The sequence below is a fragment of the Oncorhynchus tshawytscha genome, linkage group LG09 (genome assembly GCF_018296145.1).
Source record: "Oncorhynchus tshawytscha isolate Ot180627B linkage group LG09, Otsh_v2.0, whole genome shotgun sequence".
NCBI lineage: Eukaryota > Metazoa > Chordata > Actinopteri > Salmoniformes > Salmonidae > Oncorhynchus > Oncorhynchus tshawytscha.
Window position 1 is genome coordinate 83,041,705 of NC_056437.1, and position 144,179 is coordinate 83,185,883.

A 144,179-nucleotide genomic window follows, 5' to 3' on the forward strand; every position below is an offset into this window, starting at 1 on the left:
ACTGCGTGGCCATGCACGCCTCCAACTCAATCATCAAGTTTGCGGACGACACAACAGTGGTAGGCTTGATTACCAACAACGACGAGACGGCCTACAGGGAGGAGGTGAGGGCCCTCGGAGTGTGGTGTCAGGAAAATAACCTCACACTCAACGTCAACAAAACTAAGGAGATGATTGTGGACTTCAGGAAACAGCAGAGGGAACACCCCCATCCACATCGATGGAACAGTAGTGGAGAGGGTAGCAAGTTTTAAGTTCCTCGGCATACACATCACAGACAAACTGAATTGGTCCACTCACACAGACAGCATCGTGAGGAAGGCGCAGCAGCGCCTCTTCAACCTCAGGAGGCTGAAGAAATTCGGCTTGTCACCAAAAGCACTCACAAACTTCTACAGATGCACAATCGAGAGCATCCTGGCGGGCTGTATCACCGCCTGGTATGGCAACTGCACCGCCCTCAACCGTAAGGCTCTCCAGAGGGTAGTGAGGTCTGCACAACGCATCACCGGGGGCAAACTACCTGCCCTCCAGGACACCTACACCACCCGATGCTACAGGAAGGCCATAAAGATCATCAAGGACATCAACCACCCGAGCCACTGCCTGTTCACCCCGCTGCCATCCAGAAGGCGAGGTCAGTACAGGTGCATCAAAGCTGGGACCGAGAGACTGAAAAACAGCTTCTATCTCAAGGCCATCAGACTGTTAAACAGCCACCACTAACATTGAGTGGCTACTGCCAACACACTGTCAATGACACTGACTCTACTCCAGCCACTTTAATCATGGGAATTGATGGGAAATGATGTAAATATATCACTAGCCACTTTAAACAATGCTACCTTATATAATGTTACTTACCCTACATTGTTCATCTCATATGCATACGTTGATACTGTACTCTATATCATCGACTGCATCCTTATGTAATACATGTATCACTAGCCACTTTAACTATGCCACTTGGTTTACATACTTATCTCATATGTATATACTGTACTCGATATCATCTACTGTATCTTGCCTATGCTGCTCTGTACCATCACTCATTCATATATCCTTATGTATATATTCTTTATCCCCTTACACTGTGTATGACAGTAGTTTTTTTTTTGTGGAATTGTTAGTTAGATTACCTGCTCGTTATTACTGCATTGTCGGAACTAGAAGCACAAGCATTTCGCTACACTCGCATTAACATCTGCTAACCATGTGTATGTGACAAATAAAATTTGATTTGATTTGATTTGATTTGATCATATGACCCACTGAAGAGATGAGTCTTCAGTAAAGACTTAAAGGTTGAGACCGAGTTTGCGTCTCTGACATGGGTAGGCAGACCGTTCCATAAAAATGGAGCTCTATAGGAGAAAGCCCTGCCTCCAGCTGTTTGCTTAGAAATTCTAGGGACAATTAGGAGGCCTGCGTCTTGTGACCGTAGCGTACGTGTAGGTATGTACGGCAGGACCAAATCAGAGAGATAGGTAGGAGCAAGCCCATGTAATGCTTTGTAGGTTAGCAGTAAAACCTTGAAATCAGCCCTTGCTTTGACAGGAAGCCAGTGTAGAGAGGCTAGCACTGGAGTAATATGATCAAATTTTTTGGTTCTAGTCAGGATTCTAGCAGCCGTATTTAGTACTAACTGAAGTTTATTTAGTGCTTTATCCGGGTAGCCGGAAAATAGAGCATTGCAGTAGTCTAACCTAGAAGTGACAAAAGCATGGATTAATTTTTCTGCATCATTTTTGGACAGAAAGTTTCTGATTTTTGCAATGTTACGTAGATGGAAAAAAGCTGTCCTCGAAATGGTCTTGATATGTTCTTCAAAAGAGAGATCAGGGTCCAGAGTAACGCCGAGGTCCTTCACAGTTTTATTTGAGACGACTGTACAAACATTAAGATTAATTGTCAGATTCAACAGAAGATCTCTTTGTTTCTTGGGACCTAGAACAAGCATCTCTGTTTTGTCCGAGTTTAATAGTAGAAAGTTTGCAGCCATCCACTTCCTTATGTCTGAAACACATGCTTCTAGCGAGGGCAATTTTGGGGCTTCACCATGTTTCATTGAAATGTACAGCTGTGTGTCATCCGCATAGCAGTGAAAGTTTACATTATGTTTTCGAATAACATCCCCAAGAGGTAAAATATATAGTGAAAACAATAGTGGTCCTAAAACGGAACCTTGAGGAACACCGAAATTTACAGTTGATTTGTCAGAGGACAAACCATTCACAGAGACAAACTGATATCTTTCCGACAGATAAGATCTAAACCAGGCCAGAACATGTCCGTGTAGACCAATTTGGGTTTCCAATCTCTCCAAAAGAATGTGGTGATCGATGGTATCAAAAGCAGCACTAAGGTCTAGGAGCACGAGGACAGATGCAGAGCCTCGGTCCGATGCCATTAAAATGTCATTTACCACCTTCACAAGTGCCGTCTCAGTGCTATGATGGGGTCTAAAACCAGACTGAAGCATTTCGTATACAATGTTTGTCTTCAGGAAGGCAGTGAGTTGCTGAGCAACAGCCTTCTCTAAAATCTTTGAGAGGAATGGAAGATTCGATATAGGCCGATAGTTTTTTATATTTTCTGGGTCAAGGTTTGGCTTTTTCAAGAGAGGCTTTATTACTGCCACTTTTAGTGAGTTTGGGACACATCCAGTGGATAGAGAGCCGTTTATTATGTTCAACATAGGAGGGCCAAGCACAGGAAGCAGCTCTTTCAGTAGTTTAGTTGGAATAGGGTCCAGTATGCAGCTTGAAGGTTTAGAGGCCATGATTATTTTCATCATTGTGTCAAGAGATATAGTACTAAAACACTTGAGCGTCTCTCTTGATCCTAGGTCCTGGCAGAGTTGTGCAGACTCAGGACAACTGAGGTTTGGAGGAATACGCAGGTTTAAAGAGGAGTCCGTAATTTGCTTTCTAATAATCATAATCTTTTCCTCAAAGAAGTTCATGAATTTATCACTGCTAAAGTGAAAGTCATCCTCTCTTGGGAATGCTGCTTTTTAGTTAGCTTTGCGACAGTATCAAAAAGGAATTTCGGATTGTTCTTATTTTCCTCAAGAAAAATAGGATGATCGAGCAGCAGTAAGGGCTCTTCGGTACTGCACGGTACCGTCCTTCCAAGCTAGTCGGAAGACTTCCAGTTTGGTGTGGCGCCATTTCCGTTCCAATTTTCTGGAAGCTTGCTTCAGAGCTCGGGTATTTTCTGTGTACCAGAGAGCTAGTTTCTTATGAGAATTTTTTTTAGTTTTTAGGGGTGCAACTGCATCTAGGGTATTGCGCAAGGTTAAATTGAGATCCTCCGTTAGGTGGTTAACTGATTTTTGTCCTCTGGCGTCCTTGGGTAGGCAGAGGGAGTCTGGAAGGGCATCAAGGAATCTTTGTGTTGTCTGTGAATTTATAGCACGACTTTTGATGTTCCTTGGTTGGGGTCTGAGCAGATTATTTGTTGCAATTGCAAACGTAATAAAATGGTGGTCCGATAGTCCAGGATTATGAGGAAAAACATTAAGATCCACCACATGTATTCCATGGGACAAAACTAGGTCCAGCGTATGACTGTGACAGTGAGTGGGTCCAGAGACATGTTGGACAAAACCCACTGAGTCGATGATGGCTCCGAAAGCCTTTTGGAGTTGGTCTGTGGACTTTTCCATGTGAATATTAAAGTCACCAAAGATTAGAATATTATCTGCTATGACTACAAGGTCCGATAGGAATTCAGGGAACTCAGTGAGAAACGCTGTATATGGCCCAGGAGGCCTGTAAACAGTAGCTATAAAAAGTGATTGAGTAGGCTGCATAGATTTCATGACTAGAAGCTCAAAAGACGAAAACGTCATTTTTTTTTTTTGTAAATTGAAATTTGCTATCGTAAATGTTAGCAACCCCTCCGCCTTTGCGGGATACACGGGGATATGGTCACTAGTGTAGCCAGGAGGTGAGGCCTCATTTAAAACAGTAAATTCATCAGGCTTAAGCCATGTTTCAGTCAGGCCAATCACATCAAGATTATGATCAGTGATTAGTTCATTGACTATAATTGCCTTTGAAGTAAGGGATCTAACATTAAGTAGCCCTATTTTGAGATGTGAGGTATCATGATCTCTTTCAGTAATGACAGGAATGGAGGTGGTCTTTATCCTAGTGAGATTGCTAAGGCGAACACCGCCATGTTTAGTTTTGCCCAACCCAGGTCGAGGCACAGACACGGTCTCAATGGTGATAGCTGAGCTGACTACACTGACTGTGCTAGTGGCAGACTCCACTATGCTGGCAGGCTGGCTAACAGCCTGCTGCCTGGCCTGCACCCTATTTCATTGTGGAGCTAGAGGAGTTAGAGCCCTGTCTATGTTGGTAGATAAGATGAGAGCACCCCTCCAGCTAGGATGGAGTCCGTCACTCCTCAGCAGGTCAGGCTTGGTCCTGTTTGTGGGTGAGTCCCAGAAAGAGGGCCAATTATCTACAAATTCTATCTTTTGGGAGGGGCAGAAAACAGTTTTCAGCCAGCGATTGAGTTGTGAGACTCTGCTGTAGAGCTCATCACTCCCCCTAACTGGGAGGGGGCCAGAGACAATTACTCGATGCCGACACATCTTTCTAGCTGATATGCACGCAGAAGCTATGTTGCGCTTGGTGATCTCTGACTGTTTCATCCTAACATCGTTGGTGCCGACGTGGATAACAATATCTCTATACTCTCTACACTCGCCAGTTTTAGCTTTAGCCAGCACCATGTTCAGATTAGCCTTAACGTCGGTAGCCCTGCCCCCGGGTAAACAGTGTATGATCGTTCTTTGCTTCACGGAAACATGGCTCACTGGAGAGACGCTATCCGAGGCGGTGCAGCCAACGGGTTTCTCCACGCATCGCGCCGACAGAAACAAACATCTTTCTGGTAAGAAGAGGGGTGGGGCGTATGCCTTATGGCTAACGTGACATGGTGTGATGAAAGAAACATACAGGAACTCAAATCCTTCTGTTCACCTGATTTAGAATTCCTCACAATCAAATGTAGACCGCATTATCTACCAAGAGAATTCTCTTCGATTATAATAACAGCCGTATATATCCCCCCCCAAGCAGACACATCGATGGCTCTGAACGAACTTTATTTAACTCTCTGCAAACTGGAAACGATTTATCCGGAGGCTGCATTCATTGTAGCTGGGGATTTTAACAAGGCTAATCTGAAAACAAGACTCCCTAAATTTTATCAGCATATCGATTGCGCAACCAGGGGTGGAAAGACCTTGGATCATTGTTACTCTAACTTCCGCGACGCATATAAGGCCCTGCCCCGCCCCCCTTTCGGAAAAGCTGACCACGACTCCATTTTGTTGATCCCTGCCTACAGACAGAAACTAAAACAAGAGGCTCCCAGGCTGAGGTCTGTCCAACGCTGGTCCGACCAAGCTGACTCCACACTCCAAGACTGCTTCCATCACGTGGACTGGGACATGTTTCGTATTGCGTCAGATAACAATATTGACGAATACGCTGATTCGGTGTGCGAGTTCATTAGAACGTGCGTTGAAGATGTCGTTCCCATAGCAACGATTAAAACATTCCCTAACCAGAAACCGTGGATTGATGGCAGCATTCGTGTGAAACTGAAAGCGCGAACCACTGCTTTTAATCAGGGCAAGCTGTCTGGTAACATGACCGAATACAAACAGTGCAGCTATTCCCTCCGCAAGGCTATCAAACAAGCTAAGCGTCAGTAAAGAGACAAAGTAGAATCTCAATTCAACGGCTCAGACACAAGAGGCATGTGGCAGGGTCTACAGTCAATCACGGACTACAGGAAGAAATGCAGACTCTAGTTGATACACACTGTAGTTGATACACATTCTAGTTGATACACACTCTAGTTGATACAAACTCTATTTGATACACACTCTAGGAGACACACACATTAGTTGATATACAATCTAGTAGACACACACTAGATGAAACACATTCTAGTTGATACACACTCTAGTTGATACACACTCTAGTTGATACACTCTAGATGAAACACACTCTAGCCCAGTCACGGACCAGGATGTCTTGCTCCCAGGCAGACTAAATAACTTTTTTGCCCGCTTTGAGGACAATACAGTGCCACTGACACGGCCTGCAACGAAAACATGCGGACTCTCCTTCACTGCAGCCGAGGTGAGTAAAACATTTAAACGTGTTAACCCTCGCAAGGCTGCAGGCCTCCACGCACGCCTCCAACTCAATCATCAAGTTTGCGGACGACACAACAGTGGTAGGCTTGATTACCAACAACGACGAGACGGCCTACAGGGAGGAGGTGAGGGCCCTCGGAGTGTGGTGTCAGGAAAATAACCTCACACTCAACGTCAACAAAACTAAGGAGATGATTGTGGACGTCAGGAAACAGCAGAGGGAACACCCCCTATCCACATCGATGGAACAGTAGTGGAGTATGTAGCAAGTTTTAAGTTCCTCGTCATACACATCACAGACAAACTGAATTGGTCCACTCACACAGACAGCATCGTGAAGAAGGCGCAGCAGCGCCTCTTCAACCTCAGGAGGCTGAAGAAATTCGGCTTGTCACCAAAAGCACTCACAAACTTCTACAGATGCACAATCGAGAGCATCCTGGCGGGCTGTATCACCGCCTGGTACGGCAACTGCTCCGCCCTCAACCGTAAGGCTCTCCAGAGGGTAGTGAGGTCTGCACAACGCATCACCGGGGGCAAACTACCTGCCCTCCAGGACACCTACACCACCCGATGTTACAGGAAGGCCATAAAGATCATCAAGGACATCAACCACCCGAGCCACTGCCTGTTCACCCCGCTATCATCCAGAAGGCGAGGTCAGTACAGGTGCATCAAAGCTGGGACCGAGAGACTGAAAAACGGCTTCTATCTCAAGGCCATCAGACTGTTAAACAGCCACCACTAACATTGAGTGGCTGCTGCCAACACACTGACAATGACACTGACTCAACTCCAGCCACTTTAATAATGGGAATTGATGGGAAATTATGTAAATATATCACTAGCCACTTTAAACAATGCTACCTTATATAATGTTACTTACCCTACATTATTCATCTCATATGCATACGTATACACTGTACTCTATATCATCGATTGCATCCTTATGTAATACATGTATCACTAGCCACTTTAACTATGCCACTTTGTTTACATACTCATCTCATATGTATATACTGTACTCGATATCATCTACTGTATCTTGCCTATGCTGCTCTGTACCATCACTCATTCATATATCCTTATGTACATATTCTTTATCCCCTTACACTGTGTATAAGACAGTAGTTTTGGAATTGTTAGTTAGATTACTTGTTGGTTATTACTGCATTGTCGGAACTAGAAGCATAAGCATTTCGCTACACTCGCATTAACATCTGCTAACCATGTGTATGTGACAAATATATATTTTTTAATTGTATTTATTTTTATTTCACCTTTATTTAACCAGGTAGGCCAGTTGAGAACAAGTTCTCATTTACAACTGCGACCTGGCCAAGATAAAGCATAGCAGTGTGAGCAGACAACACAGAGTTACACATGGAATAAACAATTAACAAGTCAATAACACAGTAGAAAACAAAGGGGGGAGTCTATATACAATGTGTGCAAAAGGCATGAGGTGGTAGGCGAATAATTACAATTTTGCAGATTAACACTAACACATAAATGATCAGATGGTCATGTACAGGTAGAGATATTGGTGTGCAAAAGAGCAGAAAAGTAAATAAATAAAAACAGTATGGGGATGAGGTAGGTGAAAATGGGTGGGCTATTTACCAATAGACTATGTACAGCTGCAGCGATCGGTTAGCTGCTCAGATAGCTGATGTTTGAAGTTGGTGAGGGAGATAAAAGTCTCCATCTTCAGCGATTTTTGCAATTCGTTCCAGTCACAGGCAGCAGAGTACTGGAACGAAAGGCGGCCAAATGAGGTGTTGGCTTTAGGGATGATCAGTGAGATACACCTGCTGGAGCGCGTGCTACGGATGGGTGTTGCCATTGTGACCAGTGAACTGATATAAGGCGGAGCTTTACCTAGCATGGACTTGTAGATGACCTGGAGCCAGTGGGTCTGGCGACGAATATGTAACGAGGGCCAGCCGACTAGAGCATACAAGTCGCAGTGGTGGGTGGTATAAGGTGCTTTAGTGACAAAACGGATGGCACTGTGATAGACTGCATCCAGTTTGCTGAGTAGAGTGTTGGAAGCCATTTTGTAGATGACATCGCCGAAGTCGAGGATCGGTAGGATAGTCAGTTTTACTAGGGTAAGCTTGGCGGCGTGAGTGAAGGAGGCTTTGTTGCGGAATAGAAAGCCGACTCTTGATTTGATTTTCGATTGGAGATGTTTGATATGAGTCTGGAAGGAGAGTTTGCAGTCTAGCCAGACACCTAGGTACTTATAGATGTCCACATATTCAAGGTCGGAACCATCCAGGGTGGTGATGCTAGTCGGGCATGCGGGTGCAGGCAGCGATCGGTTGAAAAGCATGCATTTGGTTTTACTAGCATTTAAGAGCAGTTGGAGGCCACGGAAGGAGGGTTGTATGGCATTGAAGCTTGTTTGGAGGTTAGATAGCACAGTGTCCAATGACGGGCCGAAAGTATATAGAATGGTGTCGTCTGCGTAGAGGTGGATCAGGGAATCGCCCGCAGCAAGAGCAACATCATTGATATATACAGAGAAAAGAGTCGGCCCGAGAATTGAACCCTGTGGCACCCCCATAGAGACTGCCAGAGGACCGGACAGCATGCCCTCCGATTTGACACACTGAACTCTGTCTGCAAAGTAATTGGTGAACCAGGCAAGGCAGTCATCCGAAAAACCGAGGCTACTGAGTCTGCCGATAAGAATATGATGATTGACAGAGTCGAAAGCCTTGGCAAGGTCGATGAAGACGGCTGCACAGTACTGTCTTTTATCGATGGCGGTTATGATATCGTTTAGTACCTTGAGTGTGGCTGAGGTGCACCCGTGACCGGCTCGGAAACCAGATTGCACAGCGGAGAAGGTACGGTGGGATTCGAGATGGTCAGTGACCTGTTTGTTGACTTGGCTTTCGAAGACCTTAGATAGGCAGGGCAGGATGGATATAGGTCTGTAACAGTTTGGGTCCAGGGTGTCTCCCCCTTTGAAGAGGGGGATGACTGCGGCAGCTTTCAATCCTTGGGGATCTCAGATGATATGAAAGAGAGGTTGAACAGGCTGGTAATAGGGGTTGCGACAATGGCGGCGGATAGTTTCAGAAATAGGGGTCCAGATTGTCAAGCCCAGCTGATTTGTACGGGTCCAGGTTTTGCAGCTCTTTCAGAACATCTGCTATCTGGATTTGGGTAAAGGAGAACCTGGAGAGGCTTGGGCGAGGAGCTGCCGGGGGCGGAGCTGTTGGCCGAGGTTGGAGTAGCCAGGCGGAAGGCATGGCCAGCCGTTGAGAAATGCTTATTGAAGTTTTCGATAATCATGGATTTATCGGTGGTGACCGTGTTACCTAGCCTCAGTGCAGTGGGCAGCTGGGAGGAGGTGCTCTTGTTCTCCATGGACTTCACAGTGTCCCAGAACTTTTTGGAGTTGGAGCTACAGGATGCAAACTTCTGCCTGAAGAAGCTGGCCTTAGCTTTCCTGACTGACTGCGTGTATTGGTTCCGGACTTCCCTGAACAGTTGCATATCACGGGGACTATTCGATGCTATTGCAGTCCACCACAGGATGTTTTTGTGCTGGTCGAGGGCAGTCAGGTCTGGGGTGAACCAAGGACTGTATCTGTTCTTAGTTCTGCATTTTTTGAACGGAGCATGCTTATCTAAAATGGTGAGGAAGTTACTTTTAAAGAATGACCAGGCATCCTCAACTGACGGGATGAGGTCAATGTCCTTCCAGGATACCCGGGCCAGGTCGATTAGAAAGGCCTGCTCACAGAAGTGTTTTAGGGAGCGTTTGACAGTGATGAGGGGTGGTCGTTTGACTGCGGCTCCGTAGCGGATACAGGCAATGAGGCAGTGATCGCTGAGATCCTGGTTGAAGACAGCGGAGGTGTATTTGGAGGGCCAGTTGGTCAGGATGACGTCTATGAGGGTGCCCTTGTTTACAGAGTTAGGGTTGTACCTGGTGGGTTTCTTGATGATTTGTGTGAGATTGAGGAATCTAGCTTAGATTGTAGGACTGGCGGGGTGTTAAGCATATCCCAGTTTAGGTCACCTAACAGAACAAACTCTGAGGCTAGATGGGGGCGATCAATTCACAAATGGTGTCCAGGGCACAGCTGGGAGCTGAGGGGGTCGGTAGCAGGCGGCAACAGTGAGAGACTTATTTCTGGAGAGAGTAATTTTCAAAATTAGTAGTTCGAACTGTTTGGGTATGGACCTGGAAAGTATGACATTACTTTGCAGGCTATCTCTGCAGTAGACTGCAACTCCTCCCCCTTTGGCAGTTCTATCTTGACGGAAGATGTTATAGTTGGGTATGGAAATCTCTGAATTTTTGGTGGCCTTCCTGAGCCAGGATTCAGACACAGCAAGGACATCAGGGTTAGCAGAGTGTGCTAGAGCAGTGAGTAAAACAAACTTAGGGAGGATGTTGACATGCATGAAACCAAGGCTTTTTTGATTACAGAAGTCAACAAATGAGGGTGCCTGGGGACATGCAGGGCCTGGGTTTACCTCCACATCACCCGCGGAACAGAGAAGGAGTAGTATGAGGGTGCGGCTAAAGGCTATCAAAACTGGTCGCCTAGAGCGTTGGGGACAGAGAATAAGAGGAGCAGGTTTCTGGGCATGGTAGAATATATTCAGGGCATAATGCGCAGACAGGGGTATGGTGGGGTGCGGGTACAGCGGAGGTAAGCCCAGGCACTGGGTGATGATGAGAGAGGTTGTATCTCTGGACATGCTGGTTGTAATGGGTGAGGTCACCGCATGTGTGGGAGGTGGGACAAATGAGTTATCAGGGGTATGAAGAGTAGAACTAGGGGCTCCATTGTGAACTAGAACAATGATAACTAACCTGAGCAACAGTATACAAGGCATATTGACATTTGAGAGAGACATACAGCGAGGCATACAGTAATCACAGGTGTTGAATTGGGAAAGCTAGCTAAAACAGTAGGTGAGACAACAGCTAATCAGCTAGCACAACAACAGCAGGTAAAATGGCGTTGACTAGGCAATGGGGCCGACAGATAAAACATAAACAAGCAGAATGGAGTACCGTGATTAATGGACAGTCCAGAGTGCATCAGCTATGTAGCCAAGAGATCAGTGTCCAGGGGGCAGCGGTGGATGGGGCAGGGAAGCTGGACTGGCGAGTGTTATCCAGGTTGAAAAAAGTTAACAATGACTAAATAGCTTGTAGCTAGTTAGCTGGTTAGCTTCTGGAGGTTCTTGAGTGTGTTCTAAAAATTAAAAATAATAGCGATTCCGTATCACATTGGGTGAGGCAGGTTTCCGGAAAGGTATAAACAGATTAAAAATCAAGAAGAGATAGAAAGTAAATATGGGTCCGGTGAGTGTTTGGGACGCGGCGATTCAGACGGTTAGCAGGCCTGTGCTAACAAGCTAACAGTTCGTAGGCCCGTGCTAAACAAGGTAGCAGTTAGCGGACCGGGGCTAGACAAGCTAGCAGTTAGCAGGCCGAGTTTAGCAAGCAGGGAGATAGCGAGGGCTAGAGAGTTAGCCTTTGGGGGACGTCGCGATGGGGTGAGTCTGTTTATTCCTCTTCATGCGGTGACATCGATAGACCGGTCGTGGGCCCGGGTATTGTAGCCCAGGAGTATGCTACGGTGGTAGTACAGGTGCGCTGGCCGGGCTAGCTTCACGCTAAGTGGGTGGAAACGCTAGCCAGGAGTAATCATCCGGGGTTGCGGTTTAGCTAGATAGCTAGTTGTGAAGATCCAGCTGAAAAATGTTCCGTTTGCGGTGGGAATCCGGGGATGAATCCGGGGATGAAAAATAAATAGGTCCGTTATGCTCTGGTTAGAGTCGCGTTGTTCGAACTGGCGAGAGCTTTCCGAGCTAAAGGTTAGCTTAGCTGATGACCGGTTAGCTGAAGACCGCTAGCATAGCTAGTGGTTAGCTGGCTAGCTTCAGTTGAGGGGTTCCGGTTCCAAAGTAAATATATATACTTTAGGAAAAATAGCTACATTGGGTGAGGCGGGTTGCAGGAGAGTATTTGGAAGCTTAGGTTTAGCAAAATGTTTTTAAAGAGATATGCGAAGAAAAATATGTAAAAAACGAAAAAGAAACGATATATACAAGGGACACGACACGACAGAACGACTTACTGCTACGCCATCTTGGACAAATATTTGATTTGATTTGATTTGATGATCACTGCCCTTTTCTGCTCACTGCAGAAACTCTGGTGTCAGGGGGCCAACCAAGGAGTGGGCTAATTTGTGTTGTCCTTGACTCATTGACTCCAGGAGTCAAGACCTGTGGGAATTGAGACACACAACACAGGGCTAAAAGTGGCTGAGAGAAAGGAACACACTCAGCTCTTGTTACTGTCACAGAGCAGCAAATACTGGTGCAAGTTCTTCACCTAGACCCTTACTCTCTTTCTCTTCTACTCTCGTCTCTCACACTCTTTCAAATTAGTGATCTGTTAAAGTGTGATTAAATGGAGATTAAATGGCCTTTCTTCTGTTGTTGATAAAGAGGGCCTCACTACCAATCTCTCTCTCTCTCTCTCTCTCTCTCTCTCTCTCTCAAGCTCTAACCTTTGTGAGTAGGAAAATATAGAAGGTAGTGCTGAAGGGTTTGCTCATTGAGCTGTCTGGACTGTTTTGCCTTATCTCTGTGTGAATTGCACTCTGAGGAAATTGGAATGGTGTCCCTGGTCTCACCGGGCGTGTCTTCCCTTCCTCACCAGACTCAGTGTTGTAGCTAGTGGAGTCACACAGACCCATTCCTGCTGTCTCAGTGGGCGCTGAGGACTAACTGTCAAAGCACTCTCACACCTGGGGCTTCTCTCTTGCTGCCGCCTCACACTACACTAGTAGAGGTTTACTGCTGTTTGGTGGTTACTGAAGTCATTGACACAAGAAATATCTGCTGTGTTTTTTGGGGTAAAATACATTAAACACATTTGTAGCAGAACCCTGATCTGTTTCCTTGAGTCTATTTATATCATTGTGTTAAGATGACATTGATGTAGTCATTCATGACAATATGTTGCATCTCATTCTCTGGTGGTTACAGTATATTTCCACTCTTCATCTCAGACTGAAATACGCTGATAGGAGATCAGAAATAGAGGGGTGTTACGTAACAACCACGTGGGGCAAAGAGTAGCTCTTAGCCCGGGGTCAAGGTCGATGTGGTCCTGCTTCCAGAGATGTGGGGCTCGTATGGGATGGTTTCCCAGTGATAAGGAGGACCGAACACATAAATGAATTTGGCTTCCCAGCTGATTTCCTCTGGGGAAACTTCCGTCCGCCACTCCAAAAAGCAGCATCCAAGACACTGTAAACCTACCATGTAATCTTTCTACTCTCTCTCTCTCTCTCTCTCTCTCTCTCTCTCTCTCTCTCACAAACACTCTCTCTATCCCTCTCTCACCTTCCTCCTCCCTCCCTTTCATCCCACGGTGTCTCCACTCTCCTGCTTTTTATTAGCTCATTTTCAGTCTCCAAATGAACAGGTGAAGAGCAGTACAGAGAAAAAAGAGTTGATCCTACAACACAAACAATGAGATTGCCCTCCCTCTCTCCTTCCTTCTCCTCTATCTGGGAGTGGAGAGGAGATTAATGAGACTCAAGCACTTCCTAATTAGACAGCCATTTGTTTCCGAGCGCTCCCCAGTAGGGTTGTGAAGTAGTGCCTCGCTCCTCAACGGGACCCTGCAGTGCTATGCCCTGGGGTTGGGTAATTCACTACTTACAAAGAGCCAAGCCTACCGCTGGGGCCCTGTACCCCACACAGGACAGGGAGAGGAGATGGAAGGGAGACAGAGGTGGAGTTTAGGCTGCTCGCTAGCTTGCCTTATCAGCAGACTGGTATCAGTCAGAGTGAGGTGGTGAGGCGCTAGCTGAAGCTGCTGCAGAGTCATTGACAGAGGTTGAGTTGGACTGGCCTCCATCCATGTCCTTCAACCTCTACTTAATGTATACTGCAGTGACAATTACATTAGGGGTGGTGGACAACAATACATGGCTGTTTGATGATGATTCTAGGGGGTTTTAAGCAGAGGAGGCTGCTTAAAACCATGGTGTTGTGTACATATAAAGCCACAAAACCTTCCTACTGCATAGGAAACTTCACCAGGCTCAATAAAGCGTGTTTGGCACTGAACACATTGTTTGAGAGAGAGAGAGAGTTTACTTTGTGGAGTTGAACCTCCACTGTGCTGTACGTAATCACAGTAGATTAATGTGGTAATTTCTCCCAAGGTGTCACAGGCCACATTTGGCCTTGTGAGGAAAATCAATAACAAAAATGATCAGGAGTCAACCATCTGGAATGTGTTTGATAGTGAAATCCATAGGAGCGCATGAGGATGAGTCGATTCCCTGTAGTCAGACTACAGGCTCATTGACTGCAGGGCAGAAAACAATAAATGTATCAACCAGCGCTGATGGATCATGCTGCCTATAGAGAGAAAGGGAACTTGGAATGTGTTCTCGATGACACGGCTAACTGCATTTCCCTCTTTTCGGAAGGGATTTGAGATTTTAAAACCAGTGTTGGGATGGGAAATATGGACATTTATGGATCAACAGTTCTTAATTGAAGATGGATAATTCAGGGCTGCTGTTCATCATGTCACAATACATTTTGTTAATCTAGACTAGTCTGCCACAATGGTGAATAGTAAGGTTGTGGTGAATCCATATTCCAAGAGGAAATTCATATTCGATAACGTTATTATTTCCTAAGTTGTCTCTTTTCTTTATCAGACCAGATTGATTAACATGTTGAGAAGTGAGACATTCATCCACTGGTAGGGATCATTCAGATGCCATTGGTTCTACTTTCATCTCTTTGACTTGGTATTACCAACACAATCATTAGCCCTGTAAATAGGATGCCAAATTCATTATATTAGTAATACACTTTTACTATAGGCAACGGTTGGCCCCAGGTCGTATCAGGATAATCGAATGACATCTTCCAATTACTGCTACAGCAGATAGGCTGCTACGGTGTGTGTTGCCCTCCACTGTGGTGTCTGGGCTGTGATGAGAAATGAGGAGGAACACAAAGCAGTAACCAAGTGTTGCCAACTTTATTACTATGCCCTGTTGGCATAAGCAATGGCCCTGATTAGATTTAGAGCAGTCCTCCACACAGAGGCCTTTCAATGCCCCATGAATCATTAGCCCATTACAACCCAGGCTACGGTCTGAGGAGGACCCTGTCGTTTTAATGCATTTGTTTACTGTGTGATGGATTAGTATTTCATCAAATATTGGTGAAATGTTACAATTTGATCGACTTTAAGATCATTTACTATTCAGTCTGAATAGTAAAATATTTTGTGGATGAAAGATATTTCTCACTACTTGATTGCTACTTCACTGGATGATATTGTCATTTATTTATTTTATTTTTTTATTTCACCTTTATTTTACCAGGTAGGCTAGTTGAGAACAAGATCTTATTTACAACTGCGACCTGGCCAAGATCAAGCATAGCAGTGTGAACAGACAACAACACATAGTTACACATGGAATAAACAATTAACAAGTCAATAACACAGTAAAAAAAAAGAAAAAAAGAGTCTATATACATTGTGTGCAAAAGGCATGAGGAGGTAGGCGAATAATTAGAATTTTGCAGATTAACACTGGAGTGATAAATGATCAGATGGTCATGTGCAGGTAGAGATACTGGTGTGCAAAAGAGCAGAAAAGTAAATAAATAAAAACAGTATGGGGATGAGGTAGGTAAATTGGGTGGGCTATTTACCGATGGACTATGCATAGCTGCAGCGATCGGTTAGCTGCTCAGATAGCAGATGTTTAAAGTTGGTGAGGGAGATAAAAGTCTCCAGCTTCAACGATTTTTGCAATTCATTCCAGTCACAGGCAGCAGAGAACTGGAAGGAAAGGCGGCCAAATGAGGTGTTGGCTTTAGGGATGATCAGTGAGATACACCTGCTGGAGCGCGTGCTACGGGTGGGTGTTGCCATCGTGACCAGTGAACTGAGATAAGGCAGAGCTTTACCTAGCATGGACTTGTAGATGACCTGGAGCCAGTGGGTCTGGCGACGAATATGTAGCGAGGGCCAGCTGACTAGAGCATACAGGTCGCGTGGTGGGTGGTGTAAGGTGCTTCAGTAACAAAACGGATGGCACTGTGATAAACTGCATCCAGTTTGCTGAGTAGAGTGTTGGAAGCTATTTTGTAGATGACATCGCCGAAGTCGAGGATCGGTAGGATACTCAGTTTTACTATGGTAATTTTGGCGGCGTGAGGGAAGGAGGCTTTGTTGCGAAAAAGAAAGCCGAATCTAGATTTGATTTTGGATTGGAGATGTTTGATATGAGTCTGGAAGGAGAGTTTACAGTCTAGCCAGACACCTAGGTACTTATAGATGTCCACATATTCTAGGTCGGAACCATCCAGGGTGGTGATGCTAGTCGGGCGTGCTGGTGCAGGCAGTGAACGGTTGAAAAGCATGCATTTGGTTTTACTAGCGTTTAAGAGCAGTTGGAGGCCACGGAAGGAGTGTTGTATGGCATTGAAGCTCGTTTGGAGGTTAGATAGCACCAAGTGTCCAAGGAAGGGCCAGAAGTATATAGAATTTTGTCGTCTGCATAGAGGTGGATCAGGGAATCGACCTGATCAGCCTAGAGGATATTTTCTATAGCCTACACAGACAGACACAAATCTACTGTGCCCTTGCCATTAGAGTTATACAGAATTCTATGGCTATTTAATTAAAATGCTCCACTACAAACATAGAGAAAGAAAGATTTATCCTGTAGCGTCCTGTTGTATATATTTGAGGGAAAACTGCAGATTAAGTTACAGTCCTCACACAGTCATGTGGTTGGCTTGGCTTTTTAACCCTCCTGGATACAAAGTTTATGTGTGTGTATTTTTCATTTGCAAACATTTTGACAACCATTTTCAGCTGCTCATGTTAGCTGGACTCTCGCTATGCCCCCCCGCCACCACAACTGATAGGATCCCAAGCACTATTCTCAAGGTGACTTAGTGTCTGGGAAAATGTATGGAGTGTGAGGTACTGTAATTAATTCAAAGCACGGATGTGCCGAGAATGCCGTTACACAGCCCTTCTGTAGATGGCGCAGGACTCAGCCTGGAGTGTGGAAACGTATTAGCCAGCAGAGTGTGTGTGTGTGTGTGTGTGTGTGTGTGTGTGTGTGTGTGTGTGTGTGTGTGTGTGTGTGTGTGGGCGTGTGTGTGGGCGTGTGTGGGCGCGTGTTTTTGAGTGTGTTAGTATACATGTTCACAGCTCACTGATCCACATCAGAGATAAGCAACATGACATGAGCATGGTGAGAGGGGGAAGGGAGCGGAGCAGAAGAGTAATACAATGAAATGCATTTTGAAACAGTCTGACTGCCATACGATTAGAGGTTGACCGATTAATCGGAATGGCCGATTAATTAGGGCCGATTTCAAGTTTTCATAATAATCAGTTATCGGCATTTTTGGACATTGCACTCTGTCTACCTGTTATGTGAGTGCTGCAAGGAGCCAAAGTAAGCTAGCATTAAACTTATCTTATGAAAAACAATCAATCTTAACATAATCACTAGTTAACTACACATGTTTGATGATATTAGTAGTTTATCTAGCTTGTCCTGGGTTGCATATAATCGATGCGGAATCACAGCCTACTTCGCCAAACGGGTGATTTAACAAGCGCTTTCGCAAAAAAAGCACTGTTGTTGCACCAATGTGTGCCTAACCATAAACATCAACGCCTTTCTTAAAATCAATTCACAACTATATATTTTTAAACCTGCATATTTAGTTAATATTGCCTGCTAACATGAATTTATTTTAACTAGGGAAATTGTCTCCTGTGTCTCCTGTGTTCTGTGCAACAGAGTCAGGGTATATGCAGCAGTTCGGCCGCCTGGCTCGTTGCGAACTGTGTGAAGACCATTTCTTCCTAACAAAGACAGCGGGGGATGATTTAACAAAAGCGCATTTGCAAAAAAGGCACAATCGTTGCATGAATGTACCTAACCATAAACATCAATGCCTTTCTTAAAATCAATACACAGAAGTATATATTTTCAAAACTGCATATTTAGTTAAAAGAAATTAATGTTAGCAGGCAAATTGTGTCACTTCTCTTGCTTTCATTGCATGCAGAGTCAGGGTATATGCAACACTTTGGGCCGCATGGCTCATTCTGAACTAATTGGCGAGAATTTTACATAATTATGACATAACATTGAAGGTTGTGCAATGTAACAGCAATATTTAGACTTAGGGATGCCACGCATTAGATAAAATATGGAACGGTTCTCTATTTCACTGAAAGAATACATGTTTTGTTTTCGAAATGATAGTTTCCGGATTTGACCATATTAATGACCTAAGGCTCGTGTTTCTGTGTGTTATTATATTATAATTAAGTCTATGATTTGATAGTGCAGTCTGACTGAGCGGTGGTAGGCAGCAGCAGGCTCGTAAGCATTCATTCAAACAGAACTTTCTTGCGTTTGCCAGCAGCTCTTCGTAATGCTTCAAGCGCTGCGCTGTTTATGACTTCAAGCCTATCAACTCCCGAGATTAGGCTGGCAATACTAAAGTACCTATTAGAACATCCAATAGTCAACGGTATATGAAATACAAATGGTATAGAGAGAAATAGTCCTATAATAACTACAACCTCAAACTTCTTACCTGGGAATATTGAAGACTCATGTTAAAAGGGACCACCAGCTTTCAAATGTTCTCATGTTCTGAACAAGGAACTTAAACGTTAGCTTTTTTACATGGCACATATTGCACTTTTACTTTTTTTCTCCAACACTTTGTTTTTGCATTATTTAAACCAAATTAAACATGTTTCATTATTTATTTGAATTGTATATTAAGTTCAAATAAAATTGTTCATTGTTCATTCAGTATTGTTGTAATTGTCATTATTACAAATATATATATAAAAATCGACCGATTAATTGGTATCGGCTTTTTTTGGTCCTCCAATAATTGGTATCGGTATCAGCGTTGAAAAATCATATTCGGTCGACCTCTAATACGGATTAATGAGTGAAACTGGTAGTTAATTGATGGCATGCCACTGGAGAATAAATAGCCATGGAGTCACAGGGCCAATAAGTCAACCTGACTTTGCCTTAGGAAATAATATGCAAGTATCATCCTCACCATTATCACCATTATCATCATAATCATCACCATTCTTCTTCTTCTTCTTCTCATTCTTCCCATAATCATGTTGTGTCCTTTCCTGTGTGTCCTTTTGGCTGTTGTCCTCAGTAAGTGGTTCCACTTACACCCCTGTGGGAGTAGAGGGACCCATCTGCAAGGCCTGGGTAATGAATGATCACAATCAGCTTCCATCAAGACCCTCAATCTGCTACAGGGAAGACTGCATGCCAACACACCACCAGCACCAGCACACCCTGATGGGCTCGCACTAACCCTGAGCCCAGACGTCAGGGCATCTGCCCCTCACAAACCCAGAGTAATGCTCATACCCTGGGGGACCAGCTCAATGTGGACAGCCTGGACTGGGGGCTTGATCATGAGAGGCCACCGGCCGGCTGGTTGGCCCAGAGATGGGGTTATGGGTCAGCAGTACAAGAGAGTCTAATATGTGCTCACTACAGTATGTGTTCAATCCAGACTCCTTTCAACTTGGGCAAGAGATGAGACATGATGAGATGGACCATGATGGACCATCACATTTCATTATAAGGAAGAGTACAATCTGTTTTGGTTAGTATCTGTCTCCTCAAGGGCAACTGTCCAATAGACGTCATAAAATCTTCAGTGTCAATTTCAAAGTCGATGTGAATCATCAAGGTTTTTTACCACACGCCTCACTAATCTACAGGTGTCCTCTGTATGTTGTGCCACCCATACTCAACAAGATCGGGCTAACACTGGCAGCATCTCAGATCTCATCACCCTGAAAGCCTTTTAATTTCCACTAAAGCCTGGTAATACCCCATAATACCTGATTCCCTTCTGGCCCTGGCCCTGCCATTCAACTGCAACTCAACACTGGCACCTCCTGTCACTGTTTGCCTCTGGGACTGTGAGCCAAGAATCAACAGTTTCAGTATGTGTTGTGGGTGCAACAAGTATCAGTCTCTCACGTGGATGTATGCCTTCTATATTTAAGAAATATCCATGTTATGCCCACTTGTCAGAAATGCATTAGCCAACAGAGCTAAGCGAGAATTTTATATCTGTATACTGTAGATATTTTGGATTGATATTTTCTCCACAGAGCAGTTCCATTCACACATTACTTTAAACCTGAGGTATGATGAACAGGGGCTGATTTGGTGGTTAAAATCATATCCGTTCCCTTTCCCAACTTTTCCCCCTTTGTAATTCTTGACCTTTAACCCCTTCTTCCTCCCTGCACCTCCCCAGCAGCATGTTTCTACTAGAGCCCTGTATAGAGCCAGGTGAAATAGATCCATACATCAACAGCCAGTTGACATGGTATCCTCTACACCACCACACTTAGTCATGTAACTCTTTATCCCTTCACTTAGCCTCGCCTGTCATTACCACATGATTTATGTTGCATGAAAGATACATTCCATCATGAGAATACAATTTTGATGATAATTGTTGGAGCGAAATAGAAAATAAAGGGTAGGGTTATTCACGTGGGATCTAGATTGCTTTCCCCCCACTATGATGATATTTATCTTCAAGATGAGACAATATATCAGGAGAAAGTATCAGTTATAAAATCCTATGGAAATTAAATTCACAGTTATGTTCCAGAGGAAGATATAATCTAAAGTATCTGTGTCTGTTTGGATATTCTCTGATGTGTCATTGCATTTGTATGGAGGTGGTGGTGCAGTGACTACAGTAGTAGTAGGAGCAGTAGCAGTAGCAGTAGTAGTAGCAGTAGTAGTAGTAGCAGGAGCAGTAGCGGTAGCAGAAGTAGCAGTAGTAGTAGTAGTAGTAGTAGGAGCAGTAGCAGTAGCAGTAGTAGTAGCAGTAGTAGTAGTAGCAGGAGCAGTAGCGGTAGCAGAAGTAGCAGTAGTAGTAGTAGTAGTAGCAGTAGTAGTAGTAGCAGTAGTAGTAGTAGCAGTAGCAGTAGTACTAGTAGTAGCAGTTGCAGTAGTAGCAGTTGTAGCAGCAGGAGAAGTAGTAGTAGTAGCAGTGGTAGTAGCAGTTGTAGCAGCAGTAGCGGTAGTAGTAGTAGTAGCAGTTGTAGCAGCAGTAGCAGTAGTAGTAGTAGCAGTTGTAGTGTAACCGATGTGAAATGGCTAGCTAGTTAGTGGTGGTGCGTGCTAATTGCGTTTCAATCTGTGATGTCTCTTGCTCTGAGACCTTGAAGTAGTTGCTCCCCTTGCTCTGCAAGAACCGTGGCTTTTGTGGAGCGATGGGTAACGATGCTTCGTGGGTGACTGTTGTTGTGCAGAGGGTCCCTGGTTCAAGGCGAGGAGAGGGACAGAAGCTATACTGTTACATTGATGCTGTTGACCCGGATCACTGGTTGCTGCGGAAAAGGAGGAGGTCAAAAGGGGGGTGAGTGTAACCGATGTGAAATGGCTAGCTAGTTAGCGGTGGTGCGCGCTAATAGTGTTACAATTGGTGATGTCACTTGCTCTGAGACCTTGAAGTAGTTGTTTGTGGGTGGGTAAAGATGCATCATGGGTGTCAGTTGTTGATGTGTGCAGAGGGTCCCAGGTTCAAACCTAGGTAGGGGTGAGGTGAGGGACAGAAGCAAAACTGTTGCAGTAGTAGTGTGTTGCATGAAAAACTATTATCTTTCCCACCAATCCATGTACATGTATATGTAGCTAGCTGTCATCAGTGTGGTGGAAGGGTTCAATGATTCGTTAGACAAACTTCCAGCAGGGCCTGGTTTTGGTCTCCATGGTGACCTGCCCTGTTGGTTAGCTTGGGTTCACACATCATGGCTGTGCTAATGAGGGAGGGCTGCATAGGTCCGAACATGTTGATTAAACATGCCACTAACCCTGTCCCAGGGTTAATCAGTCTATTCATCCAGCCATACCTCATGGACCCCTGTCTTCTCAGATCCCTGCTCTGGGCCTGCCTGGGTGGGATTATACAATTGGGGCTGACCAAACTGTATGTTTTGTACACTCCAGCCCAGCACACGTAGGGCCAACAGAACCAGAACCATGGAGGAAGCAGCAGTCTGTGTGGCTGGGATAGAATTGGGTGAGGGGTAGTACTAAGGCAGAATCAAACCTATTTGCCACAGGATAAGGGGGTTAAGGTTTGCTGCAACTCTCACAGAATGAAAATCCTGTTTTGAATGCCCTCTAAAGTAACTGTGCATGAAGAACATAGATACAGTATATAGACCTCGGGTTTCGCTGACTACAGGTGTACATCAGGAGGGCTTCAGGCATCATCTTTCTTGTGTGATCTGGGCCTGAATGAACAGTAAAATATGTAGCACCATGCTATGGGAATCAAGAGTGAAATTCTATTCATAAAATATTCCCTCAGGTTGGATATAATCTTGTCCTATATTTATGTGGTAATTCTGAGAAATGAATTGGGGGGCATTGACCGACTTTGTAGGCCTACCCCTCGTGAATTCCAACATTTCAAGAAGGAGGGCGAAAGGGAGCACATTTGTCACATTACAAAGCACACAGATAACAGAATTAGTCATTAATTACTGTGTGAAATGAAAAAGATTGTTCTGAGCAGCGAGCATGCTGAAAGAGTGCCTATATTGCTCTGAAAAGGTTCATTTTGGGTAACTTGAAAGGGTTTTATTCAGCCGTGATGCGTTTCTCACACTTATTAAGTGCTGAAGGCATTAATCTCTCTTTGTTGAATTAGAAATCACGTTTCAATGATATTTGGCCTAGCTGAAAAGCACTCATCGCTCAGTGATATCAGTGAAGGGATCCCAAGAGCTGGAGCATAAGCGCATAAGATGTTCAACTGAAGACCTTCAGAAATATTACCTCAATAGCACATCTTGATTTTACCTCTTTGTATTGTACTGTATACAGTGCAATCTTTCATACACTATCTAGAATACATAATACCTATTGTTGAATAATGTTTTTTACTAGATAAGTGGCATTCACTCTCACATATTATAAAAACACCTATGACTTAGTTGAACTAGCAGAGAAATGATCATCTTTCCAGAGTGTGCAAAGCTGTCATCAAGGCAAAGGGTACTTTGAAGAATCTAAAATATAAAATAGATGTTATTTGTTTAACACTTTTTTGGTTAATACATGATTCCATATGTGTTATTTCATAGTTTTGATGTCTTCACTATTATTCTACAATGTAGAAAATAGTAAAAATAAAGGAAAACCCTTTTGATTGGTACTATATAAACTCATCAAAAAAAGAAACGTCCTCTCACTGTCAACTGCGTTTATTTTCAGCAAACTTAACGTGTAAATATTTGTATGAACATAACAAAATTCAACAACTGAGACATAAACTGAACAAGTTCCACAGACATGTGACTAACAGAAATGTGTCCCTGAACAAAGGGGGGCGTCAAAATTAAAAGAAACAGTCAGTATCTGGTGTGGCCACCAGCTGCATTAAATACTGCAGTGCATCTCCTCCTCATGGACTGCACCAGATTTGCCAGTTATTGCTGTGAGATGTTACCCCACTCTTCCACCAAGGCACCTGCAAGTTCCTGGACATTTCTGGGGGGAATGGCCCTAGCACTCACCGTCCGATCCAACAGGTCCCAGATGTGCTCAATGGGATTGAGATCCGAACTCTTCACTGACCATGGCAGAACACTGACATTCCTGTCTTGCAGGAAATCACGCACAGAACGAGCAGTACGGCTGATGGTATTGTCATGCTGGAGGGTCATGTCAGGATGAGCCTGCAGGAAGGGTACCACATGAGGGAGGAGGATGTCTTCCAAGTAACGCACAGTGTTGAGATTGCCTGCAATGACAACAAGCTCAGTCCGATGCTGCTGTGAAACACCGCCCCAGACCATGATGGACCGTCCACCTCCAAATTCTCCAAGGCCTCGGTGTAACGCTCATTCCTTCAATGATAAACGCGAATCTGACCATCACCCCTGGTGAGAGAAAACCATAACTCGTCAGTGAAGAGCACTTTTTGCCAGTCCTATCTGGTCCAGTGACGGTGGGTTTGTGCCCATAGGCGACGTTGCCGGTGATGTCTGGTGAGGACCTGCCTTACAACAGGCCTACAAGCCCTCAGTCTAGCTTCTCAGCCTATTGCAGACAGTCTGAGCACTGATGGAGGGATTGTGCGTTTCTTGGTGTAACTCAGGCAGTTGTTGTTGCCATCCTGTACCTGTCCCACAGGTGTGCTGTTCGGATGTACTGATCCTGTTCAGGTGTTGTTACACGTGGTGTGCCACTGCGAGGACGATCAGCTGTCTATCCTGTCGCGCTTAGGAGTCTCATAGTACAGACATTGCAATTTATTGCCCTGGCCACATCTGCAGTCCTCATGCCTCCTTGCAGCATGCCTAAGGCACATTCACGCAGATGAGCAGGGACCCTGGGCATCTTTCTTTTGGTGATTTTCAGAATCTGTAGAAAGGCCTCTTTAGTGTCCTAAATTTTCATAACTGTGAACCTAACTTGTTTTTAACCTTTATTTAACTAGGCAAGTCAGTTAAGAACAATGATGGCCTAGAAACAGTGGGTTAACTGCCTTGTTCAGGGGGTAGAACGACAGATTTGTACCTTGTCAGCTTGGGGATTCGATCTTGCAACCTTTCGGTTACAAGTCCAACACTATAACCGCTAGGCTACCTGCCACTCCCAATTGCCTACCGTCTGTAAGCTGTTAGTGTCTTAAATGACCGTTCCACAGGTTCATTAATTCTTTATGGTTCATTGAACAAGCATGGGAAAAAGTGTTTAAACCCTTTACAATGAAGATCTGTGAAGTTATTTGGATTTTTACGAATTATCTTTGAATGAAAAAGGGACGTTTCTTTTTTTACTGAGTTTATATGGGTGGGGACTCAGTCGGGGTCTCAACTCAATGTTGAGGGCAAAAATGTTATATACACTGAGTGTGCAAAACATTAACAACACCTGCTCTTTCGATGGTGTAGACTGACCAGGTGAATCCAGGTGAAAGCTATGATCCCTTATTGATGTCACTTGTTAAATCCACTTCAAAATGTGTAAATGAATGGGCAAGACAAAGGATTGAAGTGCCTTTGAACAGGGTATTATAGTAGGTGCCAGGCGCACCGGTTTGGGTGTGTCAAGAACTGCAAGGCTTCTTGGTTTTTCACACTCAACAGTTTCCCGTGTGTATCAAGAATAGTCCACCACCCAAAGGACATCCAGCCAACTTGACACAACTGTGGGAAGCATTAGAGTCAACATGGGCCAGCATCCCTGTGGAACTCTTTCAACATCTTGTAGAGTCCATAACCCGACAAATTCAGGCTGTTCTGAGGGAAACTCAATATTAGGAAGGTGTTCTTAATGTTTTGTACACTCAGTATATTTTTTGGAAGTTGATCCGGGGGCCAGTTGCCCATCCCTGCCTTAGTCTGTTTTCAGGTAAGGCCCAGTGTGGACAATGATGGATGTGGTGTGCCAAAGCTCCCCCTAGTCATTGGTAAGTGAGTAAAGTGAGGTGTTGATGAACACCACCCTTTGAAGCCAGTGTGAAAGTGTGTGTGTGTGAATGTGTGTGTGTGTGTGTGTGTGTGTGTGTGTGTGTGCGTGTGTGTGTGTGTGTGTGTGTGTGCGCGTCTTGGCAGAATCACTGATAGGCTAATATTATTGGAATCCCTTGATGAGCCCTGAGGGAAGATTTACTGTCACAGGTATCACTGCTCAGACAATAGCATGGCCATCCTGGTCATATAGACAATTCAAAGCCTCTGTTTGGATTTGTTACCTAACTGAACATGTTTCTATTCCACTTCATCTTTTTAAAATGTATTTACGATGTTCAGCAGAATACTCATACAGTGATTTGATAAATTGATGACATATCACAGTTTCTGAACAGATTATGTGGGGTGTTAGTAAAATACAAATGTGTTCTTGTCTTTTAAGGAGCTGTAGTTGACTTGTCTGCCCTATTGTTGGCATGTGAACTGAACATAGCGCTGTCTAGTGGATCTGATATCCAATGACCTTTCTGGATGAGTCAACAGAGGTGGCCCACTTAATGAACTGAAGCAGACACAAACATCTAGAGTCCTGGGACCTGACCTGCTATTCCATTCTGCTGGCATTACAGATCATATGTGGAGTTTGACTCAGAAAAGGAAAATATAGACAATTCCAAAAGGGCCTTGAAGTGGCCTTGTCATTTATTAAAGAGTAGAGTAACAATGGAAATACAGATGATAATTAAAAATGTTCCTTTTTAAAATCCAAGTCAAATTACATCAGTGACCACCGGAGCCAAAAAGCCTTAAACAGACAGCTTTCCCTAGATCTCCTGGACTTACAAATGTCGTGGAAGACATTTCTGTGGTTTGATAACAAAATTATTATTCTCTTTTGATATGTGTATAAATTTAAATGGAAGGATACCAAAATGATTGAAGAGAAAAGTTAAATGTGTCTAAACTGAGTGAGCGGCTACAGTGTATTGTCATCCAGGTCTCTCTCTCTCTCTCTCTCTCTCTCTCACAGCAAGACAGCATTTAAAAATGTTTTAAATAACAATCAACAGGTTAAATTTGAAGGTATTAAATACTATTCAACATTGTCTTTTCTTATCGCTTAATGTTTACTTGACAATGTCCCAGCAGTAACAGCCTTTCAATGTCCTCTACTTCCTTCCATCAGCCAAGGATATTATTGGTAGCTAATTCCATCGTTTTTGCCTAAACCAAAGGCTGAGGGGGAGGCCCCAGGTAGGCTTTCCCCTCCCCAGTGGGAGGGATAGTCCATCAGCCTGAAGGTATGGAGGGGCTTGGAGCTCAGACCTCAGACTCCAGACTGGATACCCTGCCCCAGGTCTTTGGCACATAGGGACTGTTGACTCTTCTGGCCACCAGGACCTCCCTCCGATCCCTGCTCCCAGACCCGGGCAGGGGGGGCTCCTCCCGCGACCGTCCCACCGCGCCCTCGTAGCCCCCAAACATATTGTTCTGGTACACCACCTGCCGGTCCCCCATACGGGGCACCAGGGCATTGTTGTTAGGGCAGTGGCTTGCACAGGGGAACAAGTGGCACATGTCCTTGTCGTAGAACTGCCCGGGCCCCTGGGGCAGTGGCCCCACGTATACAGGCAGGTCTGTGTAGGAGTTCAGGTAGGTGGAGTAGTGTCTGTGCACCACAGTGGAGGAAGAGCGCCGCAAGGCGGCTGCGTTCTGCAGGATAGCCTCCCTGTAGGATGGTAGCCGGGTGGACTGGGAGCACTTGAGCTTATGCTGCTTGTAGGGGTAGGAACGCATATGAGCCGGGTCTAGGTAGGCAGGCTCAGCGGCCAGGGGGTAGCACAGGTTGTTCCCCTGGCTGCCATACAACTTGTGGGGCTTGGGGTTGGCCACCACTACGCGGGGGAACAGGTCAGGCATAGTGGAGGTGGAGGGCTTCTCGCCCAGCTGGCGGATCCTGTCACTGCTCCAGGTGGCCTTGAGAAAAGAGGCCCGGCGGTTGACCTTGTCCTTCCCCAGCAAGGGCACATCCTCCATTTCAGGCTCCAGGTAGGGCTTCATGCAGGAGTTGCAGCTGGCGCTGCCGCTGGGGTAGTGGCCCCCCATGCAGGCCATGGTTGATGCAGAAGAGGCGTGGTTGTTCAGGAGGTGGTTGGCCCTCAGCTCAGCCAGACAGGAGGTTGGCTCATCATAGTCGTTCCTCCCCCTGGTGTCTTGGGCCTCGGAAAACACGTAGCTGTGGGACCTCTTCTTCCTGCCCATGTGGTCAGGGGGGTAGCTGAACTTCCGTCCCAGGGGCCCCTTGTGGTGTTCCACATAGATGTCAGGCACCTGGAACTCTCTGTAAGGGACAAACGGGGAGGTGGGGTGCCGGGGCTGGGTCTCAACATACAGCCTGCTGCTGTGGTGGGGGTGTGGGTTGTGACTGGAGGTGCTAGGGGGAGCAGGGTCCCTCATGGCGATGTGGGGGCTGCTAAGGCTGGAGATGGGTAGGGTCCTCTCATAGAAGTGGTGGCTGCCACGGGCCGGAAGGGTGTAGCGGAGCGGGGTAGGCCGCGTCACCACCCTGGATTTGTCCAGCAGGGGCTGGGTGGTGCTGTCCGAGTAGTGGATGGGGAATGTGGAAGCGAGCGCCCTCTGGGGGTAGGGCGAGCGGTTGTCCGTGATGCTGGAGATGTAGGGCAGGCGGCTGTGGCCCATGTCTATAGTGGTTGCCACCCGAGGCGGCAGGCCAACCCGTACATTGTCGGCTCCTCGCCGGCTCCAGTTCTCTATGGTCTTGGTGGCATTGTCCAGGGAGTTCTCCACTCTGGTCGAGGTCACGATGTCCTTGGCTGTCTGCAGCATCTTCAGCATGTTGGCCTGGGTGTAGTTGGTGGTGACGTCAGGGTTCTGCAGGTTTCCGTTGCGGTCAGAGTCCTCCACACCGTTGAAGCAGCTGTAGATTCCCTGCAGAGATAGCGAAGGAGGAGGAGATTAGCATCCATCAAAAAGCCTTGTCAGGTTTTGGAACAGATCTACATTTCTCACCCTACACAAAGTTTGACAAGATTAAATCCCACAGGTGTTAATTATCTTTGGCCATTGTTTCTAATCATGACTTTAGAAAACATTATTGCTTGTGTTGATAACATTCACTTTGAGCAAATACAATTTCTATTAACCTGTCTGACCAATGAAGTGAAGACAATTACACAGAGAAGTGTGAAAGCCAAATTAGATTCAGGATTGTCCAAAATAGTTTATAGACAATTTGTGTTGTTTTGAAAGCTTGTATGCATTCAGGTTGATGTTAAACACACTAAAAATTGCGCAAGACAGTAAATGAAAAAGCAGCAGCTGACCATGCACTTGCTGAATTAGTTTTCCAATTTTTATTCGGCCGGCTTTATTTTACTTTCAAATTGGGTCTCAGTCTAGAATGCTTAATCTCACCTCACCACGGTCAACACTGAGATGGATTGTTAATGGGCCTATTTAAATTCCATTTCAGATGGATCAGGACCGTAACAGTATTGCACGGTCTCCATAAAGTCATTTTATGGCTTTTTACTCATTTTATTTTTGCATCATTTTTATTTTAGTGCCCTTGAAATATCCTGATCATGTACATCTTTGACTTAGTACCTTACAAATATTTCCCAAGTATTACTGCGAGGCAAAAATCTAAGAAAGACAGAACTTTATGGTCAGGAAGTCGAACATTTTTTTCTGCTGTGTTTGTGAAAAGAGAAACAACACATTTTATGGTTTCTTAGACTGCAAAATTATGCCGTTGTTGCTGCTTTCATTGAATTGTTGCTTACATTTTATGTCATTTCTTTATGGAATTCATTGCTATAAAAAACGGTTTTGTGCCTTAGATTAACAGATCAACTTTCCCATGGTGATTGGACCACATTCTCTGCAGAACCCAAGGCCTTCGCAATCCAAGACATGCCTCAGTGTGTACATCTCTATAGATTAGGCCTATGTACCCTTTCCACCCCTGTCCCTCGGAAAAAGGGTCAGCCACACCTACCCTGCTGATGGCGAGCAGGAAGTCGAGGCGTTCAGACTTGCGTACAGAGTGTCTCAGCTTCCAGTAGAGCAGATGTTCCCAGCTGAACACCAGGAGACTGAGCCCCATGGCCACCAGCAGCATGTAGAAGACGCCCGCCATGTTATCTATGTCCAGCTTACTGCTCATCACCTCCTTCTTCTCGTTACGACAGATCCCTGTGAGCCACACCGTCTGCAGCTTCTGTGTGTCACCTGCAGCGAGCGCGAAGAACAGAACACAGAGAGGCATGAAGGTGTTCATTAAAACACTCTTGCGCCGGTTGTTGTCATTGTGTGTCAATGCCAATCTCACACCCTCATCACTCCCCTCGACAAACCCTGACTCAGCATTTTACACTTGTTGTTCCCTGGATCACAGTCAAAACTCTATGTTACAGTGCCTCTGAGTTGTCCATGGTGCAATGTACGCCAGTATTTTCATTAAAGTTTAGTTTTTTCTAATCTCGAGGCTCTTCGGGTCTATACTAGCTTACTTTTGTGAGTTACGCTTTTTTACCATTAATGTGCAGTTTACCAGTTTAGCAAATTTGGGAGTATTTGGGACCTAAAAGGATAAGTACAGCTAAGATTTACAATTAGCCACCCATCCCACTCCACACAAGGTTAATTGTAATTTACCATCCGCTAGGAACTGGAGCAGGGCCAGGTCTATAGGACGTTTCCATCGGGACTCCTTCTGCAAGGCGATGCCGTAGCCAGTGGTGGCAAAGACCTTCCCACTGCCGATGGTCACCAGCTTACAGCCCTCGTCTTTACCTGCCATGTAGTTCAGCACAGCAGCGTCATAGATGAAGGCATCCAGTTTCCTATAGATAATAACAATAGGGATTTATCTTGTGGGAAAATGCAATGATAGACATTTGTATTTTGAATTACTATTTAATTACCATTTAATAATTTATGTAATGAATTATAATTTCATCAAACATAAAATATTTGCTTAGGCATTTTAGAATGTGTTACGCTGATGTCTGTTTTCTGTCACTGACTGTGTATAATGATTATTTACAGAGTGTTACCCTGATTTGAGGCTGTTGAGGGCGTCCTCCACACCCTTCTGGTTGTATTTGACCATGTGGGCATGCATCTCAGGGTAGTTGCTCCGGATGTTCCTCTCTGTGCTTCCATTTGGGACCGTACCAAAACGAAACGGTGGATACTGCTCCTGTGGCTTCTGGAACTGTTTGGGTAATGTAGAAGTTTGAATTATAAATGCATGAACAAGAAACATTTGGAACAGGATACCCGACATGTCTAGGAAGAATACATGCACTATTCATTAAATCCATTAAAAAAATTTTTTTTTAAATACATTGACATACTTGAATATTAAGTAATAACATTTAATATGTTTTTCTTCCACCCTCTCCTAAGATCTGATGTCTCAACCCTTTTAGGTTCTAGATAGCACTTTATTTCTAAGAGTGTATGATATGCCAGGCAAACCCAGAGGCATGAATATAAACCTCAAAGAAACTAACACAATGACACTGATCACCTTGTCCTTGACTACACTAGACCACTGTCTCTTTGATATCTGCCTATACCCTCAAGTGCTGTTCACTCAATTAAGTGGTCAGCTAAGGTTACCCTCTCTATAATTCCTCTCTCAATTCGACGATTAGAGGGCACAATGAACAGAAATTAAGTCCAGGCCATACTTTCCAGAGAATTAGAAAATTACTTCTTCCCCCTTGACTGTAATAAAAACTCCTAATTTCTCCTTATTTTGCCATGCCCCTTTGACGCAGAGTGGACCATGTTCATTTAAATACCCTGACTGTGCAATATACTGAAAATAAATTGTACTTGTTCATTAATGCAAATACTTCCATGAGCAATAATTCCTAGTAACCTTGGCTTGTCAGAATGAGAGAAATATACTCTGAGCCATTTCACATGAATTAATGAGACCTTTGGTGCCAGTCTTATGCATCCCACGTCTCACTGCTCTCTGGTGGGGGAGCTGGAGAGATGACAGAGTGTTGTCCTCGTTCCCATTTGTCCTGTATCCTGTACACTGGCTGCATTAGGATACTCAGCCTGTGTTCCTCATCTCACCCAACAGACCAAGGTTGCTGCTATGTGAATGAGGGAATGCTGTAGCAGTGTGATAGTGCCCCCAGGCACAGGATGTCATTCAGTGCTCTGTGTTGTAAATGCCTGTTGGGAAGCAGTGAAAACCCTGACTAAAAGCATGGATGATGGTTGACCCATAGAGCTTGAGTCTAGCTGGCCAAAGTTAAGTGTATAGGATTCTTACAAAAATCTGTTAACATCTGACAGCTTGTACAGAAAGGAGAGACTAGCACAGACAGGGTCTAAAGAGGGAGGCGCCTGTCTGTACATGATGTCACTCTGAGGAAATGGCAAGGTCTTGTCCATGCATGACTCCATGCCTCTGAAGTGAACAGTCCCAGGAGGAGAAACAATCCTCTGTCACTACATAAACACCAGTTACTGTCCTTTAACCAGTTTGTATTCCGTACAAGCCTCTTGTTTGAAATTCTTTCAGAGAACGTCCCTTTTTAGAGATCATTCAGCTCAATTTAAATGTTCCACCTGCAGTGTCCAGTCTGTCTATTCTCTCTGAGCTTCTGTGGATTCTGCCCTGGTTGATCTGTAGACTCACTATCAAAAGACACTTTATGGGGTCTCTTCTTTTTTCACAAAGTAGAGCTAATGGATTATGTGGGAAGAATTTTAAATGAGTTCCCGGAATTCTAATGAGCAGTGGACAGCTTGGTCTTTCCCCTCAAATGCCTCTCTAATCCCTCAGTGCCTTAAAGCAGAGAGTCCACAAATCATTTCTAGCACTGAAGTTTTAACATGGACTTCCTTGTCAATACTGGTGTAGAGCACCTCCACAGGCCACACAAATATGCATAAGTTACTACTAGAATATATAATCACTGGCAGCTTGGCAAATCCATTGGTGTAATACAATCCAGGGGATTTTCACAGACATCATACCTAAAGACTTCAGGGATCTAATTTAATTTCACCACAGACGCTGGGAATCCTATTATGTTTTTAGTATGAGTGGAAAAAGTCACAGTCATGACATTGAGGCTCTGCCGTGGTTATTTGTATTCTCTCAAACCGTTCGCAGCCAGGCACTGTTTGCTCATCAGAAATAGGCCACTCTATATTTTGCCTAAGCCTAACATCAAACACTACAATATGTCCATAATTCTTTCCCCCTTTCAAAGACTGAACACAGACAGAATTACCAATGACTGATGAATCCTCCTACCTTTTTGTCACTCAGTCCAGAGACTGTGTCAGTGTATTGCTCCTGGATCATGAAGGCTGCCAGGTTGGCAGTGTAGGAGGCCAGGAAGATGACAGCGAAGAAGGCCCATACCAGGACCATGACCTTGCTGGTGGTGCCCTTGGGGTTCTCAATTGGAACAGAGTTGTTGAAGACGATGCCCCACAGCAGCCACACAGACTTCCCAATAGTGAAGGTGGGGCCTCCGGGATCTGGAGAAGGCAGGATGGTGGTTGTGGTAAAGACAGAAGGGATTCAGAGAGGGTGTATTTAACATGCGTTTGCATTCCATTTCAATGTCATTTAATATTTTCTGTGATATAATATAGAGTTCTTTCAACCTACTTTTCCGTGACTTTCTACCTTTGCTGATACGGGAGGGTAGAGGTAGAGGGAAAGGTGGTCGGAGCTGACACTCACCCTTGGCGCTCACCAGACTCCGGTTGTACCCCACAGGGCTGCAGTACTCAAAGATAAACACTGTGACAGCTACCACCGTTAAGCACATCACAAACATCATCACCCACACCGCCGGACTGTAGGGCTCTATAGAGGAGGAGGGAGAGAGGAATCAGAACACCTATAGAAGAATCAGAACATCTTTCTGGCAAATGTTGAAACCATGTGCTCTGACAGCTGCTTGCTAGATAATGGCAAGGACAACGTGGTATTGTATTACCATAGTAGCACACTGTCAGCAGCTTCTGGAAGGGATGCTCTTTATGAAGTATTAAAGTAAGTAGCGTAGCCTTGAACGAGTCTTTTGCGAGTCGACCCACTCATACTAGAAGAAGCCTTTCTCCTGTTTCTGTAGCGTGAGGCAGCTTGTTGTACGATATATTCAGTTGTGAGTTCTAAACTCTGTCCAGAGAAAGTAATATTTGCCATCTCTGTTTTCAGATGGTAAAACAAGCTTTTTTAAGCCAAGTCATTTGTTATCTCTGTAGAGAAACGTTTTGTTTGTTTACATGAGCAGGTTAAACATGCTCACCAAGAAAGGCAGAGGGTGAGACGGTCCCATTGCTCCTGGCGACCATCACACTGATCCCCGTCTCCACAAACGGCACGGAGAAGTCGATAATTTCTGAGCGCTCTTCGTTTATGGTCAGCGAGCCAATGGCCATGTCCGCCCGCTTGTATACCACCTAGGGAGAACGGAAGAGGACATTTTTATGACATAGAAAGTCTAGAGTCTATATGTTCCATGATCTGTAATAAATCGAACACTGTAGTAGGTGGGATTAGTGATGCCCCTGTTGACCTGTTTGATTCATTTTATCTATCAACATTGATATGCAAGACTTAAATCCCTGTAGGTGATATACAGTGTGTACAGTATTATCCCTGATATACTACACAACCCATCCAGACAGATGCAGATAACAGCCCGTGGTATCTACCCACCGATTCATGCAATGTCATCCATCATGCAATATCAATCCTAATTCCTAAATCCTAATCCATTAGATATTGTTGCATATAGCATAGACCTAATACCTGTTACGTAAGTCCCTGGCCCTGGCTGACAAAGTGTTACCAGCAGCAATTGGGCATTGTAAACACTGGCATACCAGACACCCCCTGCAAGGCAGGGGGCCCACGAGCCATGGGGGCCCCACGAGCTCTGGGGGTCCATGCGCCTGTCATTGATGTCATTATTTTGACAGTAAACCTTCCAAAAAGTAATTCATAAACCTTTTACATTTTTCAGGAATGTGACTGAAAAAGTGAAAAAAATAAATAAACGGCTAAAGGTAAAAGGGGATTTCAGTGAACAAGTGTTGGGGTCAAGGCTACGATGGCGCCATTGCAACGAGTGGCACTTACTCAGGCGTTCAAAAGCACATATCAGACTGAGAGCCTAATGCTTGTTAGGTCGTTCAGCATGAGCTTTAGTTCATAAAACAATCTCTCTGCAGAAGCAACAGTTACAGAGATGGTAAAAACAGCTTGATTGCCATAGCAACATCAAGGAAGCTGGGGAGAAGGGAGTTGTGCCAGTTCTGTAACATCTTTAACTTTAACAGTCTCAGGAAAGACTGTCTGGGTTGGCAATACTCAGTACAGAAAAACAGTCATGCCCCCAACCTGGACCTACAGGCTGTGGTGAAAACATTTACAGACAAAAAAGGATGACTTCAGAACACCAGGTTCAGGACAGAATTAAGGTACATTTAATTGATTTTGTGTAGGCTATTAGCCAGACAAAACCCGCTGAGTTCAACAATAAAGAGTGACTGAATTTATCCTCAAGCCGACAACTTTTTTTCCTATTGTTAGGCTATTTGATGTGACATTTTTTTAAAGTTTAAAAATAGCAGCTAAAGACGGTATATAGCTATAGATAGTACACTGCATAATGAAACAATCCCTAGTAAGCTAGTGTTTTCAGGGTGGACAGACTGTATTGTTTGGCATTATTAGTCTGGTTTTATGCACAACCTTCTATCCAATCTGGGAGAGAGCGCGAGGACGTCTCATGTCATGCAGGTTAAGGTAGCCTATACAAGACAGGTGTATATTTAAAAATAAATCTATTGCTAGCTGATTAGTATGCTGTTGCATCTAATATTTATTTTACAATCTGCAATGGTTGAATTTCCAACTGTAATTACTGTAAATACATTATTGCCACGAGCCAGCAGTATAAATATTACAGCATTGCAACTCCGTGTGTAGCTTTGTGAAATGTTAAGCTTAACATGAAAAAATTATGACCAAATAGGCCTACCAATAAACATTTATCCATTAGCTAATGCAAAGCTAAACCCTGGCACCACAGAAAGCCTATCATTGATTAGATAGGCATGCAGCTGCATAGACCTTGCGGAGATCCAGAGAAACTGCGTCATGCCAGTGTTTGTGAAGCTGATAACCCTATATAAAGGTTGTTGCTACTCTAGTCAGAGTCAGTCCTATTGTTCTACCCCTGGCAGATCCTCCTTCCCTTCCCCGCAGTATGATATCTCCTCTTAATAACCTCTACTGACGTTTTCCCCTACACAACTGTAATGTTTAACATGCTGATGGACTCGCCAGTGGGTTTACAGTCCAGGCACTCTGCCTGGCATTGTGTCAGCTGTTACCGGTGCTACTGTGGCCAATGCCCCAGTGAGAACAATAGCTTCCATGAAAACTAATGTTGTAACCTCAAACTCTTCCTGAACACGGTCAGCAAGGAGAATGAACTTCCAACAACTTCCTTCTGGAAAACTTCCCTGGTTTTCCAGAAAGTATGGTTGGATTCCAGATCTCCTGCTTTTGCCCACCAATGGGATTTCGGGAAAACCAGGGAATTTATTGAAATGTTGCAACCCTACACTCTAGTTTCCCTTTATTTGGATTTGGACCATAATACCTATTTGTTTTTATTAAGGGCAATTAATTCATCGTTATTCATTACTTTTTCTTTTTAATATTTATCTGAACTCAGTGCCAACATTGTCACACCCTGATCTGTTTCACCTGTCTTTGTGCTTGTCTCCACCCCCTCCAGGTGTCGCCCATTTGCCCAATTATGTGTATTTATACCTGTGTTCTGTGTTTGTCTGTTGCCAGTTTGTCTTGTCTGGTCAAGCCTATCAGCGTTTTCTCGTACTTCTGTTTTCTCTCTTGTCCCTGTTTTCTTGTTTTCCCGGTTTTGACCATTCTGCCTACCCTGAGCCTGACCCTGACCCTGACCCTGAGCCTGCCTGCCGTTCTGTACCTTTCGGACTCTGCTCTAGATTACTGACCTCTGCCTGCCCTTGACCCATCATTTGCCTGCCCCCTGTTTTTGTAATAAACTTTTGTTATTTCGAACTGTCTACATCTGGGTTTTATCGTGAGGTCTGATAAACATAAACCTAAATCACCAATGTCAAGAATTGAAACACGCCCAATTTGAATGGTGTCTCTGAGCTCAGAGGAGGCAGAAAATGCTCTGTCATCAGCTATATGAAATGGGGCTAAATTGGTCACATTTAATGTATTTAATATGCTAACTTTTAGGCAGGTGACTAATTATAATGCCTGTTAGAATAACCATCATCTCCTTACCTCTCCGATCATGCCATTCCAACTGCCTCTGACCAGCTTGCCGTGCTTCCCGTTGGTGACCAGGTAGAGGTCGTATGAGAATTTGGTGGTGCGGGACAGCTTCTTCAGGATGTCTATGCAGAAACCCTTACAGCATAGTTTGGTGTAGGGCTCAGTATGTCCTACAATACTGGGGAGACAGAGGACAATATAATACACTAGAATTGTAAAGTTGTCAAAGACTCCAGCCACCCAAGTCATAGACGGTAAGTAAGCATTTCACAGTAAAGTCTACACCTGTTGTATTCAGTGACAAGTACAATTTTAATTTGATCATAGGACATTTCATATGTTGACAATCTGCATATGTGGGTTCTGAATCTGCAATGTTCGGTTCTCAAGCCAGGTCTGTTATCCTCTGCAACACCAGGGAAAAATAAGGCAGGGGGACCATGGGAAGTGTCTCAAAATAGGAATTATATAGGATGTGTTTTTGAAACGTTGAACAGTCAATTTTTACACAACGTTACATTTTTTACGTTAGTCTAAATTCTGCATTCCTGTTGGATTTATAAATTTGTACGAAATAAAGACAATATCTTTTAGTAGATTATATCTGAGCCTCAATTTCAACATTGTTTTTTAAAGAAACATGGTTTAAAGAAAATGTGGGATTGAACCTCAATCTTGCAGCCAAATCATTAACCATGTGCCACCAGGAGATAGCTGTAGTATTGTGGGGGTTTTCAGTCTAATATTTTCAATCAGGACACAGAACATAATTTCTGAGTTATCAAAAATGTTCCCATCCTCTTCATAGTACTTGTAAAATATGGTTGTATTTGTATGATTAAATGTTGTTCAAATGAAATAATGTGCATTTTGTCAACAAAAAATATGGTTGTCTTTGTATGCTAAACACTTCAAATGTCCTATGATTCAATTAAAATGCCATGTATTACCTTGTAGTGGGCCTACAATAGTATCACGCCCTGATCTGTTTCACCTGTCCTTGTGATTGTCTCCACACCCTCCAGGTGTCCCTTATTTTCCCCAGTGTTTTTATCCCTGTGTTTCCTGTCTCTCTGTGCCAGTTCGTCTTGTATGTTTCCAAGTCAACCAGCGCTGTTCCCGTTCTCCTGCTTTTTGCATTCTCCTTTTTATAGTCCTTCCGGTTTTGACCCTTGCCTGTTTCTGGACTGTACCCGCCTGCCTGACCATTCTGCCTGCCTTGACCACGAGCCTGTCTGCCACTCTATACTTCCTGGATTCTGATCTAGTTTTGACCTTTTTTGCCTGGCCACGACCATTCTCTTGCCTACCCCTTTGGATTAATACATATTGTAAGACTCCAACCATCTGGCTCCTGTGTCTGCATTTGGGTCTTGCCTTGTGCCTTGATAAATGCAGTCTCAAATTTGGACTCATCAGACCAAAGGACAGATTTCAACTGGTCTAATGTCCATTGCTCGTGTTTCTTGGCCCAAGCAAGTCTCTTCTTATTATTGGTGTCCTTTAGTAGTGGTTTCTTTGCAGCAATTCAACCATGAAGACCTGATTCACACAGTCTCCTCTGAACAGTTGATGTAAAGATGTCTCTGTTACTTGAACTCTGTAACTCTGGGCCTTCCTTTCCTGTGGTGGTCCTCATGAGAGCTAGTTTCATCATAGCGCTTGATGGTTTTTGCGACTGCACTTGAAGAAACTTTCAAAATTCTTGAAATGTTCCGGATTGATTGACCTTCATGTCTTGGATGGATGGTCATGTCTCTTTGCTTCTTTGAGCTGTTCTTGCCATAATATGGACTTGGTATTTTACCAAATAGGGCTATCTTTTGAATACCACCCCTACTTTGTCACAACACAACTGATTGGCTCAAATTCATTAAGAAGGAAAGAATTTCCACAAATGAACTTTTAACAAGGCACACCTGTTAATGTAAATGCTTTCCAGGTGACTACCTCATGAAGCTGGATAGGAGAATGCCAAGAGTGTGCAAAGCTGTCTTCAAGGAAAAGGGTGGCTACTTTGAAGAATCTCAAATATAAAATATATTTGGATTTAACACTCTTTTGGTTACTACATGATTCCATGTGTGCTATTTCATAGTTTTGATGTCTTCACTATTATTCTACAATGTAGAAATAAAGATAAACCCTTGAATGAGTTGGTGTGTCAACTTTTGACTGGTACAGTATATATTTTGTGTGATCATAAAAACTGACTTATTTGAAAATCGTGGACCATTGTGCAACATTGTGGAAATGTTCTGTGCAACCTTCATGAATATATCACAAATATTTTCTTGCAACGTTAAGTGAATGTCCTGTGAAACCTAACTTAAACATTGTATGAATGTCATCACAACTGAGCATATTTTGTGTTTTGGGAACCTGTTTCTTGTAATGTATCCACACTGTTCCAACAACTGAATTAAATGTTATGGAAACCTTTAAAGAACTCAAAGGCTGTTCTGTCGACATTGTTGCAACATCAAAGGAATGTTTTGTGCACTCTGATACAAACATTATCTGAATGTGGCACAACTGGACAGTTTTAGTGTTTTGGGAACCTCTCTCTTGTCATATCCCCACAATGTTACCACCAGACTGTTCCCACAACCTAATGAAACATACATTGGAACCTTTAAAGAACAGCCAAAATGTTTTCTGGGAATATTCAAGCAACATCAGGTGAATATTTTATACTGTCATGACGTTGGCCTGATGGGGGTTATGACCCCCATAAATCCCCCCCCCCATTTTTCTCTCTCTACTCTGTAGAGTTGACTCTGGAAAAGCCCTTTTTTAACACAGAGATTCTGGGGACATCAAAGGTGGGAAACAGAACCATATTTCGGTGATCCAACCAGTTGAAAATATGTGTTGGGACTTAATGAATATGATGTCAGTTCAGCTGGCGTCTGAGACATGATTACTGATGACAGGACGACAAACTGTATCTTGGAAAGTCGACACATTCTAGTTATCAGATTCACATGGAATTGTTGTGCAATTTAAATGTTTAAATATGAAACTATTTGTGAAAAGATTAAATGTAATTTTAGCTTCTTAATGAGAGAACGGTTTGTTACACCACTCTGCTCACTCATAGGCCCCGCCCAAGTGAACAGACATGGGATTGTAAACTATGAAACACGCCCTTCTTTCACCACTATATAAGCCATGTTACAAAAATGTAATTTCCTGTTCCGAGGACGTGAGGACTTGCGGTGCCCACGTTGAAAGGACAAAGACCACCTACAGAACTAAGCCAACCTCAGCAAGAACCTTACGAAATTAGCATCGAATTTCAATGTGAAGGTGACGACCTACACGCCGGAAGGATGAATTTCGACTATACCAGCCAGAATATAGCATGAGCTTAAAGTATGGCAACTTGGTTCGAACTTTGAACTCTTATTTACTAAAGAAGTGATACCTACTAGCCATTGCGTAAAGTGCAGCAACTTTAGACGTGGGCTAGGAGAGGACGGACAGAGTATCTGTTCTACCACACGACAACGGTACTACCAAGTAACCGTTCTACCAACAGACATTCTTCAAAGGACAACCCGGCCTTCCATCTACGGCCAACCGATCGAAGTGCAGCTCAGAGTAAATATTTGTGGCATTTTCCTTTTCCAAATTGGCGGTTATTTAGAATGCATAAGATTCTGGATTTACGATAGCGTAGCTGCCTACGGCCCGATAGAGACACAAAGTCTTTTTGTTCCTCAGTCTTCCCGCTCTTTCATTCAAAACCCAACCCCCTTTCTTTGTGTAACTAGCCGTCATATCTGTTCCGCCCGCTAGGGACGTTTTCCTTTATGACATAATTTGTAATGATCCATTCTGTGTAGAAGTAAATCTGGGTGAGTATTTAGGTATTTAGTAAATAAATAATTAAACCAAATTTTGTATTGCTGATTCAACTTGTTAGCCAGGGTTCGTAAAGATCACCAAGAATTTACAACTTTCAGATGAGACTAAATAAGGTGACGATTAAATATTGACTGCTACTGATGTAAAGGATTACTAGGTCTTTAAGAGCTTTATAAACATTCCTTCCTGGTTCCCTGACTTTCTAGTTAATTACATTTACCTGTTTAGCTTAATTAACCGCAACCTAACAAATATTCTGGGAAATTTCAACAAACCAATTTTGGTTTGCTGGGAAAACATTACTGGTACATTGTGTTATTACATTACCTGGAAATCTAATGAGAACTTTTGGGGAATGTCCTGTGGTGGTTGTTCACAACATTTTATATTTAATTTAAAACATAAAATTGTATAAATAAATAAAAACATTCATTCAATTATTTTTGAATGTTATCAAACATAACTGGAATTTAAAGGCAATCTTAGCTAATGTTCTGGAAATGTTCCCAGTTTGCTTGGAAGTGAGTCATTTTGACTCAATATGAATTTAAAATTGAAATATCTTATCATTTTTGAAGTCATCCCCCACTCCGTACTTGACATTTAAGAGTCACATGCAGGTAAAAAGTTAAGCGTTTGGAGACATGAGCTCTATTTCAAAATATCACTTTTTCCAAGAATAACCACTGTTCCAGGAGCTCCACACTTGAGCATGAGGCAACAGATATCCTACAGTGTCATGTACTTTATACGGATCGGACCAAGGTGCAGCGTGTTATACGTACATTCGTCTTTTATTTAAAAAATGAACACTGAACAAACTAACAAAACAACAAAACAAACTAAACGTGAAGCTAATACTGATAGTGCAGACAGGCAATTAAACATAGAATAAGAACCCACAAACACCAAAGGGGAAATGGCTACCTAAATATGATCCCCAATCAGAGACAGCGATAAACAGCTGCCTCTGATTGGGAACCATATCAGGCCACCATAAACATACAAATACCTAGACCTACTAAACCCTAGACATACAAAAACCCTAGACAATACAAAACCCCTAGACAATACAAAACTAGCGTATCCACCCTAGTCACACCCTGACGTAAACAAAATATAAAGAAAACAGAGATATCTCAGGTCTGGGCGTGACATACAGTAACATAAACTAATGAAAATTCTATACTTTTTTCTTTGAAATAATACTTTTTTCATTTATCCAAGGCCTTCATTTATACAACCCAAATATTTTTTCCCCGATAGCATATATGAAATGTATGATCATATCTCCCTCAATATGACAACGGAGATGATTGTGGACTACAGGAAAAGGAGGACCAAGCACGCCCCCATTCTCATCTGTAGTGGAGCAGGTTGAGAGCTTCAAGTTCCTTGATGTCCACATCACCAACAAACTATTATGGTCCAAACACACCAAGACAGTTGTGAAGAGGGCACGACAAATTCCCCCTCAGGAGACTGAACAGATTTGGCATGGGTCCTCAGATCCTCAAAAAGTTCAATAAGCTCAAAAAGTTCTACAGCTGCACCATCGAGAGCATCATGACTGGTTGCATCACTGCCTGGTACGGCAACTGCTCAGCCGCTGACCGCAAGGCACTACAGAGGCCAGCCACCCTAGTCATAGATTGTACCGGAGCACCAAGTCTAGGTCTAAAAGGCTTTTTACTAGCTTCTACCCCCAAGCCATAAGACTCCTGAACAGCTAATCAAATGGCTCCACAGACTATTTGCATTTTATGCTGCTGCTACTCTCTGTTAATTATCTATGCATAGTCACTTTAACTCTACCTACATCTACCACATTACCTCAATTACCTCAACTAACCTGTGCCCCCGCACATTGACTCTGTACCGGCACCCCTGTATATAGCCTCGCTACTGTTATTTTACTGCTGCTCTTTAATTATTTGTTATTTTTATTTTTTACTTATCTATTTTTTACTTAAAATCACTTAAGGATCCGCCCCTTTTTAAAATTTTCGCCTAAAATCTAACTGCCTGACCTTGTCCTGAAGCAAGGATATGCATATTTTTGGTACCATTTCAAAGGAAACACTTTGACGTTTTTGGAAATGTGAAAGGAATGTAGGAGAATATAACACAATAGATCTGGTAAAATAAAAAACCAACCGTTCTTTTGTAAAAAAACTTTAACCATCATCTTTGAAATGCAAGAGAAAGGCCATAATGTAATATTCCAGCCCAGGTGCAATTTAGATTATGGTCACTAGATGGCAACAGTGTATGTGCACAGTTTTAGACTGATCCAATGAACCATGGCATTTTTGTTCAAAGATTTGTATCAAGACTTCCCAAATGTGCTTAATTTGTTTATTAATTCAAAATTGTGCACTTTCCTCAAACAATAGCATGGTATTCTTTCACTGTAATAGCTACTGTAAATTGGACAGAGCAGTTAGATTAACAGGAATTTAAGCTTTCTGTCTGGGAAATGTTGTTGTTACTTACAACCTCATGCTAATCACATTAGCCAACGTTAGCTCAACCGTCCCGTGGACGGGACACCAATCCCAAAGAAGTTTTAACACTTATTTTTCTTAAAACTGCATTCTTGGTTAAGGGCTTGTAAGTAAGAATTTCATTGTAAGGTCTACAATTTGATATATATTGTACCGTTAGAATGTTGGAGTCAAAATGACTAAGTTTGGCTTGAAGGGGTTCCCTCCAGGCCAGGAATTCTAGTGTTAAGTGTCAATTATTTCCTAGATCTGAAAGGAACAGCTATGCTTAAATCAAGAATGCAGACAACAAAAATATTGTTGTGAAATGTAATTAATCTGCTCACAGCTATTGGTTTTCTGTATATGAATATTCGACCCCGGTCTCGACCCCACCCTGTGCAACTGGGTACTGGACTTCCTGACGGGCCGCCCCCAGGTGGTGAGGGTAGGCAACAACATCTCCTCCCCGCTGATCCTCAACACTGGGGCCCCACAAGGGTGCGTTCTGAGCCCTCTCCTGTACTCCCTGTTCACCCACGACTGCGTGGCCACGCACGCCTCCAACTCAATCATCAAGTTTGCGGATGACACAACAGTGGTAGGCTTGATTACCAATAATGACGAGACGGCCTACAGGGAGGAGGTGAGGGCCCTCAGAGTGTGGTGTCAGGAAAATAACCTCACACTCAACGTCAACAAAACTAAGGAGATGATTGTGGACTTCAGGAAACAGCAGAGGGAACACCCCCCTATCCACATCGATGGAACAGTAGTGGAGAGGGTAGCAAGTTTTAAGTTCCTCGGCATACACATCACAGACAAACTGAATTGGTCCACTCACACAGACAGCATCGTGAAGAAGGCGCAGCAGCGCCTCTTCAACCTCGGGAGGCTGAAGAAATTCGGCTTGTCACCAAAAGCACTCACAAACTTCTACAGATGCACAATCGAGAGCATCCTGGCGGGCTGTATCACCGCCTGGTACGGCAACTGCTCCGCCCTCAACCGCAAGGCTCTCCAGAGGGTAGTGAGGTCTGCACAACGCATCACCGGGGGCAAACTACCTGCCCTCCAGGACACCTACACCACCCGATGTTACAGGAAGGCCATAAAGATCATCAAGGACATCAACCACCCGAGCCACTGCCTGTTCACCCCGCTATCATCCAGAAGGCGAGGTCAGTACAGGTGCATCAAAGCTGGGACCGAGAGACTGAAAAACAGCTTCTATCTCAAGGCCATCAGACTGTTAAACAGCCACCACTAACATTGAGTGGCTGCTGTCAACACACTGACACTGACTCAACTCCAGCCACTTTAATAATGGGAATTGATGGGAAATTATGTAAATATATCACTAGCCACTTTAAACAATGCTACCTTACATAATGTTACTTACCCTACATTATTCATCTCATATGCATACGTATATACTGTACTCTATATCATCGACTGTATCCTTATGTAATACATGTATCACTAGCCACTTTAACTATGCCACTTTGTTTACATACTCATCTCATATGTATATACTGTACTCGATACCATCTACTGTATCTTGCCTATGCTGCTCTGTACCATCACTCATTCATATATCCTTATGTACATATTCTTTATCCCCTTACACTGTGTATAAGACAGTAGTCTTGGAATTGTTAGTTAGATTACTTGTTGGTTATTACTGCATTGTCGGAACTAGAAGCACAAGCATTTCGCTACACTCGCATTAACATCTGCTAACCATGTGTATGTGACATATAAAATTTGATTTGATTTGATTTGATTTGGGTTCGTTTGTTACCATTGCAGCTTGTTATTGATTGAGACAGACAGGTGTGAGTTGATTAATATAAAGGTGGCCATTTGTCGCTCATCCAGGGTTATTAATCGGTGGAGAAATGTTATTGGCTGAGAGTTTTTGCGGATATTCACAAGTCTTCACCTGATTCATGTTCTTATTGAATAACGACTACAGAGCTCCTGTACATGGATTGGATGTGAATGGAAGAGATGAGTGACCAATGGCATGTCATAATGATTCAATAATACATGGGGATGAATTAGGAACTCAGCTAATGTGGCCATTTTCAATCAAGATAGTCGATGCACCAATTCCACCCATCAGGTTACAAACAGTAATAACATTGTTTTAAAGACATCTATTCTCGTTTCATAAAAGCCCAACGTTAACGTCATGCTCCTGGAGCAATAGAGCAAGAGGCTTCATCTTATATGGCAAACATCTCATTAGCATGATTTCCTAAAGGAGATGTAGCAGGAAGAAACATACCAGAAGAAGGTGGAGGAGGGAGAGTGACAGAGAGAAACAGAATGGTGTAAAAAGACCTCCTTGATGTGTGCCCAGGAGCTGACGTCAGGAGTGGGGTTGGAGGGAGAACTGGAGGGACTGGGCGGCTCCACAGGCCTGCGCATTATGCATGGCTACGACAGATGGACGGACAGCTGGGGCTGACCAAAACAAATCTGACACAAATTAATCACAAACAAACAAAGGCAGGAGTGAAACACAATGCTGGATTATTTGCTGCCTGGCTAATGGCGGGCTCGTCCACGGCAGATAACCAGCCTACATACTCAATCCTGTAGACTTTGCCCCATTACCAATGTCTTTGGGGCTTAAAGCAATACTTCCTCTTCAGGCATTGCTCTGTCTCTTTATTTCGACCCCCCGTTCCCTACCCTGGGCGAAACGATTTGACCTAAACCTCAATGCAATACACACATCCTTTTGCTAAGCCATGGTAACGAAGTGTACACCAGCATGGGGCCCACTACATGTGGAGCGGCTGAAATGACCCTGACAAAGTAGCTTTACCTGTATACACAATCACTGTACTGATCTACAGAGAGAGAGACAGAGAGAGAGAGAGACAGAGAGAGAGAGAGAGAGAGAGAATCCAGGGGAACTAAATGGACAGCACTAGCTGTGCACATCAAGTGGAGGAAGCTGACGCTGGTATAATCCATTCCTCTAAATTATCAACAGGATCACCAGGAACGTGATTAGGAAAATGTCCTCCAGTTTCACACTAACTAGATTATGGGAGCGTCGTTGGAATATGTGGAAAACATAGTGACGTCATTAACAGTGTGTTGGAGACTTGAACAGGGTTCAAATGAAACATTGACTGTTGGGGGTCCCCAGCGTCTCTTAGGGGCACACAATGTCTCTTGGAGGCGCACAACGTTGACATATTTGACTTTTTTCAAGGGACCACATTGATGTTGCAGCAGTTCGAGGATGTTAGAAACCTCTAATATAGAGCGAAGGAGAAAACAGACAGTCAGAGAGGGGAGGGGCTCATTCCATAGCTCACCGACAGTGGCACCTAGGGAGGGTGAACCATGATGAGATGCAGAGAGCACTAATGACACATCACCCTTAACCTCCCTCAGATCTTCAGACTAATGGAGTGTGCCCTCAGCCCTCAGACACAGGGAAGAGTAGGAGGACGAGGGGCAATGAGACGCGCAGACAGCCGATGGAGGCGCAGAGCTGCAGCCGCAACAAAAGGAATCAACTGAAGTGTTTGGAGGAAACGAGCGGGTGGTGTGAGACATCGCAGAGTAAACAGACAGGTCCCAACATCCCCTGTCTCACCAGCTGCCAGGGATCACTGCTGGGAGGTTAAGTGGGCTTCTGATTGCATCCAAACAGGTTTGGGAATATAAGAAAATATGTGTGTGTTTGTGTGTCTGTTTGTGGTGTGTGGTGTGTGTTTGTGTGCTTGTGGTGTGTGTGTGCACATGTTTGTTCACATGTTTGTGTGTTTGCTACAAATGTGTGTGTGTGGTTGTCACCACAAAAACAATTATTTGTGTAAATGGGTATCTGCTTGTTGTCTGAAGGAAATCCAAAGGCACCGTTGTTTTGGGTCCCTATATCCAGCAGGAATCCCTTGAAACATTCACCTTTGAAACAAACTTAATTGGACCACGGTGCTGTCCATTGTTCCTGCCAATGTGTGGCTCGGGGGGGCTCACCCACTGCTGAACCCAGTCTCAGTTTAAATCAAATCAACCTATTATCATCTCGTTCTCATTAGGCAAAATGGTTATATGATGACATCATCGTCTAACGCCAACGCTACTGTTCACCTAGGGATCACCAGCAATGGCAAGAGGCTAATGCACTGACGTCTGGTCACTGTAAGGGTCTGCAACAAGCTAGTGAAGTGAAAAACGTTACAAAGAGCTTTACAGAAGAATAGGACTCTCTGGACAACCTGACACATAAGTTTTATCAGTCTGACCACAGTGGAGCAGAGTGAACAGAGTGACTGTTTGTTTTGTCTCTTCAAGGAGGAATAAGCGTGTCTCCATGCGAAGCCGCACAGATGGTCCGGTACGCAGGCTTCCTCGTTTCTCTCGTCTGCTGAGGGCTTGAGGGATTGGAACAGAGGGCCCAGAAATACTCCCGCCTGACGGATGGCTCGTGGCGCTGGCACCCAGCTCGGACGAGTCGTGTAGGTGTGAGTTATGGGCGATACGGGCCTCGGCGGGAGTCTTGGGGCATGGAAGCGGTTTCTGAGAGAGGCCGCTGATGGCCCTTAATAAATGAGAATGCCAGGTCCTCTAGCTCCCTGTTCTGCCGGCCAGGAAATATGACTGGCGGCCAGGATAAAAAAAACACCACAGCCCTGGGGTCCATTATTAGCATCAGCCCCCAGGGCTGGTCTTTAGGGGCATGGCTGTTGGTGTTTTACCATTATCAATCATTGGGCCTCTATCTCAACCCACTAACTGCATCATTTAGTTGCTTACTTGGTTTAGCCAATTTCTCCCATATGAACTCAAGAAAAATGTTTCCTTGTTCAACATGGCAAACTGCAATCTAAGTCAAGACAAAACACACTAGAACTATGCAGATTATAATAATGGGGTGTTTTGGTCAGTGCTAAAAAAGGATCTGGTCTGCTTCCCAAGCAGATTTTCACTGATCTGAGCTCATCCCCTCTTCTCATTAACAACCATTGTCAGTAATGGATAATGTTTCCTTTCCCCACATCCATTCACTAATGAACATCACTATCAGTCTCTAGGTGTCCAGGATTGATGAGGCGGCCTAATCGGCCCATCTAATTGATATCCCAGCAAGCAGCACATATATTTCCCTTATTGGGTCACACTGTGATTACTGTGATGTCTCACTCTGGCTGTCTGCTTTAATGAAGATCTCACCCCATTGTATGATAAGGACTCATGGCTGGGCTAACGGTAGGGGAAGAGACTGTTCATCCTATTCACACCTAATGGCACTCTCCAAGTTACAGTCCAAATGAATCAACCACAGCATGTTCTACATGTTGGAGCGTGTCATTAATATGGTGTCTGTGGTAGTTCTTAGCTCAGTTTACGTTTAACAAGTAGTGGCAACCCATCATTCAGGGAAGGTGGGGGAGAGCCACACCTGATTTGAACCCCACCTGTTCAGCTAAATAATGTGTTGCCTGTTTTGCATGTTATTTTGGGATTAATATGTGTCAATTATCAGTTTGCAAACAATACAAATCAAAATAAATTGTTAATAAAGCTGCTTACAAACTCTTTTTTGTATTTCTTGAGTAAGACAGCTCCAAAATGCAGGTGTTTCAGCCTAGCTCAGTGCTTTCTGTGGTGGTGGGGCAGCCAGTGGAAAATACGGAGAGTTGGTGATGTTCTTTAGTTGCGCCGTGATTGGCTCAGTGTTCTGTCACTCATGGGGACACTACGTTACCGCAACATCTACAGGGAGAGCTCGAAAATTCAAACCCCATTGGGTGCTACAATAGAGTTACAATTAGAAGGGCCCATCCAAGAAGGCTCAAGGTCATTGGCCACAGATAAAATGATGTCAAATCACATTATATCTACCATAGCTTGATCATGTCAACATCATACTTTCAAAATCTTAGCTAGCAACCTAGACAAGCAGTCATCATTATGAATTACGTCAACAGTCTACTGGCAAATTATTGGCCATTGCACATAAACATTACACAACAAGTTGGTAAACACAAATTCAACAATGAGGGGTTTGGAAGAAATCAGTGGATAACTGCAAGCATTGCAAAGCAATCACGAGCCTGCTATTCAGTGGAGTGGGTGTGTGGTCCAAGTCTGGGTTTAAGGGTCTCTTTTCCAAGCTTAAAGGATAAACACTCACATGGCATGAGCCAGAAACGGTTGAATACATTGGTCATGCTGGGAACTCTGAAACAACTGGGAACTGGGAGCTCCGACTGGGAAAATACGTTTTGAACGGTCATCCAACTCGGAACTCCGGCCTCTTTCTAGAGCTCTGACCTGAAGATCATTGACTTCATGATTCAACCTTGTTTATTTCAGAGTTCCCAATTGTCTTGAAAGGACCATAAATCCAGAGAATGCCAGACTTTGATGACAAAGTTGGATTACAAACTTTGCCCACAAAGATTGCGGCTTCACCTTCCTGTTCAAGTGAGCACAGCACAAGAAGTTGAGTCCAAAATGTATTGTATGCTGCTGCATAAATGATGTAATATGCCAGGAAGATATGTATACTGTAGCTAAGAAAGTAATACTAGTCTATGTTGTGAAGTAATCTGTTAGTAGCCCATGTGCCTCACCATAATAATTTGGTCCCTTTCCCCACATAATTTAGCCTACTGTTCTGACTTGGTGATGCACATGTAGCCTATAGTCTGTTTTAGATAAATATAATAATTGAATATTGTAAGAGCTTTCATTGTCTGTTTATATGCCCCCTTTATTTATCCTATGGTTCTGACTTGGTATACAGGGAGAATACTGTAAGAACGACCCATATTCTGAATTCTGTCACTGTACATTTCAAAAGTGGTGAACAAATAGTTATATTGACTATGTCTGTCCTAGATCGCTCATTATTCTCTTAATCGAAATTACGGATTGCCTCTTATCCACTTGTCGTCCACTTATGCCATAGTTTGTACATCTCAATTGTCAGTAGAACCACATTTTTGTTTTAAGCAAGTCAGCCATATCAGCTATGTTTTTTTTAAAGGCAGTAAACGAGGCTGAATTAACTGTTTCGCTACCAGACAAAGCTCCGCTGATAGCCAGGTGTAGCAGTGTTAAGGATTCACCCAATGGTGCTGAACAGGTTTATGTAGGCCCCAATGCCACTCTAAATAATGCCACTTTAATAATGTCTACATATCTTACATTACTCATATCATGTGTATATACTGTATTGAGACCCAATCACTGGACACTTTAATAAATGGATCACTAGTCACTTTAAATAATGCCACTAATAATGTTTACATATCTTACATTACTCATATCACATGTATATACTGTATTTTATTCCATCTACTGCTACTTGCCTATGCCGCTCGGCCATCACTCATCCATATACTTACATGTACATATTCTCATTCACCCCTTTAGATTTGTGTGTATTAGGTAGTTGTTGGGGAATTGTTAGATTACTTGTTAGATATTACTGCACTGTTGGATCTAGAAGCACAAGCATTTTGCTACACTCACATTAACATCTGCTAACCATGTGTATGTGACCCATAAAATGTTATTTTATTTGAACAGTTTGTGGGCACTGTTTGTCACCGTTACAGTGCAATTCATGTATTATTTAGTGTTGTTTTGTGTTGTGTAGTGGCTTTGCTGGCATGCATCTAAAAATGTTTTGGGGAGTTTACCCCACCAAGATATACATGCTAAAATCGCCCCTGACAACAGGTAATGGTGAAACAGGATAATGGATGTACATCACCATAGTAGTACGCTACACTTTTATGCTCTGTTTCATTCTTCTCATCAGAAAAAGTTTGTCGTCATTAATATCAGAGAGGAATATTGTTCCACTCACGTCTCTGTCTTGTTGGACTGGCGGCGGCAGGGCACAGTGTTGCTGACACAGGTCCCAGTCATGGGGTCGACAGCCTCCACTATGACAAAGGGACGTTCCTCCAGTGTGGCCACAGTCAAGTGTCTGTTATCTGATACGGGCTCCAGATAGGTGCCGTAGCGAGGCCACACCGGGTATCTCATCTGCAGGATCCCCATCTCATAGTTCCCCACCTGGAAGAGGAGAGAGAGAAGGGAAAATAACAGGCATGAGTCATACTTTAGCTTATCGGTATTCAAACCTGCAATACAATCACATCTCAAACTACTCCTCAGAGATTTCCATGCAGCCGGGTGGGAAATGCCAGGATAGATTAAGTCGAGGAAATGTTATTTCCAGGTCTGCATTTTTTGTTATCAATTTTCCTGTGTATTTTATTATAGAAAAAAAGGAAATACATTTTACTGTTGAATGCTAAGTGATGGATTCTCTCATTTCCACAAGGAAAACATACAGTCGATCAAATATATATCAGGATGCAGAAAGACAAGATCTTTGCCCATTTTAAATAGACCTCAACAATCCTGAGGCACACACTGTGTAGTTGCACCACCTGTGACGTCTCCTTGCACTAAGTTAGAGAGGTTTGTCTTGTCTCACTCTGAACATCTGTACTTAAGCTGTGAGGATCAGCCGGTCACAGAGGACCAAACTCTTTATCTGTTCTTTCCTCCATTACAAAACACAGTTGTCCATCTCAGTGGTGAGGAAGTAGTTCAGTATGCTGAACAGCACTTCTCTGCTTCATTGCAGAGAAGTGATCACACACAGTAATTAAAGTGATCACACACAGTAATTAAACTGTGGCTTTCACAGAGCCCAAAGCAGTAACACTTCTATTATTGTTCTCTATGGTTTTATGTGTTGAGAATGAGGTTGTAAACTTTTACATAGTGATGATGATTTAACCGTTCTTAATGGCACACATATTGTGCTTTTAATCAGTGAAGTTCCATAATTAAGAGTTGTTTAAGGTTAAACAAAGAGTCGAATAAGTATTCTCTCCAGAACGTTTTTGTGTTCATTGTTTTTTATGCCTCCTAATTATTACGGAGCGACATTAAAATGGATCGTGAACTGTGTTGATAATTGTATTCATTGTTACTGTGTTGATAATTGTATTCATTGTTACTGTGTTTGCACATAGAGCATATTGACCAACTTTTATGTTTCTGTCAATATATTGGCGGATTGTCACACGTATCAGCAACAAAAGACTGCAGGGTAAAACCATTTCATTGCTCACATTAACAACATTTAACAACATGTTTGTGTTCAATCAACTACCTCTACAATGGCAGAATACTGGTCAATACCTTTTTAGAATGTATGGATTGCACTGCCATCTTTAATTCATGTCAGGGGTCACTAAAATAATGCTTGGCCAACTCTGAGGCATCTAAGATGCAATAAAGTGAGCATTGAAAGTTACAACCTTACAATAACAATAATAATATTTGACATATCCTGGCTGCCGAGTGGGGCAGCGGTCTAAGGCACTGCATCTCAGTGTTAGAGGGGTCACTACAGACACCCTGGTTCAAATCCAGGCTGTATCACAGTGGTCTAAGGCACTGCATCTCAGTGTTAGAGGGGTCACTACAGACACCCTGGTTCGAATCCAGGCTGTATCACAGTGGTCCAAGGCACTGCATGTCAGTGCTAGAGGCATCACTACAGACACCCTGGTTCAAATCCAAGCTGTATCACAACCTGCTGTGCTTGGGAGTCCCACAGGGCAGCGCACAATTGGCCCAGCATTGTCCAGATTTGGCCGGTGTAGGCCGCCATTGAAAATAAGAATTTGTTCTTAACTGAATTGCCTAGTTAAATAAAGGTTACATTTAATAAAAAATACATAATTTTACAGCAGTCAAAGACTGCATAATTCTGCTTACTTTGGATTGGCTGTTCTAAACGTTTTATCAGGGGGCCAACCCATACCACTGACAAATGCCTTTGCTTCATAATAATCTCTCCTACTAATACTGAAAGTTATCTGATTATTGCAGTCATTATTGTCAGATGTCACAAAGGACAACAAAATACAACTATTAGAATATCCTCTGTTTTACTGGTATGCTTAGTTATTCCTGTCTCTCCTGCCGGACTATTGATTAATCCTCTTGTCTTCCTTTCCCCTAGTTTATGGGCCTTGTCAATGGATCACAATGGTAAAAGAGAGCATAAGAGTGTCCCCTCACTCTTTTTAATGGCTTTACAGAGCCAAACCTCTTTGTTTGTGTCAAAGAACAGACTTGTCAGTTTGCCTTTGTAACATATTGGAGATGAGAGAGGAAGCCAAGATCTCAAATACCTATAGCCTGTCTGGATCCCCAGACTTCTTCTTCTCCTCTTGTTCTCCTTCTCCTCTTGTTCTCCTCTTCTTCTCCTCTTCTTCTCCTTCTCCTATTCTTATTCTTCTCTTCTTCTCCCCTTTCTCTCCTTCTCTTCTTCTCCTCCTCTGCTTCTTCTCTTCTCCTCCTCTGCTTCTTCTCTTCTCCTCCTATTCTCCTTCTTATTCTTCTCTTCATCTTCATCTGCACACCAATATCTCTACCTGTACATGACCATCTGATCATTTATCACTCCAGTGTTAATCTGCAAAATTGTAATTATTCGCCTACCTCCTCATGCCTTTTGCACACAATGTATATAGACTCTCTTTTTTTTCTACTGTGTTATTGACTTGTTAATTGTTTACTCCATGTGTAACTCTGTGTTGTCTGTTCACACTGCTATGCTTTATCTTGGCCAGGTCGCAGTTGCAAATGAGAACTTGTTCTCAACTAGCCTACCTGGTTAAATAAAGGTGAAAAAAAAATGTAAATTTAAAAAATCTCCCACTCTATTTCTTCTCCTTCTCTTTTTCTTCATCTTCTCTTCATCTCCTCCTCTTCTTCTCCTTCTCTTTTTCTTCTTCTTCTCCTCTTCTTCTTCTCCTTCTATTTTTCTTCTCTTCTCCTCCTCTTCTTCTCCTTCTCTTCTTCTTCTTCTTCTTCTTCTTCTTCTTCTTCTCTTCTTCTCCTTCTTTTCTTCCCCTTCTCTTCTCCTTCTCTTCTTATTCTTCTCTTCTTCTCCTCCTCTTCTCCTCTTCTTCTTCTCTTCTCCTTATCTTCCTCTTCTCTTCTTTTCTTATTCTCCTCCTCTTCTCCTTCTCTTCTCCTCTTCTTCTCCTCTCTTTCTTCTCATTTTCTTATTCTTCTTCTTCCTCGTATTCTTCTCTTCCCTACTTCTCCTTCTCTTCTTCTTTGAGCCTCAATTCGTTGGGGCATGGACTCTACTAGGTGTCGAAAGCGTTCCATAGGAATTCTGGCCCTTGTTGACTCTGATGCTTAGTTAGCTGGATGTCCTTTGGGTGGTGGATCATCCTGATATACATGGGAAACTGTTGAGTGTGAAAAACCCAGCATTGTTGCAGTTCTTTCCACACTCAAACCAGTGCGCCTGGCACCTACTACCATACCCTGTTCAAAGGCACTGCAATATTTTGTCTTACCCATTCACCCTCTGAATGGCACAAATACACAATCCATGTCTCAATTGTCTCAAGGGTAAAAAAGTATTCTTTAACCTGTCTCCTCCTGTTCATCAACACTGATTGAAGTGACATCAATAAGGGATCATAGCTTTCACCCGGATTCACCTGGTCAGTCTATGTCATGGAAAGAGCAGTGTTCCTAATGTCTTGTGCACTCAGTGTAAGTTCTTGTTATTCTTTTGAAGTATCACTTCAGGTAATGTTTTGAGTAGCTCAGAAATTTCCAGTAACAGAGTTTAAAGATGAGTCTTTTAGATCACGTCCAGCAGTAAGCTTGTTGACCTCTCAACCTGAAAGTGGACTCACTACACTGCAGCAGCTACAGCGCATTCATTTTCTGTTGTATTTTTAACTGCAACCTTTCCATTGGCGCAAGCTGTCAATAGACTTACTACTCTTTCTCTCTCTCCGACCAGCCACACATCTGATAGCCTTCAGTACAGCGCGCTGTCAGACCCTCCAATTACAGAGGCATATGCCTTAGTTTCAATAACATACCCAAAATTAATAGGAACCAACCTTGAGAGAACATCGATGGCAAGTAATAAGCTGGAGAAGGCCCGGAGCTGTTTACCCAGAGATGTGGTTTGGCCCAACATGCTCTGACACACATCAACCTCCATTCAACCACTGAATGCATTTAAGGAAGAAATCCGACCTCCACCTCCCTTCAGTGTCTACTCCCTACTGGGCATTACAGGTAGAGGGAAGGTGTGTTGTGAAGGTGGGATGAATATGTGAGACAAGGTTCTGTTCACTAAGAGTCGGTGGCTCTGAGGTAGTGGAACGCTAGGCAGGCTCATTTGAATAGCTGGTGTTTATAGGGAGATCAGTCAGACATGTAATCACACTAGGCCTGTGGTGTGGAGAGACACCGGGTGGCCGGTTAGGACACTGTGATTGGTAGGATGCAGTTAGAGCAAAATGCTAACCTATAAAGTAGACAGTCTGTATTTTGTAACAGGTGATGCAAAGGAAATGTAACAGCCCACAATATGCCCAAGTCAATGCCTGTCAGTGATAGTTCATGAAAATACACAGTGAATGAGGCAGTAATTCACGTGTTGTTAATAAAACTTTTTGGAGTTTTTCCTTTTCGTAACGAGCAGGTTATATAGCCTTATTAACTTGTAATCAGATAACACAAAGACTAACCCTAGTTTTACTGATTGGGAGGAATATAATGACGTGTAATGTCTCACCTTATCCCACTGTCTCTCTCGATCTAAGGTGATGATGACCATTGCCGGGTTGATCAGATACCCTTCAGGGTTGAACGAGAAGTCGTTGTGTTCCCATGTTACGTTTAACATGTGCCTGAAAACAAGGGAAATCAATCAAAGAGTTAAATACTCATTACAACATTATACTACTACTCGTTAATGTCCATTAATCCAATCTTCCAATGGTTTCATCCTATTTCTAAAGCACTACCTGCTGATTGTTTTGCACATAGCTATCGACATGTTGTGAACTCCCTGTCATCACGCACTGCGAGGCTGCTCTCTCACCTCTCCTCCCTCTCTCTCTCAGTCCAGCAGAGGTGATGAAAGCATGCTGGGTAATGAACGGGCCCTCTGTCTAATCCATGTGAAAGGCTTGTTTAATCTGGTAATCTGTGATAATCTTATTAACAGGCGGAGTGATTTATAATCAAAAGCTCATTAAAAAGAGACCTAATTAAATGAGGTGTTGAGTCTATTGACCGCCGAGGAGAGAGCGAGGCACTGCTCCCTTTGAATAGGGAGGTCTGAGAGAAAGAACAATATTGTGCCAGGGAGGGAAATAAAAGAGTGGAGAGCAGACGGAGAGTGCTATACCAGGCCATGTTCTGGCTGCCGGACCCTCATATTACCAACTTTGGTCATTGCTATTCCACTCAGGATTGTTTTTGTCTTTAAAGTGGAAAATCGTAGGGGTTGGAAACAGCAGCATGACTCAAATCAAAGGCTGAAATACAGCTGCCCAGACAATTCTCCCTTTTCATGATTTTTTTCGATTTACAAAAAGAGAAGTTATCTTTCCCTCATGCTAGCCACTTTCAGAAAAGAGAAAATTACTTCTGAGGAGAAAGTGATGTTTTAATACCACTGAACTGTGTCAGATTTCATATTACGATCCTGGTCCACAAAAATGTATTAAGAATACCACCCTGTACCCTGCCTGGAAACTCTCCAATCCTCCCAGTCCAGTCTCAATGACCTTGGCTAGTGCCAAATGCTGACGCTAAATCTGTTGTCCCTAAAGAAGCCGAGCCTCCCTTTGGCTGATTAAAAATGTTTTGGAACCAAATAGGATTTGCTCCATGTTCCCTGGCACAGATGGCGCAAGATTGCTCTTTTGGGCTGGGCTGGGCAGGTATGACAGGCCACATCATCTCTCTGTGATGCCAGTGCTTCCAAAAGTGAGGTGATGGGACAGAGGTAGGATGGATGAGTTGGCAGGCAGGGGTTAAGAGAGTGACAGGGAGAGTACCATGTTGCCCCCCACCACAACATTAAGCTGATGGAAAGCCACAGCTAAATGACTGTTGAGCAACTGTTGACTGATGTTGCCAAGTCTCTCTCTCTGTTTCAAGTCAGTCCTTCTCAATCTGCTACAGTTACAGTTGATGTCGAAAGTTTATATACACTTGGGTTGGAGTCATTAAATATTTCAAACTCAGTGCCTCTTTGCAAGACATCATGGGAAAATCAAAAGAAATCAGCCAAGACCTAAGAAAAGAAATTGTAGACCTCCACAAGTCTGGTTCATCCTTGGGAGCAATTTCCAAATGCCTGAAGGTACCACGTTCATCTGTACAAATAATAGTACGCAAGTATAAACACCATGGGACTATGCAGCCCGTCACACCGCTCAGGAAGGAGACGTGTTCTGTCTCCTAGAGATGAACGTACTTTGGTGCAAAAAGTGCAAATGAATCCCAGAATAACAGCAAAGGACCTTGTGAAGATGCTGGAGGAAACAGGTACAAAACTATCTATATCCACAGCAAAACGAGTCCTATATCGACATAACCTGAAAGGCCACTCAGCAAGGAAGAAGCCACTGCTTCAAAACCACCAGAAAAAGTCAGACAACGGTTTGCAACTGCACATGGGGACAAAGATCGTACTTTTTGGAGAAATATCCTCTTGTCTGATGAAACAAAAATAGGACTGTTTGGCCATAATGACCATTGTTATGTTTGGAGGAAAAAGAGGAGGCTTGCAAGCCAAAGAACACCATCCCAACTGTGAAACACAGGGGTGGCAGCATAATGTTGTGGGGGTGCTTTGCTGCAGGAGGGACTGGTGCACTTCACAAAATAGATGGCATCATGAGAATGTAAAATTATGTGGATATATAGAAGCAACATTTGAAGACATCACGGGTCACTTTGATCCTTTCCATTGATTCACTCTTGCCATTCTGAGAACGTCATTTCCGGTCACAACTTGCAGACTTGTTTTCGAGTTGCTGTGCGTTTTGTTGCCAACCTATTTTGCTACCTGACAACTTTACGGTTTTTACTTTTTAATTACCGTTTATATTATTATTATTATTTATTTTTTTCCCTCAACTTTTTCACTCCGGATGCTTTATCTGGACACGATTCGTCAGGACCTCCAACAGCCGAAGCTAAGTAGTAACATTAACGTGATGCCTTCTAATTGCAGTCGCTGTACTCGCCTTACGGCGAGGATAGCTGTGCTGCAAGCCCAGCTTCAGACGCAATCGTTAGGCAAGGGTAATTTCAGTGTAGGAAAGGATGAAACAGCGTCTGTGCCACCAGTAAGTACAGATAGTAGTATAAATCCCCTGGCACAGTCCCCGCAGCCGGACAACTTTCTCACGGTTTCTGGAAGGAAATGCTGTAGGAACGCTCAACCGGTGTCACTCATTCAGCCGACAGAAACTTTCAACCGGTTTTCCCCATTAAGCAGCGAGTCGGAGTCAGAGGCCGAGTCTTCTCTGGTCTCTACTCCTCTCGTTACGGGGTCTGAGACGCCGAAGCTTCCCACCATTAGCTCTGACAAATTGAAAACTCTAGTCATTGGCGACTCCATTACCCGCAGTATTAGACTTAAAACGAATCATCCAGCGATCATACACTGTTTACCGGGGGGCAGGGCTACCGACGTTAAGGCTAATCTGAAGATGGTGCTGGCTAAAGCTAAAACTGGCGAGTATAGAGACTATAGAGATATTGTTATCCACGTCGGCACCAACGATGTTAGGATGAAACAGTCAGAGATCACCAAGCGCAACATAGCTTCTGCGTGTAAATCAGCTAGAAAGATGTGTCGGCATCGAGTAATTGTCTCTGGCCCCCTCCCAGTTAGGGGGAATGATGAGCTCTACAGCAGAGTCTCTCAACTCAATCGCTGGTTGAAAACTGTTTTCTGCCCCTCCCAAAAGATAGAATTTGTAGATAATTGGCCCTCTTTCTGGGACTCACCCACAAACAGGACCAAGCCTGACCTGCTGAGGAGTGACGGACTCCATCCTAGCTGGAGGGGTGCTCTCATCTTATCTACCAACATAGACAGGGCTCTAACTCCTCTAGCTCCACAATGAAATAGGGTGCAGGCCAGGCAGCAGGCTGTTAGCCAGCCTGCCAGCATAGCGGAGTCTGCCACTAGCATAGTCAGTGTAGTCAGCTCAGCTATCACCATTGAGACTGTGTCTGTGCCTCGACCTGGGTTGGGCAAAACTAAACATGGCGGTGTTCGCCTTAGCAATCTCACTAGGATAAAGATCACCTCCATTCCTGTCAGTATTGAAAGAGATCATGATACCTCACATCTCAAAATAGGGCTACTTAATGTTAGATCCCTTACTTCAAAGGCAATTATAGTCAATGAACTAATCACTGATCATAATCTTGATGTGATTGGCCTGACTGAAACATGGCTTAAGCCTGATGAATTTACTGTGTTAAATGAGGCCTCACCTCCTGGCTACACTAGTGACCATATCCCCCGTGCATCCCGCAAAGGCGGAGGTGTTGCTAACATTTACGATAGCAAATTTCAATTTACAAAAAAAAAAATGACGTTTTCGTCTTTTGAGCTTCTAGTCATGAAATCTATGCAGCCTACTCAATCACTTTTTATAGCTACTGTTTACAGGCCTCCTGGGCCATATACAGCGTTCCTCACTGAGTTCCCTGAATTCCTATCGGACCTTGTAGTCATAGCAGATAATATTCTAATCTTTGGTGACTTTAATATTCACATGGAAAAGTCCACAGACCCACTCCAAAAGGCTTTCGGAGCCATCATCGACTCAGTGGGTTTTGTCCAACATGTCTCTGGACCCACTCACTGTCACAGTCATACGCTGGACCTAGTTTTGTCCCATGGAATAAATGTTGTGGATCTTAATGTTTTTCCTCATAATCCTGGACTATCGGACCACCATTTTATTATGTTTGCAATTGCAACAAATAATCTGCTCAGACCCCAACCAAGGAACATCAAAAGTCGTGCTATAAATTCACAGACTACACAAAGATTCCTTGATGTCCTTCCAGATTCCCTCTGTCTACCCAAGGACGCCAGAGGACAAAAATCAGTTAACCACCTAACTGAGGAACTCAATTTAACCTTGCGCAATACCCTAGATGCAGTTGCACCCCTAAAAACTAAAAACATTTATCATAAGAAACTAGCTCCCTGGTACACAGAAAATACCCGAGCTCTGAAGCAAGCTTCCAGAAAATTGGAACGGAAATGGCGCCACACCAAACTGGAAGTCTTCCGACTAGCTTGGAAAGACAGTACCGTGCAGTACCGAAGAGCCCTTACTGCTGCTCGATCATCCTATTTTTCTAACTTAATTGAGGAAAATAAGAACAATCCGAAATTCCTTTTTGATACTGTCGCAAAGCTAACTAAAAAGCAGCATTCCCCAAGAGAGGATGACTTTCACTTTAGCAGTGATAAATTCATGAACTTCTTTGAGGAAAATATTATGATTATTAGAAAGCAAATTACGGACTCCTCTTTAAATCTGTGTATTCCTTCGAAGCTCAGTTGTCCTGAGTCTGCACAACTCTCCCAGGACCTAGGATCAAGAGAGACGCTCAAGTGTTTTAGTAATATATCTCTTGACACAATGATGAAAATAATCATGGCCTCTAAACCTTCAAGCTGCATACTGGACCCTATTCCAACTAAACTACTGAAAGAGCTGCTTCCTGTGCTTGGCCCTCCTATGATGAACATAATAAACCGCTATCGATCCACCGGATGTGTACCAAACTCACTAAAAGTGGCAGTAATAAAGCCTCTCTTGAAAAAGCCAAACCTTGATCCAGAAAATATAAAAAACTATCGGCCTATATCGAATCTTCCATTCCTCTCAAAAATTTTAGAAAAGGCTGTTGCTCAGCAACTTACTGCCTTCCTGAAGACAAACAATGTATATGAAATGCTTCAGTCAACCCATCATAGCACTGAGACGGCACTTGTGAAGGTGGTAAATGATATTTTAATGGCATCGGACCGAGGCTCTGCATCTGTCCTCGTGCTCCTAGACCTTAGTGCTGCTTTTGATACCATCGATCACCACATTCTTTTGGAGAGATTGGAAACCCAAATTGGTCTACACGGACAAGTTCTGGCCTGGTTTAGATCTTATCTGTCGGAAAGATATTAGTTTGTCTCTGTGAATGGTTTGTCCTCTGACAAATCAACTGTACATTTCGGTGTTCCTCAAGGTTCCGGTTTAGGACCACTATTGTTTTCACTATATATTTTACCTCTTGGGGATGTTATTCGAAAACATAATGTTAACTTTCACTGCTATGCGGATGACACACAGCTGTACATTTCAATGAAACATGGTGAAGCCCCAAAATTGCCCTTGCTAGAAGCATGTGTTTCAGACATAAGGAAGTGGATGGCTGCAAACTTTCTACTTTTAAACACGGACAAAACAGAGATGCTTGTTCTAGGTCCCAAGAAACAAAGAGATCTTCTGTTGAATCTGACAATTAATCTTAATGGTTGTACAGTCGTCTCAAATTAAACTGTGAAGGACCTCGGCATTACTCTGGACCCTGATCTCTCTTTTAAAGAACATATCAAGACTGTTTCAAGGACAGCTTTTTTCCATCTACGTAACATTGCAAAAATCAGAAACTTTCTGTCCAAAAATTATGCAGAAAAATTAATCCGTGCTTTTGTCACTTCTAGGTTAGACTACTGCAATGCTCTACTTTCCAGCTATAAACTTCAGTTAGTGCTAAATACGGCTGCTAAAATCCTGACTAGAACCAAAACATTTGATCATATTACTCCAGTGCTAGCCTCCCTACACTAGCTTCCTGTCAAGGCAAGGGCTGATTTCAAGGTTTTACTGCTAACCTACAAAGCATTGCATGGGCTTGCTCCTACCTATCTCTCTGATTTGGTCCTGCCGTACATACCTACACGTACGCTAGGGTCACAAGACGCAGGCCTCCTAATTGTCCCTAGAATTTCTAAGCAAACAGCTGGAGGCAGGGCTTTCTCCTATAGAGCTCCATTTTTATGGAACGGTCTGCCTACCCATGTCAGAGACGCAAACTCGGTCTCAACCTTTAAGTCTTTACTGAAGACTCATCTCTTCAGTGGGTCATATGATTGAGTGTAGTCTGGCCCAGGAGTGGGAAGGTGAACGGAAAGGCTCTGGAGCAACGAACCGCCCTTGCTGTCTCTGCCTGGCCGGTTCCCCTCTTTCCACTGGGATTCTCTGCCTCTAACCCTATTACAGGGGCTGAGTCACTGGCTTACTGGGGCTCTCTCATGCCGTCCCTGGAAGGGGTGCGTCACCTGAGTGGGTTGATTCACTGATGTGGTCATCCTGTCTGGGTTGGCGCCTCCCCATCTTTGTGGGCTATACTCGGCCCTGTCTCAGGATGGTAAGTTGGTGGTTGAAGATATCCCTCTAGTGGTGTGGGGGCTGTGCTTTGGCAAAGTGAGTGGGGTTATATCCTTCCTGTTTGGCCCTGTCCGGGGGTGTCCTCGGATGGGTCCACAGTGTCTCCTGACCCCTCCTGTCTCAGCCTCCAGTATTTATGCTGCAGTAGTTTATGTGTCGGGGGGCTAGGGTCAGTTTGTTATATCTGGAGTACTTCTCCTGTCCTATTCGGTGTCCTGTGTGAATCTAAGTGTGCGTTCTCTAATTCTCTCCTTCTCTCTCTCGGAGGACCTGAGCCCTAGGACCATGCCCCAGGATTACCTGACATGACGACTCCTTGCTGTCCCCAGTCCACCTGGCCGTGCTGCTGCTCCAGTTTCAACTGTTCTGCCTTCTTATTATTCGAACATGCTGATTATTTATGAACATTTGAACATCTTGGCCATGTTCTGTTATAATCTCCACCCGGCACAGCCAGAAGAGGACTGGCCACCCCACATATGCTGGTTCCTCTCTAGGTTTCTTCCTAGGTTTTGGCCTTTCTAGGGAGTTTTTCCTAGCCACCGTGCTTATACACCTGCATTGCTTGCTGTTTGGGGTTTTAGGCTGGGTTTCTGTACAGCACTTTGAGATATCAGCTGATGTACGAAGGGCTATATAAATAAATTTGATTTGATTTGAAGACATCAGCCAGGAAGTTAAAGCTTGGTCGCAAATGGGTCTTCCAAATGGACAATGACCCCATGCATACATCCAAAGTTGTGGCAAAATGGCTTAAGTACAACAAAGTCACGGTATTGGAGTGGCCATCACAAAGCCCTGACCTCAATCCTATAGAAAATTTGTGGGCAGATCTGAAAAAGTGTGTGTGAGCAAGGAGGCCTACAAACCTGACTCAGTTACAACAGCTCTGTCAGGAGGAATGGGCCAAAATTTACCCAACTTATTGTGGGAAGATTGTGGAAGGCTACCCGATACGTTTGAACCAAGTTAAACAATTTAAAGGCACCGCTACCAAATACTAATTGAGTGTATGTAAACGTCTGACCAACTGGGAATGTGATGAAAGAAATAAAAGCTGAAATAAATCATTCTCTCTGCTATTATTCTGACATTTCACATTCTTAAAATAAAGTGGTGATCCTAACTGACCTAAGACAGACACTTTTTTACTAGGATTAAATGTCAGGAATTGTGAAAAAATGAGTTTAAATGTATTTGGCTAAGTTGTCTGTAAACTTCTGACTTCAACTGTATCACTTAATCGCTCCAATTTGGTTGGCTTCTTTTATTGCAATGAACAATCTCCAACCTACAGTATGTCAGTATGCCCCCCTTCCATCCCCCCACCTCCACTCACCTGAACAGTGTATCATTAGAAGATGCCCTAACAGGGCTGTGGCAGTCGTTGTGGCCCTCGGGGATGAAGCCCCTCTGTTTGTGGAAGCTCTGCACCCCTTTGACCACGATGGCCACTCCATCCCGCACCCTCTTCCTCAGGCTCATCCGCCAGCGGTCGGTAATGATGCTGATGAGGCCCACAGGGAAGCTGTTTGGTGGTGGCATGTCTGGGTTCCCCACGGCAAGGCTAGGGAGGATCCAGATGTAGCCAGGCCCCAGCAGGCCGACCTCTCCGGCCATACTGAAAAGGTACTGGGCCTCCTCGTGGGAGCAGTATACCAGCAGTATCTGGGCGTCGATCTGCTGCAGCAGGCGCCGTGCCCGGATGTCGTTCATGCCGTCGGCGGACATGTCGAAGGTCAGCACGTCCTGCAGTTCCCACATGAAGTAGCTGGTGTCAGTGAAGGTCTTGACATAGTCCACGTAGACCTCGTAGCCCGGGTACAGGCTGGTGATGACCACGAAGCTGTCCCAGTTGTACTCCTCCATCACCTTGAACATGCCGTTTATCTGCTGCTCGATGGAGGAGCCCAGCTGGAGGAACGTGGAGCCGTCACCCTTCAGAGAGACGCAGACAGCAGAGTGAGAACAAATAACAGCCCTTTTTGGATAGTTAATTTAAGCTCAATCAATTTGCTCAATTTATCTAACAAGCACAATTAAAACGTAATGATCTAATGTAATGACTTTGTTAATAGCCTGCTTAGTGGCAATTATATGATTGTGTTTTATGTAATTCAGCCAGTCATATGTAAAAAGTAAAACAATAATCAAGAAATGACAGTAGAATCCTGAGGGTAGCTTGACAGTGTGTCTGTGTGCCCCCTGTCCACACCATCCAGCTCCTGACCACCAGCCAGCCCACCCAGAAGTGGTGTGTAGTCTCTGGGCTGAGAGGCAGTACTCTGCAGTAAGTGATTCTGTTTGGTGTTGCTCTCCCTGTAGCCCAGGCACCATTCATCACTTTAACCCATGTGTCTCCCACTTGCCACAGCAACATTGGCCCTCATATATACTTGGCACTATCACTGAGCCCACTGTCACTGAGCCCAGCCCCTGTTTTCTCTTTTTATCTCACTTTTCTCAAGATGTCTCTCCTCTTTGACCTTGGAGAAAGGAGTATGAAAATGCTGTGTTGTGTTAACTAAAGTGATCCAGGAATTTTCAGGAAGATCAGAGCTATTTCTTGTCTGTGTGTGTTTGTAAGAGCGTTTATCTTGTTTTAGTATGTTCAGGGAACAGAATAATATATGTTTTTTTCCATCAATCTTGTTGAAATATTTATTTCAGTAATGGTCTTGGCATAACATGTTTCTGCATCCTGGGAAGGCTATGGGCTGACACAGGGCAGGGTTTTATTCTTGTGTTTCATTCTAGAAAATAACAGAATCATTGTTTTTAAAACTGCTTATGACCCATACAGTACATTTTCGGGTTGGATGCCATTGATATGTCTTGACTCTAAGAGAAGGTAATGATTGTTTATTGGTTTTGAATGAAGCACGCTGCTCATAGAAATCATTGCACCATAATTGCTTTGTAAAACAAATAGCATTGTAAATCATGTGCAACCCCAGTGAATTGTAATGATAAACAAAGTGTAATAAAAAGTTACAATTCCAGAGATTTGACTGTTTCACTGGTTGCATATCTGGGTTGATCATTAAGACTTTCACTTTTTAAATGACGTTGTATAAATGGCAACTTTATAATAAATAAAAGTGTATAATTTTCTTTATCACCCCAAATAAATCTATAAAGTAGATGTGATGATAAAAAAATGTACTTTTGCCAATCTAAGTGAGAATGATTTTGGTGAGGCTCAGTTTCTTGATATTATGCCATTTACACATGCAGTTCCTTCAGAAAGTGTTCACACCGTTTGACTTGTTCCACATTTTATCATGTTAGAGCCTGAATTTAAAATGGATTCAATTGAGTTTTTTTGGTCACTGATGTACTGTATTCACAATACCCCATAATGTCAAAGTGGAATTATGTTTTTTGAAATGTTTACAAATGAATAAAAAATGAAAGTTGAAATGTCTAGAGACAATTATTCAACCCCTTTGTTATGGCTAGCTTAAATAAGTTCAGGAGTAAAAATGTGCTTAACAAGTCACATAATAAGCTTCATGGATTCACTCTGTGTGCAAAATAGTGTTTAACATGACTTTTGAATGACTACCTCATCTCTGTACCCCACACATACAATTATCTTTAAGGGTCCTCAGTCGAGCAGTGAATTTCATACACAGATTCAACCACAAAGACCAGGGAGGATTTCCAATGCCTCGCAATGAAGGGCACCTATTGGTAAATGGGTAAAGGAGGAGGAGGAGGAGGATTATTTAAGATCTGTTTGAAGAGGTAGGGTTTCAGATGTTTTTGGAAGATGGGCAGGGACTCAGGGGGAAGCTGGTTCCTCCATTGGGGTGCCGGGACAGAGAAGAGCATGGACTGGGCAGGGGTGGGAGGGCCAATAGACCTGGGGTGGCAGAACGGAGTGCTCGGGTTGGGGTGTAGGGTTTGAGCATAGCCTGACGGTAGGGAGTTGCAGTTCCCCTTGCTGTTCCGTTGGTAAGCACCATGGTCTTGTAGTGGATGAAAGTTTCAACTGGAAGCCAGTGGAGTGTGCGGAGGAGCGGGGTGACATGGGAGAACTTGGGAAGGTTGAAAACCAGGCGAGCTGCAGCGTTCTGGATAAGTTGCAGAGGTTTGATGGCACAAGCGGGGAACCCAGCCAATAGCGAGTTGCCATGTGCCTGGATTAGGACCCGCAGCGCTTTCTGCGTGAGGTAGGGTCGTACTCTACGGATGTTGTAGACCTGCAGCGCTTCCTGCGTGAGGTAGGGTCGTACTCTACGGATGTTGTAGACCTGCAGCGCATCCTGCGTGAGGTAGGGTCGTACTCTACGGATGTTGTAGACCTGCAGCGCTTCCTGCTTGAGGTAGGGTCGTACTCTATGGATGTTGTAGACCTGCAGCGCTTCCTGCGTGAGGTAGGGTCGGCCTCTACGGATGTTGTAGACCAGCAGCGCTTCCTTTCCTGCGTGAGTTAGGGTCGTACTCTACGGATGTTGTAGACCTGCAGCAGTTCCTGCGTGAGGTAGGGTCGTACTCTACGGATGTTGTAGACCTGCAGTGCCTCCTGCGTGAGGTAGGGTCGGACTCTACGGATGTTGTAGACCTGCAGCGCTTCCTGCGTGAGTTAGGGTCGTACTCTCCGGATGTTGTAGACCTGCAGCGCTTCCTGCATGAGGTAGGGTTGTACTCTACGGATGTTGTAGACATCAAGAGTGAGTCGCTGCTTTGATGTTTGCAGAGAACGACAGGGTGTTGTCCAGGGTCACACCAAGGTTTGTTGCGCTCTAGGAGGGCAACACTAGAGTTGTCAACTGTGATGGAGAGGTCTTTGAGCGGGCAGGCCATCCCCGGAAGGAAGAGCAGCTCCCTCTTGTCGAGGTTAAGCTTGAGGTGGTGGGCCGATGTTCAGATATCTGCCAGGCACACAGAGATGCGCGTCGCCACCTGGGTGTCAGAAGGGGGGAAGGAGAAAAGTAGTTGAATGTCATCCGCATAGCAATGATAGGAGATGATATGTGATGATATGATGGAGCCGAGTGACTTGGTGTATAGAGAGAAGAGGAGAGGGCCTAAAACCAAGCCCTAGGGGACACCAGTGGTGAGAGTAAGTTGTGCAGACAGATCCTCTCTATGTCACCTGGTAGGAGCAGCCTGCCAGGAAGGATGCAATCCAATAATATGCAGAGCTTGAGACGCCCAGCCCTGAGAGGGTGAAGAGGAGGATCTGATGGTTCACGGTGTCAAATACAGCGTATAGATCTAGGAGGATGAGAACAGAGGAGAGAGAGTCAGCTTTGGCAGTGCGGAGAGTCTCCGTGACGCAGAAAAGAGCAGTCTCGGTTGAGGGACCCATCTTGACGCCTGACTGATTAGGGTCTAGAAAATAATTTTGATAGAGATAACGAGAAAGTTATCAAGTGTTTTGGAAAGAAAAGAAGGAAGGAAAGAAAAACATTTACAGAGTTTAATGGCTGTGATAGGAGAAAACTTTCAGTATTAGTAATTTTAGTTACTCCATAATACTAACCTAATTGACAGGATGAAAAAAGTAAGCCTTTACCGAATAAAAATATTCCAAAACATGCATCTTGTTTGCAACAAGGCACTAAAATAATACTTCAAGAAGATGTGGCAAAGCAATTAACTTTTGTCCTGAATACAAAGTGTTAGGTTTGGGGCAAATCCAATATAACACATTACTTAGTACCACTCTCCATATTTTCAAACATAATGGTGGCTGCATCATGTTATGGGTATGCTTGAAATAGTTAAGGACTGGGGAGTTTTTCAGGATAAAAAATAAGCTGAATGGAGCTAAGCACAGGCAAAATCCTAGAGGAAGACATGGTGCAGTCTGCTTTCCACCAGACATTGGGAGATTAATTCACCATTCAGCAGGACAATAACCTTACACATAAGGCCAAAAATACACTGGAGTTGCTAACCAAGAAGGCAGTGAATGTTCCTGAGTGGCTGAGTTACAGTTTTGACTTAAATCTACTTGAACATTTATGACAACACCTGAAAATGGTTGTCTAGCAATGATCAACCACCAACTTGACAGAGCTTGAATAATTTTGAAAACAATAATGGAAAATGTTGCACAATCCAGGAGTGGAACACTTTGAGAAAATATGGAAGAAAGTCAAGAGGTTTGAATACTTTCTAAAGGCACAGTGTGCCATTTTTCCTTGATGCTATCAGAGAAGTACCCAGAAGTCACTGCTTCACTCAAACTGGACCTTACCTGTCCCTTTCCTTCTCTAGGGGACTGTGCCCTGTCTCTGTCATGGTCATGAAGATTGTTGAGGTTTGGGGTTACAGAAAGCCAGGTATCCAGAGACCAGGACTACTCTGTTCTCTTGTTCTGCTGTTTCATTTAGTCTCCTCGTTGTCCTTCAGAAAAGTCTAAAGTAGGTTAGAACCATCTGTGTGTCTCCTGATGTCAGACATCATACTGGTCTATTCCAGTGTCTCCACTGACCGTTCTCATTGCTCTGAATATCACATCCTCTCTGTTTCTATTTAGCAATCTGTTTACATTTAGCCATTTGTGTTCTACCCTTTTCCATATACAAAATACCTCCTCCTATATTACCTTGGTGGTACTGTAGATGTGATACAGTAGAAGGGACAATAAAACATCTTGCAACATTAGCTTAGCAAGAGCAAGGGTGTTATGCAGATTAGTAGAGGAGCAGGTTGCGAATATGACATACATCTACAAATGTTCTAACTCCTCTCAGTGTCCCGCAGCAAATCTGTTAAAGTCACTGCCTTCTTTCTGTGCGTGCAGCCTTTTTTCACCACTTGTATGCCACGAGTATTCATCTGGCACAGCGTAAAATCAATTTGCTCCAGGCCATGTGTGTGTGTATATGTGCCTGTGAGTAGTATGTGTACACGATCACACTCTGACCCTCAGCCAAAAACACCCTAAGGTTCTATCTAGAGAAGTGTGGTAGCAACCACTCAATTAGAACTGTACTGTAGTCCAAATGAGCCCTGAGCATGGACAGCGGACAGCCATAGGCTCAGCTACAGTCGTACCCAGCATGCCTAAGCTCGTTTTATTTATATAACTAGGCAAGTCAGTTAAGAACAAATTCTTATTTACAATGACAGCCTACCCCGGGACAACACTGGGCCAATTGTGCACCTCCCTATGGGACTCCCAATCACAGTCAGTTGTGATACAGCCTGGAATCAAACCAGGGTCTGTAGTGACACCTCGAGCACTGATATACAGTGCCTTAGACTGCTGTGCCACTTGGGATTACTTAACCATGATGCATCAGGACACAACCCATATCTGATGATACATTCTGTTAGATAATACTGTCCGAATCACATGGCTTGGGGGGATTTAAGAGAATCTGGTTGGAAACAGGTGTCCATTACCAATACTACGTTCTCCTATAGGTGTAGGGCCAGATGTTTGCCAGATGTATGTTTCTTTATGTTGATGGTGATTAGTATATGGTGTTGTTGTTTCCATGAAAGGGTTGTGACTATAGACTGATGTCCCATTGTGCCTCTGTTCTGTAAGTGTGTACATTTCATAAAGAAGATTAAAAGGCATCTAGTTAACAGCTTAGCTTCCACTGGCACTGTGAGAATTTAGGACTACAAGGTTCTATCTGCAAAAAATATGATTCTGAGATAACTGGCTTTAAAGTTCCATCCCCTTATTGGTTTGAATGGTGTCAGCAATTTATTTATAGTATTCTTTTGAACTGAACACCATGATTTGGGGTATTTAGAGTACTATCTGCAGAAATGCAGATAGAACCTTAGTCCCAAACTGTGGAGTCTGGTCAGTGGTCAGTTGTCTTCTGTAATCTGCTTACAAACAACAAGATAGAGTGATGTGTCTTTGTATACTGTAACAAAAACACATATCTCATGTCTTCTCCCTAATTGTATGTTTTATATTAGCCAACTGGCTCTTTGCTTGAGTGCTTTGTGAGTAACAGACTAGCAGCTGAATGGTTTACAAAGGGGTTGAATCGGGGTCAGATCAAATCAAAACAAATCTAATTTTATTTGTCACATACACATGGTTAGCAGATGTTAATGTGAGTGTAGCGAAATGCTTGTGCTTCTAGTTCCGACCATGCAGTAATATCTAACAAGTAACAATCTAACCTACCAATTTCACAACAACTACCTTATACACACAAGTGTAAAGGAATGAATAAGAATATGTACATAAATATATATGAATGAGTGATGGCCGAACGGCATAGGCAAGACGCAGTAGATGGTATAGAGTACAGTATATACATATGAGATAAGTAATGTAGGGTTTGTAAATATTATATAAAGTGGCATAGTTTAAAGTGGCTAGTGATACATTTATTACATCAATTTTTCAATTATTAAAGTGGCTAGAGTTGAGTCAGGATGTTGGCAGCAGCCACTCAATGTTAGTGATGGCTGTTTAACAGTCTGATGGCCGTGAGATAGAAGCTATTTTTCAGTCTCTCGGTCCCCGCTTTGATGCACCTGTACTGACCTCGCCTTCTGGATGATAGTGGGGTGAACAGGCAGTGGCTCTGGTGGTTGTTGTCCTTGATGATCTTTTTGGCCTTCCTGTGACATCGGGTGGTGTAGGTGTCCTGGGGGGCAGGTAGTTTGCCCCCGGTGATGCGTTGTGCAGACCTCATTACCCTCTGGAGCGCCTTACTGTTATGGGCGGAGCAGTTGCCGTACCAGGCGGTGATACCGCCCGACAGGATGCTCACGATTGTGCATCTGTAAAAGTATGTGAGTGTTTTTGGTGACAAGCCGAATTTCTTCAGCCTCCTGAGGTTGAAGAGGGCTGTTGCGCCTTCTTCACCATGCTGTCTGTGTGGGTGGACCATTTCAGTTTGTCCGTAATGTGTACACCGAGGAATTTAAAAAACTTTCCACCCTCTCCACTACTGTCTTGTCGATGTGGATAGCGGGCTGTTCCCTCTGCTGTTTCCTGAAGTCCACGATCATCTCCTTTGTTTTGTTGACATTGAGTGTGAGGTTATTTTCCTGACACCACACTCCGAGGGCCCTCACCTCCTCCCAGTAGGCCATCTCATCATTGTTGGTAATCAAGCCTACCACTGTAGTGTCGTCTGCAAACTTGATGATTGAGTTAGTGGCGTGCATGGCCACACAGTTATGAACAGGGAGTACAGGAGAGGGCTGAGAACGCAACCTTGTGGGGCCCCAGTGTTGAGGATCAGCGGGGTGGAGATGTTGTTACCTACCCTCACCTCCTGGGGGCGGCCCGTCAGGAGGCCCAGGACCCGGTTGCACAGGGCGGGGTCAAGACCCAGGGTCTCTAGCTTAATGGCGGGTTTGGTGGGTACTATGGTGTTAAATGCTGAGCTGTAGTCGATGAACAGCATTCTTACATAGGTATTCCTCTTGTCCAGATGGATTAGGGCAATGTGCAGTATTATTGCGATTGCATCGTCTTTGGACCTATTGGGGCGGTAAGCAAATTGGAGTGGGTCTAGGGTGACCGGTAGGGTGGTCCTTAACTAGTCTCTCAAAGCACTTCATGATGACGGAAGTGAGTGCTACGGGGCAGTAGTCATTTAGCTCAGTTACCTTAGCTTTCTTGGGAACAGGAACGATGGTGGCCCTCTTGAAGCATGTGGGAACAGCAGACAGGGATAAGGACTGATTGAATATGTCCGTAAACACACCAGCCAGCTGGTCTGCTCATGCTCTGAGGACGCTGCTGGGGATGCCGTCTGGACCTGCAGCCTTGCGAGGGTTAACACGTTTAAATGTTTTACTCACGTTGGCTGCAGTGAAGGAGAGCCCGCAGGTTTTGGTAGCGGGCCGTGTCAGTGGCACTGTATTGTCCTCAAAGCAAGCAAAGAAGTTGTTTAGTTTGTCTGGGAGCAAGACATCCTGGTCTGCGACGGGGCTGGTTTTTGTAGTCCGTGATTGACTGTAGACCCTGCCACATACGTCTCGTGTCTGAGCTGTTGAATTGCGACTCTACTTTGTCTCTATACTGATTCTTAGCTTGTTTGATTGCCTTGCGGAGGGAATAGCTACACTGTTTGTATTCGGTCACGTTTCCGGTCACCTTGCCCTAATTAAAAGCAGTGGTTTGCGCATTCAGTTTTGTGCGAATGCTGCCATCAATCCACGGTTTCTGCTTGGGGAATATTTTAATAGATGCTGTGGGTACAACATCACAGATGCACTTGCTAATAAACTCGCTCACCGAATTCATCAATGTTGTTGTTCGACGCTATGTGGAACATATCCCAGTCCACGTGACCGAAGCAGACTTGAAGCGTGGAATCCGATTGGTCGGACCAGCATTGAACAGACCTGAGCACAGGTGCTTCCTGTTTTAGTTTCTGTCTATAGGCTGGGAGCAACAAAATGGAGTCGTGGTCAGCTTTTCCGAAAGGAGGGCGGGGGAGGGCCTTATATGCGTTGCGGAAGTTAGAATAACAATGATCCAGGGTTTTGCCAGCCCGGGTCACGCAATCAAAATGCTGATAAAATTTAGGGAGCCTTGTTTTCAGATTAGCCTTGTTACAATCCCCAGCTACAATAAATGCAGCCTCATGATATGTGGTTTCCAGTTCACATAGAGTCAAATTAATTTCGTTCAGGGCCGTCGATGTGTCTGCTTGGGGGGAATATACACGACTGTGATTATGATCGAAGATAATTATCTTGGTAGATAATGTGGTCGGCATTTGATTGTGAAGAATTCTATGTCAAGTGAACAAAAGGACTTGAGTTGTTGTATGTTGTTATGATCACAATACGTCTCATTAGTCATAAGGCATACACCCCGCCCTTCTTCTTACCAGAGATATGCTTGTTTCTGTTAGCAAGATGCATGAAGAAAACAGGTGGCTGTACCGACTCCGATAACGTGTCTCGAGTGAGCCATGTTTTGTGAAACAAAGAACGTTACAGTCTCTGATGTCTCTCTGGAAGGCAACCCTTGCTCGGATTTCATCAACCTTGTTGTCAAGAGACTGGACATTGGCGAGTAGTATGCTCAGGAGCGGTGCGCGATGTGCCCGTCTACGGAGCCTGACCAGAATCCCGCTCCATCTGCCCCTTCTGCCGCGCCGTTGTTTTGGGTCGCCGGCTGGGATCCGATCCATTGTCCTGGGTGGTGGGCCAAACAGAGGATCCGCTTCGGGAAAGTCGTATTCCTGGTCGTAATGTTGGTGAGTTGACGTTGCTCTTATATCCAATAGTTCCTCCCGACTGTATGTAATAAAACCTAAGATTTCCTGGGGTAACAATGTAAGAAATAACACATAAAAGAAACAAAATACTGCGTAGTTTCCTAGGAACGCGAAGCGAGGCGGCCATCTCTGTCGGCGCCGGATGAGAGATAAAGCCATATATATCACTGCACAGATGCTTTTATAGGACCCCAATACAACAGATTTTCTTGTCAGAATACAATGCTCTCTACACACAACATTTAGGCTACTGATTGTTTTTAAATCTGGACCAATGGTGGGCATTTGAAGGACTCTCACAGAAACAAAGAGCTGTCGCTAATTATTGATGGAGATGGAATGGAGATGGAATGGTTTAAAAAGAACATAGGAAAAGAAATGAGGCTTTTCAATAAAACACAAAGTTGCAACTGCAAGGACGGACACCTGAAATTGTGGTCCTAGGAGCTTGAGAGATTAGAGCAGGAGGTCTGTACTGTGTTGTAAATGATTCAGAAGTTGCAAAATAAATCTGAGGGAGGCCGGCAGCAAGTAGCCCTTCCAGAAGGGCCGGTGGAGAGAAAGAGGCCGACGTGCTCTCCCTTGTTCTCTGTCTTGTTCTCTCTTTCTCTATTCTTCCTCCCTTAGTGCAAGAGGAGCACATCGCAGCCTGCTCTCTCTCGCTCTCTCTCTCACTCTCTCTCTCGCTCTCTCCCCCTCCCCCTCTCTCTCTCCCTCTCTCTCTCTCTCTCCGATGGTGAGTGACTTCTGGACATGGATCTTTGCTGCGGCATATGTCCGCCTGCAACTCCCAGCGTGATGTGCCCTGGCACTGTCGTCATGTGCTCGTCCTATGTGCTGACGTCACAGGGACCCTGCTCACAGGGCCGAGGAACAGACGTACACCGCCGTAGTCATTTGTCCTTCATCACAACGATAGAGGAGATCCAAATGCAGTAACACATAGCACTGAATTACAATCATATTGTACGTGTGAGTGTTATTATATCAATTTTTAATGCATTTATATTACATTGTAACACTAAAGTGAGCACAAATTCATTAGTCTGTCTGAATTGTATTGTACTCGGTAATTCTCATGCCAAATGATCTAGTATTATATGCCTTTGACTTGCAGAAAACCAGGACAAAACATATATTAAGTGATTTTCTTATGCATTCATGCATCCCTACTGAGATTTCAGATTCCCATACAGTTCCTCTGAAAACCATCCCAGCCTATTTATCCCTGTCTAGACAGTTCGTACTGTATCTGTGTCACTGGCCCCAGGATGCAAAGCAACGAGGTAGAGAGGGACACAAGTAGGTTTAGGATGTGAAGAAAGGAAGAGAGAAAAAGGTTGCTCTACTTTAGGGATGGGCCTCAGGCTCCCCTTCCTGCTTTAAGAAACGAGGTCTGCTGCTGCTGCTCGCCCTGCTTCCCACACCTCGCCGGACCACTGAAGCAAAGAGACTCTGGACCCAATCCTAACTTAAGATACATTTAAACGTATGCATCAATGATGCGTTAATGTCAATGGGAGATCTAAGATGTAATAAAAAAATGTTGGTTACATCCATAAATCTCAAATTAAGATTTGGTCCCCAATAATAGAAGGTGTGTGAAGTGAGACGGCTGGACAGACACAGTCTGAAGGTTGTCTTGTCTACCTGAGACTACTACTCATGTCTCCGTCTATTGGGCTTTGCTGCAAGTGTGTTGTGGTTAAACATTTGATACATGACTATACCCTGCTATTCCCCTTGTGAATCATGTTAAAACACGGTTTAGTCAAAAATCACATGTAATATAGTACATATCAAATCACAATTTGGGTACCGTTGTTTGTATCACAGAAGGTTGGTGACACCTTCTTTGGGGAGGACGGGCTAATAATGTGGTAATAAGTAATGGTTGGAATGGTATCAAATACACCAAACACATGGTTTCCTATCACGCCTGCCCCCGCTTCCCCTCTCTGGCGCTCCATTACGCACACCTGTCACCATCATTACGTGGAATCACCCGGACTCCATTACTTTGTTGATTGCCCCTCTATATCTGTCTGCTCCTCAGTTTGTTCCCTGTGTCAGCATTGATGTCGTTATGTTTTCCCCTGTCAAGACGCTGTCATTGTTTGTAATTATCCATTACATGTTCACTCCCACACAATCATTTCTCTCTCACACAATAATAATAATTTCCTGTTGCTGCAGGATTGTTTTCCAGCTGTGAGAAACTGGTCAAATGAAGATCCTACATATGTATTTCATCCTGAGAAGGAAGAGGAGGATAAGGCTCCTTTACCATCATGAAGCATCTTTACCATCATGTCGTACATAGCAGCTACTAGTCACCCCTGGTTGTAAATCCCCAGTGGGAATGAATGCACCAAAGCCCCCCTTGCGTTTTAACATTCCAGGCAGGCGTGTTAGCCATGATTGATTGGCAATGGTGAAGCAGATTTTATTTAAATTCCATCAGAAGGTGATATATGGCTACATGCCTCACAGCTAGATTATAATCCTCTGTTAAGGAAGCTCTCTCTCTGTTTGATGGCTGCAGACAGACAGTTGGCCTTGTCTGAATTTGTCCCATACTTCTTGTAAACCCATGTTTGTCCTCACCCACATATATTCCATTGATTGGATTCTTTGTGTCTGCTAGGCTATTGATTATCCAATGATTGTTTTAACTTTTTCTAATTGCGAGAAAAAAACGGGAATAATAGGTTTCTCATGGGTTATTGTAATTTAGCTAATCAACATGCTAATTGAGCAAAATCTCCTCAGGATAGGAATCTGTTCTCTGTTAATTTTCGCCTTCCTCTTCGAGCGAGATCAAACTCCAGGCTTTCTCAGAGACAACATTTTAAGTGATTGAGTTGGCTTGTCAACCAGCTTGGACGGCGTCCCACCAATCAATCAATGGTGAGCAATCGCTCAGGCTCATTGAAAAGCTCATTTAAAGGTATCTTAAAGGTTCATATAAAACACTGCATCTGAAGTGGTGACATTTAAGTGCCATCACATTTTAAATGAAGCAATGAATATTAATTTCTAGTGCGTAAGCACACAAACATATAATTATTATTCTTTTTTATAGTATCCAATTGTTTCTAGTAGCTACTATCTTGTCTCATCGCTACAACTCCCGTACGGGCTCAGGAGAGACGAAGGTTGAAAGTCATGCGTCCTCCGATACACAACCCAACCAAGCCACAATGCTTCTTAACACAGCGCGCATCCAACCCAGAAGCCAGCCCCACCAATGTGCCAGAGGAAACACCGTGCACTTGGCAACCTTGGTTAGCACGCACTGTGCCCAGCTCACCACAGGAGTCGTTGGTGCACGATGAGACAAGGACATCCCTACCAGCCAAGCCCTCCCTAACCCAGATGATGTTTGGCCAATTGTGCTTCGCCCCATGGACCTCCCGGTCATGGCCAGTTACAACAGAGCCTGGGCGTGAACCCAGAGTCTCTGATGGCACAGCTGGCACTGCAGTACAGCGCCCTTAACCACTGCGCCACCCGGGAGGCCTACACAAACACATTTTGTGAGCGTTTCCTATATTGATTACTGTTTTGTTGATGGACCCCGGGTTACTTCTAACAAATACACTTTCCCTCGCAGTCATCTCGGCCACACACAAAGTAAAGATTGAATCAATGAATCAATTTGTTGTTTATAAAAATGTATTTAAATTCAATTGAGTTGGAATGCATCCATTTTTTAACCAGCTCTCTATTTAACTGCAACCCCATGAGGATTTGTATGAATGTGAATGCGTAATCAAGGTACTGTGAGTCCATGGCCCTGGCCGTCTCCTGTTGTGGAGGAACACGTTTCTCACGTTTATTATGAAAATCTCACAAACATGAGGGAGAGAAAATCCTATTTGAGCTGTGGATTAACTGATGGAAATCGAGGGTGGTGGGCAGACCTCATATTTTCCGCTACTCAGTTCCCTGTGTGCCGCATACTCAAACAGCCAGCTACCGGAGCTGAAATTACTAGAATTGATTAAAGATTACAATACAGCAGTATTCTCTTCTTGCTCTGACCTGCCGAGGTCAGCCAGCCTGCTTTATCACCCTCCATTTTCCCCTGCTGAATAAATGCTTTGTTTAAGGTCGGTGGATTGGCGAGCTATGCCCCACCAGTCCTCTGTATTCTCAGCCTACATCAATTTGCATAGAACCAATAAAGATGTGATGCTCATAATGTGCATTCTCTGTCTCTGTGAGTTGTATTATGATGCTAATAATGTGCATTCTCTGTCTCTGTGAGTAGTATTGTGATGCTCATAATGTGCATTCTCTGTCTCTGTGAGTAGTATTGTGATGCTCATAACGTGCATTCTCTGTCTCTGTGAGTAGTATTGTGATGCTCATAACGTGCATTCTCTGTCTCTGTGAGTAGTATTGTGATGCTCATAATGTGCATTCTCTGTCTCTGTGAGTAGTATTGTGATGCTCATGACGTGCATTCTCTGTCTCTGTGAGTAGTATTGTGATGCTCATAATGTGCATTCTCTGTCTCTGTGAGTAGTATTGTGATGCTCATGACGTGCATTCTCTGTCTCTGTGAGTAGTATTGTGATGCTCATGACGTGCATTCTCTGTCTCTGTGAGAGGTATTGTGATGCTCATGACGTGCATTCTCTGTCTCTGTGAGTAGTATTGTGATGCTCATGACGTGCATTCTCTGTCTCTGTGAGTAGTATTGTGATGCTCATGACGTGCATTTGCTGTCTCTGTGAGTAGTATTGTGATGCTCATAACGTGCATTCGCTGTCTCTGTGAGTAGTATTGTGATGCTCAGTCTAATTAAAGTTTCTCTCTGTGGCTGAGCCCTTTGTGTAACACTCTGGGAGAGGGATCATTGCTCCTAAACCTATGAGGCTTTACTCTAAAAGCAATTTAACGGCAGTCTAATCTGTATCACAAACATCCCTCTGATAATTTACTGGTGGCAAACTCCAGTGCATGATGCCGGGTAATACAACATTTCAAATCATTGCATAACTCTATTGACATGAGGGGTCCAACTGTAAACTATAAATTTGTTACCAGTAAATACAAATATATTTCTCTAGTCTAACATCTTTGTGTCTGGTGGGACCAGAAGTTTAAAAATAGAACAAGGATGAAGTGGCAGAGGCTAACAGGTTTTGATTTTGACCTTCATATTTTAATGAGTGTATTAGATGCAGTATTTGCACATCCCTCTGCTACCTGGTTTAACACCTTATCTTGTTGTTTCAGTCTTTCTGGCCTAAGACCGCCAGACACGAAAAAAACACAGTGTCTGTATGGGCAGCATTAACATTCAGTGAGTTTATAATCATGTGCTGTAAGTCACCTGGAAATGGCAATGTGTGTCTGCTAATGTTCATTATGACTCTGATAATCACCAGACTAATGACGGTTGGCCTGTGTGTGTGTGTGTGGTGGAGAACTTTCAAGATCTGAGTGCTTTGCTCACCTTGGGGGACCTGTGTTGTTGAGATTGTTGTTTTGGTTTTATTATTTGTACTGTGAGTTGTGCCAGGGGTCTTTCCCAGTTCTTTATTTCCTTGTCACTAGAATATAAAGGGTTTAAAACCTATGATGTAATGAGACTTTGTAGTCATAAACAACACATCAGTTAAGCTGCTACTCTCTACAGCAGTTTGGGGAAACAAATAATGTGGCCTTCAAGGTTATTTCAAAAATAAAAAGAAGATGAACTTAAGCATGTTCCTCCGGCAGCCTAGACACCAAGTGTCCCCCGGCCCAATCCTGGTCACTGACCTTGTGTGGCAGGACCATGGCGGAGCCCCCGCTGATGCCCACGATGGGCACGGCCGTCTGCAGGGCAATGAAGTCCAGGATCTGTGCCACGGCTTCCGAGCCGATGTTGTCCTCAAACACCACACCATGTACGCGGTTGGCCGCCAGTGTGTCACAGATGCGTGTGAGCAGGGCCCGAGGGTTGGTGTTGTTTACCAGCACTGTGATGGGATTCACCTCCAAGGGCAGGTCCATGAAGTTCTCCCTGCTGAGACGCCCCTTGATCTCCTGCTGGTAGGCCGAGCCACTGAACACCACCGCCACGTTGACTGCTGGCAAGGGCGTTGCGAAAGGCCGACCTTGGCACCAGGGGGCAGTGCAGAGCAACAACAGCAGCAGTAGCGGCCACCACCACGGGGAGTCGCTCAAGTGGCCTAGACGAATGCCCATCTCAGTCACCTACTGCCTGAGAGAGGGGACGAGGGTGGGGATGAGAGGAGGAGAGAAGAGAGATGGGTAAAGACATTTGTATGAGATACATAGGACCGTTTAGTGTCATTTGTGCAATGTGATAATGCTTAGTAATCCCTCCAGGCAAGCCAACCAAACCAACTGCCTGTAGTTTAGAGACATTTTAGCTTAATCTGTGAGTCATGTGCTTCATGTGCAGGTGTGTCTCTATGTAAGCGGCCATGAGTGGTGGGTTGGGTCAGGTGGATGATGAGAGACCCAGGGTACTATTTTTTGTGTGAGTGACCTGGTTTGGCCATGGGTATTATGTGCTGTTAGGTGGGGACCTGGTTTGCCATGGGTATTATGTTTGGTGTGCAACACAAGGCAGTGAGCAGGTTGCTGTGCCTGCGGATGGCAGCTGCATGGGTATTATGGCTGTGAATAGGTGGAGACCTGGTTTTGACCCCCACTACTGTTGTACTCTGCAGTTGAATACAGCAGATGGTGCCTACTGTTTAATGCAAAAAATGGAGAACAAGGATTTACCATTTATCTCTCGTGACGTTTTCCCCCTCTGAAATAATGCTGCAGAGCTATTCCAACTTAATCTGGTTTTGGCAAAACGTTTTCTGAATGCATGGGTATTATGTGCTGTGAATAGGTGGGGACCTGGTTTTGGCCATGGGTATTATGTGCTGTTTTGAATAGGTGGAGACCTGGTTTTGGCCATGGGTATTATGTGCTGTGAATAGGTGGAACCTGGTTTTATGGGGTGGAGGTGGGGACCTGGTTTTGACCATGGGTATTATGTGCTGTGAATAGGTGGGGACCTGGTTTTGGCCATGGGTATTATGTGCTGTGAATAGGTGGGGACCTGGTTTTGGCCATGGGTATTGAATGTGACCTGTTTTGAATAGGTGGGGACCTGGTTTTGATGTGCCATGGGGACCTGGTTTTGACCATGGGTATTATGTGCTGTGAATAGGTGGGGACCTGGTTTTGGCCATGGGTATTATGTGCTGTGAATAGGTGGGGACCTGGTTTTGGCCATGGGTATTATGTGCTGTGAATAGGTGGGGACCTGGTTTTGGCCATGGGTATTATGTGCTGTGAATAGGTGGGGACCTGGTTTTGGCCATGGGTATTATGTGCTGTGAATAGGTGGGGACCTGGTTTTGGCCATGGAGGCTGATTTTAACGGCAGCTACATGCTGTATTTCTAAGGCATTGTTTACGGAAAAAACCTCATGTCACTTAACTTGGATGACAGTTTTCCCTTAGATGAGCCTTTGAAATGAATAGATCAGTGTTTAAAAACACTGCATTGCTAATAGACTTCAATGCAATTTTCCCAAAGTACAGTGACACAGGGACAGTAACAAAGTTTGTTAAGGGATTCACTTTTAGTTTGAAATCATAAATCCTACATTCATGTTCTAGGTAATGAATAAATGATCAAATCGACCAGAAACTCTTTAGCTTGTTTTGATCTTCCAGATATTTATAGCTGTAGGGCAAAGTAGAAAAAAACGATCTATTTCACAATGCAGTTGAATGGAGTTAGATCCTACAGCATTACATTCACCAATCCATTTAATGTCTGGTCAGATACTGTGTCCTTCTGTCAGACAGAGTCATCCTCTATGAGTTATCTGTCACACTGCCGCCTGCGGGCCTGACACTGTGTGGTGTGTGTGAGTGTGTGTGAGTGTGTGCGTGTGTGTGTGGTATCCTGTCAAGGGGACCTGATTTAGCATGTGATTGAATCACAGTGGGGTGATTACAATGTAATCCTCAGTATTCCTTGGCGGGTGTCATGGCCCACGGCATGATTGTGTCTCCCTATCAAGACATGTAGGATAGCTGGGGACCCACTGCAGTCCCCATTCCTCAACCCCTGCCTGACAGAGGGAATGGGACGAGGGGCTTGTGTTAGTGTAGATGGAGTGTACCAGTAAAGTGGCGGTGATGTTCCCATGGGGTAATTGGTTGGACTACGTGGTAATATAGTCTCCAATCTGAAAAGCTGCCTTCCAGAGGACCGTAGAGGATTTCTGCATCACACTGCTGGTCAGGGACCTTATCAGCAGCACATGGCTGAGAAAGGACCATTATAGATTGTCATTAGTAGTGGAGCAGCCTAGAATACCAATGATGGTACGGCTGCTGAGAATGGAAAGGCATTATGAAAGTTGCTAGATATTGACCATATCAAAAACATAATGGATTTGTTGTGCTGATTGACATACATATTTTCCTTTTATGACATCATTGCTGAGTTTCCTCTGTCATAGAAATAGGCAATATTTCTGTCATTGATCATGATCATGCAGGCTGATTGATAATCCCTTAAATTGTTAAGAACACAGAGCAGGAATGTATTGCTTTCCTTCAATGACATTACCCACGTCTTATCCGGCCATTGTATGATGGAACATTTTAGTCTTTGAGGAGGATCTCATTAAAAGAGCTTGACCTTCCACATGTTTAAAAGAGCTTGACCTTCCACATGTTTAATCACGGCAATGAAACAGCTGAGGTGGATGTCTGAAGGTCACCTACATGGGGGATTACTGTGGTAAAATGGGGTTGTGGAATTAAACACAACAGCCAATGAGTCATCATCGACTTAATCAGATGACTTATGTTTGTCGATATGCCCCCTATTACCAAGGTGTATTCCAAACAGAGACACAGAACAGCTATCGGGAGGTAATTACATCACAGTGGAAACATTGATTTGACCATCTAGCCCAATTTGACCTTGCTGACAACAAAAGTGGAACTCACACCACTGTGATTTGCAATAACGCTGGGCAATATAGTCATGAAACCTGTTCAATGTTGTTGAACATTGCAGTCGTTCTGTAGCTTGGTCACAACCCAAAGTCTCCAAAACACAGGAAAGAGGCTTTTATTACTGTGATACATGGAGCTAAATCCACCCCCAAACTCGTACAATGGCTTGAGGCTTTATTCCAATGTTAGGGATCAAAACTCACTGTGGATATTTATTTTAGTCAGGGATATTGTAATAGAAAATGCACGTCTGGGTACATCATTTACACTGTATTTTTTTTTCAGATCACAATTTATTTGGTTCTTAAGCCTGGTTGGAACAGATGAGTGGTAAATACTGTAATTTGGGACCATGGGAAAGAGACAGGTTGCTGTTTACGTCATGATGCAGTCATGAAAAGCTTGTTTTATGACTTTTGTGTCATGTTGAGTCAGTAGAAACAAACAAAATCCCACTGTGAAACTAGTGAACATGAACATAAGCAAACTCTATTGCGATATATCTATGATACTCTAAGTATGCAAACAGTCATTACTGTGAGACATGCAGGCACTGGGAGAAGATGTGCCTGAAGGAGATTTTCCCCAATCTACACAGACAAGAGATCATTTGTCTTCTACGCTATGACCTCTGTAATCTGGGGTTGGATTTTGGAATGCACTGCCATGTCAAATTCTTTGCTCTCTAGAGTTGTAATCTCTGTGAGTCCCCATTTTTCAGTGCCTGGATTTGATATGTGTTAGTTGCCTCCTCAAGTTTTCACAGCTCCAGCACCCAGCCTCCTATCAGTGGGAATGTGTTCAGTTTAGCGACCTCTCTCTCTCACTTGACTCTGCCCAAGTCACCGCTGGCTGGCGCGAGGGCACACAGACCAGATTAGATCAAAGCTTCTGCCACTGTTCCAGTCTGGCACTTAGAAGGGCTCAGACCGTTTCCCCATGCACCGTTACTACTGAGCAAATCCCTGGTGCGACCGCAAAGATTATGCCATGCCTTTTTAAAACTGTCATCCAGCTAAAAGTGTTAGGGAGAGGGAGATGACAGAGCAAAACAGATACCAGATCTAACTATGTGACAGTTGATATTCTATCTCTGTTTAATGGCAGACAGTCCTAACAGAATCCTTCAAGATCTTCACCTTGGCTTTCAGACCAGATGGGTTTACAATGAGGAATTGCTTATCTCCCTCTAGTGGGTGAGTTGGTAAAAGCAGTTCCCTTAGAATATCAGTTGTCCTCTGCTGTTTCCTTATCAAACCAGAGAAGCTAATTATTTCCGTCTCTGTCCCACTTCTCTTATGTAGTCTTTGGGAGAACTGTCTCTACTGTAACACATGTGACTAAATAACAGGGGTCAAGGGGTTACATGTGTTATTGTAATAACACCTGCCAGATGTGTTTTGTTTTGTCTGGACTGGCCTGAGAAATTAAATTATTTTAGTTGTACACCTTTTCAGCTATTCCTTTGTCCTAAAGGTGATTGGTTGAAAGTCAGCTGAGATGACACATTTATTTGCTTACAGTGTTACTATTATCACACCTATTCAGGAGCCCCTGCTCAGACATGACTGCACTCTCCTCATGCCCAATTCCCAGCCCTGCTCAATATCTTAAGACCATAGTGGTACAGTAAGTACATCTGGTTGTGGGGTGGGGTGGGGGGTTGTTGTGCTCGTCACTGTTGACGTAAGGGGTCATTTCGTATTCAGTGCATGAAACTGCTGCTAAGACTTACACCTGGCTCATCCTGGGCACAGTTTGATCAATATGCTCCAAGGCTTGGAGAGGCATGCTGGTGCCTCGTGGCTCTCTGCTCAGCCCAATCACATTTTAGACTTGAGTAAGGAAACTTTATCATTTATAGGTACTCAACAATGGGTTAACATGAAAAAGACATACTTACATTAAATCCTATTAGAATTCCTTTATAATAAACCCTTTCAAGTCTAATCAGTATAAATCTCCTTTTCATTCCCATATATTATGCATGTGTTCGGTATTAAGGATTAGTTTAACCCTACACAGTGTAATTGACAATTTTACCTTCGCTAATGCAAAGACCGCCAACTAATTCATCCGATCGTTATGGTCACAGTTCATTTCCCATTCACCTGTGATTATGGGTTTAGCTAAGCCATGAAGATAAAATACTGTCATTCTAATCCCCCCAAATCCATTACCTTTCAACTAATCTGGTAATTCATGAGCATTTTGAATACACTTAAATAGGAATAATAAAATGCTTTTGTGAAAACAGTGAATCGGCTTCTTCCAGTCATGCATTGTCGAGTAAATTAGAATCAATTAGACTTTTACTGTTAACCAATGAGTATCCTCTCAACTCCTATTCATTGGTCCTCACTGCTACCGTGGTTTCCAGACTCTGTTTAGCTCGGCTCTATCTAAAGAGCTTTGTGGACCATCTGATAAACAAAACAATACATGTAGCCAGAACCCAGGCTTTAGCTGCGACCCAGGAGGATATAGCTGCAACCCAGGAGGATATACTGTAGCTGCGACCCAGGAGGATATACTGCAGCTGCGACCCAGGAGGATATACTGCAGCTGCGACCCAGGAGGATATACTGTAGCTGCAACCCAGGAGGATATACTGTAGCTGTGACCCAGGAGGATATACTGTAGCTGCGACCCAGCCTGGGTCCCGATCCACCATCTGGGGAACACTTAACTAGTCCATTGCCAATAACATGGCTCCCTCATTGTGATGTAAAGTAATGTCATATCAAGCTGGATCTATAATCCTTAGTGCCAAAAGCCTCTGCCTCTTTTTTCTATACTTTAGACAACATTCAATAAATGCTATATTGCACATCATATAATATTACCTAAACTCCTGATACTACTGTCAGCTATACAAGGATAGAACAAAGCACTCTGAGAATATTTTGACTTGGTATAGTCAATAGTTTAGTTCACAGAAGTATTACTGTTAAGTGACATTTGTTTCCTGCCTTTGCAGATGGTGACCAAAATAGAACAAGTGGGGGAAGCAGCTTTGTGACAATACTGCACTCTGATAAAAACAGACTACTAGAGTAGCCACACTCACAGTGTTTATATTCTAGCTCCACTAACAGAACAACATGGTGGTTTGAGAGTTAATATTTTCTCTTAAAGACAACTTTGCCTTTAGACACATTGACTCATCTGGAAGGATGTGACTTTGACATATCTGCCATGTCTCAAGTCAGACACATGCACCTGCTTTTCCACTCCAACAAGACGTAATGGCTTGTATTGTTGTGACATTTTATCTAGGTCAATATTCAACTCAATTTTACATCCCAATGCCAGGTGTCACCACAATATTGGATGCAGTACAAGGTGAGTCCCTCTCAGCTGTGACTCTATGTCTGTCGTCTGGTGACTTGATCATAGTGGGCCCTAGCGGAGCGCGGACAGGGCCTGTCAACCTGTCATATCCCTGACACCTCCCTGTAGATGTACTTCTTTAGTCCTGATGAGATCATTCTCCATATCATGACCTCATAATAAACTGGAGCTATAGGCTGTCATAGTAAAAATGTATCCTACTGTCCAATATTTAGCCCCATGTTCCCTCTACCCTACCTGCTTCCATACAGTGAACTCCCAGTCTGCATGTTTCCAATCCCAGCAGCCTCTGATTTATCTCCCACCCCATGACCCCAGGGAAGAAAATCACATCAAACTGATACACTCAAAGATATTAGTTTATGTCACCATCCAAATCAAGATCCCTGCTCTGCTTTGCTTTCCTAAGCCATGAGCAAGCTGGACATAATTCATACATGCTGTTGCATTAAGTGTACATGACAAGTGATTGATCCGCCGTGGAATGAAAACCTGATTAATCTGAGAGTAATGATCTCTCTGACCGTCTCTGCATGGGGGGATATTTTTGGAGATAGGTTTCTCCTAACATGCCTGTGCTTTAAATCAGAAATCCACAGGTTGTGGGCGACCCTATGCCGCCTCACCTCTTGTGTAGTGTTTTCACTTTGAACGAAACAAGGGTGTCGAGCCCTGAGCCGCCTTGGGCTGGCCTTCTAGGCTAGCTGTGTCTTTTTGCTACTTGAATGGCCCTGCTGCCCCAGAGCTGGAGAGGAAGTCATTTACAACCTAAAGTTATCAGTTCCAGAAACAAACACAGCAGATGAAGCAAACAAACATAATTCTATGTTCTTGGATCTGAATCAACTCGACCCCAAAAAATAAAAAGAAGTGAGAAAAAGACTGCTCAAGACCAATCCATAAACCGGAAAAACATTGGAACTGCTGTTCATTGACTGTAGCTCAGCATTCAACACCATAGTACCCTCTAAGCTCATCATTAAGCTCAGGGCCCTGGGTCTGAACCCTGCCTTGTGCAACTGGGTCCTGGACTTCCTGACGGGCTGCCCCCAGGTGGTGAAGGTAGGAAACAACACCTCCACTTTGCTGATCCTCAGCACTCCCTGTTCACCCATGACTGCATGGCCACGCACGCCTCCAACTCAATCATCAAGTTTGCAGATGACACAACAGTAGTAGGCCTGACTACCAACAATGACGAGACAGCCAGCAGGGAGGTTAGGGCCCTGGGAGAGTAATGCCAGGAAAATAACCTCTCACTCAACATCAACAAAACAAAGGAGTTGATCGTGGAGCATGCCCCTATCCACATCGACGGGACTGCAGTGGAGAAGGTGATTCCTCGGTGTACACATCACTGACGATCTGAAATGGTCCACCCACACAGACAGTGTGGTGAAGAAGGCACAACAGTGCCTCTTCAACCTCAGGAGGCTGAAGAAATTTGGCTTGGCCTCTAAAACAAACTTTTACAGATGAGAGCATCCTGTCCAATTGAGAGCATCCTGTCGAGCTGTATCGCCGCTCTGTATGGCAACTGCACCGCCCGCAACCGCAGGGCTCTCTAGATGGTGGTGAGGTCTACCCAACGTATCACCGGGGGCAAACTACCTGCCCTCCAGGACACCTACAGCACCCGAGGTCACAGGAAGGCCAAAAACATCATCAAGGACATTAACCAACCCAGCCATGGCCTGTTCACCCCGCTATCATCCAGAAGGCGAGGTCAGTACAGGTGCATCAAAGCTGGGACCGAGAGAGTGGAAAAACAAATTCTATCTTAAGGCCATCAGACTGTTAGATAGCCATCACTAGCCGACTTCCACCCGGTTACGCAACATTGCACCTTAGAGGGTGCTGCCCTATATACATAGACTTGGAATCACTGGCCACTTTAATAATGGAACACTAGTCACTTTAATAATGTTTACATACTGCTTTACTCATCTCACATGTATATACTGTATTCTATTCTACTGTATTTTAGTCAATGCCACTCCGACATTGCTCAATTTAATATTTATATATTTCTTAATTCCATTATTTTACTTGTAGATTTGTGTTTATTGTTGTGAACCATTTTTAGATACTACTGCACTGTTAGATACTACTGCTCTGTTGGAGCTAGGAACACAAGCATTTCGCTACACCTGCAATAACATCTGATAAATATGTGTATGTGACCAATACAATTTGATTTGATTTGAATACATTTTGAAAGGTGGAACAGTGACGCTGAAATGGTCACCGTTCTCATGGACTGGTAACACAGGAGGTTGGTGGCACCTTAAATGGGGAGGATTGGCTTGTGGTAATGGCTGGAGCGGAATAGGTGGAATGGTATCAAATACATCAAACACAATGTGTTTGATGCCATTTCATTCGCACCGTTCCAGCCATTATTATGAGCAGTCCTCCCCTCAGCAGCCTCCACTGACTTACCAGTCAGTAAGTGTTGGGTTGCGTGTTTAGCCTGCTATCTACATTAGCTGCTAAACTTAGTGTGTTCAATGTTCAAGCTAGCTAACAAGGCTACTTAGCTAGCTAGCTAACATCTTCTGTATTTGGTCTGTTTTGTACTCAAAGGAATCTAACAATGGCATCATAAACCTACACTGCACAAACCCCCAATGCCTTTATTTCAACTGACTAACATTAGCTAGCAAAAGCAAGATATGCAGATTGTTGACATGATAGTGTTTCATTTGTAAATAACCAGCTAGCTAGCTAGGTGGTCAACAGCATTTTTGGCCCAGGTACACCCCAAAAAATGCATGTATGCATAACATTTGGTAAAGTAACATCACACAAACATGTATTTTCAGGGAGATACTTATGCTGTGCTTTGTAATTCAATAATTGTTTTGTTGTCAATTGACCAAGGTAAGAAATGCTATATGCATTTTCTGTTATGCTTTGTGATTCAATAATTGTTTTGCTTGAAATTGACCAAAATAGTTATCTATGTTTGCCTGTTCAGAACATTGCCTACCTATATACAGCATTGATTCCTACTTAGTGTGAACTACCCACCAAAACGTCTGAATGAATATCCAGCGTGGTCAGTCAAATAAACAATAGTTAATATTCATGACGTATTGGTGGACTATTGGCCATACTATGGTCACTATTGGCCACAGACAGACTTGTCCCTCCTGTCCCACTACCAACCAAGCAAGAATATCTCCAGGAGCATCAGTGCTAGGGGCTTGGTAGGAAACTTTTGTTAATACAGAATGGCAGACATTACGCTCGTTAGAAGGACTACATAGTTAGTATATTACCTACCCTCTCTCTCAGGTGAGACTATGACCAGTATATGACTACCTACATCCTCTCTCTCAGGTGAGACCATGGCCAGTATATTATTACCTACATCCTCTCTCTCAGGTGAGACCATGGCCAGTATATGACTACCTACATCCTCTCTCTCAGGTGAGACCATGGCCAGTATATTATTACCTACATCCTCTCTCTCAGGTGAGACTATGACCAGTATATGACTACCTACATCCTCTCTCTCAGGTGAGACCATGGCCAGTATATTATTACCTACATCCTCTCTCTCAGGTGATACTATGACCAGTATATGACTACATACATCCTCTCTATCAGGTGAGACTATGACCAGTATATGACTACCTACATCCTCTCTCTCAGGTGATACTATGGCCAGTATATTATTACCTACATCCTCTCTCTCAGGTGATACTATGACCAGTATATGACTACCTACATCCTCTCTCTCAGGTGAGACCATGGCCAGTATATTATTACCTACATCCTCTCTCTCAGGTGAGACCATGGCCAGTATATTATTACCCACATCCTCTCTCTCAGGTGAGACCATGGCCAGTATATTATTACCCACATCCTCTCTCTCAGGTGACACTATGGCCAGTATATTATTACCCACATCCTCTCTCTCAGGTGAGACCATGGCCAGTGTATTATTACCCACATCCTCTCTCTCAGGTGAGACCATGGCCAATATATTATTACCTATATCCTCACTCTCAGGTGATACTATGGCCAGTATATTATTACCTACATTCTCTCTCTCAGGTGATACTATGGCCAGTATATTATTAACTACATTGTCTCTCTCAGGTGTGACTATGGCCATTATATTATTACCTACATCCTCTCTCTCAGGTGAGACCATGGCCAGTATATTATTACCTACATCCTCTGTCAGGTGAGACTATGGCCAGTATATTATTACCTACATCCTCTTTCTCAGGTGAGACCATGGCCAGTATATGACTACCTACATCCTCTTTCTCTGGTGATACTATGGCCAGTATATTATTACCTACATCCTTTCTCAGGTGATACTATGGCCAGTATATTATTACCTACATCCTCTCTCTAAGGTGATACTATGGCCAGTATATTATTACCTACATCCTCTCTCTCAGGTGAGACCATGGCCAGTATATTATTACCTACATCCTCTGTCAGGTGAGACTATGGCCAGTATATTATTACCTACATCCTCTTTCTCAGGTGAGACCATGGTTAGTATATTATTACCTACATCCTCTCTCTCAGGTGAGACTATGGCCAGTATATTATTACCTACATTCTCTCTCTCAGGTGTGACTATGGCCAGTATATTATTACCTACATCCTCTTTCTCAGGTGATACTATGGCCAGTATATTATTACCTACATCTTCTCTCTCAGGTGAGACCATGGCCAGTATATTTTAACCTACATCTTACCTACATCCTCTCTCTCAGGTGCGACTATGGCCAGTATATTATTACCTACATCCTCTCTCTCAGGTGAGACTATGGCCAGTATATTATTACCTACATTCTCTCTCTCAGGTGATACTATGGCCAGTATATTATTACCTATATTGTCTCTCTTAGGTGTGACTATGGCCAGTATATTATTACCTACATTCTCTCTCTCGGGTGAGACTATGGCCAGTATATTATTACCTAAATCCTTTCTCAGGTGATACTATGGCCAGTATATTATTACCTACATCTTACCTACATCCTCTCTCTCAGGTGATACTATGGCCATTATATTATTACCTACATTCTCTCTCTCAGGTGAGACCATGGCCAGTATATTATTACCTACATCCTCTTTCTCAGGTGAGACTATGGACAGTATATAATTACCTAAATCCTCTTTCTCAGGTGATACTATGGCCAGTATATTAGTACCTACATCTTACCTACATCCCCTCTCTCAGGTGATACTATGGCCAGTATATTAGTACCTACATCTTACCTACATCCTCTCTCTCAGGTGAGACCATGGCCAGTATATTATTACCTACATCCTCTTTCTCAGGTGAGACCATTGCCAGTATATTATTACCTACATCCTCTTTCTCAGGTGAGACCATGGCCAGTATATTATTACCTAAATCCTTTCTCAGGTGATACTATGGCCAGTATATTATTACCTACATCCTCTCTCTCAGGTGAGACCATGGTTAGTATACTATTACCTAAATCCTTTCTCAGGTGATACTATGGCCAGTATATTATTACCTACATCCTCTCTCACAAGTGAGACTATGGTCAGTATATTATTACCTACATCTTACCTAGATCCTCTCTCTCAGGTGAGATCATGGCCAGTATATTATTACCTATATCCTCTGTCAGGTGAGACTATGGCCAGTATATTATTACCTACATCCTATTTCTCAGGTGAGACCATGGTTAGTATATTATTACCTACATCCTCTGTCAGGTGAGACCATGGCCAGTATATTATTACCCACATCCTCTCTCTCAGGTGATACTATGGCCAGTATATTATTACCTACATCCTCTCTCTCAGGTGAGACTATGGACAGTATATTATTACCTACATCCTCTCTCTCAGGTGAGACTATGGCCAGTATATTATTACCTACATTCTCTCTCTCAGGTGATACTATGGCCAGTATATTATTACCTACATTCTCTCTCTCAGGTGATACTATGGCCAGTATATTATTAACTACATTGTCTCTCTCAGGTGTGACTATGGCCAGTATATTAGAACCTACATCTTACCTACATCCTCTCTCTCAGGTGAGACTATGGTCAGTATATTATTACCTACATCCTCTTTCTCAGGTGAGACCATGGCCAGTATATTACTACCTACATCCTCTTTCTCAGGTGATACTATGGCCAGTATATTATTACCTACATCCTCTTTCTCAGGTGATACTATGGCCAGTATATTATTACCTACATCTTCTCTCTCAGGTGAGACCATGGCCAGTATATTTTAACCTACATCTTACCTACATCCTCTCTCTCAGGTGCGACTATGGCCAGTATATTATTACCTACATCCTCTCTCTCAGGTGAGACTATGGCCAGTATATTATTACCTACATCTCTCTCTCAGGTGATACTATGGCCAGTATATTATTACCTACATTGTCTCTCTCAGGTGTGACTATGGCCAGTATATTATTACCTACATTCTCTCTCTCGGGTGAGACTATGGCCAGTATATTATTACCTAAATCCTTTCTCAGGTGATACTATGGCCAGTATATTATTACCTACATTCTCTCTCTCAGGTGAGACCATGGCCAGTATATTATTACCTACATTCTCTCTCTCGGGTGAGACTATGGCCAGTATATTATTACCTAAATCCTTTCTCAGGTGATACTATGGCCAGTATATTATTACCTACATCTTACCTACATCCTCTCTCTCAGGTGAGACCATGGCCAGTATATTATTACCTACATCCTCTCTCTCAGGTGAGACCATGGTTAGTATAATATTACCTACATCCTCTGTCAGGTGAGACCATGGCCGGTATACTATTACCTACATCCTCTCTCTCAGGTGAGACTATGGCCAGTATATTATTACCTACATCCTCTTTCTCAGGTGAGACCATGGTTAGTATATTATTACCTACATCCTCTCTCTCAGGTATTACTATGGCCAGTATATTATTACCTACATCCTCTCTCTCAGGTGAGACTATGGCCAGTATATTATTACCTACATCCTCTCTCTCAGGTGAGACTATGGACAGTATATTATTACCTACATCCTCTCTCTCAGGTGAGACTATGGCCAGTATATTATTACCTACATTCTCTCTCTCAGGTGATACTATGGCCAGTATATTATTACCTACATTCTCTCTCTCAGGTGATACTATGGCCAGTATATTATTAACTACATTGTCTCTCTCAGGTGTGACTATGGCCAGTATATTAGAACCTACATCTTACCTACATCCTCTCTCTCAGGTGAGACTATGGTCAGTATATTATTACCTACATCCTCTTTCTCAGGTGAGACCATGGCCAGTATATTACTACCTACATCCTCTTTCTCAGGTGATACTATGGCCAGTATATTATTACCTACATCCTTTCTCAGGTGATACTATGGCCAGTATATCATTACCTACATCCTCTCTCTAAGGTGATACTATGGCCAGTATATTATTACCTACATCCTCTCTCTCAGGTGAGACCATGGCCAGTATATTATTACCTACATCCTCTTTCTCAGGTGAGACCATGGTTAGTATATTATTACCTACATCCTCTCTCTCAGGTGAGACTATGGCCAGTATATTATTACCTACATTCTCTCTCTCAGGTGTGACTATGGCCAGTATATTATTACCTACATCCTCTTTCTCAGGTGATACTATGGCCAGTATATTATTACCTACATCTTCTCTCTCAGGTGAGACCATGGCCAGTATATTTTAACCTACATCTTACCTACATCCTCTCTCTCAGGTGCGACTATGGCCAGTATATTATTACCTACATCCTCTCTCTCAGGTGAGACTATGGCCAGTATATTATTACCTACATTCTCTCTCTCAGGTGATACTATGGCCAGTATATTATTACCTACATTGTCTCTCTCAGGTGTGACTATGGCCAGTATATTATTACCTACATTCTCTCTCTCAGGTGAGACTATGGCCAGTATATTATTACCTAAATCCTTTCTCAGGTGATACTATGGCCAGTATATTATTACCTACATTCTCTCTCTCAGGTGAGACCATGGCCAGTATATTATTACCTACATTCTCTCTCTCAGGTGAGACTATGGCCAGTATATTATTACCTAAATCCTTTCTCAGGTGATACTATGGCCAGTATATTATTACCTACATCTTACCTACATCCTCTCTCTCAGGTGAGACCATGGCCAGTATATTATTACCTACATCCTCTCTCTCAGGTGAGACCATGGTTAGTATAATATTACCTACATCCTCTGTCAGGTGAGACCATGGCCAGTATACTATTACCTACATCCTCTCTCTCAGGTGAGACTATGGCCAGTATATTATTACCTACATCCTCTTTCTCAGGTGAGACCATGGTTAGTATATTATTACCTACATCCTCTTTCTCAGGTGATACTATGGCCAGTATATTATTACCTACATCTTCTCTCTCAGGTGAGACCATGGCCAGTATATTTTAACCTACATCTTACCTACATCCTCTCTCTCAGGTGCGACTATGGCCAGTATATTATTACCTACATCCTCTCTCTCAGGTGAGACTATGGCCAGTATATTATTACCTACATTCTCTCTCTCAGGTGATACTATGGCCAGTATATTATTACCTACATTGTCTCTCTCAGGTGTGACTATGGCCAGTATATTATTACCTACATTCTCTCTCTCGGGTGAGACTATGGCCAGTATATTATTACCTAAATCCTTTCTCAGGTGATACTATGGCCAGTATATTATTACCTACATTCTCTCTCTCAGGTGAGACCATGGCCAGTATATTATTACCTACATTCTCTCTCTCGGGTGAGACTATGGCCAGTATATTATTACCTAAATCCTTTCTCAGGTGATACTATGGCCAGTATATTATTACCTACATCTTACCTACATCCTCTCTCTCAGGTGAGACCATGGCCAGTATATTATTACCTACATCCTCTCTCTCAGGTGAGACCATGGTTAGTATAATATTACCTACATCCTCTGTCAGGTGAGACCATGGCCAGTATATTATTACCTACATCTCTCTCTCAGGTGAGACTATGGCCAGTATATTATTACCTACATCCTCTTTCTCAGGTGAGACCATGGTTAGTATATTATTACCTACATCCTCTCTCTCAGGTATTACTATGGCCAGTATATTATTACCTACATCCTCTCTCTCAGGTGAGACTATGGCCAGTATATTATTACCTACATCCTCTCTCTCAGGTGAGACTATGGACAGTATATTATTACCTACATCCTCTCTCTCAGGTGAGACTATGGCCAGTATATTATTACCTACATTCTCTCTCTCAGGTGATACTATGGCCAGTATATTATTACCTACATTCTCTCTCTCAGGTGATACTATGGCCAGTATATTATTAACTACATTGTCTCTCTCAGGTGTGACTATGGCCAGTATATTAGAACCTACATCTTACCTACATCCTCTCTCTCAGGTGAGACTATGGTCAGTATATTATTACCTACATCCTCTTTCTCAGGTGAGACCATGGCCAGTATATTACTACCTACATCCTCTTTCTCAGGTGATACTATGGCCAGTATATTATTACCTACATCCTTTCTCAGGTGAGACTATGGCCAGTATATTATTACCTACATTCTCTCTCTCAGGTGTGACTATGGCCAGTATATTATTACCTACATCCTCTTTCTCAGGTGATACTATGGCCAGTATATTATTACCTACATCTTCTCTCTCAGGTGAGACCATGGCCAGTATATTTTAACCTACATCTTACCTACATCCTCTCTCTCAGGTGCGACTATGGCCAGTATATTATTACCTACATCCTCTCTCTCAGGTGAGACTATGGCCAGTATATTATTACCTACATTCTCTCTCTCAGGTGATACTATGGCCAGTATATTATTACCTACATTGTCTCTCTCAGGTGTGACTATGGCCAGTATATTATTACCTACATTCTCTCTCTCGGGTGAGACTATGGCCAGTATATTATTACCTAAATCCTTTCTCAGGTGATACTATGGCCAGTATATTATTACCTACATTCTCTCTCTCAGGTGAGACCATGGCCAGTATATTATTACCTACATTCTCTCTCTCGGGTGAGACTATGGCCAGTATATTATTACCTAAATCCTTTCTCAGGTGATACTATGGCCAGTATATTATTACCTACATCTTACCTACATCCTCTCTCTCAGGTGAGACCATGGCCAGTATATTATTACCTACATCCTCTCTCTCAGGTGAGACCATGGTTAGTATAATATTACCTACATCCTCTGTCAGGTGAGACCATGGCCAGTATACTATTACCTACATCCTCTCTCTCAGGTGAGACTATGGCCAGTATATTATTACCTACATCCTCTTTCTCAGGTGAGACCATGGTTAGTATATTATTACCTACATCCTCTCTCTCAGGTATTACTATGGCCAGTATATTATTACCTACATCCTCTCTCTCAGGTGAGACTATGGCCAGTATATTATCGCCTACATCCTCTTTCTCAGTTGAGACTATGGCCAGTATATTATCGCCTACATCCTCTTTCTCAGGTGATACTATGGCCAGTATATTATCACCCACATCCTCTTTCTCAGGTGATACTATGGCCAGTATATTATTACCTACATCCTCTCTCTCAGGTGTGACCATGGCCAGTATATTATTACCTACATCCTCTTTCTCAGGTGATACTATGGCCAGTATATTATTACCTAAATCCTTTCTCAGGTGATACTATGGCCAGTATATTATTACCTACATCCTCTCTCTCAGGTGAGATCATGGTTAGTATATTATTACCTACATCCTCTGTCAGGTGAGACTATGGCCAGTATATTATTACCTACATCCTCTGTCAGGTGAGACTATGGCCAGTATATTATTACCCATTACCTACATTCTCTCTCTCAGTTGAGACCATGGCCAGTATATTATTACCTACATCCTCTCTCTCAGGTGAGACTATGGCCAGTATATTATTACCCATTACCTACATTCTCTCTCTCAGTTGAGACCATGGCCAGTATATTATTACCTACATCCTCTCTCTCAGGTGAGACTATGGCCAGTATATTATTACCTACATTCTCTCTCTCAGGTGAGACTATGGCCAGTATATTATTACCTACATCCTCTCTCTCTGGAGAGACTATGGCCAGTATATTATTACCTACATCCTCTCTCTCAGGAGAGACTATGGCCAGTATATTATTACCAACATCCTCTCTCTCAGGAGAGACTATGGCCAGTATATTATTACCTACATCCTCTCTCTCAGGTGAGACCATGGCCAGTATATTATTACCTACATCCTCTGTCTGAGGTGAGACTATGGCCAGTATATTATTACCTACATCCTCTTTCTCAGGTGATACTATGGCCAGTATATTATTACTTACTTTCTTTCTCTCAGGTGATACTATGGCCAGTATATAATTACCTACATCCTCTATCTCAGTTGTGACTATGGCCAGTATATTATTACCTACATCTTCTCTCTCAGGTGACACCATGGCCAGTATATTATTACCTACATCTTACCTACATCCTCTCTCTCAGGTGAGACCATGGCCAGTATATTATTATCTACATCTTCTCTCTCAGGTGAGACTATGGCCAGTATATTATTACCTACATCCTCTCTCTGAGGTGAGACTATGGCCAGTATATAATTACCTACATCTTCTCTCTCAGGTGAGACCATGGCCAGTATATTATTACCTGCATCCTCTCTCTCAGGTGTGACTATGGCCAGTATATTATTACCTACATCCTCTCTCTCAGGTGAGACCATGGCCAGTATATTATTACCTACATTCTCTCTCTCGGGTGAGACTATGGCCAGTATATTATTACCTAAATCCTTTCTCAGGTGATACTATGGCCAGTATATTATTACCTACATCTTACCTACATCCTCTCTCTCAGGTGAGACTATGGCCTGTATATTATTACCTACATCTTACCTACATCCTCTCTCTCAGGTGAGACCATGGCCAGTATATTATTATCTACATCCTCTCTCTCAGGTGACACTATGGTTGTAATGGCTCTCTTCTATCTCCTCCTCTGACGAAGAGGTAGAACAAGGATCGGACCAAAATGCCACGTGATGTTGATTCATGATATATTTTAATGAAGGAAAACCTATACATACAGAAACTACAAAACTAACGAAATGAAATAATGAAAACCAAAACAGCCTATCTGGTGAAATACTAAATACTAAACACTAAGACAGAAACAATCACCCACAAACACACAGTGAAACCCAGGCTACCTAAATATGGTTCCCAATCAGAGACAACGAGAATCACCTGACTCTGATTGAGAACCTCAGGCAGCCATAGACTATGCTAGACACCCCTACTCAGCCACAATCCCAATACCTACTAAAACCCCCAATACCACAACACAACACAAAATAACCCCATGTCACACCCTGGCCTGACCAAATAAATATATAAACACAAAATACTAAGACCAGGGCGTGACAATGGCCAGTATATTATTATCTACATCTTCCCTACATTCTCTCTCTCAGGTGAGACTATGGCCAGTATATTATTATCAACATCCTCTCTCTGAGGTGAGACTATGGCCAGTATATAATTACCTACATGCTCTATCTCAGTTGTGACTATGGCCAGTATATTATTACCTACATCTTAACTACATCCTCTCTCTCAGGTGAGACCATGGCCAGTATATTATTATCAACATCCTCTCTCTGAGGTGAGACTATGGCCAGTATATAATTACCTACATCTTCTCTCTCAGGTGAGACGATGGCCAGTATATTATTACCTGCATCCTCTCTCTCAGGTGTGACTATGGCCAGTATATTATTACCTACATCCTCTCTCTCAGGTGAGACTATGGCCAGTATATTATTACCTACATCTTACCTACATCCTCTCTCTCAGGTGAGACCATGGCCAGTATATTATTACCTACATCTTACCTACATCCTCTCTCTCAGGTGAGACTATGGCCAGTATATTATTGCCTACATCTTACCTACATCCTCTCTCTCAGGTGAGACCATGGCCAGTATATTATTACCTAGATCCTCTCTCTCAGGTGAGACTATTGCCAGTATATTATTACCTACATCCTCTCTCTGAGGTGAGACTATGGCCAGTATATTATTACCTACATCCTCTCTCTGAGGTGAGACTATGGCCAGTATATAATTACCTACATCCTCTATCTCAGTTGTGACTATGGCCAGTATATTATTACCTACATCTTCTCTCTCAGGTGAGACCATGGCCAGTATATTTTTACCTACATCTTACCTACATCCTCTCTCTCAGGTGAGACTATGGCCAGTATATTATTACCTACATCCTCTCTCTCAGGTGAGACTATGGCCAGTATATTATTACCTACATTCTCTCTCTCAGGTGAGACTATGGCCAGTATATTATTACCTACATTCTCTCTCTCAGGTGTGACTATGGCCAGTATATTATTACCTACATTCTCTCTCTCAGGTGTGACTATGGCCAGTATATTATTACCTACATCCTCTCTCTCAGGTGAGACTATGGCCAGTATATTATTACCTACATTCTCTCTCTCAGGTGATACTATGGCCAGTATATTATTACCTACATCCTGTCTCTCAGGTGATACTATGGCCAGTATATTATTACCTACATTCTCTCTCTCAGGTGAGACTATGGCCAGTATATTATTACCTACATCCTCTCTCTCAGGTGATACTATGGCCAGTATATTATTACCTACATCCTCTCTCTCAGGTGAGACCATGGCCAGTATATTATTACCTACATCTTACCTACATCCTCTCTCTCAGGTGAGACCATGGCCAGTATATTATTATCAACATCCTCTCTCTGAGGTGAGACTATGGCCAGTATATAATTACCTACATCTTCTCTCTCAGGTGAGACGATGGCCAGTATATTATTACCTGCATCCTCTCTCTCAGGTGTGACTATGGCCAGTATATTATTACCTACATCCTCTCTCTCAGGTGAGACTATGGCCAGTATATTATTACCTACATCTTACCTACATCCTCTCTCTCAGGTGAGACCATGGCCCGTATATTATTACCTACATCTTACCTACATCCTCTCTCTCAGGTGAGACTATGGCCAGTATATTATTGCCTACATCTTACCTACATCCTCTCTCTCAGGTGAGACCATGGCCAGTATATTATTACCTAGATCCTCTCTCTCAGGTGAGACTATTGCCAGTATATTATTACCTACATCCTCTCTCTGAGGTGAGACTATGGCCAGTATATAATTACCTACATCCTCTATCTCAGTTGTGACTATGGCCAGTATATTATTACCTACATCTTCTCTCTCAGGTGAGACCATGGCCAGTATATTTTTACCTACATCTTACCTACATCCTCTCTCTCAGGTGAGACTATGGCCAGTATATTATTACCTACATCCTCTCTCTCAGGTGAGACTATGGCCAGTATATTATTACCTACATTCTCTCTCTCAGGTGAGACTATGGCCAGTATATTATTACCTACATTCTGTCTCTCAGGTGTGACTATGGCCAGTATATTATTACCTACATCCTCTCTCTCAGGTGAGACTATGGCCAGTATATTATTACCTACATTCTCTCTCTCAGGTGAGACTATGGCCAGTATATTATTACCTACATCCTCTCTCTCAGGTGAGACTATGGCCAGTATATTATTACCTACATTCTCTCTCTCAGGTGATACTATGGCCAGTATATTATTACCTACATCCTCTCTCTCAGGTGATACTATGGCCAGTATATTATTACCTACAATCTCTCTCTCAGGTGAGACTTTGGCCAGTATATTATTACCTACATCATCTCTCTCAGGTGATACTATGGCCAGTATATTATTACCTACATTCTCTCTCTCAGGTGATACTATGGTCAGTATATTATTACCTACATTCTCTCTCTCAGGTGAGACTATGGCCAGTATATTATTTCCTACATCCTCTCTCTCAGGTGATACTATGGCCAGTATATTATTACCTACATTCTCTCTCTCAGGTGATACTATGGCCAGTATATTATTACCTACATCCTCTCTCTCTCAGGTGAGACTATGGCCAGTATATTATTACCTACATCCTCTCTCTCAGGAGAGACTATGGCCAGTATATTATTACCTACATCCTCTCTCTCAGGAGAGACTATGGCCAGTATATTATTACCTACATCCTCTCTCTCAGGTGAGACCATGGCCAGTATATTATTACCTACATCCTCTGTCTGAGGTGAGACTATGGCCAGTATATTATTACCTACATCCTCTTTCTCAGGTGATACTATGGCCAGTATATTATTACTTACTTTCTTTCTCTCAGGTGATACTATGGCCAGTATATTATTACCTACATCCTCTTTCTCAGGTGATACATTTGCCAAAAAATAGTACATACATCCTCTCTCTCAGGTGAGACCATGGCCAGTATATTATTACCTACATCCTCTTTCTCAGGTGATACTATGGCCAGTATATTATTACCTATTTTCTCTCTCTCGGGTGAGACCATGGCCAGTATATTATTACCTACTTCCTCTTTCTCAGGTGAGATCATTGAGTATATATTACCTAGGTTCTCTCTCCCAGGTGAGACTATGGCCAGTGTATTACCTGCCTCCTCTCTCTGGTGTGACCATTGCCAGTATTACCTACCTCCTCTCTCTCAGGTTAGACCATGGCCAATATGTTACCAAGCATCAATTCATTAATGGTTAAATTCATAAACAGTGCATACGTGCTCACTATAATTAACTCAAATTCCATTTAAAAAATGTTATCAAATCTAAATCAAAGTTTATTTGGCATATATACAGGATACAGTGGGGTGTACGGGAATATGACATTGCATTTTACCGTATACTATTGAAGTAACAATTCATTTGATGATTTCCCACACGGTGCCAATAACCTCCAAAGATTGACTCATCCCTCCTGTCTCACTACTAACAAGAGTTTCTCCAGGAGCATCAGTGCAAATGGCTTGGTGGGGAACTTTTGTTCATACAGAATGGCAGACATTACGCTCGTTAGAAGGACTACATAGTTAGTATATTACCTACCCTCTCTCTCAGGTGAGACTATGACCAGTATATTATTACCTACATCCTCTCTCTCAGGTGATACTATGGCCAGTATATTATTACCTACATCCTCTCTCTCAGGTGATACTATGGCCAGTATATTATTACCTACATTCTCTCTCTCAGGTGAGACTATGGCCAGTATATTATTACCTACATCCTCTCTCTCAGGTGATACTATGGCCAGTATATTATTACCTACATCCTCTCTCTCAGGTGATACTATGGCCAGTATATTATTACCTACATTCTCTCTCTCAGGTGATACTATGGTCAGTATATTATTACCTACATTCTCTCTCTCAGGTGAGACTATGGCCAGTATATTATTACCTACATCCTCTCTCTCAGGTGATACTATGGCCAGTATATTATTACCTACATTCTCTCTCTCAGGTGATACTATGGCCAGTATATTATTACCTACATCCTCTCTCTCAGGTGAGACTATGGCCAGTATATTATTACCTACATTCTCTCTCTCAGGTGAGACTATGGCCAGTATATTATTACCTACATCCTCTCTCTCTGGAGAGACTATGGCCAGTATATTATTACCTACATCCTCTCTCTCAGGAGAGACTATGGCCAGTATATTATTACCAACATCCTCTCTCTCAGGAGAGACTATGGCCAGTATATTATTACCTACATCCTCTCTCTCAGGTGAGACCATGGCCAGTATATTATTACCTACATCCTCTGTCTGAGGTGAGACTATGGCCAGTATATTATTACCTACATCCTCTTTCTCAGGTGATACTATGGCCAGTATATTATTACTTACTTTCTTTCTCTCAGATGATACTATGGCCAGTATATTATTACCTACATCCTCTTTCTCAGGTGATACATTTGCCAAAAAATAGTACATACATCCTCTCTCTCAGGTGAGACCATGGCCAGTATATTATTACCTACATCCTCTTTCTCAGGTGATACTATGGCCAGTATATTATTACCTATTTTCTCTCTCTCGGGTGAGACCATGGCCAGTATATTATTACCTACTTCCTCTTTCTCAGGTGAGATCATTGAGAATATATTACCTAGGTTCTCTCTCCCAGGTGAGACTATGGCCAGTGTATTATTACCTACATTCTCTCTCTCAGGTGATACTATGGCCAGTATATTTTTACCTACATCCTCTCTCTCAGGTGAGACTATGGCCAGTATATTATTACCTACATTCTCTCTCTCAGGTGAGACTATGGCCAGTATATTATTACCTACATCCTCTCTCTCTGGAGAGACTATGGCCAGTATATTATTACCGACATCCTCTCTCTCAGGAGAGACTATGGCCAGTATATTATTACCTACATCCTCTCTCTCAGGAGAGACTATGGCCAGTATATTATTACCTACATCCTCTGTCTGAGGTGAGACTATGGCCAGTATATTATTACCTACATCCTCTTTCTCAGGTGATACTATGGCCAGTATATTATTACTTACTTTATTTCTCTCAGGTGATACTATGGCCAGTATATTATTACCTACATCCTCTTTCTCAGGTGATACATTTGCCAAAAAATAGTACATACATTCTCTCTCTCAGGTGAGACCATGGCCAGTATATTATTACCTACATCCTCTTTCTCAGGTGAGACCATGGCCAGTATATTATTACCTACTTCCTCTTTCTCAGGTGAGATCATTGAGAATATATTACCTAGGTTCTCTCTCCCAGGTGAGACTATGGCCAGTGTATTACCTGCCTCCTCTCTCTGGTGTGACCATTGCCAGTATTACCTACCTCCTCTCTCTCAGGTTAGACCATGGCCAATATGTTACCAAGCATCAATTCATTAATGGTTAAATTCATAAACAGTGCATACGTGTCACTATAATTAACTCAAATTCCTTTTAAAAATGTTATCAAATCTAAATCAAAGTTTATTTGGCATATATACAGGATACAGTGGGGTGTACGGGAATATGACATTGCATTTTACCGTATACTATTGAAGTAACAATTCATTTGATGATTTCCCACACGGTGCCAATAACCTCCAAAGATTGACTCGTCCCTCCTGTCTCACTACTAACAAGAGTTTCTCCAGGAGCATCAGTGCAAATGGCTTGGTGGGGAACTTTTGTTCATACAGAATGGCAGACATTACGCTCGTTAGAAGGACTACATAGTTAGTATAATACCTACCCTCTCTCTCAGGTGAGACTATGACCAGTATATGACTACCTACATCCTCTCTCTCAGGTGAGACCATGGCCAGTATATTATTACCTACATTCTCTCTCTCAGGTGATACTATGGCCAGTATATTATTACCTGAATCCCCTCTCTCAGGTGATACTATGGCCAATATATTATTACCTAGATCCTCTCTCTCAGGTGAGACTATGGCCAGTATATTATTACCTACATCCTCTCTCTCAGGTGATACTATGGCCAGTATATTATTACCTACATTCTCTCTCTCAGGTGAGACTATGGCCAGTATATTATTACCTACATCCTCTCTCTCAGGTGATACTATGGCCAGTATATTATTACCTACATCCTCTCTCTCAGGTGATACTATGGCCAGTATATTATTACCTACATTCTCTCTCTCAGGTGATACTATGGTCAGTATATTATTACCTACATTCTCTCTCTCAGGTGAGACTATGGCCAGTATATTATTACCTACATCCTCTCTCTCAGGTGATACTATGGCCAGTATATTATTACCTACATCTCTCTCTCAGGTGATACTATGGCCAGTATATTTTTACCTACATCCTCTCTCTCAGGTGAGACTATGGCCAGTATATTATTACCTACATTCTCTCTCTCAGGTGAGACTATGGCCAGTATATTATTACCTACATCCTCTCTCTCTGGAGAGACTATGGCCAGTATATTATTACCTACATCCTCTCTCTCAGGAGAGACTATGGCCAGTATATTATTACCTACATCCTCTGTCTGAGGTGAGACTATGGCCAGTATATTATTACCTACATCCTCTTTCTCAGGTGATACTATGGCCAGTATATTATTACTTACTTTCTTTCTCTCAGGTGATACTATGGCCAGTATATTATTACCTACATCCTCTTTCTCAGGTGAGACCATGGCCAGTATATTATTACCTACTTCCTCTTTCTCAGGTGAGATCATTGAGAATATATTACCTAGGTTCTCTCTCCCAGGTGAGACTATGGCCAGTGTATTACCTGCCTCCTCTCTCTGGTGTGACCATTGCCAGTATTACCTACCTCCTCTCTCTCAGGTTAGACCATGGCCAATATGTTACCAAGCATCAATTCATTAATGGTTAAATTCATAAACAGTGCATACGTGCTCACTATAATTAACTCAAATTCCATTTAAAATTTTTTATCAAATCTAAATCAAAGTTTATTTGGCATATATACAGGATACAGTGGGGTGTACGGGAATATGACATTGCATTTTACCGTATACTATTGAAGTAACAATTCATTTGATGATTTCCCACACGGTGCCAATAACCTCCAAAGACTGACTCGTCCCTCCTGTCTCACTACTAACAAGAGTTTCTCCAGGAGCATCAGTGCAAATGGCTTGGTGGGGAACTTTTGTTCATACCGAATGGCAGACATTATGCTTGTTAGAGTATTTTTCCTGCTGAAACTTGAGAAATTAATATACAATTACATTGGGTTCGAATTAATACTATGAAAACTTGGTTTGGAAAGGCCATTGACACTTGCACTAATACAGTAAGTGATTCCAATACTTCATTTTAAGTCAGTTAAGAACAAATTAGTATTTACAATGACGGCCTATACCACCCAACCCGGACAATACTGGGCCAATTGTGCGCCACTCCAAATCACGGCCGGTTGTGATACAGCCTGGATTCAAACCAGGGTGTCTGTAGTGAGGCAGTGATGCAGTGCCTTAGACTGCTGCGCCACTCGGGAGCCCAATACATGTCAGTGATATGATTTTTTTCTCCCATCAGCATCTACACTGCCGTAGTAACAGAATCATGGATGACTTGGACTGTTTGTTGCATGATAAAAGACTGACCACATAAATACATCTCTGTTATGTTAAAATCCCCATAATTCCTCATTTAAAAAAAAGTTTTCATACAAATAAATGGGACAATTACAATGACAACTGAACACTTAAAACAATAAAACACACATGCAAGGTAGGACATATACAGCTATCTCCCAGCTCCCAGGCAAAAAGCCTATATGTTGCCGCAGCGGATCACGGGAGGCAAGTACTCGCCACACAGCAGTTTTGAATGACGACCATGTTGTTAGGTCCCACACCTCCAGGCCACAAACTGTTATGTGCTACTCCCGGTTCCCACCTTTCACTCCCTACTAGGAGGTCATCAGAGCAAGTATGACTGCAATGCATCCTTACGGCCCTGCCACAGAGGTTCAATTCTCAAATAAGTCAGTGTCACAAAAGTGTCCTTGATGTGGTGCTGTAACCATGTAAACATGTGTCATGCTAATGTACCATTCTGTGACATGATGGCCAATAGTACACCAATATGTCATGCAGATGTGCCATTGTTTACTTGACTGACCACACTAGTTTTCCATTTAGTCGTTCTGGTGGGTAGTTAACACTAAGGAAGAATCAAAGCTGTATCTAGACAGGCAATATGCGGAACAGGCAAATATAGCTAACTATTTTGGTTGATTACCAACAACATTATTATTGAATCACAAAGCATAACAGAAAATGCATACAGCACCCTCTAAATCAGACCGTCCCCACCCATATCTCCCTGAGAAATACATGTTTGTGTGATGTTACCGTACCAAATGTATAGCTAGATGCATTTTTTGGGGGGGTCCTGGGCCAAAAATCCTGTTCACCACCTAGCTAACTAGCATTATCATCTACATGCGAAACAATCTGCATATCTAGCTTTAGCTAGCTAATGTTAGCTATCTGAAATAAAGGCATTGGGCATCTTGTAGGATTTATGCAGTGTAGCTACATGATGCCATCGTTAGATTCCTTTGAGTACAAAACAGTCTAAATAGAGAAGATGTTAGTTAGCTTGCTAAGTAGCCTTGTTAGCTAGCTTGAACATTGAACACTCTAAGGTTAGCAGCTAACATAGTTAGCAGGCTAAACATGTAACCCAACTCTTACCTAACATTACCCACCATGACAACGGTGGCCATCTGGGAGTCACTATTCCACCTTTCAAAATGTATTTACATTTTTCTGGAGTTTATGGATTGGTCATGAGCCTTCTTTTTCTCGCTTCTTTGTCTCTTTTGGGGTCGAGTTGATTCAGATCCAAGAACCGAGAATGATGCTTGTTGGCTTCACCTGCTTCACCTGGTTTGTTTCTGGCGGCTGTAATGTTAGGTTGCAAGTGACTTTCACTTTCTCTCCAGCTCTGGGGCAGCAGGGTCATTTGAGTTAACAGGATTAACACAAAGACACTCCTAGCCTAGAAGGCCAGCCCAAGATGGCTCAGGGCTCAACCCCCTTGTTTTCATTCAAAGTGAAAACACAACAAAAGAAGTGGGGAGCATTGGGTTGCCCACAACCTGCTGATTTCTGATTTAAGATTATGCTTTTGGATTTGAGGGTGTGTATGGTAGAATGGGTTTGGACGTTTACAGTGTGTCCTGTCTCTGTGGTGTTAGTAGGGCAAAGGCCAGCAGGTTATGTCCTGTCTCTGTGTGTCAGTGGTACAATGACAGGCAGGTTGTTAATAACTTAACAGATGTCCTGTCTCTGTGTGTCAGTGGTACAATGACAGGCAGGTTGTTAATAACTTAGCAGATGGGTAATAATGCAGGACTACTACATTTTCATGTCATCTTCATGCAGCTGCAGCACAGGCGTAATGGGTTAAGGTCTCATACTATATTGAAAGTGCACACAACACATTTGTTGCCCTCACAAACAGACAGGTCATATAGAACCAATTTGACATCATTGCCAGACCCATTAGGAAGTGTCATGACGTTGGCCTGGGGGATAGGTTTATGACAGTCATAAATACCCCCCCCGTTTCCCTTCTCTAACCTACTGAGGTTACATTTAAAAAACCCTTGGTTAACATAGAGATTCTGGGAACATCAGTATGTGGGGGGAAATGAACTATATTCTGGTAATCCGAACAATTGAATATATGCAGTGGTACTTAATGAATATGATGTCAGTTCGGTTGTCATCTGAGACATTCTCATCAATGATAAGATGACAAACTCTACAGTGGAAAGTCTACACATCAGAGTTATCAGATTCACATGGAATTGTTGTTCAATTTAGATGTTTGAATATGAAATTATTTGTGATGGGATGAAATGTGATTTTAGCTTCTAAAATGTGAGATTTGGATTTTCATAAGATAGGGCTGCTCAATCAGTGGCCCTCCCCTGTGAAGGGACAGGGGCTATAAAACTTTTTCAAACACACCCTCCTCTCCCTTCCTATATAAGCCCTTGATGACAACAGAACTTCCTGTTCCAATGAGGTAGGATGATGATCCTATGTCAGAATGGTTCAGATAAAACTACAGAACGAAGCCAACATCAGCATGAGCTTTGGTAGCGAATGGTATGAACTTTTAACTCTTATTCACAACAGAAGTGATACCTCCTAGCCATTGAGTTAGCGACCGCAGCTGCAAACGCAGGTTAGAAAGGAACAGACAGAGTATCCCATCTGCCACACAACGACGTTACTACAACTTATCCAAGTGACCACCAAAGACATTCTTCAAAAGACAGAGGACTTGGTTTGGCAACAAGGTCTTCCATCTACCACCAACCTACTGAAGCACAGCTCAGAATAAATATTTATTGCACTTTCTTTTCTTATTTACGATAGCACAGCTTCGCCTTTGTTCCTGTCTTCCCGCTCTTTCACTCAACCCAGACCCTTTTCCTTTGTGTAACAAGCTGTCAAATCTATTCCTAGGGACGTTTTCCTTTATGACGTAAAGAATTATCCAGGTATAATTCATTCTTTGTATCTGTAGTTCTCTTTGATTGGTTAGGTATTTAGTAAATAAATAATTAAACCCAATTTTGTATTGCTGATTCAAATTGTTAGCCATGGTTCTTGTTTACAGGCCTCCTGGGCCATATACAGTGTTCCTTACTGAGTTCCCTGAATTCCTATCGGACCTTGTAGTCATGGCAGATAATATTCTCATTTTTGGTAACTTTAATATTCACATGGAAAAGTCAACAGACCCACTCCAAAAGGCTTTCGGAACCATCATTGACTTATTGGGTTTTGTCCAACATTTCTCCAAACCTACTCACTGCCACAGTCATACTCTGGATCTAGTTTTGTCCCGTGGAATAAATGTTGTGGATCTTATTGTTTTTCCTCATAATCCTGGACTGTCGGACCACCATTTTATTAAGTTTGCAATTGCAACAAATAATCTGCTCAGACCCCAACCAAGGATCATCAAAAGCCGTGCTATAAACCCAAAGATTCCTTGATGCCCTTCCAGACTCCCTCCGCCTACCCAAGAACGTCAGAGGACAAAAAATCAGTTAACCACCTAACTGAGGAACTCAATTTAACCTTGTGCAATACCCTAGATGCAGTCACACACCTAAAAACAAAAAAACATTTGTCATAAGAAACTAGCTCCCTGGTACACAGAAAATACCCGAGCTCTGAAAAAAGCTTCCAGAAAATTGGAAAGGAAATGGCACCACACCAAACTGGAAGTCTTCCGACTAGCTTGGAAAGACAGTACCGTGCAGTATCGAAGAGCCCTCACTGTTGCTCGATCATCCTATTTTTCCAACTTAATTGAGGAAAACAAGAACAATCCAAAATCTATTTTTGATACTGTGGCAAAGCTAACTAAAAAGCAGCATTCCCCAAGAGAGGATGGCTTTCACTTCAGCAGTGATAAATTCATGAACTTCTTTGAGGAAAAGATCATGATCATTAGAAAGCATATTACGGACTCCTCTTTAAATCTGCGTATTCCTCCAATCCTCAGTTGTCCTGAGTCTGCACACCTCCGCCAGGGCCTAGGATTAAGGGAGACACTCAAGTGTTTTAGTACTATATCTCTTGACACAATGATGAAAATAATCATGGCCTATAAACCTTCAAGCTGCATACTGGACCTTATTCCAACTAAATTATTGAAAGAGCTGCTTCCTGTGCTTGGCCCTCCTATGATGAACATAATAAACCGCTATCGATCCACCGGATGTGTACCAAACTCACTAAAAGTGGCAGTAATAAAGCCTCTCATGAAAAAGCCAAACCTTGACCCAGAAAATATAAAAAACTATTGGCCTATATCCCATTCCTCTCCAAAATTTTTGAAAAGGCTGTTGCACAGCAATTCACTGCCTTCCTCAAGACAAACAATGTATACGAAACGCTTCAGTCTGGTTTTAGACCCCATCATAGCACTGAGACTGCACTTGCGAAGGTGGTAAATTACCTTTTAATGGCGTCAGTCTGAGGCTCTGCATCTGTCCTCATTCTCCTAGACCTTAGTGCTGCTTTTGATACCATCGATCACCACATTCTTTTGGAGAGATTGGAAACCAAATTGGTCTACACGGACAAGTTCTGGCCTGGTTTAGATCTTATCTGTCGGAAAGATATCAGTTTTTCTCTGTGGATGGTTTGTCCTCTGACAAATCAACTGTAAATTTTGGTGTTCCTCAAGGTTCCATGCATCCTGTTTGCAATAAGGTTCTAAAGTAATACTGCAAAAAATGTGGCAAAGAAAGAACTTTTTGTCCTGAACACGAAGCGTTATCTTTAGGGCAAATCCAACACAACACATCACTGAGTACCACTCTTCATATGTTCAAGCATGGTGGTGGCTGCATAATGTTAGGTGTATGCTTGTCATTGGAAAGGACTAGAGAGTTTTTTAGGATAAATAAACGGAATAGAGCTAAGCACTGGCAAAATTCTAGAGGAGAACTTGGTTCAGTCTGCTTTCCAAAAGACACTGGGAGACAAATTCACCTTTCAGCATTACCTAAAACACAAGGCCAAATATACACTGGAGTTGCTTACCAAGACGGCATTGAATTTTCCTGAGTGGCCTAGTTACAGTTTTGAATGAAATTGTCTTGAAAATCTATGGCAAGACCTGAAAATGGCTGTCTAGCAATGATCAAAAACCAACTTGACAGAGCTTGAAGAATTCCTTTAAGAATAATGGGAAATAATGGGAAATAATGGGAAATAATCGCTGCCAAAGGTGATTCTAACCTGTATTGACTCAGGGGGTTGAATAATTTTCTAATCGAGATATGTTAGTGTTTAATTTTCCATTCATAAAAAAAACGTTAAAATGTTCTTCCACTTTGACATAACAGAGTCTTTTGTGAAGATCTTTGTCAATAAAATTCCAATTATATCTATTTAAATCCCGCTTTGTAACACAACAAAATGTGGAAATGGTCAAGGGGGTGTGAATGCTTTCTGAAGGCACTGTAAATCACAGTGTCAAGTAAGAAACGGTTGGGTCGACATGGTCATGGTGGTGTAAGCTTTGGGTTGTAGTCCTGGCCTTTGGCCGTGCTGTCTGTGGCCCTCATGTGTGTCCGTATGGTATGTGGAGCAGAGATCATGGTTAAAACCCTGGTTAAGCCGAGGTCCATGGCTGACGATGGAGATGGGAGAATCCCCTCCCGGTCCAGATGTCACCATCCTGCTCTGACAGCTGACTTGCTGGCTGCTGCCCACCCATCCGCCCTGACAGACCTCTCACACTAACCCACGTATGAACACACCACTTTGTTTTATAATCTACCTCTGGGATACAGTATACTATACGGTAACCATCCCATCGAGTGTTTGCTGATTTAAACATTGTGTTGCCATGTGCTGAGACCAGCGACAACACTAAGTTCCGCCTCTCTCTCTGACATCTCCCTAACATGCCAAAACTGGGCCAAATCCATGTCAAAGCTATCAGATTCTTCTCATACACATGGTTACAAATGCTGTTCTACAGAAACCCATGAAAGCTATAGTCGTAAAGCATCTGACTTTTATACGTTTTCAGTGGAGCTAAAGTATTGATTGAAGTGACAGTGTTGGTGCCAAACAAACTGAAGGTACTGATAAACTGAATGTACCCTTATTAAGTTCTTTAAATGAGCCCTGAGGGACTTCTTTTGCCCAAACTCCAACTTTGTGGTTTCACTTTGCCAAGGCTGCATCACAGAACCCCAAACCTGATTCATATAAATGAATCATGCCCACTCCAAGCTGCTCAAATGGAATTAGAGATGTTCTTTATATTTTGACGTGGACAGCCATGGCATCGATATCTAATTGCAATAAGCAGCACATCAATTCTCAGGAATGGGATCTAAGGTTGTAGTTGTAATTGTGAAATATTATGTACGACACAACAAGCGTGAATAGATGGCAATTAGGCTACTACATTTTATCCCCATTACAAATCACACATGCACACACACATTCTCACAGATGCACACTCATACGATCTAAGGTGGGTGTCAGTGTCCGAGAGAGAGAGAGAGAGAGAGAGAGAGAGAGAGAGAGAGAGAGAGAGAGAGAGAGAGAGAGAGAGAGAAGAGAGAGAGAGAGAGAGAGAGATGAGAAGACGCCGCTCTGCTCCCCCAGCCAGGCAACATTGTGTCAGTTTTCCTTTTCAACAGCGACAGGACGTTAGACAAGGTGCACACAGCACTGCACCCTGAATACAAATGGGGACCGGAGTCTCTGTTGCCCGTGAAGCAGTACAGCGGTAATAAACTTCTGGAGGAGAACGACACTGACTGAAGCCAGCCTCTAAATTCCCCTTTAAAATATCACCGGAGACCTCTACCCCCTGCTACGTGAGTGCTGCAGGGGCATACTGTAACATACACACCAGGCAGCAAACACGTATAACTGTTACAGTTCATGTGTTTCTCAACATGTATGGTGCCCTAATTCTTCCCTACTTTATGAGGGCCATATATCACTGGAAAAGGATTACGTGACGACGCAGCGTCGTTGGTTCTGGGTGGAATTTACTACTTCTTTGACGTTGGCTCGATTGCTCTGGTATGAGCCCACCTTCCCCCTGCAGTACATTGTTTACTGCTCAGTGTGGGCTTGTCTGGCTTGTCCCTGTGGCTTGATCAATTTGCATCTCATGCATGTGTGTCTTGTTTGTTTGTTCAGGTATGAAGGCCCCTTGTCATTTTACCAGCCTTCTGTCTCCACCTCCCTCCTATCCCCCTTCTCCATGCCCTTTCTCCACTCAGAGTTGAGGGATGTGTTGCTGTGTGGAGGGACAGGGGGAGACTGGGTGAGGATGGGGTGAGGACTGATAGCTCTACCATTTCATTAAGTTGATCAGCTCTGAGTGTCGTGGGGCAGGCTGGACAGCCGACGAAGCAGCAGCTAACCCTGAGACAAGAGCTCTGGAGGTCATTGGAGACACACTGGAATGGGAGGGAACAAACAGCCAGCTAATGGGACTTGGTGTGTGGTCTCCTAGTTTGGCTCAGACCAGACAGAGTGCACATTTCACAACTGACCAATGAGGACAGTTGTTTTAGACTGGAACCAACTTTTTCTTTCTCCCTACAGACTCACCTTCAGCATGTATGTGTAACTGATGTGAAATGGCTAGCTAGTTAGCAGGGTGCGCACTAATAGCATTTCAATCTATGACATCACTCGCTCTGAGACCTTGAAGTAGTTGTTCCCCTTGCTCTGCAAGGGCCGCGGCTTTTGTGGAGCGAGGGGTGACGATGCTTCGAGGGTGGCTGTTGTCTATGTGTGCAGAGGGTCCCTGGTTTGAGCCAAGGTTGGGGCGAGGAGAGGGACGGAAGCTATACTGTTTCATATGCACAGATTAGGTGCACATGCACGCACCATTAAAGCAGGACAAACACCCAGTTGAGAATGCTGTGATTATCCTCATGTTTGTACTCTATGAGACTAAACTACACAGCTAAAGAGAAAGATAAGTGTAAACATTGGCGAACCCTTTCTGTGTGCAGTGTTGTGTGTGTAATAGTGGTTGAGTGTGACTGTGTGATGTAGTGGAGGAAGGCTGGATTAAGCCCAGCATCAGTTAAAAACATCTCGGCTTGATTTGATTTATTCTCTAGGTGACCTACTGTACGCCCCTCTCCCAGTCCCGTGTCCTTCAGGGTTTAACCCTATGTTGCCCTGCTCTATAGTGTCACTCAGGGTTGGGGACGTCAGGATATTTTCAACCCTTAAAAGCCTCTTTTAAAAAAGGACTCCAAAAACAATATACAAGTAGACAGGTGAGGTATTGTACATTTTGGTCTCCCATGGTAGGATGGATCGAATGAGTGTGTGTGCCTCTGTTCGTTGGTGAGTCAGAATGTGTGTGTTGTGTGTGTGTATGTATGTGTGCATGTGCGTGTAGGTGCTTGTACTTTTGCAATAGTGTGTGTGTGTGTGTGTGTGTGTTTTAGCGTCAGTGTGTGAGTGAGTGCTTGTGTGTGTGTGTGTGTGTAAGCACGCACGTGTGTGTGCATCTGTGTGTGTGTGTGTATTCCATGCTGTGTGATGGACCAGTTCTAGAAGAGGAGAGCCAGCATACCCAGGGATCAATGCATCTGTTCCCCTGTCACACAGAGCCTTGCTACCAACGATGGGACGATCTTATGTGCTAACCCTCCCCCCCCCACACACACACACACACACACACACACACACACACACACACACACACACACACACACACACACACACACACACACACACACACACACCCTTATTCACTATACATCTCATCAGGGAAACCACGATATGGAAGGAATAACATAATGAACAGCCATTTTTCACTGGAACAACCGGTGCTAAGCTGTCTACTGTTTATAATACATTATTTAATTCTGCTCACACATTTTTCTCTCCCAAGTGAAACTCACAGAGAAAAGGTAGACACAGTAATGCATAATGCCAATGTACTATGTTGGCATACAAATCTCCAACCTGTTAGGCAGGTAATGCTTGGCCATGCATGGAACTAGACAATCTGCCTTGGTCAGAACCAGGCTCACACACACTCTAGCTGGTCTAAAAATACCACAGGTATTAGGAAATGGTCTCGGAAGCACTCAGGTGAAATGCCTCCCCCAAAAATGATAAAACCGGGTGGTTGGTTCACTTTCTAATACATATTTCTAATACATCTAATACATATTTAGAACATTTGGGATTGATCTCTCTCTCAAGACAGGGCTGAATGATAGACCTCTCTGTCTTTCTCTTTCTTTCTCCCTCTTTCTCTCTCTCTTTCTTTCTTTCATTCATTCATTATTTCATTCTTCATCTTTCTCTTCTTCCTTCAGTTGAAATACAAACGCAGGGTAGGAGTGCCATAACAGAAGACAATTGACAGGTAGAGTTTGTCTACAGAACATCAAGGAACTGCTCTGTATTCATGAAACTAAAGCACTGGGATGGATGCTAGTATAATTACAGAAGTCTCATTCACTCTCTTGTCCCACAGGACCAAAGTCACTCCTCAGTGGCAATTCAATTTCTCTGGCAGTTTCAGCATGCAGTGTACAACTGCAGCCCTTCTCAGCTGTTCTGTTTTTCCTGTTTATAATGATGAATCGATCAACTTTGCCAAATCCTCTGTGACACTGTGAATTAAAGCACAGCCACAGACACACAGGTACAGTCATACTGCCACACGGTCACACAGCCAACAGCCAGTCCTTTGACGCCTTACACAGGTCCTGTGATCTAGTCCCCACAGTTCACAGTAAACTGTTTATTTAGTTACAACTTCCAAGCATTACATTACATTTCATCTGACTTGAGTGGGAGGAGGATGGGTCTGCTATCTACACCGCAAAACAAACACATGTAGCACCTGTGACAAAGCAGCAGCCTCCTCACTTCTGAGATACATTACAATATTGACAGCAGCCCATTGCAATCACATTTGTTTTTGGAATTATTTCCATCCAGCCGACCCCTCTCTGTCCGGTACAAGCAGGCAGTCTGAGACAGTAAAGTGCGGTGGGTCTGGGTACAGCTCTAGGCTAGACAGTGGCAGGGAAAGGGAAAGGGATCCATTACCTGCGTTGGCAATCCGCATCCAGCCCTGGCTCCCACCGGCTCATTCCGTGGCTTCAGCTGTCCTGCTTCTCTGTTTTCCCTTGTCTCCCTTCCCTCACTCCCCCGCTCCCTTCCTTTCGGCACTTGTTGGAGTCTATTTCAGTAGCAACAGAGGAGCCCGCTGCGACCGTGGCATGGTTTCCAGCACTTTGGCAGAAGGTCACATTATCTCTTGCTGGTAAGGGAGGTGGGGGGTGGGGGGGTGGAAGAATGGATAGAGTGATAGAGGGTGATTGAAGAAAGCAGGTGCCAGAGGAAAGAAGGAACAACTAATAAACAGAATGAGGCAGTCCACGGCCGTAGTGACAGGCTAATTTCCAGTGTAAGGTGTGAGGATAGAAGTTGGAACAGCTAGCCCCAGAGAGGTTTGTTACGGTAACAAGTCCCAGAGCGTTGTGCGAGGTGGGCTGTGTCTATATGTGAGTATGTGTGTGCTCAAAAGGGCAGAGAGCGTATATATGTACTCATTGTTATGAAGCATACCGAATAGGTGTGTGTGTGTGTGTGTGTGTGTGTGTGTGTGTGTGTGTGTGTGTGTGTGTGTGTGTGTGTGTGTGTGTGTGTGTGTGTGTGTGTGTGTGTGTGTGTGTGTGTGTGTGTGTGTGTGTGTGTGTGTGTATGTGTATGTGTATGTGTATGTGTACAATTTCTGTGTCTTAGCTGGTCTTCAGCAGCCTCTCACCTCTGATAACACATCTAATCTGTATCCACTTCCTGGCCAAGGCAAAATATCTCAGAAGTGGCCCAATAACGCAGAGTTAAAGCCATAAAAAAACAACCGAAAACAAGTGGTCGGTTCAGTGAAATTCTTCACGTCTTCCGACAGTCAAGACTCTGCGCCCGACGCCCTCTTCCTTCTCTCACTGTCCACTGCTGTCGCGCCCAGTTGAAATAAACAGATGTACTCCATCTTTTTGATGACACACTCATCGACTATATGTCAATTTCTCATTGAATTCATGTCTGCAGGATAACCTGAGCCTCCGGTTGCTCCCCCTGCTCTCCAGCAGCACGCTGGCCCCTCCATTAAGTAAGATTCAGTGCTGTCCAGATGCTGGGCTTGGGTCTGCTAGCTCCAACGCCCACAGACAGATGGCCCAGACAGAGGACAGCAGCAGCAGGTCAGATGGTGAGCTTCCAAATCGCTCTTGATGCAGGTTGTTGCATGGATCCCTGAAACCTTTAGTGGCCGTGTTCAATGCACTTGTTGTTCCCATGTGCCCCTTCCTCTTCTTGCACCTGTGTCCCTCCTTCCCCCTGTGTTGCCTGTAGCCTCTTTACTCTGTCCCGTCGTAATCCTGGCTTCTACACTCCATGTCACAGGACGGGCTTGTGAGTCCTAATCATTATGTAGTAAGGATTTATCCTTTGATTCTCTCTCTCCCTCCATCTCTCTCTCACTCACTCACTCTCCCTCCCTGCTTACTATTTCTCCACCCCTCCCCTCGGTCTCTCCCTCCCGACTGCTCGGCACTGCCCGATATCTGCAACTCATTTAACGTGACTCCATATCCTTTCTGTCTGTCTGTCTGTCTGTCTGTCTGTCTGTCTGTCTGTCTGTCTGTCTGTCTGTCTGTGTCTGTCTGTCTGTCTGTCTGTCTGTCTGTCTGTCTGTCTGTCTGTCTGTCTGTCTGTCTGTCTGTCTGTCTGTCTCTCTCTCTCTCTCTCTCTCTCTCTCTCTAGTCCCACAGTACAATGTATCTTTCTCTCTCAAGTACCCCTTCACACAGATTCATTCATTGAGTTCTGTCTGTCTTTCTGCTGCTGACTCCATCACATCAACAAGTCTAGCACTTAAATGCTCACCTGGAAAACATGGTATGCCTTACCTTCTCTCTACCTCTCCTCTCTCTCCCTCACTTAAACTCTCTCATGTCTCTCCTATGCTTTCTCCCCCTAAATCTATTTTCATTTCTCCCTCTCTTCTCTCTCCTATATATTTATCTGTTCTCTCTCTCTCTCTCTCTCTCTCTCTCTCTCTCCCTCTCTCTCTCATGCTCTCTCTCTCTCTCTCTCTCTCTCTCTCCCCCCTCTCTCTCTCTCTCTCTCTCTCTCTCTCTCTCTCTCTCTCTCTCTCTTTCTCTCTCTCTCTCTCTCTCTCTCTCCCCTCTCTCTCTCTCTCTCTCTCTCTCTCTCTCTCTCTCTCTCTCTCTCTCTCTCTCTCTCTCTCTCTCTCTCCCCTCTCTCTCTCTCTCTCTCTCTCCCTCTCTCTCTCTCTCTCTCTCTCTCTCTCTCTCTCTCAATTTAAATTTGAAATTGAAGGACTTTATTGGCATAGGAAATGTATGTTTACCTTGCCAAAGCAAGTGGAATAGATAATAAACAAAAGTGAAATCAACAATAAAAATGAACAGTAAATATTCAACTTTAAAAAGTATTTCTCTCTTTCTCTCTCTCTCTCTCTTTATTAATTCTCCATTGTGTCTCTGTCTATAATTTTTGTCTCTTTCCTTCTGTGTCGCTCCAAATTTCTGCCTCTCTCTCTCTCTCTCTCTCTCTCTCTCTTTTTGTCTGCCCTCCGTCTGTCTGTGATCTGACACTGAAGTGCACTCCAGTACTTTTGGGAGACACTATTGTAAGTGAATGCAAATACTGTAGGTTTTGAGGAAAGGAACCAATGACAACAAAATAAGTAGGGCACCATTTACAATCATCCCACAGGTATACATCAGTACAGAGTCACTGGCTTATTTACTTTAACTCTCTTTTAGAAGGGACTGATTCCCTCTCTTGTCTCATTTATGTAACATGGTGATTGATTCAGCTCACTGGGAGTGAATAAGCTACTTGGCTAAGAGCTCCGGAGCAGGAGCCAAATACCTGAATTTGGTGGATTTCCAGATGCTGCCTCGCTATTGAGTCAGCGTCACCATCCTCAGTCTGGACAAGGAGTGAGCTGTGAAGTGAACTTATGCTTACAAGTGTAAGCGTTGTTTCCATCATTTGGAGAGACTGCAGTTGATCATCCATCATCTGTTCCCTCTTCCTTATACTGTAGTATAGCGACTGTGAATGTGCCAATCTGTGGTAACCATAACAATAGTTATCTCAATTTTAATTGGTTACCAGGGATTCTGATTTACATGTTCTCTCTCATCTCTTATTTATATTGCATTTCTGGCTTGAAAAATAGTCCCATGTTTTGACCTGCTTGTCCCAACAAATACTATCATAAAACATTGAAACTAGCAATTTCGAAGGAAGGAAGAGGCAATCATAAAAGGAGAGCCAAAATGATATTTTGGAGAGAAATACAGTGGTGGATAGAAGATTGAAATTGCTGTGAAAAAATGTCAGGGATACTTTAAATCATGTTTTGCACTGTGCTTCCTCTCTTCTCAGTAAAGCAGCAATGAAGTGAACCTGTACAGAAGATGTTTGTCTTGCCGTCTGGTTGGTGTTGTGCAGTAATATAAAATCTTGAGTAGCCTGCAAATGATTTGACTACGCCACCACACGCAAGCACACATGCACATGAATACATGCATACGTACACAGGAATGAACAGCCTTCATCAGGTGGCCTTTTCATACTGTCATCTCCTCATCATAATATCCACAGAAGCAAGGCATGTGCAATGGGCTTAAAGAGTTTTTGAAGAACGACATGGGATTTGACATCCTATTGCAAAACAACAACAGTTTGAAAACACTCTCCCACTTCTGTCCGAGACAAGGGACTGCCAAACAACACACTAAACTATCTCAGAAAAAAGATGTCTGTAAAAATCTATATTCTTTTCTCTCTAAATGTATCTCACCAAAAATTAATCTTGTTTCCAGGCAGTGGCATTTTATGAGCCTGTCATGGCAGCGCTGAGCGATGTGTCGCTACTGTGATATGTTCCTCTTTAGCTGTCTGGAGAGGCCCGGGGGCTGTGATATGTTCCTCTTTAGCTGTTGGGAGAGGCCCAGGGGCTGTGATATGTTCCTCTTTAGCTGTTGGGAGAGGCCCGGGGGCTGTGATATGTTCCTCTTTAGCTGTTGGGAGAGGCCCGGGGGCTGTGATATGTTCCTCTTTAGCTGTTGGGAGAGGCCCAGGGGCTGTGATATGTTCCTCTTTAGCTGTTGGGAGAGGCCCAGGGGCTGTGATATGTTCCTCTTTAGCTGTCTGGAGAGGCCCGGGGGCTCTGATATGTTCCTCTTTAGCTGTTGGGAGAGGCCCAGGGGCTGTGATATGTTCCTCTTTAGCTGTTGGGAGAGGCCCAGGGGCTGTGATATGTTCCTCTTTAGCTGTTGGGAGAGGCCCAGGGGCTGTGATATGTTCCTCTTTAGCTGTTGGGAGAGGCCCAGGGGCTGTGATATGTTCCTCTTTAGCTGTTGGGGAGAGGCCCTGTTGGGAGAGGGGGGCTCTGATATGTTCCTCTTTAGCTGTTGGGAGAGGCCCAGGGGCTGTGATATGTTCCTCTTTAGCTGTTGGGAGAGGCCCGGGGGCTGTGATATGTTCCTCTTTAGCTGTTGGGAGAGGCCCAGGGGCTGTGATATGTTCCTCTTTAGCTGTTGGGAGAGGCCCGGGGGCTGTGATATGTTCCTCTTTAGCTGTTGGGAGAGGCCCAGGGGCTGTGATATGTTCCTCTTTAGCTGTTGGGAGAGGCCCAGGGGCTGTGATATGTTCCTCTTTAGCTGTTGGGAGAGGCCCAGGGGCTGTGATATGTTCCTCTTTAGCTGTTGGGAGAGGCCCAGGGGCTGTGATATGTTCCTCTTTAGCTGTTGGGAGAGGCCCAGGGGCTGTGATATGTTCCTCTTTAGCTGTTGGGAGAGGCCCAGGGGCTGTGATATGTTCCTCTTTAGCTGTTGGGAGAGGCCCAGGGGCTGTGATATGTTCCTCTTTAGCTGTTGGGAGGGAGAAGCCCGGGGCTGTGATATGTTCCTCTTTAGCTGTTGGGAGAGGCCCAGGGGCTGTGATATGTTCCTCTTTAGCTGTTGGGAGAGGCCCAGGGGCTGTGATATGTTCCTCTTTAGCTGTTGGGAGAGGCCCAGGGGCTGTGATATGTTCCTCTTTAGCTGTTGGGAGAAGCCCAGGGGCTGTGATATGTTCCTCTTTAGCTGTTGGGAGAGGCCCAGGGGCTGTGATATGTTCCTCTTTAGCTGTTGGGAGAGGCCCAGGGGCTGTGATATGTTCCTCTTTAGCTGTTGGGAGAGGCCCAGGGGCTGTGGGGCTGTGATATGTTCCTCTTTAGCTGTTGGGAGAGGCCCAGGGGCTGTGATATGTTCCTCTTTAGCTGTTGGGAGAGGCCCAGGGGCTGTGATATGTTCCTCTTTAGCTGTTGGGAGAAGCCCAGGGGCTGTGATATGTTCCTCTTTAGCTGTTGGGAGAGGCCCAGGGGCTGTGATATGTTCCTCTTTAGCTGTTGGGAGAGGCCCAGGGGCTGTGATATGTTCCTCTTTAGCTGTTGGGAGAGGCCCGGGGCTGTGATATGTTCCTCTTTAGCTGTTGGGAGAGGCCCGGGGCTGTGATATGTTCCTCTTTAGCTGTTGGGGAAGCCCGGGGGCTGTGATATGTTCCTCTTTAGCTGTTGGGAGAGGCCCGGGGGCTGTGATATGTTCCTCTTTAGCTGTTGGGAGAGGCCCGGGGCTGTGATATGTTCCTCTTTAGCTGTTGGGAGAGGCCCAGGGGCTGTGATATGTTCCTCTTTAGCTGTTGGGAGAGGCCCGGGGCTGTGATATGTTCCTCTTTAGCTGTTGGGAGAAGCCCAGGGGCTGTGATATGTTCCTCTTTAGCTGTTGGGAGAGGCCCGGGGCTGTGATATGTTCCTCTTTAGCTGTTGGGAGAAGCCCAGGGGCTGTGATATGTTCCTCTTTAGCTGTTGGGAGAGGCCCGGGGGCTGTGATATGTTCCTCTTTAGCTGTTGGGAGAGGCCCAGGGGCTGTGATATGTTCCTCTTTAGCTGTTGGGAGAGGCCCGGGGCTGTGATATGTTCCTCTTTAGCTGTTGGGAGAGGGCCGGGGCTGTGATATGTTCCTCTTTAGCTGTTGGGAGAGGCCCGGGGCTGTGATATGTTCCTCTTTAGCTGTTGGGAGAGGCCCAGGGGCTGGGGCTGTGATATGTTCCTCTTTAGCTGTTGGGAGAGGCTGTGATATGTTCCTCTTTAGCTGTTGGGAGAGGCTCAGGGGCTGTGATATGTTCCTCTTTAGCTGTTGGGAGAGGCCCAGGGGCTGTGATATGTTCCTCTTTAGCTGTTGGGAGAGGCCCGGGGGCTGTGATATGTTCCTCTTTAGCTGTTGGGAGAGGCCCGGGGGCTGTGGCTGTGTGACCCCATCGATTTCCCCATATAATAAATATCTATGGATTCTCTGCTCTCGATCAACAGTTTATAAAGATGGCATTCCCTGATCGATAACTAATCAATAAGGCAAACAGATGGGAGAGATGTAAAAGCAAGAGATAAGGAGAGTGTAGGGAGCGACTCTAATGGATGCGTACAGTAGTGTGTCTGCTTCTGAAGGTTGGTACAAACAGTCTTCCTCCCTGTGCCGTTTTGAATAGAAGCATTTGGTAGACCCTCCATGTGGTCCCAGTATTAACGTCATTACAGCTGATGCCTCATATCTCATTGGCTCACCATATTTTCTCCACTCCATTTTACGTACTTACAGTAATTGGGGTTTACTTGAGTGCCAGGGTCTTGATGTCATAGTCAGTGTTTCTTCCTGTTTATATTGAAGCTTTAGGGGATGTTAGGGATGTAAAACAGCACACATGTCAGGGGCAGGAGCAGTGGGAAAGGGAGGCATATGCACTCTCTCCATGACCTGACTGTCCTGCTTCAACAGGCAATATAGCTACCATCCATCCCTCCCTACATAGCTCCTCAAAACAGCTACCATCCATCCCTCCCTACATAGCTCCTCAAAACAGCTACCATCCATCCCTTCCTACATAGCTCCTCAAAACAGCTACCATCCATCCCTTCCTACATAGCTCCTCAAAACAGCTATCATGCATCCCTCCCTACATAGCTCCTCAAAACAGCTACCATCCACCCCTTCCTACATATCTCCCTGAAAACAGCTACCATCCACCCCTCCCTACATAGCGCCCTCAAAACAGCTACCATCCATCCCTCCTTACATAGCTCCTCAAAACAGCTACCATCCACCCCTTCCTACATATCTCCCTGAAAACAGCTACCATCCATCCCTTCCTACATAGCTCCTCAAAACAGCTACCATCCATCCCTCCCTACATATCTCCCTGAAAACAGCTACCATCCATCCCTCCTTACGTAGCTCCTCAAAACAGCTACCACCCATCCCTCCCTACATAGCTCCTCAAAACAGCTACCATCCATCCCTCCCTACATAGCTCCTCCCTCAAACAACTACCATCCATCCCTCCCTACATAGCTCCTCCCTCAAACAGCTACCATCCATCCCTTCCAACATAACTCCTCAAAACAGCTACCATCCATCCGTCCTTACATAGCTCCTCAAAACAGCTACCATCCACCCCTTCCTACATATCTCCCTGAAAACAGCTACAATCCATCCCTCCCTACATAGCTCCTCAAAACAGCTACCATCCATCCCTCCCAACATAGCTCCTCAAAACAGCTACCATCCATCCCTTCCTACATAGCTCCTCAAAACAGCTACCATCCATCCCTTCCTACATACCTCCTCAAAACAGCTGCCATCCATCCAGCCCTACAAAGCTCCTCAAAATAGCTACCATCCATCCCTCCCTACATAGCTCCTCAAAACAGCTACCATCCATCCCTCCCAACATAGCTCCTCAAAACAGCTACCATCCATCCCTTCCTACATAGCTCCTCAAAACAGCTACCATCCATCCCTTCCTACATAGCTCCTCAAAACAGCTACCATCCATCCCTTCCTACATAGCTCCTCAAAACAGCTATCATGCATCCCTCTCTACATAGCTCCTCAAAACAGCTACCATCCATCCCTTCCTACATAGCTCCTCCCTCAAACAACTACCATCCATCCCTCCCTACATAGCTCCTCCCTCAAACAGCTGCCATCCATCCCACCCTACAAAGCTCCGCAAAACAGCTACCATCCATCCCCTCCTTACATAGCTCCTCAAAACAGCTACCATCCATCCCTTCCTACATACCTCCTCAAAACAGCTGCCATCCATCCCGCCCTACAAATCTCCGCAAAACAGCTACCATCCATCCCTCCTTACATAGCTCCTCAAAACAGCTACCATCCATCCCTCCTTACGTAGCTCCTCAAAACAACTACCATCCATCCCTCCCTACATAGCTCCCTCAAAACAGCTACCATCCATCCCTCCCTATATAGCTCCTCAAAACAGCTACCATCCATCGCTCCCTACATAGCTCCTCAAACAGCAACCATCCATCCCTCCCTACATAGCTCCCTCCATTGTTCCTCACCTTCCTGTGTCATTGGAGCAGTGATTGTAGCTGTTAGATCATCACCAGGGGCTGAGTGGCGATGCTGAGGATTAGATGTGGAACAGGTGGGCCTGGGCGTATCTGGGCTGGTCTGGTCACACATGTCAGGGGCAGGAGCAGTGGGAAAGGGAGGCATATGCACTCTCTCCATGACCTGACTGTCCTGCTTCACCAGGCAATATAGCTACCACCCATCCCTCCCTACATAGCTCCTCAAAACAGCTACCATCCATCCCTCCCTACATAGCTCCCTCCAAAGGGAGGCATATGCACTCTCTCCATGACCTGACTGTCCTGCTTCAACAGACAGTATGGTGGTGGGGCACCTCTGACCCAAAATAAAACTCAATAAAACTCAAACAGCATCACAGACAGCCGTGCTTGAAACCCTGGCATTACTCTTTTTTTCTCTACCCCCGATTTTGGGGCTATTTTGAGCCATGTTCCTGTGACAGGATCAGGAAAAACTGGAGGGAAAAGGCCACACTTGGCGTCTCAGAGCCCAGGGGAGAGGCCACATATATCCTGCCATCTCTGAGTATTGACCAACGACAGCCTCACTTACATCCTGAAACCTGCATCACCCCCTGTACACTGAGCTCTCACTGACACTCACCCTTTCTAAACCCTCTCTGTCTCTCTCTGTCTCACTGTATCTCTATCGCTCTCTTTCTCTCTCTCTTTTGCACCCTCCCTCCCTTCGTTTCTGTCTCCGTTTTTCTCCCCCCCCCTCTCTCCAACATACACACACTAACATGAAAATGATAAGCAAATTGATCATCTTAACATCCCTCCATCACAATATATTACAGTGTTGGTATAATTGTTTCATTGTATTCACACTGTCTAATTGTTTAATTGTTTCACTGTATTCATACTGAATGTATCCGATGATCTGTCCCTGAACACTAACCCTAGCGTCATGTGCAACCATAACCCTGACCCAAGCTTCATGTTTACATTCCAGCTCAACCCTAACCCTAGCCTCAACCATAACCCTGACCCTAGCCTCAACCATAACCCTGACCCTAGCGTCATGTCCACATTCCAGTTCAACCCTAACCCTAGCCTCAACCATAACCCTGACCCTAGCGTCATGTCCACATGCCAGTTCAATCCTAACCCTAGCCTCAACCATAACCCTGACCCAAGCTTCATGTTTACATGCCAGTTCAACCCTAACCCTAGGGCTTGATTCAATCCGTAGTGCTGAATATCTGTGCACCCGCGCAATAGAAATTTACAGACAATGTTCCTACGTTAGTGGAGACCGCATTCATAGTAAACGGAGATACTGTAAACTTCAGCGATACGGATTGAATCGAGCCCCTAATCTTTTCCATAACCCTTTTCCCCTTGCATTAATCTTATGGTGCAATTTGGATATTCCGTCCCCTTCCGTGTCTGCACATTTGTTTGTGCTGTAAATGTTGATAGATGATTAACTCTCATTAACAAGAAACATCCCATCCAAACAGTAATTCTTGACACAGAGACACAGACTCTGCTTGGATGATGCTCCAGGCACAGCCCTCTGCTGTTTTCCATTCATCTCTCTGAATGGGAGCGCTGTAGACAGGTGATTATTCAGGGCACGGGGGTATGGTGTGCCATGGAATTGAGAGGCAATAGATCCAGGGACCACAGGGCATTGTTCCACCACATCATAAGGAAGGGCCTGCAGCTGTACTGCTGAGTCCAGTGCTGCAGAGGAAATGTCTGGTGGCGTATCCATTGTACTGCCCAGCAGATTTCATGAGACAGGTAAGGTTGGCACTGCTGGCATCTCCCACTACCAGCCAGGGCCGAGAGTCCTGGGGGTCTGGACATAACCTGTCATGTCATTAAGCATCTGTGCACTCAGGGGCCTAAGCCAAGTCCAGGTCTGTTGAACTGATGGATGATGCAATCACTGTAAGCAACAGCACAAAACCGTACCAGCCACGGTTCCCTTTTAATCAATAAATATATACTGTGCTGGTGAATGTATGATCCTATAACAATCAAAGCAACAACGATAGCAACACAACTATAAAGGGACTACTTGCATCGTCATCATTCTAATGACGGTTACTTGAGGTGTTGTTGTTGATATTTAGACTCAAGCCAAGGCATTAGTTGCACATACCCGTGAGATGCTGTACATGGCATATGCTGGGGATAGTCCAGACAGACTGATCAATGCTGAGTAAAGTGCCAAATCTCATTACCCCAAACCAGAATTCAGATCACTATTCATCCACCCCACCAGTACATTTCCAGCAGAAGCTTACCACTTTGCATAGCAGCCTCATGTGCAAATGGGTGTTAGCTCTAGTTGGACTATCTACGTGTGCATCCAGAATATGTCTCTGGGTAACAAGCACACATGGAATTCTCATGCTAGAAATCCAACTGTTCTCCCTCCATAACTAATTTCTATAGGGGCAGCAGAGAATAGCAGAGAACCAGTAGGAGAGCTAGAGAGAGTTAACTACTCTTAAACCCATATGAATGTCCAGACCCCCTATTACTAGTCTGTTCAACCTCTCTTTCATATCGTCTGAGATTCCTAAAGATTAGAAAGTGGCCGCGGTCATCCCCCTCTTCAAAGGGGGAGACACTCTAGACCCAAATTGCTACAGACCTATATCTATCCTACCCTGCCTTTCTAAAGTCTTCGAAAGCCAAGTGAACAAACAGATCACCGACCATTTCGAATCCCACCGTACCTTCTCCGCTATGCAATCTGGTTTCCGAGCTGGTCACGGGTACACCTCAGCCACGCTCAAGGTCCTAAACGATATCATAACCCCCATCGATAAAAGACAGTACTGTGCAGTCATCTTCATCGACCTGGCCAAGGCTTTCGACTTTGTCAATCACCATATTCTTATCGGCAGACTCAACAGCCTTGGTTTCTCTAATGATTGCCTCGCCTGGTTCGCTAATTACTTCTCAGATAGAGTTCAGTGTGTCAAATCAGAGGGCCTGTTGTCCAGACCTCTGGCAGTCCCTATGGGGGTGCCACAGGGTTCAATGCCCGACTCATTTCTCTGTATATATCAATGATGTCGCTCTTGCTGCGAGCGATTCTTTGATCCACCTCTATGCAGACGACACCATTCTGTATACTTCTGGCCCTTCTTTGGACACTGTGTTAACAAACCTCCAAACAAGCTTCAATGCCATACAACACTCCTTCCGTGGCCTCCAACTGCTCTTAAATGCTAGTAAAACGAAATGCATGCTCTTCAACCGATCGCTGCCCGCACCTGCCCGCCTAGCATCACTACTCTGGACGGTTCTGACTTAGAATATGTGGACAACTATAAATACCTAGGTGTCTGGCTAGACTGTAAACACTCCTTCCAGACTCATATTAAGCATCTCCAATCCAAAATTAAATCTAGAATCGGCTTCTTATTTCGCAACAAAGCTTCTTTCACTCATGCTGCCAAACATACCCTCGTAAAATTTACTATCCTACCGATCCTTGACTTCAGCGATGTCATTTACAAAATAGCCTCCAACACTCTACTCAGAAAATTGGATGCAGTCTATCACAGTTACATCCATTTTGTCACCAAAGCCCCATATACTACCCAACACTGCGACCTGTATGCTCTCGTTGGCTGGTCCTCGCTACATATTCATCTCCAAACCCACTGGCTCCAGGTCATCTATTAGTCTTTGCCAGGTAAAGCTCCGCCTTATCTCAGCTCACTGGTCACCATAGCAACACCCACTCGTAGCACGCGCTCCAGCAGGTATAGTTCACAGGTCATCCCCAAAGCCAACACCTCCTTTGGCCGCCTTTCCTTACAGTTCTCTGCTGCCAATGACTGGAACGAATTGCAAAAATCACTGAAGTTGGAGACATATATCTCCCTCACTAAATTTAAGCATCAGCTATCTGAGCAGCTTACCGATCGCTGCAGCTGTACATAGCCCATCTGTAAATAGCCCATCCAACCAACTACCTACCTCATCCCATATTTGTTTTTGTTTTTCTACTCTTTTGCACACCAGTATTTCTATTTGCACATCCTCATTACTTCACCACTATGGCCTATTTATTGCCTTACCTCCTTACTTAATTTGCACACACTGTATAGATATTTTTCTATTGTGTTATTGACTGTACATTTGTTTATCCCATGTGTAACTCTGTGTTGTTGTTTTTGTCGCACTGCTTTGCTTTATCTTGGCCAGGTCACAGATGTAAATAAGAACTTGTTCTCAACTGGCCTACCTGGTTAAAAAAAGGTGTAATAAAAAATAAAAAATGAAGTTACTATATATTCATTGCTAGCATGCATTCCTGGGGAACAAAGATAATGATAGAGTATTGGTATGATCTAGATATATGCATCCAATCTTAATACTAATGTGTTACAATGTTGTTACTATAGTAAATGCAGTGAAGAACAACATAACACAGTTAGAATTCCAACCAAGCACCATGTACAGTATTATGAAGGTGTCCTGTCTGTCATGCATGGATCTCATTGAGGACACTCTCTGTAGGGGACCGTCACTTGTTAGCACCTGCCTGTCACACTGACTGTGTATGTGTGCTGTGGTGTCCCTATCACTTCACACACATGCCGAGACTGAGAAATGTGTCCTCAGCACCAGTCTGAGTTCCTCGTCTCAACACCAACGTGTCAGCGCCCTCTAAAGGCCAGCAGGGAGAATGCAACACTGAACCGGTCCTCTAACAACTGAACACATTTGTTTACACATGATATAAAATGGAGTGGAAACAGTATATAAAGTAGTCTAAAAACAAAAAGCTCAAGTCAAAAGGTTGGCCTATCCCTTCAGACTCCTATAAGAGTGGCCCTGGCGCTCCACCTGGCCAGTGCTTGGCTCAGATGACATGCAGGAGGAAGTGCCAAGCCAGTGCTGTAATCCACAGGGTGAATAAAAAATGGATTTAGCTGGAACCGAGGGCCTTTAAACTGACTACAGCTCAGAGACAGAATCGTACATATTAATCACCTCAGTCAACCTCAGACACATACTGTACATCCAGAAATACAGTCAATAGACTGGAGTGGTAAATAACCACAACATGTTCTGATTCTGATTTCAGCACAGATATGGGTCTACAATACAAGTCTAGACTGGAAGATAATATGGTAAGATAAGCTGTGGACGCAATGATTTTGCAGAGCCTTTTTCCTGGCGCCAAGCTCTCTCTCTCTCTCCTGTCCTCCAACAGACGGTCGCAGCGAAGCCACACTCCAAATCCGGTGTGCAGATGGACACCAGTGCCAGATCTAATCCTGAGCCGCTTGGCACTGGGGGTAGAGAGAGAGAGAGGGAGAGAGAGATAGGGAGAGAGAGGGGGAGAGGGAATGGGGGGTGTTGGGAAGAAGGAAACAGTACTGGACATTTGGTTAGGCGGTGCAAATTGAATCTGTTCCCTCACCCTCATTCTGTTAGCAGTATAAGCAGCTGGGCCCTATAGCTCCCTGTACTGAGCCCAGGCAGCATCCAGACTGACGCTAGCAGATTGCTTGGCTTTTATTATTTTCCGACCCTTGATTACGTGGCCAAAACACTAAACGTCTGGTAAACTCTCTTTTCCATTCGCTTCAAAGTCTGCAATTCCCTCTACTCCAGCTCTCCTTCAAGGAGTGACCTCATCCTGTCTGCAGCCCAGGAGAGGAGGAAAGGAGGAGAGAGGACGGGGGTTATCACAGAGCCCTCCATCACTCCCAGCAACACGTTCTCCTCTTCAATCCCTCATCAGCCACTCATGAACAAGGGGCACCATGCCACAGACATGCCACTATACTCCTTGCCCTCAGTCACATTGACATTGCGGACGATTTTCTTTAACATCAGCACACTTCCACTCCCTCTTCTCTCTCTCTCTCTCTATCTCTTTCTCACTGTTTCTCTGTCTCTCTCTCTCTCTCTCTCTCATTCCTTCTCCCTCCCTCTCTCAGTCCAGTGGCTGAGGGAGAAGGCCTGTCCTGTGCCAAGGTGTTCTAATGCATGCCTCTCGGAGCACCTAATTTCCCACCTGACCCCGCCATTACCCATAAAGCACTGGGTCACCAGCCGCCCACTCACCTCATCACACAAATTGTGTCAGCACAGGGCACCAGGGTCCTTTTCTGTCCAGCCCAGCACTTTTGTTTCCATTTATAGCGGAGTCTTTTCAGTGATTCTTATCATTATTTCCCCTAATAGGTAGATGGAGGGTGGGTGGATTTCAATGACGCAGAGTCCCGGTGCTAACGACAGCACCTTTAAAATGTTGTAATTGTTATTAAGCCCAAATCATATTAAGCCGTTCAGCTGGAGTTCGGCTCGGCCACTCTTTCCTCTTGCCTTTGAAGTTCACGTCTGAAGGGTGCACACTTTTCTGACATGGCTGAAACAGAGACAACAAAATAGATTGTACATAGTGTTTCATCCCGGTTTGCAGCCCTGTGAGTTAAAGAGTGGTGCAGGACATTCAGTCATGTCGTTTGTATGAACTCTGTGGGTCAAATTCAATCAAGCATCCCTTAAAGCCATCTTTATCTCTCACTGGCTCTATACCTCCCTGTTGGAGGTCACACCCAAGCTCGATGTGGATACATTTGGCAAAGGTCCTGCAGATTCTCTTGGCACATATATGTATTTCACTTACAGTACCAGTCAAAAGTTTGGACACACCTACTCATTCAAGGGTTTTGCTTTATTTTGACTATTTTCTACATTGTAGAATAATAGTGAAGACATCAAAACTTTGAAATAACACATATGGAATCATGTAGTAACCAGAAAAGTGTTAAACAAATCAAAATATATTTCATATTTGAGATTCTTCAAAGCAGCCACCCTTTGTCTTGATGACAGGTTTGCACACTCTTGGCATTCTCTCAACCAGCTTCACCTGGAATGTTTTTCCAACAGTCTTGAAGAAGTTCCCACATATACTGTACTGAGCACTTGTTGGCTGCTTTTCCTTCACTCTGCGGTCCAACTCATCCCAAACCATCTCAATTGGGTTGAGGTCTGGTGATTGTGGAGGCCAGGTCATCTGATGCATCTCTCCATCACTCTCCTTCTTGGTCAAATAGCCCTTACACAGCCTGGGGGTGTGTTGGGTCATTGTCCTTTTGAAAAACAAATGATAGTCCCAACTAAGCGCAAACCAGATGGGATGGCGTATTGCTGAATAATGATGTGATAGCCATGCTGGTTAAGTGTGCCTTAAATTCTAAATAAATCACAGACAGTGTCACCAGCAAAGCACCCCCACACCATCACACCACCTCCTCCATGCTTCATGGTGGGAACCACATATGTAGAGATCATCCGTTCACCTACTCTGCGTCTCATAAAGATACGGCGGTTGGAACCAAAAATCAAACATTTGGATACCAGACCAAAGGACAGATTTCCACCGGTCTAATGTCCATTGATCGTGTTTCTTGGCCCAAGCAAGTCTCTTCTTCTTATTGGTGTCCTTTAGTAGAGGTTTCTTTGCAGCAATTCGACCATGAAGGCCTGATTCACAGTCTCCTCTGAACAGTTGATGTTGAGATGTGTCTGTTACTTGAACTCTGTGAGGCATTTATTTGTGCTGCAATTTCTGAGGCTGGTAACTCTAATAAACGTATCCTCTGCAGCAGAGGTAACTCTGGGTCTTCATTTCCTGTGGCGGTCCTCATGAGAGCCAGTTTCATCATAGCACTTGATGGTTTTTATGACTGCACTTGAAGAAACGTTCAAAGTTCTTGACATTTTCTGCATTGACTGACCTTCATGTCTTAAATTAACGATGGACTGTCATTTATCTTTGCTTATTTGAGCTGTTCTTGTCATAATATGGACTTGGTCTTTTACCAAATAGGGCTATCTTCTGTATACCACCCTACCTTATCACAACACAACTGATTGACCTAAACGCATTGACATGAAATGCATTCCAGGTGACTATCTCATGAAGCTAGATGAGAGAATGCCAACAGTGTGCAAAGCTGTCATCAAGGCAAAGGGTGGCTACTTTGAAGAATAATTGTTGAACACTTTTTTGGTTACTACATGATTCCATATGTGTTATTTAATAGTTTTGATGTCTTCACTATTATTCTACAATGTAAAAAAATAGTAAAACATTTGACTGGTACTGTATGTCAACATCACACAATGACAAACACGTTACTTCATAGAAGCCTGAAGGTGCTCTTGTTGGTTTGGCTTGGTGTTTCATTGTGTATGCATGATTGGATCACAGCCTCAGTAGATTAAAACCGCAAAGCATGAAATTATAGTCAGAGAGAAGCAGAGGGATTTCTTGCTACAGAGCAGCATGGACCAGACCAGTGAGATAAGAGTGGATAAAGTGCTGAGTATTGGGACTTGGCAAATCTGCTGACATCACAGTGTAAGTTACAAAAACTATTCTCCCGATACCTCTTCTTTCCTGATTGTGTGCTAATCATTCACCAAGAGCCATCAAACTCAACTCTGGACCTCGAAGCCAGTGCCATTCTGTTTTTTCATTGTTCCCCTCTAATCAGGGACTGGTTTATACCTGGGACACCAGGTGGGTGCAATTAATTATCAGGTAGAACAGAAAACCAGCAGGCTCCGGACATCATAGGGTAAGAGTTGAATAGCTGTGACCTAGAGCAACAACTGCTGATGAGGTGAGTTTAGAGAGGGATATGATGCCCTCTCCTGGACAGAGCCAAACATACAACATGGGTGAGGTGATGTGAGATAACACATAACAGCATTGATTACATAACAGCATTGATAACACATAACAGCATTGATTACATAACAGCATTGATAACACATAACAGCATTGATTACATAACAGCATTGATTACATAACAGCATTGATAACACATAACAGCATTGATAACACATAACAGCATTGATAACATAACAGCATTGATTACATAACAGCATTGATTACATAACAGCATTGATAACACATAACAGCATTGATAACACATAACAGCATTGATTACATAACAGCATTGATAACACATAACAGCATTGATTACATAACAGCATTGATAACACATAACAGCATTGATAACACATAACAGCATTGATAACATAACAGCATTGATTACATAACAGCATTGATTACATAACAGCATTGATAACACATAACAGCATTGATAACACATAACAGCATTGATTACATAACAGCATTGATAACATAACAGCATTGATTACATAACAGCATTGATAACATAACAGCATTGATTACATAACAGCATTGATAACACATAACAGCATTGATTACATAACAGCATTGATAACACATAACAGCATTGATAACACATAACAGCATTGATTACATAACAGCATTGATTACATAACAGCATTGATAACACATAACAACATTGATAACACATAACAGCATTGATAACACATAACAACATTGATTACATAACAGCATTGATAACACATAACAACATTGATTACATAACAGCATTGATAACACATAACAACATTGATTACATAACAGCATTGATAACACATAACAACATTGATAACACATAACAGCATTGATAACACATAACAGCATTGATTACATAACAGCATTGATTACATAACAGCATTGATTACATAACAGCATTGATTACATAACAGCATTGATAACACATAACATCATTGATTACATAACAGCATCGATAACACATAACATCATTGATTACATAACAGCATCGATAACACATAACAACATTGATAACACATAACAACATTGATTACATAACAGCATTGATTACATAACAGCATTGATAACACATAACAACATTGATAACACAACAGCATTGATAACACAAAACAGCATTGATAACACATAACAGCATTGATTACATAACAGCATTGATAACACATAACAGCATTGATAACACATAACAACATTGATTACATAACAGCATTGGTAACACATAACAACATTGATTACATAACAGCATTGATAACACATAACAACATTGATAACACATAACAGCATTGATAACACATAACAGCATCGATAACACATAACAACATCGATGACACATAACAGCATTGATAACACATAACAGCATTGATTACATAACAGCATTGATTACATAACAGCATTGATTACATAACAGCATTGATAACACATAACACCATTGATTACATAACAGCATTGATTACATAACAGCACTGATTACATAACAGCATTGATAACACATAACAGCATTGATTACATAACAGCATTGATAACACATAACAACATTGATAACATAACAGCATTGATTACATAACAGCATTGATAACACAACAGCATTGATTACATAACAGCATTGATAACACATAACAACATTGATAACACATAACAACATTGATTACATAACAGCATTGATTACATAACAGCATTGATTACATAACAGCATTGATAACACAACAGCATTGATTACACAACAGTATGATAACACATAACAACATTGATAACACATAACAACATTGATTACATAACAGCATTGATTACATAACAGCATTGATAACACATAACAACATTGATAACACATAACAACATTGATTACATAACAGCATTGATTACATAACAGCATTGATAACACATAACAACATTGATTACATAACAGCATTGATTACATAACAGCATTGATAACACATAACAACATTGATTACATAACAGCATTGGTAACACATAACAACATTGATTACATAACAGTATTGATAACACATAACAACATTGATAACACATAACAGCATTGATAACACATAACAGCATCGATAACACATAACAACATCGATGACACATAACAGCATTGATAACACATAACAGCATTGATTACATAACAGCATTGATTACATAACAGCATTGATTACATAACAGCATTGATAACACATAACAGCATTGATTACATAACAGCATTGATTACATAACAGCACTGATTACATAACAGCATTGATAACACATAACAACATTGATTACATAACAGCATTGATTACATAACAGCATTGATAACACATAACAACATTGATTACATAACAGCATTGGTAACACATAACAACATTGATTACATAACAGCATTGATAACACATAACAGCATTGATAACACATAACAGCATTGATTACATAACAGCATTGATAACATAACAGCATTGATTACATAACAGCATTGATAACATAACAGCATTGATTACATAACAGCATTGATAACACATAACAGCATTGATTACATAACAGCATTGATTACATAACAGCATTGATAACACATAACAACATTGATAACACATAACAGCATTGATAACACATAACAACATTGATTACATAACAGCATTGATAACACATAACAACATTGATTACATAACAGCATTGATAACACATAACAACATTGATTACATAACAGCATTGATAACACATAACAACATTGATAACACATAACAGCATTGATAACACATAACAGCATTGATAACACATAACAGCATTGATAACACATAACACCATTGATTACATAACAGCATTGATTACATAACAGCATTGATTACATAACAGCATTGATTACATAACAGCATTGATAACACATAACATCATTGATTACATAACAGCATTGATAACACATAACAACATTGATAACACATAACAACATTGATTACATAACAGCATTGATTACATAACAGCATTGATAACACATAACAACATTGATAACACAACAGCATTGATAACACAAAACAGCATTGATAACACATAACAGCATTGATAACACATAACAACATTGATTACATAACAGCATTGGTAACACATAACAACATTGATTACATAACAGCATTGATAACACATAACAACATTGATAACACATAACAGCATTGATAACACATAACAGCATCGATAACACATAACAACATCGATGACACATAACAGCATTGATAACACATAACAGCATTGATTACATAACAGCATTGATTACATAACAGCATTGATTACATAACAGCATTGATAACACATAACACCATTGATTACATAACAGCATTGATTACATAACAGCACTGATTACATAACAGCATTGATAACACATAACAGCATTGATTACATAACAGCATTGATAACACATAACAACATTGATAACATAACAGCATTGATTACATAACAGCATTGATAACACAACAGCATTGATTACATAACAGCATTGATAACACATAACAACATTGATAACACATAACAACATTGATTACATAACAGCATTGATAACACATAACAGCATTGATAACACATAACAACATTGATAACACATAACAACATTGATTACATAACAGCATTGATTACATAACAGCATTGATTACATAACAGCATTGATAACACAACAGCATTGATTACACAACAGTATGATAACACATAACAACATTGATAACACATAACAACATTGATTACATAACAGCATTGATTACATAACAGCATTGATAACACATAACAACATTGATAACACATAACAACATTGATTACATAACAGCATTGATTACATAACAGCATTGATAACACATAACAACATTGATTACATAACAGCATTGATTACATAACAGCATTGATAACACATAACAACATTGATTACATAACAGCATTGGTAACACATAACAACATTGATTACATAACAGCATTGATAACACATAACAACATTGATAACACATAACAGCATTGATAACACATAACAGCATCGATAGCACATAACAACATCGATGACACATAACAGCATTGATAACACATAACAGCATTGATTACATAACAGCATTGATTACATAACAGCATTGATTACATAACAGCATTGATAACACATAACAGCATTGATTACATAACAGCATTGATTACATAACAGCACTGATTACATAACAGCATTGATAACACATAACATCATTGATTACATAACAGCATTGATAACACATAACAACATTGATAACACATAACAACATTGATTACATAACAGCATTGATTACATAACAGCATTGATAACACATAACAACATTGATTACATAACAGCATTGGTAACACATAACAACATTGATTACATAACAGCATTGATAACACATAACAGCATTGATAACACATAACAGCATTGATTACATAACAGCATTGATAACATAACAGCATTGATTACATAACAGCATTGATAACATAACAGCATTGATTACATAACAGCATTGATAACACATAACAGCATTGATTACATAACAGCATTGATAACACATAACAGCATTGATAACACATAACAGCATTGATTACATAACAGCATTGATTACATAACAGCATTGAAAACACATAACAACATTGATAACACATAACAGCATTGATAACACATAACAACATTGATTACATAACAGCATTGATAACACATAACAACATTGATTACATAACAGCATTGATAACACATAACAACATTGATTACATAACAGCATTGATAACACATAACAACATTGATAACACATAACAGCATTGATAACACATAACAGCATTGATAACACATAACACCATTGATTACATAACAGCATTGATTACATAACAGCATTGATTACATAACAGCATTGATTACATAACAGCATTGATAACACATAACATCATTGATTACATAACAGCATTGATAACACATAACAACATTGATAACACATAACAACATTGATTACATAACAGCATTGATTACATAACAGCATTGATAACACATAACAACATTGATAACACAACAGCATTGATAACACAAAACAGCATTGATAACACATAACAGCATTGATTACATAACAGCATTGATAACACATAACAGCATTGATAACACATAACAACATTGATTACATAACAGCATTGGTAACACATAACAACATTGATTACATAACAGCATTGATAACACATAACAACATTGATAACACATAACAGCATTGATAACACATAACAGCATCGATAACACATAACAACATCGATGACACATAACAGCATTGATAACACATAACAGCATTGATTACATAACAGCATTGATTACATAACAGCATTGATTACATAACAGCATTGATAACACATAACACCATTGATTACATAACAGCATTGATTACATAACAGCACTGATTACATAACAGCATTGATAACACATAACAGCATTGATTACATAACAGCATTGATAACACATAACAACATTGATAACATAACAGCATTGATTACATAACAGCATTGATAACACAACAGCATTGATTACATAACAGCATTGATAACACATAACAACATTGATAACACATAACAACATTGATTACATAACAGCATTGATAACACATAACAGCATTGATAACACATAACAACATTGATAACACATAACAACATTGATTACATAACAGCATTGATTACATAACAGCATTGATTACATAACAGCATTGATAACACAACAGCATTGATTACACAACAGTATGATAACACATAACAATATTGATAACACATAACAACATTGATTACATAACAGCATTGATTACATAACAGCATTGATAACACATAACAACATTGATAACGCATAACAACATTGATTACATAACAGCATTGATTACATAACAGCATTGATAACACATAACAACATTGATTACATAACAGCATTGATTACATAACAGCATTGATAACACATAACAACATTGATTACATAACAGCATTGGTAACACATAACAACATTGATTACATAACAGCATTGATAACACATAACAACATTGATAACACATAACAGCATTGATAACACATAACAGCATCGATAACACATAACAACATCGATGACACATAACAGCATTGATAACACATAACAGCATTGATTACATAACAGCATTGATTACATAACAGCATTGATTACATAACAGCATTGATAACACATAACAGCATTGATTACATAACAGCATTGATTACATAACAGCACTGATTACATAACAGCATTGATAACACATAACATCATTGATTACATAACAGCATTGATAACACATAGCAACATTGATAACACATAACAACATTGATTACATAACAGCATTGATTACATAACAGCATTGATAACACATAACAACATTGATAACATAACAGCATTGATTACATAACAGCATTGATAACACAACAGCATTGATTACATAACAGCATTGATAACACATAACAACATTGATAACACATAACGACATTGATTACATAACAGCATTGATAACACATAACAGCATTGATAACACATAACAACATTGATAACACATAACAACATTGATTACATAACAGCATTGATTACATAACAGCATTGATTACATAACAGCATTGATAACACAACAGCATTGATTACACAACAGTATGATAACACATAACAACATTGATAACACATAACAACATTGATTACATAACAGCATTGATTACATAACAGCATTGATAACACATAACAACATTGATAACACATAACAACATTGATTACATAACAGCATTGATAACACAACAGCATAGATTACACAACAGCATTGATAACACATAACAGCATTGATTACATAACAGCATTGATAACACATAACAACATTGATTACATAACAGCATTGATTGCATAACAGCATTGATTACATAACAGCATTGATAACACATAACAACATTGATAACATAACAGCATTGGTTACATAACAGCATTGATAACACAACAGCATTGATTACATAACAGCATTGATAACACATAGCAACATTGATAACACATAACAACATTGATTACATAACAGCATTGATTACATAACAGCATTGATAACACATAACAACATTGATAACACATAACAACATTGATTACATAACAGCATTGATTACATAACAGCATTGATTACATAACAGCATTGACAACACAAAACAGCATTGATAACACATAACAACATTGATTACATAACAGCATTGATTACATAACAGCATTGATAACACAACAGCATTGATTACACAACAGCATTGATAACACAAAACAGCATTGATAACACATAACAGCATTGATTACATAACAGCATTGATAACACATAACATTGATTACACAACAGCATTGATAACACATAACAACATTGATAACTCATAACAACATTGATTACATAACAGCATTGATAACACAACAGCATTGATTACACAACAGCATTGATAACACAAAACAGCATTGATAACACATAACAGCATTGATTACATAACAGCATTGATAACACATAACAACATTGATTACATAACAGCATTGATTACGTAACAGCATTGATAATACATAACAGCATTGATCAAATAGCTAGACCATTCACACCTTACATTTAGTTTGAATATCCTTGTTTTTCACCACTCGTCCCTATGTGGTAGGTGTAGAAAGTTGTGTGCTATACATCATTACATCCTGTGCTAATCTCAAAAGGACTTCCAGCCAGGTAGTGATGTGAAGCTACATCCATACTGTAGCACCAGCACCAGTAGCACCAGTAGCACCAGTAGCACCAGCAGCAGTGTCTAGACCAGATGGCTGAGTGGTGATCTGATGGATGAAGTATCTACTGCTCCAGACACCCAGCCTGATAGTCCCGTCCTTCTCTCTCTCTCTCTCTCTGGACACAGGGATACAGGACCACAGGTCCAGTATAGAGCAACGCAACTCATCTGTCCACAAAAACACTGACTACAAGTATAGCTGTGCAAGGCTGGCTAGTATTCACACGTCAGTAAAAGCAAGGAAAAGGTTGCAACAAGGCGGCTTGGTTTATGAAATCCTGCTGACATCAGGCACACACTGCACACTGATATGTGAATGATCAATTGATATATGAATCAACTGGGTTTAAAGCAGATCGATACGTATATGCCCCATCGCTCCATGGGATTGGAGAGATGGTGTATGATGGAGTGTTATGCAGGCTCTACTAAAATGTGATCTGGTCTATGGTTTACAATAAAGGGCTTTGAATAGATACAAACCTGATATTTCACGTTGAGTGTCACGGTCCAATCAAAAGTAGCATGTGGTCATTCAGTACTACAAAATGCAATAGGACACTGAAAGCATGATTACCAGAGAAATCTAACCGCTTTCATTTAAACTCTATTAAAGTTAAAGATTTGTTGTTCATTAGATAATATGTTTTTGTTTATATCAAAGTTGATTATAACCCTTTATTAAAGTGGTACAATGTTAAGTATTTGTAGATGTTTCATAGGGATTATTATATTTTTCAAATTGTACTTCTTTAGTAGAGAGTTTGTTAATGCCTTTGTTAATATTACAGTAAATATAGGCATAATTAGTTACCTACTTGTTACCTACATGTTAATTAAGAAGTTAACTGTTCAAAATGTTCTAGAATCTCAAGGGTCCTAAATAAGAGGGACAGGTTTCAATCTTTACAACAGATCTCCATATCTAATCCTACTGTGTTCCATTTGTCCAGCACGCAGCACCCCAGGCAGCCTTGCCCTTCTATCAGGCACTGGAGGCTGCTGCTCTTTGTTATATATGCCATGGCTTGATGTATAGGGTCTTTTAGCCCCCGGTTTGGCTCAAATCCGAGGGCCCATTTGTACAGATGGGCTTTTACGTGGGCCATTTTAGCAAAGTACCCACCCCATAAAGCCAAAGTGCCTCATCGCTTCATAATTGTGTGATTATGGTCATTTCCTGTGGTCGAGGTGATAGATTATAATTTAGTCCAACAGAGGCTTTTATCATTTTTTATCTTCTCGCTTGACCTTAATCAACCACGGGATGTTTGAACAAAGCCCAAAGACAATATTTCAGATAAAAGGTGTGCATGGTGAGATCACACAACTGGTGATGGGGGAGCCTATTGTATTAAAGGACGTATGGCCTAATTAGAAACAAGTGATAAAACATGTAATGACGTTATACAGCTGAGTAATACTAACACGCAGTGGCTCGTAGGTTAAGGTAATGTAACCCGTACGAGGCTATGGTGCCACCAAGTGGGGGAACCTTGATATTACAATCTGTAAAGCGGATGGACAAACCATTACATCACATTTACCATCACAAAACAAGGCTCTGATGCTTTCTGATCCCCATTTTACAACCCAATTAAATCTAAAGATACTGCTAAATGAATACAATATAAATCCAATTTGATGATGTCATCCAAACTTCACCTAATAAGCATACATGTGTTTCCCCTTCCGGTTCTTCTAAACCACTTATTCATGATATACACAGGTAACTGCCAAAATAAAGGAAACACCAACATAAAGTGTCTTAATAGGGTGTTGGGCCACCAGAACAGAGTCAATGCACCTTGACATAGATTCTACAAGTGTCTGGAACTCTATTGGAGAGATGTGACACCATTCTTCAACGAGAAATTGCATTATTTGGTGTTTTGTTGATGGTGGAAAACACGGTCTCAGGCACCAATCCAGAATCTCCTATAAGTGTTCAACTGGGTTGAGATCTGGTGACTGAGGCACAGATACACACACACGCGCACACACACACACACTTTTTCTAGCCATGGTAGCCAAAGTAATGGGCAAATGGGCATTTTTATACATGACCATAAGCATAATAGGATGATTTAAATGCTTAATTAACTGAGGAACCACACCTGTTGGGAAGCAGCTGCTTTCAATATCCGTTGTATCCTCCATTAACTCAAGTGCTTTCTTTATTTTGGCAGTTACTTGTAGATCACTTACCATAATAAATGGAAGCATATATGCAGTGTTCACGTGCTAGTCAAAACTAGGAAAACGCAGAAATGTTCGACTTGCTAACTGGTTGAATGTGGCACGTGTATAACTATACTGAACAAAAATATAAATGCAACATGCAATAATTTCAACGATTTTACTGAGTAACAGTTCATATAAGGAAATCAGTCAATCTATGGATTTCACATGACTGGGCAGGGGCGCTGCCATGGGCATAGGCCCACCCACTGGGGAGCCCCCCTCCCCCCCCAGGAGTTGTGCCCTGCCCCCCTTCCACCTGCCACATCTCCCCCAGCTCTCGGTGTCATTGTGATGTCCCATCAAGGGATGTTCTGTCCTTAGGGAGTCCACACACACTACACACACTGCTACAGTAACTCATCTTCCTCTACACTGTAACACTCAGGCCAAAAATACACTACCTTTTGGTTGAAGTAGACAAGTTTATTCATGATAATAATGATGATGATGAGGATGATGATAATATGAATAATTAGTCATAATTATAATAACGTTAATGTCATAATAAATAGAACTCTTAATCTGAAGCACATAAGAGAAGCATACAGAAAGAGAAAT

At 43.0% G+C, this 144,179-nt stretch overlaps 1 protein-coding gene across 2 annotated transcripts; it reads right to left on the reverse strand.

Annotated features, from left to right (window-relative positions):
• Positions 1 to 26,190: 26,190 nt before the first annotated feature.
• On the reverse strand, positions 26,191 to 117,966 carry LOC112237880 (glutamate receptor ionotropic, NMDA 2C-like). 2 transcript variants are annotated; one of them, XM_042327692.1, is made up of 13 exons: positions 116,545 to 117,966; positions 79,816 to 80,260; positions 64,191 to 64,789; positions 56,143 to 56,257; positions 51,361 to 51,572; positions 37,156 to 37,324; positions 34,109 to 34,262; positions 33,463 to 33,663; positions 33,100 to 33,329; positions 30,863 to 31,023; positions 30,462 to 30,649; positions 29,803 to 30,035; positions 26,191 to 28,730 (listed from the first exon to the last, which is right to left on the reverse strand). In XM_042327692.1, the coding sequence occupies exons 2-13, from the start codon at positions 80,242 to 80,244 to the stop codon at positions 27,102 to 27,104; spliced, it is 4,320 nt and encodes a 1,439-aa protein (XP_042183626.1). In that variant the 5' UTR covers positions 80,245 to 80,260; positions 116,545 to 117,966; the 3' UTR covers positions 26,191 to 27,101. The 2 variants fall into 2 exon arrangements, with proteins under 2 accessions (XP_042183626.1, XP_042183627.1); XM_042327693.1 differs by having other exon boundaries at positions 26,192 to 28,730; positions 33,538 to 33,663; positions 116,545 to 117,965.
• Positions 117,967 to 144,179: the final 26,213 nt, after the last annotated feature.

Bases quoted from the DNA above. Each gene is read 5' to 3' on its own strand.
- LOC112237880 (XM_042327692.1), bottom strand. From the start codon at position 80,244: ATGGGCATTCGTCTAGGCCACTTGAGCGACTCCCCGTGGTGGTGGCCG. The intron at 64,790-79,815 runs GTCAGTGACCAG...GTCTCTCTGAAG, and splicing joins CCATGGTCCTGCCACACAAG to GGTGACGGCTCCACGTTCCT. The intron at 31,024-33,099 runs GTAGGAGGATTC...TTACCCAAACAG, and splicing joins CTGGACTGAGTGACAAAAAG to TTCCAGAAGCCACAGGAGCA.